The sequence below is a fragment of the Oncorhynchus keta genome, chromosome 31, assembly GCF_023373465.1.
Source record: "Oncorhynchus keta strain PuntledgeMale-10-30-2019 chromosome 31, Oket_V2, whole genome shotgun sequence".
Taxonomy (NCBI): domain Eukaryota; kingdom Metazoa; phylum Chordata; class Actinopteri; order Salmoniformes; family Salmonidae; genus Oncorhynchus; species Oncorhynchus keta.
The window spans coordinates 14,409,960-14,531,477 of NC_068451.1; the positions used below are offsets into that span (position 1 = coordinate 14,409,960).

The window sequence follows — 121,518 nt, forward strand, 5'->3', positions numbered from 1 at the left end:
ATGCGAAACCCGCGAAAAGGCAACGCGTGGTTGACGAAAGACGGGGATATCGACCAAAAAAAGTCAATTGTGTTTTTCCTTTTAGTTGCGCCCAAAGAAATAAGAAACAAATCAAATTGGAAAATCAACAGAATAAATGTACAGCCACAGTCAGTCATTTGAGAGGTACTAGCTCCCACCTCTTATTACCAAAGAAAACAGACTGGACAAAGTTGACATTGGCTTTCCCGATTCAATTATTTTAGGCTAAGCCATGACAGTCGGTTATTTGCTGTGTCAGACAAAGTAGCCTATCTCTGCAGAAAATGTGCCTGTTGTTTCATAGTTGTAGCATGAGAAGGTGTAACTTTTTGCCTGAATTAGAAAATAGTCCAAGGAAAGGCTAGCAAAGTACCAGCACTGCTCAGCACCTTTAGCCGTGTTGCAGGTTTCCAACTCAGGGAAGCTGATTCTAAGCCTGCGTGGGTCAGCTGTTGAACTCCAGGGTCACGAAATCCCACCGCATCAGGTAGAGAAAGCGAGATGACAAAAGTAGTGTGCCGTTACACACCAGGAAAATCCTCTTCAGCCACGGGTCAAAGAAACACGCGCACACACACTCTGCTTCCCTTCGTCTGGTCTGAGGGTGTGTTCGGCTCCTCACACAGCTGTAGATCCCCTATTGTTTGTGTGTGTATGTCTGGTTTCATGACTGTATTCCTTGTCTGTCTATTTCAGTGTTGCGCTGGATAGCCTGAGGCAGCCTTGGCCAGTCCGAGTAGAGACTGACTGCCTGACGCTGGAACAGTGTGCCTGTGCTTGTATGAAAGTGTGTGTGTTCATCTCGTGGCGCTGTCTTACTCCGGCACAGGGGTAGGCTTTCGTTTCCACTGGAGCGGGAGGGAGGGAGGAGAGAGATAATGCGAGAGAGGAGGAGTGGATCTATTATACAAATATTTCGATTCAATTAGCTTTATTGGCATGACGTAACAATGTACATATTGCCAATTCCATACAAATATGTATTATCAAGCAATTAGCACAGTGGTAAATAATTCTACCATAGAGGATCTGTATTTAAAAGCACGTCCAACAGTCTATGTTGAGAGAAATTATACCAGTTGTTGAGTGCATGCATCTTTCTCATAAAATATCGGGGGTTGAACGTGTATATCAGGTTACACACACACACAGTGCGTTTACATGCACAGTAATAATTATAGATTAAACTGATTATGGCAGTAGGCAGATTATGCAATATTCATGTAAAAAACATACTCTGTTTATCTTCATCGTCGTAAAGTCAAAATCGAAGTAAACATACGCCAACTAAAACACCAGCAATCTTTCGAATTAGGCAGATCTAAACACCGGCGTTCCAGCTGTGCATTTGATCTGTGGATGTGCTAGCACTAGTTAAGAGAGCCTACCTCTTTGAAGTGAGTTCCGAACAACTGAATGTATGCGTTTCGTAGTTTTAACAAACAAACTTTATATGTCCGAACTCAGAATCAAATATGCATCCCAAAAATACCACAGTCGCTGTTGTAGAACGTTTATTTTGATTGCCGATTTTCTGCGTTTATCAGAGTGACATCAAGCCTGATTTCAGATGTGTCCATGTAAACAGGATTATTAGGGAGAATCGTTCTTCTTGCAATACATATAGGTTAACTAACATAACATTTTAGTCGAACTGTTATATTAATCTGACTATCCACAATAATGTCATTATTGTGTGCAGGTAACCATACTGTTTGTGACATGTGAAGGCCATGATCAGGGCCACCTGACTACTGCATTTGAGGCCACGGGGCAACGACCTCCAGGGGCCCACTGAGGGGGTCAGGAAATCAGCTAACTTCCTGCATTTCAACACATATTGCCATGGTGCAGAGAGAAACATGTAGTTTCAACGCACATTTCCTGCAATTCTACACTGTTGCCACAGGCCAGGGGAAAAATGTGCTGTTTTACAGCTCATCTCATGCTTTTATTTACATTTTGCCATGAGGCTGAGACAAAATGTCGCAGTTTCAAAGCTAATTTCCTGCAATGCTACACATCTTTCTATCATATGCTATCTGGGGGCCCCTGACCCTGGAGGTACGTGCTCTGCATCCTGGGGTACGTGCTCTGCATCCCCGTTTGGTAAAAAATTAAAAGGCCAAAACAAAATCCACACAGCAGGAACTCAAAATCCAAAAACACCTCACGGCCATCTAAAAAACATTTTAAATGAAGTACTTAATAAAATAGACTAGTATTATACAGCATATACAGAACTCACATTTCATTCATTCATTCTGAGCAGCACATCTGTCCAGTGAGGAGACATCAGTTGAACGGTTTTAAACTAGGCAGTATTTTAGTCCTTGATCTCTGGAGGCATGAGACAGCAGGCACAAACTGTGCTGTATGAGTGCCCAATCTCTTCGTGGTCAAACTGCCACTGAGCTGATTCCCTTACCGCGGGATCATCACAGCTATTAGATTTAAAACGGAAACACTGTCTCTCCGCCTCAGTGGTTAAAAGCGTTGGGCCAGTCGCTGGTTCCAATCCCTGAGCCAGCAAGGTGGGAAAATGTTGTTCTGTCCTTGAGCAAGGCAGTTAACAACTGCTCCCTGGGTGCTGATGACGTGGATGTCCATTAAGGAATCCCCTCGCACCTCTCTGATTCAGAGGGGTTGGGTTAAATGCAGAAGACACATTTCGGTTGAAAGCATTCAGTTGTGCAACTGACTACCTATCCCCCTTTCCCTATTTTGTGCATGTCGTCTTAACTCTCACTCGTGTAAAATGTATGATTGTCATATCTTTTCAAAAATATTTTCCACCCATCTTCATTGTGTCAAGACAAAAGTGTTGCTTGGTGACTGACTGACAACCTACTGCCATTTCTTCATCATCAGGCATATGTAATAGCAGAGAGACATTTCTTGAGACCTGGTGTGGGCAGATAACATTTATTGCCTTCCGATATTCAATTTAAAATCAAGCTAGGACCCCGTACATTATAGCTGTGTAGGTGAAGCAAAATGCCGTTTTGAGTGTAAAATGCATTCTGTACATTTCCATGTGAAAGCCATTAACATTGTGGCCGCTCTAATCCTGCCTCTGTTCCCTGAAGAGCTGTTGAATCCTGCAGTCTTTTCCTCACCCCATTGTCTTCCTTCCCCCTCACATTTTTGTGTTATTCTTTCCTCAGCTTATCTTTCCTCTCTTCTATGCCCTCTTATCCAACAGCAGTTTACAGATCAATAAACTCAACAAATCCCTTTGACAAACAAACAAATAATTCTAGGAGAAAAACAAGAAAGGGAGACGCCCCACGTAAATCACATTTGCCAATGAACTGGCTTTCAACCAAGAGGTTTATCTCCCTTGTGGCCAAGATGACACCAGTGCTGTGCCATGTCGGTTTCCCTCGCCTCTGCCCTGTTCACTTATAGACATGCAGAGACAGAGCACATGTAAAATGCAGAGAAAGTACAACTTAACAGGATGCAACAGTTGTAACCTATTAACACAGACTTCTCTCCTTTCTATATTTCCCCATATCTATATCTAACACACTCATTATCGAATTCTCCCCCAGAATCACTGTCCCTTTTTCTTCCATCCCTAAATTACTCTCCAAGGCTGTGGTTTGAGAACACATCCCCAATTACAGTGCCTTCAGAAAGTATTCATAACCTCTGAAATATTCCACATTGTGTTATAGCCTGAATTCTAAATTGATAAATAGATTTTGTTTCCCCATCTACATACAATACCCCATAATCACATGACAAAGTGATAACATGTTTTTAGAAATGTTTGCAAATGTATTGAAAATAAAATACAGAAATATCTAATTTACAAAAGTATTTACACCGAGTCAATACATGTTAGAATCATGTTTGGCAGCGATTACAGCTGTGAGTCTTTCTAGGTAAGTCTCTTAGAGCTTTGCACATCTGGATTGTACAATATTTGCACATTATTATTACAAAAATTATTCAAGGTCTGCCAAGTTGGTTGGTGATCATTGCTAGACAGCCATTTTCAAGTTTTGTCATAGATTTTCAAGCCGATTCAAGTCCAAACTGTAACTAGGCCTCTCATGAACAGTCAATGTTGTCTTGGTAAGCAACTCCAGTGTATATTTGGCCTTGTGTTTTAGGTTATTATCCTGCTGAAAGATTAATTTGTCTCTCAGTGTCTGTTGGAAGGCATACTGAACTAGGTTATCCTATATGACTTTGCCTGTGCGTAGCACTTTTCCATGTATTTTTATTCTATTACTTTAGTGCCTTGTTGCAAACAGGTATCACGACTCCCACCGAAGGTGGCTCCTCTTCCTGTTCGGGCGGAGCTCGGCGGTTGTCGTCACCGGTCTACTAGCTGCCACCGATCCCTTTTCCCTTTTCTGTTGGTTATGTCTTATTGGTTACACCTGTTTCTTGTTTAGGTTTTTAGTTGGGCTATTTAAGCCGGTAAGGCCCGCCTGCTCTTTGTGCGGGCTTATTTTTCCCCTGTTGTTTGTGTGTGGTAGTGCGTTTCAGTTTTGTTTTTTCTCCAGACTGGTTAGGTCCTGTTTTTGGGCCAGTCGTTTATGTGTGCCCTGTATTGGCGTGTACCAATTACTCTATGCCGGAAATGAAAGCATTGTTCTGTACCTTCTGGCTCCTGCGCCATCTCCGCACCCACTACGCCTAAGTGCGTCACAACAGGAAGCATGTTTTTGTTTTATTTTTTATTATTCCTTCTTTTTACTCTTGTCATTTAGGTTAGTATTGTGGAGTAACTACAATGTTGTTGAGCCATCCTCAGTTTTCTATCACAACCATGAAACTCATGTCACCATGAGCCTCATGGTGAAATCCCTGAGCAGTTTCTTTCCTCTCTGGCAACTGAGTTAGGAAGGATGCCTGTCTATCTTTCTAGTGACTGGGTGTATTAATACACCATCAAAAGTGTAATTAATAACTTCACCATGCTCAAAGGGATATTCAATGTGTGCTTTTAAAATGTATACTCATCTACCAATAGGTGTGCAGTTTTGACAGTCAATACAATGCCACGGATGTCTCAAGTTGAGGGAGTGTGCAATTGGTATGCTGACTGCACAAATTTAAATGTTAATTTCTCTACCATAAGCCGCCTCCAACGTCATTTTAGAGAACTTGGAACTATGTCCAACCGGCCTCACAACCACATACCATGTGTGACCACGCCAGCTCAGGACCTTCAAATGTGGCTTCTTCACCTGCGGGATCGACTGAGACCAGCCACCCGGACAGCTGATGAAACTGAGAAGTATTTCTGTCTATGGTACAGCCCTTTTGTGGGGAAAAACTCATTCTGATTGGCTGGGACTGGCTCCCAAATGGGTGGTCCTATGTATGTTGCATATTGCATATATATTTTTGTTCAGTATAATTCCACTTTGACATTATGGGTTATTGTGTCTAGGCCAGTGACAAACAATCTATATTTAATCCATTTTAATTTCAGGCTGTAACACAAAATGTGGAAAAAGTCAAGGGGTGTGAATACTTTCTGAAGGCACTGTATTTTGTGCTAGCATAGACTAGCAGATGCTGCTATATACCCTTTTCACTTGCTTGATCACTGAATATTTCATATTTAACTATGACCTTCAGATCAAAGCCAAACGGTAACAAGAAAACCTTTTCTTGTTCCACTACAGACGAGGGAAATCATGGAGAGCTCTGGCACTGTGCCACCATAGCATTGAACATTATTTCCTCGGTCTCTGTTAGCACATTTCCATCCACAGTCATATCGTACAACAACAAAAAATCACAACAGCTTAGATGGAAACAGGAAGTTTCAGTACAATTTTATAAATGCCGACAGAATTTGTTCGTTTGACATGGTGCGATCATTTTGTGTCTGTAAAATTAAGTATGCGAGAAATAGCGGTAGAATTTCCATTATTCGCAAATATTGATATAATAACCATCATATTGAAGCAAACTTAGAGTCATTCAATATCGGTTGGTCCATGACTCAGGAAACTAACTATACCATTTATTATGCTAAAGATTAAATACGTTATGATGAACTTCATAGGGTTGTGAAAGTGGACGATGATGAGCTTGATGCTCCTTTCCAATAAATATCAAAAGTCTTGACATGATGAACAATGCTTGACTGCCATTTAACAAATAAAACAATTCTTGCTCTTATCCATAATAATCTCAACATGTAGACTAGCCTACCTGCACTGTATCTGCAAGCTGTTGGCTAGAGTGCACGTGCCAAAACCAGAGTAGACCAATTTTGACCTATCTGTTCCTGCCTTATATTTCTTCCTCAGTTTTGCTAAAACAGACAAATCCGTGCAAGGAAGGGGTTAGTGGTGGGGAGGGATGTCCATTAGTGGGTTAACAAAGTGTGAAAGTCTGTCATGTCAGCTTCCTCTCTGGTGCCCTCTGGCCCTGCACCTCTCTCTGCTTATCAGGGAAAGTGGAGGAAGGAGTACCCAAGAACAGATTACTGCACCACTCCTCAGGGCTCCATGCTAAGCAAATCTAAGTGCGGCTTTGGTCATTTTTAGTTTCCAGTATTAGTTTACAGATATATATGGTATATACAGTTGAAGTAGGAAGCTTACATACACCTCAGCCAACTACATTTAAACTCAGTTTTTCACAATTCCTGACATTTAATCTTAGTAAAAATTCCCTGTTTTAGGTCAGTTAGGATCACCACTTTTTTTTAAAGAATGTGAAATGTCAGAATAATAGTAGAGAGAATTGTTTATTTCAGCTTTTATTTCTTTCATCACATTCCCAGTGGCTAAAGACATTTACATATACTCAATTAGCATTTGGTAGCATTGCCTTTAAATTGTTTAACTTGGGTCAAACGTTTTGGGTAGCCTTCCACAAGCTTCCCACAATAAGTTGGGTGAATTTTGCCCATTCCACCTGACAGGCCTGGTGTAACTGAGTCAGGTTTGTAGGCCTCCTTGCTCGCACACACTTTTTCAGTTCTGCCCACAAATGTTATATAGGATTGAGGTCAGGGCATTGTGATGGCCACTCCAATACCTTGACTTTGCTGTCCATTTTGCCAGAACTTTGGAAGTATGCTTGATGTCATTGTCCATTTGGAATACCCATTTGCGACCAAGCTTTAACTTCCTGACTGATGTCTTGAGATGTTGCTTCAATATAACCACATAATTTCCCTACCTTATGATGTCATCTATTTTGTGAAGTGCACCCGACCCTCATGCAGCAAAGCACCCCAACAACATGATGCTGCCACTCTCGTGCTTCACGGTTGGGATGGTGTTCTTCGGCTTGCAATTCTCCCCCTTTTTCCTCCAAACATAACGATGGTCATTATGGCCAAACAGTTCTATTTTTGTTTCATCAGACCAGAGGACATTTCTCCAAAAAGTACGATCTTTGTCCCCATGTGCACTTGCAAACCATAGTCTGTCTTTTTTATGGTGGTTTTAGAGCAGTGGCTTCTTCCTTGCTGAGTGGCCTTTCAGGTTATGTCGATATAGGACTCATTTTACTGTAGATATAGATACTTTTGTACATGTTTCCTCCAGCATCTTCACAGGGTCCTTTGCTGTTTTTCTGGGATTGATTTGCACTTTTCGCACCAAAGTACATTCATATCTAGGAGACAGAACGCGTCTCCTTCCTGAGCGGTATGACGGCTGCGTGGTCCCATGGTGTTTATACTTGCATACTATTGTTTGTACAGATGAACATGGTACCTTCAAGCATTTGGGAAAAAAAAAATTGAGGTCTTGGCTGATTTCTTTTGATTTTCCCATGATGTCATGCAAAGAGGCACTGAGTTTGAAGGTAGGCCTTGAAATACATCCACAGGTACACCTCCAATTGACTCAAATTATGTCAATTAGCCTATCAGAAGCTTCTAAAGCCATGACATATCCTTTTCTGGATTGTTCCAAACTGGTTAAAGGCACAGTCAACTTAGTGTATGTAAACTTCTGACCCACTGGAATTGTGATACAGTGAATTATAAGTTAAATAGTCTGTCTGTAAACAATTGCTGGAAACATTGTGTCATGCACAAAGTAGATGTCTTAACCGACTTGCCAAAACTATAGTTTGTTAACAAGAAATCTGTGGAGTGGTTGAAAAACAAGTTTTAATGACTCCAACATAAGTGTATGAAAACGTACGACTTCAACTGTATGTAATTAATTTGATCTATATCAATGACCATATCACATTCACCGGGCTGCCAGTAGAAGACTAAACATTTCACAGATCACCACAAAAGAAGCTCATATAAGGTGCATTTTGTGCAGCATGAACAGATTATTTGGTTGGCAAAATGAATATGGCACTGGGACAGCAGTATACCCTGCTGCAAATTAGGTTTCTGTTACGTCTCACTGTTGTTCCCATGGGATGCCGACTGGGAGGGAAGAAGAGAGTTCTTGAGTGAAAGAACGACTCGTGTGCAAAATTCACATTCTATACCTTCCCCACCGGCTCAGGGCAAGATGCTCATCAGTGTCCCTGAACGTCAACAAAACATTAATGCTTGATGTTGAGCGAATTTGACATTCTCTCAATCTTTCTGTGCTTCATAATTTTAGATATTTCTATGAGAATATACATTTGACACTATACTCAATAACACGACCATCAGTAACTCTTGTATTAGATTGGAAAGAAATCCTACTTTTTGAAATAAAAAGACAAGTCAGTTTTCTTAGTTTAAAAACGAGTTTAGGGTCACAAAGCCAGCACGCACTAAAAATAAATAGTAGAATAATCAACTATGTTAAAATGTTTTACTTGAACCAAAGCATGAATTTTTAATTCCATTACAGAATGTGAGACCTAACCTGGTGGAAACAGCGATGTAGGCTAGTATGTACCAGAGGAAAAGTCACGGCTCCATGATGATAGCAGACAGCCATGTTCAAAAGCTTGGGATGAGATGTCAGGTTGTTTTTTTGTTGAAAAGCATCAGATCTTTTTTTATTTTACAGGCTGACACAATTACTGTATAATTGTATAATCAACAATTAAGGATGAAGACCGTCATGAAAATAAAATAGCTGCCATAACCGTAAAAAAACAACAGCTGACTGAAGACGGGACGGCCGGGCATTCATGTGGTTGAGTCAGTTTCCGCAACATGGAACTTTGGACCCTTCGCAACATGAAACTTTGTTGGTCATTGCTGAAATCAACATGGTGTTGAAGCAAACAAGTCTAGTTGCCTAGGTAACACCCCCTCCCTGCAGCAGCACAGCACATACACAGTCAGTAGCGGACAAGATAATGTGTGTATTAAATATATATTTTGCTATTCACCATTATAATTTTGACCACGATCATTTGGCTGACCAATAACCGTCATCCAAAATTCCATGACAGTCACAGCCCTAGGCATGCATATATATATACAGTGGGGAGAACAAGTATTTGATAACCTGCAAAATCGGCAGTGTTTCCTACTTACAAAGCATGTAGGTCTGTCATTTTTATCATAGGTACCACTTCAACTGTGAGAGACAGAATCTAAAACAAAAATCCACAAAATCACATTGTATGATTTTTAAGTAATTAATTTGCATTTTATTGCATTGCATAAGTATTTGATCACCTACCAACAAAGAATTCCGGCTCTCACAGACCTGTTCGTTTTTCTTTAAGAAGTCCTCCTGTTCTCCACTCATTACCTGTATTAACTGCACCTGTTTGAACTCGTTACCTGTATAAAAGACACCTGTCCACACACTCAAACAGACTCCAACCTCTCCACAATGGCCAAGACCAGAGAGCTGTGTAAGGACATCAGGGATAAAATTGTAGACCTGCACAAGGCTACAGGACAATAGGCAAGCAGCTTGGTGAGAAGGCAACAACTGTTGGGGCAATTATTAGAAAATGGAAGAAGTTCAAGATGACAGTCAATCACCCTCAGTCTGGGGCTCCATGCAAGATCTCACCTCGTGGGGCATCAATGATCATGAGGAAGGTGAGGGATCAGCCCAGAACTACACGGCAGGACCTGGTCAATGACCTGAAGAGAGCTGGGACCACAGTCTCAAAGAACCATTAGTAACACACTACGCCGTCATCTTACCATGCCTTTCTAAGATCTTCGAAAGCCAAGTTAACAAACAGATTACCGACCATTTCGAATCTCACCATAACTTCTCTGCTATGCAATCTGGTTTCAGAGCTGGTCATGGGTGCACCACAGCCACGCTCAAGGTCCTAAACGATATCTTAACCGCCATAGATAAGAAACATTACTGTGCAGCCGTATTCATTGATCTGGCCAAGGCTTTCGACTCCGTCAATCACCACATCCTCATCGGCAGACTCGACAGCCTTGGTTTCTCAAATTATTGCCACGCCTGGTTCACCAACTACTTCTCTGAGAGTTCAGTGTGTCAAATCGGAGGGTCTGCTGTCCGGACCTCGCAGTCTCTTCTCTGTATATATCAATGAGGTCACTCTTGCTGCTGGTGAGTCTCTGCTCCACCTCTACGCAGACGACACCATTCTGTATACCTCTGGTCCTTCTTTGGACACTGTTAACAACCATCCAGGCAAGCTTCAATGCCATACAACTCTCCTTCCGTGGCCTCCAATTGCTCTTAAATACAAGTAAAACTAAATACATGCTCTTCAACCGATCGCTACCTGCACCTACCCGCCTGTCCAACATCACTACTCTGGACAGCTCTGACTTAGAATACGTGGACAACTACAAATGCCTAGGTGTCTGGTTAGACTGTAAACTCTCCTTCCAGACCCATATCAAACATCTCCAATCCAAAGTTAAATCTAGAATTGGCTTCCTATTTCACAACAAAGCATCCTTCACTCATGCTGCCAAACATACCCTGGTAAAACTGACCATTCTACCAATCCTCGACTTTGGCGATGTCATTTACAAAATAGCCTCCAATACCCTACTCAACAAATTGGATGCAGTCTATCACAGTGCAATCCGTTTTGTCAAAGCCCCATATACTACCTACCATTGCGACCTGTACGCTCTCGTTGGCTGGTCCTCGCTTCATACTCGTCGCCAAACCCACTGGCTCCATGTCATCTACAAGACCCTGCTAGGTAAAGTCCCCCCTTATCTCAGCTCGCTGGTCACAATAGCATCTCCCACCTGTAGCACACGCTCCAGCAGGTATATCTCTCTAGTCACCCCCAAAACCAACACTTATCTCCCTCACTAGCTTAAAGCACCAACTGTCAGAGCAGCTCACAGATTAATGCACCTGTACATAGCCCACCTATAATTTAGCCCAAACAACTACCTTTTTCAATACTGTATTTAATTAATGTATTTATTTTATCCCTGCTGCAGTGTGTGCAAACCTGGTCAAGAACAACAGGAAACGTATCATCTCTGTAATTGCAAACAGAGGTTTCTGTACCAAATATTAAAGTTCTGCTTTTCTGATGTATCAAATACTTATGCATATCTCATGCAATAAAATGCAAATTAATTACTTCAAAATCATACAATGTGATTTTCTGGATTTTTGTTTTAGATTCCGTCTCTCACAGTTGAAGTGTACCTATGATAAAATTACAGACCTCTACATGCTTTGTAAGTAGGAAAACCTGCAAAATCGTCAGTATCAAATACTTGTTCTCCCCACTGTAAGTATTTGATACATCAGAAAAGCAGAACCTAATATTTGGTACAGAAACCTGTTTGCAATTACTGCCTTGTTCAAGATTTTTACCTTGTCAGCTCTGGGATTTGATCTAGCAACCTTTCAGTAACTGGCCCAACACAACCACTAGGCTACCTGCCCAATTAGCAGGAGGGATGGGGGCAACATCTTGCCCTACCCGGTGCTCAAGTTCAGAACGGCTGTCTGTCAAAACCAATATAGAGCTGTGAAGCACAGAGCCAGAGCTCTGATTTCACGTATATAGCATGTTACTGTACAGCGTTCCAATTTATAAGCTTATTAGTGTCCAAATCTGCCATTTTCAAACTGCATACAGGTATGAGTGGACAAATACTGCAAATAAACAACCCATTGAAATGCTAACCATAGTCAAGGTTCGAGAGTAAAACACCAGCATCACTTTTGTTATTTTGACACAAAAGTAGTCTATCCAGCTATGTTTTTTCTCAGAATGGTTGGAACCCTCAGAAGGATGCAAAAGTTTAAACCTCTGCCGTCTGAGGACAAGTACTCCAATACCACAGTTGCAACATTCCATTTGAAGAGGATGTGGTTAGTCAGCTGGAGTATCAACAATAACTACGGCATGTTTTTTCAACATGCCCTCTTTATAGCGTCCATGCCCTCTTTATAGCGTCCATGCCCTCTTTATAGCGTCCATGCCCTCTTTATAGCGTCCATGCCCTCTTTATAGCGTCCATGCCCTCCATTTCTACATCATCCACCTCCAATTCCAACATCTTCTCATCCGCCTTCTCAGAAGGCTTCACTGTCACTCCATCCCACATGGATGTCTCCACCACCAGATCTGACCAGAGAGGACAGAACAGTTAAATGTACGTGGAGGAGAAAGTTCAATCACGAATAAAAGTGCTGTAAATGCCTCGTGTTCAGGTGAGTTGACTTACGGCTAGCGTCTCCATCCAGACCCAGAAACTTCATGTAGCCGCCATGAGACAGCAACCTCACCAGGGTCTGAGCAGTGAGGCACACCATGTCTTGGATAGAGCAAATATTATGTCAGCATCTTGGTATAATGTGGAGAACACACTGAAAATGTATTGTTTGATACCTTAGTATTACAAATTAGGCCACGACTACTGTCTTGCAGACTACAGTTTAGACCAGCAAATAAACCAGAAATCAAACAATAATTCAAGATTGTGTTCAGAAAGTGCAGGTTTACACTCTTACAAGATAGGATAAGAGACGGGCTGGCGGGTATCATAGTGCTTTAGAGTGCTGAGCCAGTAACCGAAAGGTTGCTGGTTTGAATCCCAGAGCCGACTAGGTGAAAAATCTGTGGATGTGCCCCTGAGCAAGGCACTCAACCCTAATTGCTCCTGTTAAATCGCTCTGGATAAGATGACAAAAAAATGTAAATGTAATGGAGAGGCCGGCAGGTTGCTCCAGTTTCATGACAGTGAATACACGGTAGTGTCCATTCTCACCAGGGTCTGCGATCCCAGCTGAACCAGGCAAGAAAAGCCCTGATGACAGCATCTCCAGGCTCCGTCTGAAGGTCACATTGAGGGCTTGTGGCTGTCTGCTGGGGTTGTTCATGACCGCAAAGTGACCCTGGACAGAGAGACAGAGAGAGACAGAGACAGAGAGAGAGAGAGAGAAACAGATCATTTTCACCACAGAAAAACAGACTAAGCTGGCTGGCAGGCAGCATCTTGTGCCAGTACGCATATATATAGTACACATAAGGCCATTTCTTCGGCCTTGTAAAGTGCAGTTTGCTTGGGTAATGAATGACACCCAGAGACTCTTGAGTGCGTATTCAACTGCTAAGCAAATCAAAACCTCTCCTCCAAATGAAGCTTGTCAGGAGCAGGCCCACTACATGAGGTCCAGGAAATCCACATTTTATGCCCACACTAAAGTCTAATGAGGACACTCTTCAGGTTCAACACGCAAACTCGCCAACAAAGACAACCAGTTTGCTAAAATAGGGTCAGGGCAGACATACAACATAAAATCAATAAATTGAGTGTATGCAGACAGCTGTGCATGGGGCTTACCAGTAAGTCCAACATCCAGGGGGTAAGGGGTTCAAACCCTGGGAAGCGGGTCCTCAGGTCCTTCAGCAAACGGACCAGACCCCCCCCACCCACACACACACTCAGACAAATTGACATGTTTGGATAGGTACATTTAACATCAACAATATTTAATTCCAAAATTGACCGTAAAAAAATAAACTACTGATGAAGCCATAGGTGGGTGTGTGTTCGCAGGGGCAGCTCACGTGGAGTGGGAGGCATTTTCTTCAAACAAGCGAGCGTGGCGAACGGCAGCCAGGGAGTTCTGCAAGAGCTTCATATCGACTGTGGAGAAGGGAGGCAGACAAAATCACTCAATATATCTGGCTAAACCTGCCTGACATGGATGTTTTAGTCCCTCACGTCAGCTATAATAGCAATACTTCAGCAACTGGCTTCTTTGATCAGAGGGTACAGACAGTAGAGGTGAAAGGTTAATAGCTAAACCATCCCCATATCTCTGGCTGCCTCCATCCACCCTTCATCCTTCCATTCATTGTAAGAGTGTGACTGTTAAATCCTCGCTAAACTACTGTGCACATCAGGCTCTAGCTTGCGCATGTTGTGGGGCACGGTGGCAATGAGGATCTTCACGGTGGCGTCGGCTAAACTGATCTCAAAGCCTGTCTCATTAGGCAGCATGGAGAGCACTGGGGAAACATATTCAAACACATACGGTAGATTACCAATGTCATAATCTCGGAAATCCAGACCTAAAATTGTGCGTAATTGCGTCAGATACTTGATTAGTTTCTGAGAGGAGATGAGGGGAGATGATGATAATGTAAAGAAAAGTGATGTGCATTACCTTCCAAAGGGTCCTGTGTGCGTAGGGTCTCCACCACCTTGGTTCCCAGAGCGGTCACCGTCTCCACTGGGAGAAACAGACATATTAGTGGTCAGTTTTGACTGTGTTCCATCCACTACCCCATTTCCTCAGAGTAGTATTATCAAGTAATAGGGACATATAAATGCATTTAGGTAAAAACTTACCAGAAGGCAATGTCTTCAGAATGACAGCAAGGTCTGCAACATTTGTGTCCTGTTGTCCACCGATCTCATTTCCTCAATTTCCTAGAGTTAGAAAAGTATGAAAACAACATCATATTCAACAACTCACTTGTTTGAAATTCCCATATCCCTGCATTTGAGGATTCACCAAACCATTTCTCTGTTGAGATCAAATCTGACACTGTAGTACGACGTTGTCAATGACGTTGGTGATTTTGATTACCAGTGACAAGATGGATGGCTAGAAGAGAGAGAGAGAGAAAAGGTTTTTAAACTACTGTCTGATGGCAGTTCTAATGTCCTAGATTAATTGGTGTCATCCTGGATACTGATTCAAAATGGGTTAAGAAACACGCGTCTATGAAGCACACAGCTGGAGTGAAGTAACACATCGGGCACCACTAAACTATGGAGTAGGCTGCCACCAAGTGTCGGAAATCAAACTGCCAAAAACACACAACTTCTTGAGCACTTGAAATCCACAACAGTTCTTGCCCGTAAACATTGCAGACACATGCCAGATCTTACAACAATTAGGTATTTGTAATGGGAAATTATAGTAAATATTTTCCTGTATTTGAGTTACTGTGGATATGGATTGATGGGCAATAAACATTTATTTGTATTTATTTAACTAAGCAAGACAGTTATGAACAAATTCTTAACACAATTACAGCCTACCAAATGGCCTCCTGCGGGGACAGGAGCTGGGATAAAAATATGACAAAACACATCACGACAAGAGACAACACTACATAAAGAGAGACCTAAGACAACATAGCATGGCAGCAACACAGCATGGTAGCAACAACACGGTAGAAGCACAACACGGCAGAAGCACAAAACAGGGTAAATATTATTGGGCAGACAACAGCACAAAGGGCAAGAAGGCAGACTACAAATACATCACACAAAGCAGCCACAACTGTCAGTAAGAGCGTCCATGATGAGTCTTTGAATGAAGTGATTGAGATAAAACTGTCCAGTTTAAGTGTTTGTTGCACCTCTTCAAAGGGGGAGACACTCTAGACCCAAACTGTTATAGACATATATCTATCCTACCCTGCCTTTCTAAGGTCTCCGAAAGCCAAGTCAACAAACAGATACCGACCATTTCGAATCCCACCGTACGTTCTCCGATATGCAATCTGGTTTCATAAGGTGAATGCACCAATTTGTAAGTCGCTCTGGATAAGAGCGTCTGCTAAATGACTTAAATGTAATGTAATGTAATGTTTCAGAGCTGGTCATGGGTGCACCTCAGCCACGCTTAAAGTCCTAAACGATATCATAACCGCCATCGATAAGAGACAATACTGTGCAGCCGTATTTATCGACCTGGCCAAGGCTTTCGACTCTGTCAATCACCACATTCTTATTGGCAGACAACAGCCTTGAGTGTTGAGGATGATTGCCTCGCCTGGTGTCTTGTTTTGCACGCTTTGTACAAAATAATAAAATGCAGTACTACAGGATATTTCTAAACGTAGCTCTTTATTAGCTAGCTATAACTTCCATGTTCACGTATCTCCAACCATGATCAACTGACCATGACCTAACCATCTGGGTGGTCTTAACCAATCATAGCACAGTATGATACGGCGGGAAAATGCATCCAATTATAATTCAGTATGTTGACACATGAATATTACATCCCCCTTCTTTTAAAACAAAATGTTTACATATTCTAAGCGTTTCTTTTGAATACATGCTCTGCAGTTTGAACTCAAGGTAAGTAACCATTTATATTGCATACTACACCAACATAGACTCTGAAACAATGATCCAACGAACAAGGGATTCTCAGCAACTCAGCTTTCACAGAAGAAATGACATCTTAACATTTCAAACAAATACAATACCAAAGCATTTCAAGTGAACTTTCTATAACAATTTACAGTCTGGAACTATTTTAGGACAGCGATCCGCCGACACCCATTGACATTTCACAGGTCTGAGACAGACCTGGGCTTGACCTCTCTTCCTGACCTTCTGCGATATGATGCTGAGCATGCTTCTGTGTCAGTCAACAGCTCTTGTGGTGTTGCAGGTAATGGTGTATGTTGTGCTGTGTGTGTTTAGTCCACCACGTTCTCTTTCAGGGGAACAGTTAATCTCATCAGTGTATTGTTTTTTATGTTCAGTAGATGACTACGATTTTGGCGGTACACTGCTCCTTCTGCGGTGCGGACGTGATATGAACGTTCAGTGTCAGCTGGCTGGATGACGACTGCTGGCTTCCAGAGGCCATGCTCCTTGATTCTAACTGACTCTCCGTCGATCAGTGGTGGCAGTGGTCTAGCTGACCTGTCGTAGTATCGCTTTTGTTGCTGTTGTCTCGGTGCACGTTTTTCATGCATTTCCTTGTAGCTGCTGGTTAGTGCTGGGAAGGATTGAGCTAAGTCTACGGCTCATCAACAGCTGGGCTGGTGATTTGAAGATGTCAACTGGAGTGTTGCGGTATTCAAGGAGACTGATGTAGGGGTCTCTCTTGTCTGCTTTTGCTTTGTCCATGAGTGAATTTGCAATCTGCACAGATTTTTCAGCAAATCCATTACTTTGACAGTAATGTGGGCTTGTGGTGACATGTGTAAACTCCCATGCTTTTGTGAAAGATTCAAACTCATTTGATTTGTAACAGGGCCCATTGTCAGATATTAAAGTCTCAACAATACCATGCCTGGCAAAGGCTGCTTTTAGCTTGTGTATCACAGCTGCAGATGTGGTGCTGTGAAGCTTGTCGCTGTAGTAGTCCACTGTTACGATGTAGTCCTCGTTGTTCCAGGTGAACAGAACGGTTGCCACGACCTGCCAGGGTCTGTCTGGGATACAGTGAGGTAACATTGGCTCTTTGGTGTTTGAGGGGCGTCGTTCAAGACATATGGCGCATTTACCAACAATGTCCTCTATTTGTTTGCACATGCCGGGTCAAAACAAAATGTCCCGTGCGCTCTGTTTGCACTTTTCCATGCCCGTGTGTCCAGCATGGATCTTTGTCAAAATCTCTTCTCTGAGACTGGTAGGAATAATGATTTTCTCTCCTTTGAAAATTATTCCATTGATCTGTTCATCACGATGGTTCCAGAATTCTGAGACGCTCTGAGGGCATTTTCACCTCTCCTCAGGCCATCCATCCTGTATGACTTTACTCACATGTGCGAGTTGTGAGTCCTTTTCTGTTTCTGCTTGGATCTCCTTCAGTTTTGTGTCACTAACTGGTAAGTTGCTGTACAGTGTGCACTTGCATGTCCATGCCTTCACTGAGGCTGCTGTCTTTATAGGTAAGAAACTTCCTGGAGAGTGTCTTCGTACACTTCGTCGAGCGTGGTTAGTGTTCATCTTATTTAATAATAATCAAAACTGAACACTGAATAACAACCGAAACAGTTCTGTCTGGTGCAGACACACAACGACTGAAAATAATCACCCACAAAACACAAAGGAAAACAGGCTACCTAAATATGGTTCTCAATCAGGGACAACGATTGACAGCTGCCTCTGATTTCAGGTCAAACACAGAAATAGAAAATCATAGACAAACTAACATAGACAACCTCCCAACTCACGCCCTGACCATACAAAAACAAAAGACAAAACAAAGGAACTAAGGTCAGAACGTGACACTCTCACTGTTCAAATAAACCTACCATTAAAATTATAGACTGATCATTTCTTTGTCAGTGGGCAAACGCACAAAATCAGCAGGGGATCAAATACTTTTTTCCCTCACTGTACATCAATGATGTCTCTCTAGCTGCTGGTGATTTTCTGATCCACCTCTATGCAGACGACACCATTCGGTATACATCTGGCCCATCTTTGGACACAGTTTTAACTAACCTCCAGACGAGCATCAATGCCATACAACTCTTCTTCCGTGGCCTCCAACTGCTCTTAAATGCAAGTAAAACTAAGTGCATGCTCTTCAACCGATCACTGCCCCCACCTACACGCCCATCCAGCATCACGACTTAGAATATGTGGACAACTACAAATACCTAGGTGTATGGCCAGACTGTAAACTCTCCTTCCAGACTCAGATTTAGCATCTCCAATCCAAAATTAAATCTAGAATCGGCTTCCTATTTCGCAACAAAGCATCCTTCACTCATGCAGCCAAACATACCCTCGTGAAACTGACCATCCTGCCGATCCTCGACTTCGGTGATGTCCTTTATAAAATAGCCTCCAACACTCTACTCAACAAATTGGAGGAAGTTTATCACGGTGCCATCCGTTTTGTCAGCAAAGCCTCATATATTACCCTCCACTGCAACCTGTACACTGTCGTTGGCTGGCCATCGCTTCATACTCGTCGCCAAACCCACTGGCTCCAGGTAATCTACATGTCTCTGCTAGGTAAAGCCCCGTCTTATTTCAGCTCACTGGTCACCATAGCAGCACCCACCTGTAGCACGCGCTCCAGCAGGTATATCTCACTGGTCACCCCAAAAGCCAATTCCTCCTTTGGCCGCCTCTCCTTCCAGTTCTCTGCTGCCAATGATTGGAACAAACTGCAAAAATCTCTGAAGCTGGAGACTCCTACCTCCCTCACTAGCTTTAAGCACCAACTGTCAGAGCAGCTCACAGATCACTGCACATAGCTCATCTGTAATTAGCCCATCCAATCTACTTCACTCCCATACTGTATTTATTTATTTATCTTGCTCCTTTGCACCCCAGTACCTCTACTTGCACATTCATCTTCTGTACATCCTATCATTCCAGTGTTTAATTGCTGTATTGTAATTACTTCACCACCATGGCCTATTTATTTGTATTTTTTAATATATTTTTTTACCTTTATTTAACTAGGCAAGTCAGTTAAGAACAAATTCTTATTTTCAATGACGGCCTAGGAACAGTGGGTTAACTGCCTGTTCAGGGGCAGAACGACAGATTTGTACCTTGTCAGGTCAGGGGTTTGAACTTGCAACCTTCCAGTTACTAGTCCAACGCTCTAACCACCCTGCCTACCCTGCCTTACCTCTCTTATCCTACCTCATTTGTACATGCTGTAAATAGATTTTTCTACTGTATTTTTGATTGTATGTTTGTTTTATTCAATGTGTAACTCTTGTGTTGTTGTATGTGTCGAACTGCTTTGCTTTATATTGGCCAGGTCGCAGTTGCAAATGAGAACTTGTTCTCAACTAGCCTACCTGGTTAAATAAAGGTGAAAAAAAATCTCCCCTCGACACTCCATCTGATTCAAACAGAACATCCAGTTCCACCATCTTCTCACTTGTGTTTTCCTGTTGACAGCGGCTTCTTCTTCTTTGGATTTTGATGGCAGACTACATCCTATAAGGTGTACAGAAAGTACATGGGGGAATATAAATATATCTAAATAACACACAAAGGATAATTGGGCTAGGGGGTACAATATCACATTACACAAGGACCTGATGGGACATACATACACTTAATTCTAACAGATTTTTTGTTAGTAGAGTGTTTAATTGTCTTAAAATACAGTTCAATTTATTTTTGTAAGGTAAGAAAATGTGGTGTTTTGTTTGTAAATGTACATTTGCGAGTAGAAATTTGGCCAAAAGTATAATGAAATTAATTACATAAAATTGTTTCAACTTATTTCTATCGTAGGTAAACAATCCAAGCAGTACATCTCTCCACAATAGTGTAAAATATTCATAAATGTGTTCAATTATAAATCTAATGATGTCTTGCCACAGTTTCCTTACATGAATACAATGCCAAAAAGATGCAACACCGTTTCTGGATGGTCATTACAAAAGGTACAATTTGAGATGATGATATTTATGAATAATTTTAAACAAAACTTCTTTAATTTTGTTAACGTGTAGGTATGTGTATGGCAACATCCAAACTTTTTCCAACAGATACTATCAACAAAACCGTTCCAATAAGGCATGACATAAGGTCAACAATCCTGCTGACACAAGATTCGTATCACTCTGTTGCTGAATGGACCAAAAGAGAAACAAATACTAGTTGGCTCACCAATAAGATATTTATTATTTCGGAACCAATATTCTAAAAACAAATCATTATTTTTATACAATATATCCCGATTATTCCATATATAATATCTGTGTGGAGAAAATTTATGCTTATAAATTTAGGACCATGACAAGAAAACCTGCCGATGAAAAGCAGAGTTTCACTGGAACTTTGTCAATATTATAATTGCAAACCAACATGAAGTTAAGGCCACCAAAAGTAGAGAAGACATGATGAGGAATAAAATTCCACATAGAAGTGGGTCTTCTTAGGAATTGTTCTTTCCAATTGAACTTAAAAGTATTATTTAGGGTGGTAAAGTCCAGAAAATTCATTCCACCATACTCATAAGTGTTCATTACAACAGTTTAACAGTTTTCCTAATGTATTGGGTATGGTTTCTCCACAGAAAGTTGAAAAGCATCTGCTCTATCTCTTTGCTTATTTTACCATCAAGAGATAAAGATAGAGCGCCATATGTTAGCCTAGAGATACTTTAATGAAATGGGTAGACCAAGGCGCAGCGTGATTTGGGTTCATCATAATTTATTAGAATGTGAACCAGCAACAAAAACAATAAAGAGGATAAAACAAACAAACGAATGTACAGCCTTGTAAGGGCTCAAAAGCAACAATGGGAAATGGCTACCTAAATATGATCCCCAATCAGAGACAATAAACAGCTGCCTCTGATTGGGGACCATATCAGGCCACCATAGAAATACAATTCCCCGAGATAACCCACCCTAAATCACACCTGACCCAACCAACATAGAGAATAAACCGCTCTCTATGGTCAGAGTGTGACAGATACCTTCAGGCTTAGTTAGGACTCTTCCTTTTAAAGTCACTCTGTAGCCATTGATTTAGCTTCTTCTGTGGTTTTTTAATAAGAGGGTTAAAATTTAGTAAGCCTCTAGACTTCTGATCCTTAGTAATGGTTATGCCTAAATATGTAAGTTCTTCTTTCACTGGAATACCATTATATGAAGGTGTCACAATCTTTGACAGCCATGAGTTCACGTGTATTCATGATAAGATATAAACCAGGCGCTTTGGAAAAGGATAGTATCACATTGATCGATATGGGAATTTGGTTAGCGTCTTTCAGAAAAAGTGTAGTATTGCCAGCCAGCTGGCTTTTAATAATTTCTTTACCAGCTATGGAAATACCTTGTACAGGACTATTAGTTAAAGAATTTGTAAGAAGTTGGGTGATTAATAAAAACAGATACGGAGAGATAGGACAACCTTGCCTAATTCCTTTCTTTAACTCAAATCTAGGTGAGGTGCCATGTTTCCGTTTGACAGAGCTGTTACCATTTCTATAGAGAGTCTTAATAGCCGTACAGAAACAATCCCCAAAGACAAATTTCTCAAGGGAGTGGAAGAGGAACTGATGGTCTACTGTGTCTAATGCTTTATAAAAATCAAAAAATAATATGAAGCTATCCTCGGTTATTAGGTCTGAGTAGTCAAGTGTGTCTAATACTAGGCTGATTTTGTTAGAAATATGACTGTTCTTCATAAAGCCAGACCGTGTTTCATCAATGATTGCATCCAGGACTTATTTAATTATTTTTGCAAGTAGTAAAGCTTATATCTTAAAGTCATTATTGAGAAGTCAAATTGGACGCCAGTTATCGATGAGCAGCATTTCTTTTTTAGGCTTAGGTATCAGTGTTATTAACCTCTGGCTCATTGTAGGAGGGAGAACATTGTTTTTAATACTCGTTAAAAAGACTTCAAGTAGGAAGGGAGCTACTTGTTCAGAAAATAATTTGTCAAATTCTGATGTAATTCCATCAACATCTGGGGATTTATTGTTCTTTCGATGTTTGAAAGCTCCAGTCTTTTTCAAGCTTTTGATAACCACAGTGTTTGCGCCTACCATTGTCTCAATGGCGTCAGACCTGGAGTTGATGAGTAAGGAGAGGGTAGCCACGATGTCAGAGTCCATGTTTGTTTTTTTGGAGGGTGGAGGTTTGCACGGAGTAACCGGTAAAGAGGGGAACTCGTCATCTTCAGCAGCATTCAAAAGCATGAGATTATCCTTAGGGCAAGCATAGTTATGGCAGTTGTCAATACATGTTTTAATGGATTTCTTCAATGCTCTGAATACTCACACTTCAGGTAGGCTATATAATTACGATAAAGCAAAACCAGTATTGTTCCCATTTAATAAATATAAAAAGTAAAGTAAAGCACATAAAATAGGACACCAGCAACCACTAAAATTAGGATAGCAAGTTCTGTGAAGAGTATACATTTGGACCACAATTCCATGCTTAAGATAAGGACATGTTTGGATTGTACACACTGTTTACCTCTTAACTGAATGAGGGCCAAAGGACATTTTTAAGTGCACGGAAAAGACATGACAGTTTGCTTACAGTGCCAAATGAGTCTCTCAGCATTCAGTTATGGGAGCTGCAAACTACATTAAGCACAGTTGCCAGTCAGAAACTAGCTAGGCAGTTTCACAAACAGTTTGCACACGAGTAGTTAGTTAGTCCAAAACATAATCCATCGGTGTAGGCTCACTTTCAAGGAGTGTGTGTGTGGTGTACACTAAGACTTGCTTAAAGAATGCTTAGCCAAAACAATATATTCATATCTGTGGTGTTTTTGAGGCTACAATCTAACAACCTTCATCCTTCCCACAGGATGTACTAACTAACTCCTCGGAGTTCAAAGTTAGAAATGTACTGAAATCTTTATCATACAAACATTAAGTGGTGCTTAAATAGAAAAGTCAAAACAGTCAAAAATGTTTAACCCATTTTGAGGACCATTCCACCGAATCCCAGATTAAACTTTGTTTGCACCACAGCACCAAAAAAGAGTAAGGCAATGGTTAGGCATTGAAGGCACCCATAGGGGTCTTGTTGAAAACCAATGTGGTAATGGGGCAGCATATTGGACTTGTCCTTTGTTCATAATGAATTCAAGGAGCTTTGAAGAGCTCTATAAAGCAAATGGAATGTAGTCAAACTAGTTCATCAACAATGTCTACATCTCATCAGTGTGGGCTGGTTTGGTGGGGTCAAGGCTTGCACTCCCTTTTCCTGTTATTGACACCAAGGCCAGAGGTTCAGTCTGCCCTTCATCCAGAGTCGAGCTGTTCCCTGGTTGGCTCTCCTCCAGGGCCACATCCTCAATGTCGGTGATTATGGGACTTTCTATTGGTTGCTTTAGTATTATGGAAGCATCCGGGGGATCTGATTGGCTGAGGTCACGGGAAACGGGTAGGGAATCGGGCTGAATGATACGGTTGTCCACATCCTCAGCAGCTTGCAAGGATGAAGCAGGATCTGTGAGGATGCTTCTGGAGATAACTGAAATGGTAAAGAAGAGGGAAGGCTATTTAACTTTCAACGCTTTCAGAAGAAAAATGATCGATTATTAATTCCTAAATGGATATCTAACCTCCTTTTGGTGTATAGTCCTCTTCTATGGATGAGGCGCCCCAGTGGAAGGGGCTGTAACTTGGGAAGATGATGAGGCCCAGAGAGAAGAGGATAATCTAATGGGAAACAACAGACGCACGTTCAATTCACTTTTTTTTAAGATCACCCTGAAAGTACACAAAGGCATGGAGGTCTCACCATGACGCAGGTGCTGGTCTGTGCTGCTTTAGTGACCGTCTGCTTGATCAGTGACTGTAGTCTGCGCAGCTGAGCCAGGAGAGACCTGTGCATGGAGATATTATAAAAACACCAGAACTAACAAGACACAAACATCTTCATTGAGCATCATCAGTGCAAAAAGGTGATGTTAGCCAATTAACTTACATGTTGTGTTTCTCCAGCTGTTCCACGGTCCTCTGCAGCTCTTTGTTTTGCACTGAGCAAGCTGCTGCCCTGAGACACAGAAAATACCTAGGGTCACTGACAGAAAAGTATTCCTACTGTCCGACAGTGTCACACCATTGGGGAGAGTCAACAATAACTCAGTGGCAGAATAGAACAGAAGGACCCATTGTCAGGACTTCCTACTGCACATGCCTCACTGTTGTAACACAAATGAAAATGCTAAGGAAATGCAAGTGACTTGTTTATAGAGAATATTATCCACCATGTGACTACAAAGTGGGTCCAATTTTCATGGAGCCTAATTGAAGCCTCAGGCCTCACCTGCTCTCAAGCCCATCCACATAGTCCTTCTTCCTGCGACGGCTGTCTTGGGCTGACTGTTTGTTGCGTATTTTGCGTCTCACTTTTTTCAGAATCCGTTCCTCAGCCTAGAAGGGAATTGAGTCCAGTACATTTAGATGCAATTAAACTCAGAGATAAACCATTTCAGTCAATTTCAGTCAAATCATATAAAATATACAGCAAAGTCATTTGTTATGTCAAAGTTGTTATGCAAAAGTAATGTAATCCAAGTGCAAGCAGGGAAGTAATGGATTTGGGGTACATAGAATAGTGTACCATCTACTGTGCGTGTGTGTCTGACCTTGGTGAGGGGCAGGTTGTTGGGCAGAGATATCCCCTCTTGGTTCAGCAGTTTCTGCTCCTCCTCAGTCAGTGTGAGGTCAGGGTAAAGCTGATCAGGAGAAGAGGATATTGTGTTTATAATCCTCACCGCCATAATCCCATAGAGAGACACTTGAACAACCACCGGGGTCTCAGACTAACAATCCCCCTCCCCCACTATCTTCTTATTGTGCCTATTTATCCATTCATTAGGGATTGAGGCCTATGGATTTCACCACATCTTTACAATAAATTTGCAGGCCTCGTGTATAAATCAGCGGGAAAGATTGTCACTATGTAATTACATCTAATTAGATGGTAAAAACATTCCCTATTCATTTGGGATTGAGCCCTGCAGCTTTGTCCTAATGCATACGGCGGGATCTTCACAACAGATGCCATTGAATATGGACTTATCTTGGTGAAAATATCAAAAACTCTTATTTTGGAGTCAACTTGCCCCTTTTAAGTCTCACCAGCGGGCTGTCTGGACTGGTGGGGCCTGAGGTGGTACCAGAGTGGGTAGAAAGATGACCATGGTCAAATCTACCAGCGGATACTAGGGGTAACTCGTTGACGATACAGGACTCCGAGATCAACATCTGAGAACTCCAATCATCTGTATCAGAAGACATAGGAAAAGAGAGTAAACTCCCACCCAACACACATGGACTCACACACACAGATGTGTGTGCGCTAGCGTACACACACACACACACACACACACTCACCCAGTTCTATGGAAATGACATCAACACTATGCTGCTCTGGCTCCGTCTTGATGTTGGCCAGGGTGCTGATGTCATAGACCACCTGATAGATAGTTGTGGGGACCTGAGAGGGGTCCACCGTGGCAGTTAGGGGGCTCCTGGAGCAGGGTTCCTCAGAGATGCCACTGTCGCTCTCTGAGGAGGTCTCCACTGGGTCTCTGGTAGGGAAGACGTCATTTGGATTGATGGCATAAAGCACATCCTCTGGCTCGCTGTCGTTTAGACCCTGTAACATATGGAGAGGAATTAGGTAATACTTTAAGCAAATGGGTATAATACATTATTACATGTTAATAATGTTTTAATAAATAAAGTTGAGTAAATATTGCCCCTGGTCTTTACAACTTGGCTCACTATATTGTACAACTAGTCATAATGGGAAACCATCCGCACACTTTGGGGGTCTACCGTGCATTCATCCAGGGGTTTTTCAGAGCCAGCATAGACAACATCAGAGCAAGAAAATGGCCCTTCCAGTTCCCAACTCTCCTCTGTCATACTGTCCTCTTTGTGACAGAAAAACAGCTCTCCATTCTCTATATCCATGTCCTAGAAGAAACAAAACAGCAGATAGAAGTATTACAAAATATTGATCAATTCAGTTCACTTTTGTGTACTTCTCTTATTGCACTGTCAATCTTACACCTCTTTGTTATTAAAGTGTTTGAAACTCATATCTATGTTGTTGTAAGTGGAGATTTATAAAGCATGAAGAAGGTGTGGCAACTGCTCAGAGAGCTGTTAAAGGGTGGAGCTATATCTATTATTACTGTTTGATCAGTGGGAGTCCTTTCGCAAGAGGATATCAGCATCCTGGTGCACGCACGCACGCACAAACACACACAGTTGTATTAAAAACTGATAGGCTTTCTCAATAGCAATTGTACCCCCTCATAAAATCTGTTACCCTTTTTTGGCCTCATATTTAACATGTAGGCCTACTAGTTAGGCTAGCAGAAATAATAATATCACGTGACCCACACCAGCAGTCTTTAATAAACTATAGTCTGTCTATACGTATGTTTTCTATATCGTAGGCTATTGCCTGAATATTTCAGCCAAGTGTTCAGATAATGATCTCACGCTATTAAATGCCGGAACCTAAATAAAGTTTATCCATTAAAATTCAATATTCGCAAACGAATGCCTTCTTGGTTCGTATTAGATGTTGAGTTTGACACGACACCTCGGTCATGTATAGGATTCCGTTCCCTGTCAAGCAGGATAAACAAGTGTTACATTGTACTCTCCCAACTATAGCTTCATGACACCACAAACAACTTACTTGTCTGCTGCTGTTTTCAGAAGCGATGATTCTTCCGAATATAGTATATATATATATAGGTCTACTTCAAGAGCATTACAACAATAGAAGGCCCAACGTGAGTAGAAAAATGCAGACGAGTAGTGTTTAAAGATCAACCAGTGGAAGACGCATTTCTCCCAAAAATCCAGCTGGCAATTCGCATGTCAATCATCCCGGAGGGCGAATAACCACACTGACACGGCGGATGTGCGTCGCCTGTACGCAACAGTTGGCTCTAAAATCTCTAACTAATAGAGTATGTGGATTTCTCTCTGTGTCTTACTTATTCCATAATGCAAAAACATGTCCCTTTCACAAATCAGTACATTTACACCAACGTTGTACAGTTCATAAACGTAAAAAACAAACGAAGTCCCTCCCACTTGACCCCTTTGATTTATGTGTGAATACTTCGTGGGCACAATGTAGCAGTGAATTAGATATTGTACTGGACATACTGGAAAAGAACAGTTACAGTATCGTATTGAACTCAAAAGACCTTGAATTTTGGCAACATTCTCTATTGAGACGTTTTTGCAGAAGGAAAGTCAGAGCAAAACCAAAGGATCATGGCAAAATCTAAAAGTGTGTCACACCATCTGGAGTTCTGACTTTAAACAGGTCATGGATATCTCATAGCAGTGTTGATGGTTTGTAATACATGGCTGGCACATCAATGATGGCTGGAAGAGCCTGGTCGGTTGGTGTTCCTTGCAAAAATGGATAGCAGGGTGGTGAGTCAATCTTTGTATGTGTTCACTGCTCTCTTTGCACTTATCTATTTACAATAGACACTTATCTTTTTGTCTCACCATTCTTGCTGGATTGACTGATCAAGAATGGAAAAGGCAGCCAAATGTTGCGATCTTGAATGTAACTTTGTGAAATTGTATCATTCCCTTTACCCTGTAGGTGGCGTTAGTGTCTGTCCTGCTGGTGGATGGTGGGGAGACCATTGTGGTGCAAGGGCTGTGGGTGGCTCCTAGTGTGAGTGGCCAGGGGATTACTGGTGCCATCCAGAGATATGTGACAGTGTATTCCTGCAGTCACTTTCCACAGGTCACTTGCCCGAAGAGTGTGCCGAGGACACGACCCCACACCTGAAAAACTGTATAGATGTCACCTGTTGGCCAAAGAGGTAGGCCTACATAGCTTGCATGCCAGTGTGGTTTGTATTGAGCAGGGACGTGCACAACTGTAGTCCTTGATGGCCACAGTTCTGAGGCCCAGTCATTTGACATATAACATTCTCTAGTTGTGTAAGTTGTGTAATTTACAATTATACACTACAATTCAAAAGTTTAGGGTCACTTAGAAATGTCCTTGTTTTTGAAAGAAAAGCACATTTTTTGTCCATTAAAATAACATCAAATTGATCAGAAATACAGTGTAGACATTGTTAATGTTGCAAATGACTATTGTAACAGGAAACAGCAGATTTTTACATGGAATATCTACATAGGTGTATAGAGGCCCATTATCAGCAACCATCACTCCTGTGTTCTAATTTGAACTTGTACTTTTAAAAATCCAACTCTCTAAAAACAAGTCCCTCACCGTTGCCGCCTGCTATAGACCACCCTCTGCCCCCAGCTGTGCTCTGGACACCATATGTGAACTGATTGCCCCCCATCTATCTTCAGAGCTCGTGCTGCTAGGTGACCTAAACTGGAACATGCTTAACACCCCAGCCATCCTACAATCTAAGCATGATGCCTTCAATCTCACACAAATTATCAATGAACCTACCAGGTACCACCCCAAAGCCGTAAACACTGGAACCCTCATAGGTATCATCCTAACCATCTTGCCCTCTAAATACACCTTTGCTGTTTTCAACCAAGATCTCAGCGATCACTGCCTCATTGCCTGCATCCGTAATGGGTCAGCGGTCAAGCGACCTCCACTCATCACTGTCAAGCGCTCCCTGAAACACTTCAGCGAGCAGGCCTTTCTAATCGACCTGGCCGGGGTATCCTGGAAGGATATTGACCTCATCCCGTCAGTAGAGGATGCCTGGTTATTTTTTTAAATGCCTTACATCTTAAATAAGCATGCCCCATTCAAGAAATTTAGAACCAGGAACAGATATAGCCCTTGGTTCTCTCCAGACCTGACTGCCCTTAACCAACACAAAATTATCCTATGGCGTTCTGCATTAGCATCGAAAAGCCCCCGTGATATGCAACTTTTCAGGGAAGTTAGAAACTAATATACACAGGCAGTTAGAAAAGCCAAGGCTAGCTTTTTCAAGCAGAAATTTACTTCCTGCAACACAAACTCAAAAAAGTTCTGGGACACTGTAAAGTCCATGGAGAATAAAAACACCTCCTCCCAGCTGCCCACTGCACTGAGGATAGGAAACTCTGTCACCACCGATAAATCCACCATAATTGAGAATTACAATAAGCATTTTTCTACGGCTGGCCATGCTTTCCACCTGGCTACTCCTACCCTGGTCAACTGCACTGTACCCCCCACAGCAACTCGCCCAAGCCTTCCCCATTTCTCCTTCTCCCAAATCCAGTCAGCTGATGTTCTGAAAGTGCTGCAAAATCTGGACCCCTACAAATCAGCCGGGCTAGACAATCTGGTCCCTTTCTTTCTAAAATTATCTGCCAAAATTGTTGCAACCCTTATTACTAGCCTGTTCAACTTCTCTTTCGTGTCATCTGAGATTCCCAAAGATTGGAAAGCAGCTGCGGTCATCCCCCTCTTCAAAGGGGGAGACACTCTAGACCCAAACTACTACAGACCTATATCTATCCTACCCTGCCTTTCTAAGGTCTTCGAAAGCCAAGTCAACAAACAGATTACCGACCATTTAGAATCCCACCACACCTTCTCCGCTATGCAATCTGGTTTCAGAGCTGGTCATGGGTGCACCTCAGCCACGCTCAAGGTCCTAAATTATATCTTAACCGCCATCGATAAGAAACAATACTGTGCAGCCGTATTCATTGACCTGGCTTTTGACTCTGTCAATCACCACATCCTCATCGGCAGACTCGATAGCCTTGGTTTCTCAAATGATTGCCTCGCCTGGTTTACCAAATACTTCTCTGATAGAGTTCAGTGTGTCAAATCTGAGGGCCTGTTGTCTGGGCCTCTGGTAGTCTCTATGAGGGTGCCACAGGGTTCAATTCTTGGGCCGACTCTCTTCTCTGTATGTATACATCAATGATGTCGCTCTTGCTGCTGGTGAGTCACTGATCCACCTCTATGCAGACGACACCATTCTGTATACTTCTGGCCCTTCTTTAGATATTGTGTTAACAACCCTCCAGACGAGCTTCAATTTTTTCATTTTTCATTTTACCTTTATTTAACTAGGCAAGTCAGTTAAAAACAAATTCTTATTTTCAATGACGGCCTAGGGACAGTGGGTTAACTGCCTGTTCAGGGGTTGAACGATAGATTTGTACCTTGTCAGCACGGGGGTTTGAATTTGCAACCTTCCGGTTACTAGTCCAATGCTCTAACCACTAGGCTACCCTGCTGCCCCATTCAATGCCATAAAACTCTCCTTCCGTAGCCTCCACCTGCTCTTAATGCAAGTAAAACTAAATGCATGCTTTTCAACCAATCGCTGCCCGCACCCACCTGCCCGTTTAGCATTACTACTCTGGACGGTTCTGACTTAGAAAATGTGGACAACTACAAATACCTAGGTGTCTGGTTAGACTGTAAACTTCTCCTTCCAGACTCGCATCAAACATCTCCAATCCAAAGTTAAATCTAGAATTGGCTTCCTATTTCGCAACAAAGCATCCTTCACTCATGCTGCCAAACATACCCTCGTAAAACTGACCATCCTACCGATCCTCGACTTCGGCGATGTCATTTACAAAATAGCCTCCAATACCCTACTCAATAAATGGGATGCAGTCTGTCACAGTGCCATCTGTTTTGTCACCAAAGCCCCAAATACTACCCACCGCTGCAACCTGTACGCTCTCATTGGCTGGCCCTCGCTTCATACTCGTCGCCAAACCCACTGGCTCCAGGTCATCCACAAGACCCTGCTAGGTAGAGTCCCCTCTTATCTCAGCTCGCTGGTCACCATGGCAGCACCCACCTGTAGCACGCGCTCCAGCAGGTTTATCTCTCTGGTCACCCCCAAAACCAATTCTTCCTTTGGCCGCCTTTCCTTCCAGTTCTCTCCGGGACAATGACTGGAACAAACTACAAAAATCTCTGAAACTGGAAACACTTATCTCCCTCACTAGCTTTAAGCACCAGCTGTCAGAGCAGCTCACAGATTACTGCACCTGTACATAGCCCATCTATAATTTAGACCAAACACCTTTTCCCCTACTGTATCTACTTTGCACATTCTTCCACTGCAAATGTACCATTCCAGTGTTTTACTTGCTATATTGTATTTCCTTCGCCACTATTGCCTTTTTTTGCCTTTACCTCCCTTATCTCACCTCATTTGCTCACATCGTATATAGACTTATTTTTCTACTGTATTATTGACCGTATGTTTGTTTTACTCCATGTGTAACTCTGTGTTGTTGTATGTGTCGAACTGCTTTGCTTTATCTTGGCCAGGTCGCAATTGTAAATGAGAACTTGTTCTCAACTTGCCTACAATAATAATAATATAATATATGCCATTTAGCTGACGCTTTTATCCAAAGCGACTTACAGTCAGTCATGTGTGCATACATTCTACGTATGGGTGGTCCTGGGAATCGAACCCACTACCCTGGCGTTACAAGCGCCATGCTCTACCAACTGAGCCACAGAAGGACCTACCTGGTTAAATAAAGGTGAAATTAAATTTTAAAAAATGGCACATTGTGTTAGGTAATCCAAGTTTATCATTTTAAAAGGCTAATTGATCATTAGAAAACCCTTTTGTAATTATGTTAGCACAGCTGAAAACTGTTGTTCTGATTAAAGAAGCAATAAAACTGTCATTCTTTCGACTAGTTGAGTATCTGTAGCATCAGCATTTGTGGGTCCGATTAAAGTCTCAAAATGGCCAGAGACAAAGCACTTTCTTCTGAAACTCATCAGTCTATTATTTTTCTAAGAAATGAAGGCTGGCTCTAAACTGGCTCTAACCAGAATAGAAAGAGGAGTGGGAAGCCCCAGTGCACAACTGAGCAAGAGGACAAGTACATTAGAGTGTCTAGTTTGAGAAACAGATGCCTCACAAGTCCTCAACTGGCAGCTTTAGTAAATATTACCCGCAAAACACCAGTCTCAATGTCAACAGTGAAGAGGCCAATAAAAATAAAATATTAAGACGGGCAAAAGAACACAGACACTGGACAGAGGAACTCTGCCTAGAAGGCCAGCATCCCCAAAGTGAAATATACCTGCTGGAGCGCGTTCTATGGGTGGGTGCTGCTATGGTGACCAGTGAGCTGAGAAAAGGCGAGGCTTTACCTAGCAAAGACTTATAGATGACCTGGCGCCAGTGGGTTTGGCAACAAATATGAAGCTAGGGCCAGCCAACGAAAGCATACAGGTCGCAGAGGTGGGTAGTATATGGGGCTTTGGTGACAAAACGGATGGCACTGTGATAGCAAATTGGATGTAGTCTATGTAGAGTGTTGGAGGCTATTTTGTAAATGACATCGCCGAAGTCAAGGATCGTTAGGATAGACAGTTTTCGAGGCTATGTGTGGCAGCATGAGTGAAGGACCCATTGTTGCAAAATAGGAAGCCGATTCTAGATTTAATTTTGGATTGGAGATGCTTAATGTGAGTCTGGAAGGAGAGTTTACAGTCTAACCAGACACCTAGGTATTTGTAGTTGTCCACATTTTATAAGTCAGAACCATCCAGAGTAGTAATGCTAGACGGGCAGGCGGGTGCGGGAAGCGATTGGTTAAAAAGCAAGCATTTAGTTTTACTTGCATTAAGAACAGTTGGAGGCCACGGAAGGAGAGTTGTATGGCATTGAAGCTCGTCTGGAGGTTAGTTAACACAGTGTCAAAAGAAGGGCTAGAAGTATACAGAATTGTGTCGTCTGCGTAGAGGTGGATCAAAGAATCACCAGTAGCAAGAACGACATCATTGATGTATACAGAGAAGAGAGTCTGCCCGAGAATTGAACCCTGTGGCACCCCCATAGGGACTTCCAGAGGTCTGGGCAACAGGCACTCAGATTTGACACACTGAACTCTCAGAGAAGTAGTTGGTGAACCAGGCGAGGCAGTCATTTGAGAAACCTAGGCTGTTGAGTCTGCCGATAAGAATGCAGTGATTGACAGTGTCGAAAGTCTTGGCCCGGCCGATGAAGACGGCTGCACTGTATTGTCTTTTATCGATGGCGGTTATGATATCATTTAGGATCTTGAGTTTGGCTGAGGTGCACCCATGACCAGCTCGGAAACGAGATTGCATAGCGGAGAAGGCATGGTGGGATTCGAAATGGTCGGTGATCTGTTTGTTAACTTGGCTTTTGAAGACTTTAGAAAAGGCAGGGTAGGATAGATATAGGTCTATAACAGTTTGGGTCGAGAGTGTCAGACACTGCAAGGACATCAGGGTTGGCGGAGTGTGCTAAATCAGTGAATAAAACAAACTTCGGGAGGAGGCTTCTGATGTTAACATGCACGAAACCAAGACTTTTACAATTCCAGAAGTCATCAAATGAAAGCGCCTGGGGAATAGGAGTGGAACTGGGGGCTACAGGGCCTGGGTTAACCACTACATCACCAGAGGAACAGAGGAGGAGTATGATGAGGGTATGGCTAAAGGCTATAAGAACTAGTCGTCTAGTACGTTGGGGACAGAGAATAAAATGAGCAGATTTCTGGCGGTGTTAGAATAGATTCAGGGCATAATGTACAGACAATGGTATGGTAGGATGTGAGTACATTGGAGGTAAACCTAGGCGTGTGGTGATGGGAGAGGTTTCGCCTCTGGAGGCACCAGTTAAGCTAGGTGAGGTCTCCACATGTGTTTGGGGTTGGACAAAAGAGCTATCTAAGGCATTTTGAGCGGGACTGAGGGCTCTACAGTGAAATAAAACAATAAGAACTAGCCAAAACAGCCGAGTGATCATAGGGGCAAAAGAGAAGCAATAGGTGAGCCAGGGTGCCGTTCTGTAGTCACTTACTACGCTAGGCGAGCAGGGGACACAGCGTTCAGAAAAGCTAGCGGGCCGGGGCTTGTAGATGGTTCTTCGGCAACATCGTAACAGAATAGCGGAGGTATTGTATTCCTAGAATTAGCTGCTATATGGGCCTAGCTCGAGGCTAGCTCAAGGCTAGATGGTGCTTGCTTCGGGACAGAGGTGTTAGCTAACAGTAGCCACTCGTTTGCAGCTAGCTAGCTGCGATGATCCGGTGTAATGATCCAGAGCGGCAGGAATCCGGTGTTGTGGTAGAGAGAAGCAGTCCATATATTATGGGTTGATATCGCGCTGTGCAGACTGACAGGTGTTGTCCGAGCTAAGGCTGACTGAAGACTGCTAGCCATGGCTAACAAGGACTAGTAGCTAGTTAGTTGGCTAGCTCCTGATGGATGTTCCAGTTATAAGGAATAAAAAATTGCAGAGCCGTACCACATTGAGTGAGACGGGTTGCAAGAAAGTATATTTAGTTCATAGATAGAAAGTGAGATTAAGATATATACAAAATAGACCGGTTATTTACACAGGATAAGATACGGGATAAAACAAAGACAAACATCCTACTGCTACGCCATCTTGGATCCGGTGTGTCGGATTGTGTTGTTGAGCATTCATGTACATATAATAACACCGTAAATTCAAAAGCTGTATCTACATACTGAATTCCAAACCAGGCCTTTAGCCAAAATGTCAGACAATATGTTTAATATATTCATGTCCTTTATACTGTATTTGGTGGTTTATTCATATTATGGAAAATATAAATTGGATAGGATCTCCTGTATACTATGGCAAAATAGGACAGTTATTAATGGCTTCAGGGGCAGAATGACAGATTTGTGCCTTGTCAGGTAGGGGGGTTTGAACTTGCAAGCTTCCAGTTACTAGTCCAACACTCTAACCACTAGGCTACCCTGCCGCCCCATGGAACTCTGTTTTTCTCTTTTTTTATACAAGGCAAGGTTTGCCTCTTTATGATCTCACATGATCTCACCTCATAAGAACTGGGTTGTGGCATCAGCAATTTCTGCCTCAATAAATACATAAAACATTTGTGTTGGTGATCTTTTGAAAAACACAGAACAATATACTATGCAATCAAGATATTTTTATTCTATACAGGAAGTAATAAAATACATTACCCAGTGAGCAAAATTGCTTTGAAAATACTTTTCGATACGTTGACATCACGTGCATTTCAGGTGCCGAATGAAAGGTTAGAAGATGTCTTATACGGACATCAAAAATACGTCTGTAATGGATGTCAAAAAGACAATTTACAGACGTGAAAAATATGTATTTTTCTGTCATTGATTCTATGGACAAATTTCAACTGCACATACATTCTCAATTAAGTAAGCATTCTATCACAAGAATATAGGAAAGACTGCAACTGAAGTATTTGATCACCTACCAACCAGTAGTTCTGCTTTTCTGATGTATCAAATACTTATGTATATCTCATGCAATAAAATGCAAATGAATTACTTAAAAATCATACAATGTGATTTTCTGGATTTTTGTTTTAGATTTTGTCTCTCACAGTTGAAGTGTACCTATGATAAAAATTACAGACCTCTACATGCTTTGTAAGTAGGAAAACTTGCCAAATCGGCAGTGTATCAAATACTTGTTTTCCCCACTGTATGAGTGTCTGCTGAATGACCAAATAAAAAAAACGTGGATTGATGGCAGCCTTGTGAGGAAACTGAAAGAGAGAGATGCTGCTTAAACACGGCAAGGTGACCGAGCACAATTGTATGTTTAAACAGTATAAATATGATCAATACAGATAGATTAAGATGACAAGACACTAGTATAGGGACAAAGTGGAGGGGTAATTCAGCGGGTCTGACAAAAGACGTATCTGGCAGGGTCTTCTAACATCCATGGATTTCAAAAAGAAAGCCAATCACGTCACAGACACCAACGCCGCTCTACCGGATGAGCTGTTTTGTTGCCTTACAACCTGGAATTAAAATGTATTTTTTGGAGGTTTGTATCATTTGATTTACCCAACATGCCTACCACTTTTAAGATGCAAAATATGTTTTATTGTGAAACAAACAAGAAATAAGACAAAAAAACTGTCAACTTGAAAGTGCATAACTATTCATCCCCCCAAAGTCAATAATTTGTAGAGCCACCTTTTGCAGCAACAGTCCCTGCTGATGAAAAACATCCCCACCTGCTGCCACCGCCATGCTTCATGGTGGGGATGGTGTTCTCTGAATGATGAGAGGTGTTGGGTTTGCGCCAGACATAGCGTTTTCCTTGATGGCCCAACAGCTCAATTTTAGTCTCATCTACCTTCTTCCATTTATTTAACTAGGCAAGTCAGTTAAGAACAAACTCTTATTTTCAATGATAGCCTAGGAACAGTGGGTTAACTACCTTGTTCAGGAGCAGAACAACAGATTTTTACCTTGTCAGCTCCTTCCGGTTACTAGTCCAATGCTCTAACCACTAGGCTACCTGCCGGCTACTTTCCATTTGGTTGGGGAGTCTCCCACATGCCTTTTGGCGAACACCAAAGGTGTTTGCTTATTTTTTTCCTTAAGCAATGGCTTTTTTTCTGGCCACTCTTCTATAAAGCCCAGCTCTGTGAAGTGTACAACTTAAAGTGGTCCTATGGACAGATACTCCAATCTCCGCTGTGGAGCTTTGCAGCTCCTTCAGGGTTATCTTTGGTCTTGTTTTGCCTCTGATTAACGCCCTGCTTGCCTGGTCTGTGAGTTTTGGTGGGTATGGCAGGTATGTTTTGGTGCCATATTCTTTCCATTTTTTAATAATGGATTTAATGGTGCTCTGTGGGATGTTCAAAGTTTCTGATATTTTTTATAACCCAACCCTGATCAGTACTTCACAACTTTGTTCCTGACCTGTTTGGAGAGCTCCTTGATCTTAATGGTACCGCTTGCTTGTTTGTGCCTCTTGCTTAGTGGTGTTACAGACTCTGGGGCCTTTCAGAACAGGTGTATATCTACTGAGTTCATGTGAAATCAAATGAAAGTTTATTTGTCACGTGCGCCGAATACAACAGGTACAGTGAAATGCTTACTTACAGGCTCTAACCAATGGTGCGAAAAAAAGGTATGTGTATGTGTAGGTAAGTAAAGAAATAAAACAACAGTAAAAAGACATTTGAAAAAAGAGTAGCAAGGCTATATACATACACATGTTAGTCATGCTTATTGAGGTAGTATGTACATGTAGGTATTGTTAAAGTGACTATGCATATATGAAGAACAGAGAGTAGCAGAAGCGTAAAAAGAGGGGTTGGCGGGTGGTGGAACACAATGCAGATAGCCAATGTGCGGGAGCACTGGTTGGTCGGACCAATTTAGGTAGTATGTACATGAATGTATAGTTAAAGTGACTATGCATATAAGATAAACAGAGAGTAGCAACAGCGTAAAAGAGGGGTTGGGGGCACAATGCAAATAGTCTGGGTAACCATCTGGTTACCTGTTCAGGAGTCTTATGGCTTGGGGGTTTAAACTGTTGAGAATCTTTTTGTCCTAGACTTGGCACTCCGGTACCTCTTGCCATGCTGTAGTAGAGAGAACAGTCTATGACTGGGGTGGCTGGGGTCTTTGACAATTTTTAGGGCCTTCCTCTGACACCGCCTGGTGTAGAGGTCCTGGATGGCAGGCAGCTTTGCCCCAGTGATGTACTGGGCCGTATGCACTAACGGTCGGAAGCAGAGCAATTGCCGTACACTTTCCCGTTAAAGTTTTTTTTAAAGTTAAAGTTAAAGTTATTTTTTCGTTTCACTTCACCAATGTGGACTATTTTGTGTATGTCCATTATGTGAAATCCAAATTTAAATCCATTTAAATTACAGGATGTAATGCAACAAAATAGGAAAAGCGCCAAGGGGATGAATACTTTTGCAAGGCACTATAAACACCTTTTTCTCACACTTCGAGCGTTAACGACTCTGATCTGCCAAGGAGAGCCCCAAGGAGGCTACGTGCTTAGGTCTCCACAGAGGACATGTGTAAGTCATTCAAACGTGTTAACCCTCGCAAGGCTGCCGGCCCAGACGGTATCCCGAGCCGCAACCTCAGAGCTGATGTGTTTTCAGACATTTTCATCTCTCTAGCTTAGGCCGTTATCCCCTCCTGCTTTAAAATGTCCACTATCCTCCCAATCCGTAGCACTCACACTTTGAGAGGCCAGTCATAGACCACATCACCTCCTCCGTCCCTGACACACTCGATCCTGCACCGCAGCCTGGTATGGCTACTCCACAGTCGCTGACCTCAAGGCTCTACCGAGGGTGGTACGCTCGGCCAGTATGTTTAACAAGTTTAAACATCACATTAGAGTATGGCAGTTTAGCACAGTACGGTATGGCCCGGTACAGGACAGTCACGTTTTATTCAATAGAGTACAGGTAGAGTAGATTAGAGTAAAGCAGGGTACAATACAGAGCACTATTAAAAAATGTTTTTGTTTTTAAAGAAATCAACATCTGTAAATGCTTGGATGGGAAATGTAGGCCTATACTCGTTCACTACAGTACTTCCCACAAATCTAAAAGCAGGATCGGTGGAATTTGGGGATAGTAGAAAGAGATTCCAACATTTTTCTTAGGCTACTCGTCATGTTTCATGGTCATGGCTGTCATCCCATTTCTGACACCAGTGTAGCGAACAACAAATTCGGTTCTTGGTCCTATCGGACCAATCATAGAACTCTGTATGTAGCCAAATCAATGCCAGCCTGGACCAGATCAAATCTAAACCGATCATAGCCGTCTGTTGACGTTGAAATCAAGGCCAGTCCGGACCGCAACAAAAGAATATATAAATACCACAGGACCAGAAAAAACTACGTCCTTTATTACATTGCCTGACGGTAAATGCTTAGCTAGTATGTAGCCTACTAGGTTAGGGAATGCAGCAGAGGTGTGGTACTGGAACGCATGCGATTGTCATATTTCGCACATTTACTGGAATGATACAAAGTCTAGAGATGGCACATGATGTCCCCTCAATCCTTCATCTGTTGCAATTGTGTGCGATTTAATAAGTGATACAATGTACATAATTTATTGTATCAAAAGTCCACGAATGAATAGACCGCAGTAGTTCGAAGTTGCTCCGAAACAACTGATAAATGACCTGTTTAGCGGACCCCAATCTTGAGATGAACTATCGACAGCTAAAACGCAGATCTGACTCGAGATCAGATTTCACTGAGCGTTGATGAATCCGGGATATGCCCCTCCCTCGAGGTCGTCCCAGCCTCATTCTGATCAGTTGAATCATCACTTCCCGTACAGAGTGCATTTTTTTGGCATAGCAGTAATGTAATTTTGCTGCCTTTTTCCCACTTGTTATTAAGTCTGTGCCAATACAAGCTGCTCACCAAGGCTGTCCTTTTATGAGAGAATACGACAGAAGGTAGTACATTATTTATGCTTGCTATTTGTAATGTGAGAGACGCCATAGGCAGAAAGCTATACGTTTAGTCATATTGTTTAAAACTTTTTATGGACTAGCGATAGTTTTTAACTTTCTAAACAGCTGTACATGACATTATAACAGTCCCGGTAAAGCAATGTAATATTATCTGATGTTAGATCAGTCACATGCTTTCTATGCCACCCCTTTCCTTCACAAACTGTATGTTTTCTATCCTTTCACATAGTGTATCTGGGAATTCATGTTATTTGTTTGCCAAGATCCCAGAGCAGATGCTACAATGTGACATTGTCAGAAGTCTCTCACCCTAAACCATGGGCACTATGAAAATGTATGCAATAAATGTCAAACTGTGTTTATTTGTCTTGACTTGATTTGAATGTAGGCAAATTTTACTCAAACTTCTCTGATGCAGGTGGTCTACCCCTCCCCATTCGACTGTAAGCCAATGGAGGGCGTCTGAGAGCTACTCTTTGCTGTTTCACTCAGGAGTGAAAGAGAAGCAGGGAGTGCAGAGATGGCTCTCAGAAAAGGATCTTCTGTTGCCCTCTCCGGGTGGCCATCTGAAGTGCAGATGAACCCAGTTTATGTCCCTGGCCTGGAGGTAAAGCTGGGAGCACTGGTTGTTCTTTTCTCCATCACACTGGTCTGTGGCTTCGCCCCTTTGTGCTTAGTCAGGGGGGCAGGGAGGTGCAATGTAGACCCAGGTAAGTGGTACTTTAGATCAGAATGAATTTTGAGAATGTGATTTAAAGGTAAAACCATTTGCATTAAATACAAATTTGACAGTACCCCTTTTGAATTTAATAGAACCTGCCTTACATTCTTTTTCTCATTGTAGAAGTGCTCAGAAAGTTACTTTTTGGACCTGAATGGCAAAATAGTCAAGAGATAAAAAGTACTCAGTTGACCTATTTTGCATACACACCATCCCATGAGACATCCATCTCTTCATCACTGGAAAAGCTAAAAACAGTTGAGATTTACATATTTAAAAGCTTATGAACATGTTTTTTGAACATTTTGTTTCTCCCTTAAATGTCAATTACACACAATGTTGACTTGGATGGGAATATCAGTAGTTTTATATTATACTGTCAATACTCCATAGGAAACCTTTTGAAATATAGATCATAGAATAGACATTACCATTTAAATTGACATTTGACAATGGGTGGACCAGCAGAAATCTTTGTTAGTAATTAGAAGTACAAATGTCATTTAAATTAAAATGCCAATGGTGTACCAGCTAAATTGCAGAGGTCTGAAGGGATAGGTCCATTCTATGAAATATATTTCTATGATTGAAATGACACCCACCCTGTATTCAAGACCATGTTGCGTCTCAACCGATGACGGGCACAGCACACAAACCTCAGATATGGTAAAAATATGGTCTAAGCTACAACATACAGTACCAGTCAAAAGTTTGGACACACCTACTCATTCCAGGGTTTTATTTTAATTTAAAAATGTTCTACATTGTAGAAACATAATGAAGACATCAAAACTATGAAATAACACATGGAATCATGAAGTAACCAAAAAAGTGTTAAACAGATCAAAATGTATTTTATGTATGTGAACATGAAGATTATTTTTTAAATAATTGATGTTAAGGTCAATTATTTTTCAAATTAAAAACATTTTTCAATAAATGATTAAGTAGTTTGATAACCCTGTTTTGTAAGCTTTTAAATGGCATCAAACTGAACCGTTTACTTTTTCCAGTGATGAAGACATTTTGAGCACTTATCTCCTGAATGTTTTGGGATTGAGGTCACTTTCTGACCACTTCTTCCATGGGAAAACATGTAGGAACGTTTTGTTTAAATCAAAAGGGATGCTGTCAAAAAGTGATTGAATTCAAACGGATTTATCCAAAAAGAGGTCCTGGGTGTAAACTTACTTGTCGACTCCTATGTGTTCCTTCCTTTCACAAACCCTACACGAAACAGAAAGACCCCCAAATCCATGTAAAGACAGTAGCATGTAAGTGGGTTCAACTTCCATGCACATCCGATAACGTTGCACAGGGCTGAATAATAAAGTGCAGGTAAATTAGTAAAAGGAAGACATACCTACTCACTTTTGTGTAATCTGTTCCCAGATGTTGCCAAAATGTAGTCTGTCAAATCTGTATATTTTTTCCATGGAGACCAGATGAAGACCAACAGGTTAAAACATTGACCGTACTTGTTGTAGAGCCTTTCAATAGACTTGCATGACTGGCTGATACATTTGTGGCTGAGTTGAGTCTATTGTATTCCACAGAAACGCGTCACAAGGTAGTGAGCTTGGTGAGCTGCTTCGCTGGAGGAGTGTTCTTTGCTACTTGCCTTCTGGACCTGGTGCCTGACTACCTATCTGGGATCAATGAAGCATTTAGTAGCCTGGGCATTACAGTAAGAATTTGGGGAAGTCCCCATTAGCGGTGTCTTTTTTTGGTTTCTGCCCTTCCGGTTAGTCATTTCACATCTGATTAGTATTTAGGAAGCACAGCGTTATCTTGGTCTGCCCTGTATTACTTGATGTCAGAATTACATTTTTAATCCTTGTCAAATTTGAATGCTGAGAAAAATACAGATGAATGACTTTGTGTAGACTCATCAATTTCTGTTCGCAGACACCTTTTTTTTAAATAGATTTTTTAAATGTTACACTTGTCAGCTTAATCTGACTGATTAGGCTATCTTTGCGGTAGTTAGTTATTCCAAGTAACTTATCGTGTGTGTTATCCTCTTGTCTATCTACCCCTTCCAGCTTCAGTTCCCTCTACCTGAGTTTATCATAGCCATGGGATTCTTCTTGGTCCTGGTGCTGGAGCAAATAGTCTTGGCCCTCAGAGACCGATCGGCGGGCCACTCTGAAGAAAGACGCGCACTATTGGTGGACTCCAGCGTCCAATCACATGACAGAGATGGTCGGAGACACTCCCACCACTCCCATGGTAGGGAGGAATTAGGGGGAGAGGATGCCCACTTCCATGTGGACTTTAACTCCACCTCGGCCATCCGGGCCTTCATTCTAGTATTTTCCTTATCTCTGCACTCAGTGTTCGAGGGTCTGGCTGTGGGGTTACAGGAGGACAGTCAAGAGGTGCTGGAGATCTGTGTTGCTCTACTCCTCCACAAGAGCATCATCTCTTTCAGTCTAGCCCTAAAGCTGGCCCAGGGAAAGCTGCGGCGGGCAGCCGTGGTAGGTTGCCTCCTGCTCTTTGCCCTCATGTCCCCAATGGGCATTGGGTTGGGCATTGCCCTCACCGAGACCAAGTCATCCCCCCAGCACCAGCTGGCCAGGTCCACCTTAGAAGGTCTTGCGTCTGGCACCTTTATGTATATCACCTTCATGGAGATCCTGCCCCATGAGCTAAGCTCCCCGCAGAACCGTATCCCCAAGGTGGCCATGATTCTCACTGGGTTCGCAGTGGTCACTGGGATGCTGTTCATCAAAATGTAAATATTCTGTAGATCAATTCTTTGGGTCTGATTCAAACAAAAACAAATTTCCTCTTGCGCCGTGAGAATGCAATTTGGACTGATAAGCATTAAACCATGTTTACAGCATGAGACCAAAATATACTCAAGCGTGTCATTAATTCAAACAAGTTTTCTTAAGGTGCAGGGTGAATGCTGGTTTGCCTTACACTGGAAACTTGATTCTTTTAGTTTTAATATGTAGATGAATGTTATTCATTCAGATTTTAAAAAGGATATAAGCTAATCCTGCCATGCTTTGAAATTAACATCATATAACGTTTTCTATTTTAGATATGAGAATTTGAATCTATCTATTTTTTATATAAACAATGACATGCTTCACAAATGGCGTTCTGTATACCGTGATGTGGTCAAAATGACCTGATTTAAAAAAAAAAAAAAGTAATATGACCATTATAAAACTCCTGGTTTGATATTATAGCATACCTAATGTTTTGCTGCCGTGTAATCTGACTCGCTGTGTCCTGAATTGTACACACATTTGTTTGTTCAGTATTATGACTGCCTAGCCCCTAAAAAAACATAAGAGCATATACAGCTGGCTACTACTTTAAATGCTTAAAAAGATACATGGAGTGGTTGCTCTTTGTCAGAGCCTTACATTGAGATCTAAATATAGGCCCTTATTTCACTGCCATGTGGTGAGAGCTTTGAATTAGTCCTCTATTCTCTTGTAAAACTTGAGTTTGAATAATTGAAATGGCTGTTCTTGTTTTTATGTTCACTTTTATATCAGCACTTGTTTATCTGTACCTGGTTTACTGATTTAAAAGTAATCTGAAATTATTTAACATGTTTCCTAGTTCTTTTTCACCCGGAGAGCAATAGTATTAGTGATGAGTATGATAGTGATCAGACAACCAGTCTGGCAGTGTATTTTACTACTGAATAATCTGGTTTATATGCAGCCATTTTATTTTGAGAAAACCAACCAATACAATAGTTGTATTTTGGAACAATTTAACGTTTAAAAAAAAAAATCAATATCCATTACACAGTACTGTAATTTCTGTGTTGACCTAGCCTTACATACAATTTTTTTTTAAATAAACTACATGCCCCAGATTGGCTTGGGCGCTCACTTTCTCCTCCCCCCCACCAAGTCAGATGGTTTCGACTAGCTAGTTACCACAGCTACAAAGTCCAAATGGTCTGTCGTACAAATTCATGAAAACAAAAATAACTTTTTGGTCTTCATTTATGGTTAACTGTGTTAATGTTAGGTTTAAAATCACATTTTAAGAAGATAAATTGTAGAAATAGGCGGCCCGTATCACTTTGTGGCTATAGTAACTAACGTTAGTGACAAGTCAGATCATCCCACTGCGTGAAGTCGTTCGGCAAATATGTCTGCTACGGATGTAGGCGGTTGTGGACCCGGAGCAGGACCCAGTTCGGGTGCTGGGTCCGGGGCATCAAACCCTCGAAAATTTAGCGAGAAAATAGCTCTACATACCCAACGTCAGGCTGAAGAGACTGCTGCTTTTCAGGAGGTTATGATGGATATCACCTCTACCAGGGTAAGTCGGAGGGGGAGGCAGGGGAGGAAAGCTGGAGTAAGTACAGGCCCGGGGCTTGTCAAGAGGGTACACAAAAAATACGAAAATTATAAACCAATATTAGTTTAGCAAAATAACTCTAGGCAAGAATGAACGTTATCCACGATGTGCCTTTATCTGTTGGAGTATGAATGTCTTTGTAGTTATTTCACCTATCTAACGTTAACTACGATGTTGATCGCTATCTTATCTAACTTGTCAAAAGTGTAATGCGAACCAGCTAGCTAGTTAACTAAAGTTAGCGTAAATAAACGAGTTAGCCACATATGGCTAACTCAGGGCTAGCTAAGTAGTATTTCAAATTCAGTAGCTAATGTTAACTAGTTCGTTACGTTACTTAACGTTGGCTTGCTAACTACTTAGCAAGCTAATGTTAACGAGACATTGTAACGTTAGTTATAACTAACTGTTTTAATACATCTTCAAACCTGCTGAACTGTGTGACTGGTTGATAATGTTAGTTAACAGCCATATTTTGGCTTAACGTTCGTTTTTCAGTGTTTAGCGAACGAGTTGGTCAGACAGACGGTGCATCAAGTGAAGTGGCACATAGTGGTTGCTGTCAACCACCACAGCATAACAGATTGCAAACTCTTGGCATAACTGCAACCCACTCCATTATTTTTCAACTGAGTTTAACATTCACAAAATGGTGTGTTTATAGATACTCCACGGCTGTATTAAGTACGCCGATTATGTTCCAAAGCGTTTAGCAACGTTAACCATTTACTCCAAATATACATTTTTGTTCAACGAAAACTAGTTTCTATTGGACAAATTCAGGTAGGTCCCGCCCCGTTTTTCATCGATTGCGCTGTTCGTGTACGTTTGATTCTTTAACGTGTTTCCGTTGCAAGACATAATAAATACACCCCAGGGTTCATTCTAAGGATCTGTCAATTTGAAGTGAATAAAGTTCGAACTGATTTTCAAACAGATACTAATGAATCATTTGGTTATTAATGAATTCAACATATATTTTTTTGAACATTCAATCTTTTAGAAGCATGATAATGGCCAGAATATCCCCCCCTCTATGAATATCCTATATATTTTGAGGTGACTGTGATACAGACTGAGTGGGAGGAATAGAAAGGAGAAGAGTGGGCAAATCAAATTCAGTGACGACTCACCCTCTTAAATTGAATTGTTGGGCAGCACATTCAAGGGCTCAAGTCTTACACTGACTCATCCAAACCCCTCATACCACCCCACTTTCTTCATTCATGGTAATTCCCCTTTGCCATCTCAACCACTGTTGTTTCTGAGAATTCCTTTGAGTCCTGTCCTTTACAACCTCCCCATCTAATATACTTTTTGTCAGGGTGGTCAGCCCAATAGCAAGGCAGGTATGCAGTTACCAGTAAATGGAGACGGAGCATGCTGTGAAACTGATGTAGAGTAATGCAGAATTACGCTGAGACTTCACTTTAAAATATATGCCAAACAAAAAACATTGTTTTAAAAGTTTAACAAACCATACAATTATATGCACGATGACTACTTTGAACAATTTTCACAGTAAATAAAAATATATATTTTACTTTAAAAACTGTACAGGCGCAAAGTTTCGTAACAGAATTATGGTAAATTCTCACTCAGTTTTATTTGTTTCCAGACTTTGGACCCCCATCCTGTAAATGTGCTTTTGTAAAATGTTCAGTGGAAATTGTTAAAAGTCTGTGTAAATCCGTTACCATGGATTTACCCACTTCCATTCATTCATTGTATTTATGAATCAATTTGGTTGTACAACCTGTATATGTGTGGAGTATTCATATTGTCGTCAGTGTAAGGAATACTGAAAGCGCTAGCTACTTAAATCGTCTTCGCCTGCAAAAGAGAAAGGGGATTTAAAGATGGAATCTGCAGTAGGGGAAACAGCGCCACCTTCCGCCCCATGGCCATACATTACATTACATTTAAGTCATTTAGCAGACGCTCTTATCCAGAGCGACTTACAAATTGGTGCATTCACCTTATGACATCCAGTGGAACAGCCACTTTACAATAGTGCATCTAAATCTTTTAAGGGGGAGGGGGGGGGGGTGAGAAGGATTACTTTATCCTATCCAAGGTATTCCTTAAAGAGGTGGGGTTTCAGGTGTCTCCGGAAGGTGGTGATTGACTCCGCTGTCCTGGCGTCGTGGGGGAGTGTGTTCCACCATTGGGGGGCCAGAGCAGCGAACAGTTTTGACTGGGCTGAGCGGGAACTGTACTTCCTCAGTGGTAGGGAGGCGAGCAGGCCAGAGGTGGATGAACGCAGTGCCCTTGTTTGGGTGTAGGGCCTGATCAGAGCCTGGAGGTACTGAGGTGCCGTTCCTCTCACAGCTCCGTAGGCAAGCACCATGGTCTTGTAGCGGATGCGAGCTTCAACTGGAAGCCAGTGGAGAGAGCGGAGGAGCGGGGTGACGTGAGAGAACTTGGGAAGGTTGAACACCAGACGGGCTGCGGCGTTCTGGATGAGTTTTAGGGGTTTAATGGCACAGGCAGGGAGCCCAGCCAACAGCGAGTTGCAGTAATCCAGACGGGAGATGACAAGTGCCTGGATTAGGACCTGCGCCGCTTCCTGTGTGAGGCAGGGTCGTACTCTGCGGATGTTGTAGAGCATGAACCTACAGGAACGGGCCACCGCCTTGATGTTAGTTGAGAACGACAGGGTGTTGTCCAGGATCACGCCAAGGTTCTTAGCGCTCTGGGAGGAGGACACAATGGAGTTGTCAACCGTGATGGCGAGATCATGGAACGGGCAGTCCTTCCCGGGAGGAAGAGCAGCTCCGTCTTGCCGATGTTCAGCTTGAGGTGGTGATCCGTCATCCACACTGATATGTCTGCCAGACATGCAGAGATGCGATTCGCCACCTGGTCATCAGAAGGGGGAAAGGAGAAGATTAATTGTGTGTCGTCTGCATAGCAATGATAGGAGAGACCATGTGAGGTTATGACAGAGCCAAGTGACTTGGTGTATAGCGAGAATAGGAGAGGGCCTAGAACAGAGCCCTGGGGACACCAGTGGTGAGAGCGCGTGGTGAGGAGACAGATTCTCGCCACGCCACCTGGTAGGAGCGACCTGTCAGGTAGGACGCAATCCAAGCGTGGGCCGCGCCGGAGATGCCCAACTCGGAGAGGGTGGAGAGGAGGATCTGATGGTTCACAGTATCGAAGGCAGCCGATAGGTCTAGAAGGATGAGAGCAGAGGAGAGAGAGTTAGCTTTAGCAGTGCGGAGCGCCTCCGTGATACAGAGAAGAGCAGTCTCAGTTGAATGACTAGTCTTGAAACCTGACTGATTTGGATCAAGAAGGTCATTCTGAGAGAGATAGCGGGAGAGCTGGCCAAGGACGGCACGTTCAAGAGTTTTGGAGAGAAAAGAAAGGTGTTTATTTTTTGTTATTGTTATTGCTTTTGTTTTGTTAACGAAGCGAAGGTGAGGAGCGTCACCCATAGAAAAAATTGTATCACATATTCTGCTGTTCTATCGCTCGTGCAGTGATGTCAGAGGGGAAAGAAACTGTGTTAACTTCTTTGTTGTTGTAATATCACAGTTTCACAATGAAGGATTCAAGCTTTAAGGCTTTTGGACATTTTTAGATGGGTTCGTAAAATATGACACATTCGGCCTATCTTATTTGTATGCTGGAACAGTAGTGGTTCATATGAATCCATTTCAGAAGGGAACTTTGTAAGGGCAGATTTAATCTTAAGTCCTATGAAGACCATGTCTCATTCTTCTGCTGTCATAATATTTTACACTGACAATGTCACATTTGGGAGGTACACAAAGCAGTATTTTCTCACTGGAAATGTTTTGTTCCACTTGGAATGTATTGGGCAACTCCTGGGTGTTATTAGCAATATCCAATATACTGGTGGGGATATTGTTGCTTTGTGACTGTTTTCAAAGTTCTTATTTTTCTTAGAAATAATAATTTAACAGCTTTTCCTCAATACTTGTGGGTTTTTTATTTTTTTTATTTTTATTTTTTACAATGATGAACTCACTGCCGTCTGTTTTAAAGGTTGAGAGACTGCATGAAAGATGTCAGAGGCAGGACAGCACATTTGATAACATGTCAAGCTTTTACTCAAAAGAACAAGGTCTGAAAAGACACCAAGATGTTTGGCTGTCATTAATGAAAATGGCCAGATAGTGTCTTACTAAAAGAACCGGCCAGCTCATTTCAAACATTCTATCGTGACATAGGACAACCACAGCTTTGCAGCTGATAAAGCACACTACAACAAACTCTTGAGGATCTTGTTACCCACTTGATTATCTCAATCCACTGATGTGGTTTCTGTCTCTGTGTAGGCTATGCAGCAATCCAGCAGTGAAGTATGTCAAGGGCACAAGTATTACAGTTTGTCTTACAAAAGACATTAGGTATTCATAAAGTCTTCATCTCCTCTTTGTTCTCCAGATCCAGGCTCAGAAAGTGCGTCTGGCTAGAACCCAGGGCCCGTATTATGGGGGCTCCCTACCCAACGTTAATCAGATCGGCAGGAACCCAGGCGACTTTCAGGTGAGAAAGGTTCACCTTTTTGTATCCTCAGTGTGTGTGTGTGTGTGTGTGGGTCCACATTAATATATAGCCTAAAAATCTATCCATACAATCACTTGACGCCAATTTAAACACCATGGCATCTCTCCCTCTTCTCTTGCACCACTCTTTATCCTCTCTCCCTTTGTTTCTCTGTTCTCCTACTTGTCTCAATCATCGGTCCCCCTCTCTTAGGGTTTGTTCCACTCTAACCTGGACTCCAGTCGCTCCACACGGCACCACGGCCTGGTAGAGCGGGTCCAGAGGGACAGACGCTTCATCTCCCCAGGGCGTCCCTACAGGAAACAAGTATCCTTCACAATACCTCTGAGACCAGAACATCTTCAGACCTTGTTGCACAATCTAGGAGCTAATCCAGAGTTTTGCTCTACTTAGGCAAAGGACTGCTTTGATGATATATTATTTTGTCATTTTCTGTGTTGTGCTGACCAAATCCCTTGTTGTTAATCTCTGATTGTGGATGAGAATAGTAAAAAGTGTAACAATTTAGTTGTCGCCTTAACTTGTGTGCTCCTCAGGTGGACAGCTCTCCGTACAACTCAGCCTATCTGTCCCCGCCTCCAGACACCAGTTGGAGAAGGTAATGATCTGGAGTGGACCCCAATCTGCAGAGACATGGGTGTCCTCAGGGAGCCTGTTTTATTTTTTATGTATTGTGCTTAGTTGTTTTTCTCTGCAGCATTATAGCTTGGTCTCACGGTAACAATGCATGCTAACGCGATTGGGACTGACTAACAAGACACCTGATTTTAGCTTTCCTTCATAGCCTTGAATTTAGTTGCTTTTCAGAACGTTGTTGTTTTTCTGGCATCCGAATACACTTACTCTTTTTTTTCCTTCAAGTTTTGGAAAGAAACTCTCACCTCTTCCCTTCTTGCCAATCCTCTTTTTCTTTCTTTTTCTTTTCTTTCTTTCTCTGCTAAATGGAAAAGGACAAACTCTTTGAGAAAGGGAAACTGGCTTTGACATGAAATTATACAACTCTTACACACCTCCCAACAGTTCAGTTTTATCTTATTCTCTGAAAAAATAAAGGCATGTCGAGATGACTTATAAAGCAGCGTTGATGCATGAATGAAATGAAGGCCGCTCTAAACCAGCGTTTCTCATCCCTGCTTGCTTGGATGCTGCGCTTTGGGAAATAGCCTCCATCAATCAGGTGAATAGAGGGAGCTGCTCCTGAAGTTTGTTTGTGGTGGATTTGGCACAAGTCTGTCCGATTCTTTCCAGATCAGCACTGGGGCTGGAAACACTGATAAACATCTTTGTAAATTCAACTGACGTGAACCGATCGCTGCGAGACCCCAGTTTAGCAGAGAATGTAACAGCCTCTTTCATAATAGCCAGTCTTACATGAGCACACACACATGAGCGCAAGCTCACTCTTGTGAATGCATACATTTTGTGCAGATGAGCATGCAGTAACACACACCCACAAATGCACTCAATTCACTCAATATTCTCTGTATCCAAAAAACAGCATCTATGGATGGGCCATGTGTTCTGTAGAATGTCAGTATCCCTCTCTTCCTCCCTCTATCTCTGCGCCTCCTATGCTTGCAGTTCGTACCAAGCCTTCACTCTCTTTTATTTCTCTCTTTTAATCCTTCTTTGGAGAATAATGGCCATTTTTGTTGTTGATCACAAAAGGAACTGTTCGGGCAACTTCCCAGGAGACAAAAGCCAGTTGTTTCGCCTCCCCACCATGGCACTCAACAGGTGAATCCCACCCTATCCATCTATCTTCTCTTCTCCCCTCAACATAGGGCATCAAATTACTGTCCTGGGGAAGACATTAATAGACGATTGTGCCAGTGCAAGATATGACCATTCTAAGATCTTCCAAGAGCTTGTATATTGAATGAGTTTTTCTTTTTTATATCGAATGAATTTATATTTAAGCCTGAGTTCCAATATATCATGGATGGAGTTAGTTTGTGGCTGAGCAGAAACAAAAGTAAGGTAGTGATGTCATGATGTGGTTACCGGAGGACATTTCTAATGAGTCATGGATTGACTTGAGTAGTTGTTTCCTGTTTGGTGAATGTGTATGTGGGTTGATGTGGCAATGGAAGGAGACCCCCTGGATATATCTTTCTCCTCTCCTGATGCCTTTTTCTCTATGCAGGACCAACTCAGACTCTGCCCTCCACACCAGTGTGATGAACCCCCCTGCAGGAGACCCCTTCAACACTGGACACACACTCACCCTTCAGGGCAGACTCACTGGTGAGGACTCACTAAAGACTAAACCAACAGCATATGTGTTTAGTTAACACATCGGAGTGGGAGTTGGGGGTTTGCCACTGAGATAAGTGTCTGCTAAATTACCATATTGTTATAATTTTTTAAGTGTGATTGTGCCTTAAGCCCATTCCCAGTTTGCCTCGGTACTCTGACTTGTATCTCTCTGTGCTCCTCTAGGTCAGAGTGAAGGAGCGGGGAGAAGAAGTGAGTCTAACAGTCGCACTCGCTGTACACTAACAATTCTGTCCTACTTTAAACACACCACAAATAATCTTGACAATGGAAAAAAAAAAAGTCCTTATGACTTGGAGACATTGATTTGTGATCATGTTGTTTGTCATCCACAGTGTTTCCGTACCCAGTTCCCCCCATTGAGGAGAACATTCTGGATCAGGGCAAACTGCTTAAGCCCTGGGACACCAAGAAGTTGCCCCTGCTGTCTTCTCGACCCAAGTCCTGTGAAGTTCCCGGTATCAAGTAAGTAAATCCTTCTGAAACACATCCAAGTCATTTCTACAGCTTTTCTCACAGGAGAGAATAACTTATGTGAAAATGTCTGTGGCTATAGAAGTTTACACACAATTATCTACAGAATTCTGTTTGTGCAGACACAGTGCGATGTTGTGAGTTCATTTAGACCTAATGTAATTTGTTGTTGCTGCTTACATTAATGTGAAGCAGCAATATATGGAGGGGAGTCTGATAGGAGATGTAGTATTGTACTATGGCTAGCGTGTGCCTTCAGGTATGACATATGAATGCATGGCTGATTTTCTGTTGAACACTTTCTGCTGATGTAAAAGCCTCAAGCTCAAGCTCCATTTTGTTTTCCATTGAAACATCCATTTGAAATATCTTTCTCTGTTTGTCTATCCTCCTCTTCTTCGTCATGACTAGCATGACTTTCGTTGCGCATTCTTTTATCTTTCTCTCATAGCTGGGGTTTAGATTGGAACGTGTGTGTAGTGGATATGATTTTTTTCCTCATTCGCTTGCTCTCAATCTTTTTTTTTCTCGTTCTCTCTCTAATTTATTATCTCGCTCGCTTTCTCCCCTCTTGGTCTATTCTGTTATTTTTCTTTGTTGTTCTCTCTCTCTCTGTCTGTGTGTGTGTGCGTGTGTATGGAGGCTGCTGTTGGGTGTGGATCAGTTTAGCACTGGGACGATGAGGTCATCCTGTCTATAAATCACACGCCCCAGTGTCTAATTCTTGACGAATGTGAGACACCACTGTGGTTTCTCTTGTCTATCTAAATAGTTTCTCCATCTCCTCCTCCAGTATCTTCCCCTCCCCTGACCAGCAGTCCAGCACCCCCCATGCTCCCTCAGCCCTGAACACGGGGGGCTCCCTGCCCGACCTCTCCAGCCTGCACTTCCCGTCACCACTGCCCACCCCGCTGGACCCAGACGAGCCGGGCTACCCTTCGTCCCTGAGTGGGGGCAGCAGCACGGGCAACCTGGCCTCCACCCTGACCCAGCTGGGCATCAATGCCAGCAACGCCTTCTGCCACTCGCCAGGTACAGGGAGGTACTGTGGGACAGAGGCTGAAGCTTGTGTGTGTGTGCCATGTTGATCTTCAGCACTTCTCTCTTGCGTGTATGTTAGTGTGTGCGCTCATACAGGCATGCTAGGAACAATACAACCCTTTCCGTCACACTAGTTAAAATGTCTAAGTTGTGACTCAAACGGAGGAAGTTAGTGGGTGTTGGTGCAAGAGGGAGACAGGCCAATATTCATTTAGGTGGGAGCGTGCATGTAAGATGTATTTAGAAAGTGGAGGTAAAGTGCAGGGCTGTGCATTCTGAAAAAGTAGCTGTCCTCGGGCCCTATAAAATCCCTGATGCGGACAGAATCAGAGAATCCAGACAAAACGGAATTCAACAATGTAAAAAAAAATGTATTGAACTTAGTAGGGAGTCAACTAAATGTATTGAACTTAGTAGGGAGTCAACTAAATGTATTGAACTTAGTAGGGAGTCAACTAAATGTATTGAACTTAGTAGGGAGTCAACTAAATGTATTGAACTTAGTAGGGAGTCAACTAAATGTATTGGACATGTATTAATTAGCCCAGGTTTATCATAAGAACTGAACAGAATGCATCAGTGATTTGTATTTCCTGCAAATTTCTGAAGAGGCAATGAGAATTCCCCCATCTGTGTATGTGCGGTGCGCGCAGTTACCACTTTGTGAAGCTATTACCGTTGATGCTAATGAAACAGTCTTCTGGTAGATGGAAAAAACCTACATTAAATGTTAACAACAAAGCCTATGCCTACCTGACAGAATATCATGACTATTTGCATCAGTCCAGTGGGTGTTTGTTTTGCAAACTATCATAACAAAAACATAGCTGAACCGCCTCTTGCTAGCTGTGCAATGGAATTAAAGGGTAACTACACCCAAAAATCTAAATTTCAAAAACAATTCCCAGACCTCAAAAGTGGTCTCCTAACGTGGTTTAAGCATTGTTGTGGACTTAAAATCCTATTTAGTTGTTTTTCAATTCAAGTGTCATTTAGAATATGAAAGCCTGAAAAAATCCTGCAGAAACAGAGACCTGTAAAACTCAACGGAATGTGTCAAATTAACTAACCGCAATCAGGAAAGAAATTAAACAGATTTTATATGGCCCTACTGACCTTATCTGTGTTGAGGTGATTTGGCTGACCACACACAGGTAATGTTAACTTCAGTCTAGAGGCAAGGCCTAGGGTGCATGTCAATAGTCTGAGGTGGCTTGCTCTTCTCGTCTCTTGAGAAAACAGTATGGTGAATGCTTACCAGATATTTGCTGGTATTATTCTAGTTCTTTCACATCAGTGCAAATTTAAGGATAGGAGATGATGAAAGGAAACCTAGTTTGACTCTTGAGATGCACCCTGCAGATCAGGGCCTCTTCAGGGGACTGAGCTAGTGTTGTACCACCTGATATGATCACCAGGAGACAAACTGTGTTTGCAGTTTGTCATATTAAATGTTAAAGTGATGAAATGTTGCAATACATTTTCATTGAATTTTAGATGTTTGTAGTCTTTTACACTGAACAAAAATATAAATGCAACATGCAACAATTTCAAAGATTTTAGTTATTTGAAATGTAAGGAAACCAGTCAATTGAAATAAATTCCTAATCAATGGATTTCACATGACTGGAAATACAGATATGCTTCTGTTCCTCACAGATAAAGTACCTTAAAAAAAGGTAAGGGCGTGGAACAGAACCCAGTCAGTATCCGGTGTGACCACCATTTCCCACATCTCCTTTGCATAGAGTTGATCAGGCTGTTGATTGTGGCCTGTACTATTTTTGTCCCACTCCTTTTCAATGGCAAACAAATTTGTGCGCAAATCTGAGAGCTTTTTGTGCAAATGGAACATTTCGGCTATGGTTTATTTCAGCTCATGAAACATGGGACCAACACTTTACATGTTGCGTTTATTTTTTTGTTCAGTCTATGTACTCATTACCACAACTTTTCACACCAGGACTGAAAATGTGTGTATTATTTTATATAGCTCTATATTCAAATCTGTTTATCGGTCTTGTTTATTTGAACAGGTCTCCTGGCATCTCTTCAGGGGACTCTCAGTAACCCCTCCCTGCAGTCCTCGCTAAGCAACCCCAACATCCAATCATCTCTCAGCAGCCACTCCTTCCCCAACTCCCTCAGCTCCACCTCCTTGCACTCGTCGCTTAGCAACCCGTCCCTGCAGTCCTCCCTTAGCTCCTCCCCCTCCACCCAGTCTTCCCTGAGCAACCAATCCCTGCACTCCTCCCTCAGCAACTCCTCCCTGAGTGGCCAGTCCCTCCACACCGCATCCAGTAACCCTAGTTACAATAGCGGGGTGGGAGGGTCCGGCTCGTGCTCCTCTTATTCGCCACTGCTAACTAGCCAGGGGCAGTCGCCTCTCAGCACGTTGCCACGGAGACGAGCTCAGCTCTCCCCTCTGATCCTACCCATGGGAGGGGAGTCTCGCCGACACCACTCCAAACAGTTCTCCCCCACCATCTCTCCTAACTTGTCCTCCATAACACAGGTAATGTCTACCTACGTTCTCCTTTTACCATGACTTATTCACAGGCCAGAATAAGCACTGCCCTGGGGTTGGGCGGTATCCAGATGTTCATACCTTCATGCCGTTCCTGTACTGCACACACAACACAAATAGTAGACGTCAGGGATCTTGATCCAGGAGGGGATTTGTCTCTGCTGTAACCAAGAAGATTGATCTTGCAAGCTAGCCACTTAGTTAGCCTAAAGAACCTGACTAGATGTTAATTCCTTCTCTCTCTGGTTGGAACTGTGCTATGCCAGAATGTGGACGCCACAGAGCCGGCGCGAGATATGGCTCGGAAAACGTACATCTATCCAGGAATAGGAGATGGCGCTGTACTCCTAATTATGATGAATCGAGTAGATTGAAATACTGCTAGTTTTTAACTAAAAACTGCCCTTTTCGTCAGCATGCAAGGGTAGTTGATGCTGCTATATTTATTAACCCACAGCACAAGTTGACTGTAGGTATTAAAAAATATATATATTCAAATTGATGAAAAAAAAATTGCCCAATTGTTTTGACGGTATTGAAAATCATACTCTTGAGTATTTCAAAATACCCTGGTGTATATATAGTTTATACAGTAAACCGCCCAAGCCTACACGGCACCATAACATTGGCCGACCTGCATGCCAATTGAGTTCGTATTCCATTTCCAATCAATGTGTTTATCTCCTCCCAGGGTGTCCCTCTGGACACCAGCAAACTCCCTATGGACCAGAGGCTCCCTCCCTACCCCTTCAACCAACCCCAGCAGCAGCTTCATCAGCCAGGTCCTCCAGCATCCCATCAGCCCCAGCAGGCCTCTCAGGTAGGACAACAGCTCTCCCAGCCGTCCGTGGTACTGCAACAACAAAGTCAACAACAGCATCAACACCATCAGCTGCATTTGCAACACCAGCTGCACCAGCAGCAATGTGCCCAGTCTCAGCAGGCCCTCCAGCAGCTGCACCTGCAGAACCTGTGCAATGCCCAGAACCAGCAGATGCAGCACCTGCAGCAGCACCATAGGGTGTCGGTCAAAATTGAGAAGCAGGGTGAGCAGGGCCAGAACTCTCAGTGCCTGCAGACGCAAGACCCGCAGTCAACCCAGCAGCAGCAGCAGCAGCAACAACAACAACAACAGCAGCAGCAACAACAACAGCAGCAGCAACAACAACAACAGGACCAGCAAGACCAACTGCAGCAGATGGAGCAGCAAAGGCAGCAGGGAAGTCTTCCCCAGCTGCAGCACATCAGCCACTCCCTGGCCACAGACCTGGGCCTCTACAACGTGAGTGGAGTCAGTGCTAGCCCATACACACAACACACTGCCGCCAATTGGCCCAATAAAGCCACAATTTCCTCTATGTCCTCCTACTATCGGTCCGTCACAGTTAACCTACCTCGCCTCTCTGGGGCAGAGGGGCATGACGGCCACCATGGCTTGATGTTTTTATAAACGCATGGTGTTTAAAGCAAGCGCAATGTTGTAAACGTTGGTTATGATAGAAACTGAGGTCAACTAGAATGATCCGGATGATGTAATCATCTGTACAGTTATTATCAAGACAATAACCAGTGACAGCCTGATGGCTTCTGGTTACACCAGGACATATTTTTTTAAGGAGTTTACTCTGCCATCTAGCTAGAATTAGCTCACTATTTTGTATTGCATATTTGTGTAATCAGTTAATTTATTTATACATTTGGCCATGCAAATTGATCACTGTTCAGCCTCTTAGTGTGTGACATCCTCAAGTATCAAATAGTATAATATCATCTCTTTACACTTGACACATTACTCTGCTGTCATGTGATATACAGTACCAGTCAAAAGTTTGGACACTTACTCATTCCAGGGTTTTTCTTTATTTTTACTATTTTCTACATTGTAGCATAATAGTGAATACATCAAAACCATGAAATAACACACATGGAATCATGTAGTAACCAAAAAAGTGTTAAACAAATCAAAATATATTTTATGTTTGAGATTCTTCAAAGTAGCCACTCTTTGTCTTGATTACAGCGTTACACACTCTCTCAACTAGCTTAATGAGGTAGTCACCTGGAATGAATTTCAATTTGTTAAAAGTTCATTTGTGGAATTTCTTTCCTTAATGCGTTTGAGCCAATCAGTTGTGTTGACAAGGTAGGGGTGGTATACAGAAGCTAGCTCTATTTGGTAAAATACCTATACAGCTCAAATAAGCAAAGAGAAACGACGGTCCATCATTACTTTAAGACATGAAGGTCAGTCAATCCAGAACTTTGAAAGTTTCTTGAAGTGCAGTAGCAAAAACCATCAAGCGCTATGATGACACTGGCTCTCATGAGGACTGCCACAGGAAAGGACGACCCAGAGTTACCTCTGCTGCAGAGGATAAGTTCATTAGAGTTAACTGCACCTCAGAAATCGGCAATTAACTGCACCTCAGATTGCACCTCAAAGAGTTCAAGTAACAGACACATCTCAACATCAACTGTAAAGAGGAGACTGTGTGAATCAGGCCTTCATGGTCGAATTTCTGCAAAGAAACAACTACCAAAGGGTACCAATAAGAAGAAGAGACTTGCTTGGGCCAGGAAACATGAGCAAAGGACATTAGACTGGTAGAAATCTGACCTTTGGTCTGATGAGTCCAAATTTGAGAATTTTGGTTCCAACTGCCGTGTCTTTGTGAGACGCAGAGTAGGTGAACGGATGATCTCTGCATGTGTGGTTCCCACCGTGAAGTACGGAGGTGTGGGGGTGCTTCAAGGCACACTTAACCAGCACAGCATTCTGCAGCAATATGCCATCCCATCTGATTTGCGCTTAGGGAAAGGGGGATACCTAGTCAGTTGTACAACTGAATGCATTCAACTGAAATGTATCTAACGCATTTAACCCAACCCCTCTGAATCAGAGAGGTGTGGGAGGTTGCCATAATCGACATCTACTTCTTCGGTGCCCGGGGAACAGTGGGTTAACTGCCTTGCTCGAGCAGAACGACAGATTTTTACCTTGTCAGCTCGGGCTTAGTGGGACAATCATTTGTTTTTCAACAGGACAATGACCCAACACACCTCCAGGCTGTGTACGGGCTATTTGACCAAGAAGGAGAGTGATTGAGTGCTACTTCAGATGACCTGGCCTCCACAATCACCCAACCTCAACCCAAATGAGATGGTTTGGAATGAGTTGGACTATAGAGTGAAGGAAAAGCAGCCAACAAGTTCTCAGCATATGTGGGAACTCCTTCCAGACTGTTGGAAAAGCATTCCAGGTAAATACCTCATGAAGCTGGTTGAAAAAATACAAAGCTGTCAAGGCAGAGTGGCTACTTTGAAGAATCTCAAACATATTTTGATTTGTTTAACACTTTTTTTAGTTACTACATGATTCCATATGTGTTATTTCATAGTTTTTATGTCTTCACTATTATCTACAATGCAGAAAATAGTAAAGAAAATAGAGAAAATCCCTTGAATGAGTAGGTGTGTCCAAACTTTTGACTGGTACTGTATTTAAAACAGAACTTAGGCTATTCAAGAGGCCATCTTGTTATAACTGTGGCTCAATAATTTCCTACTTGATGCTTCACATTTCCTGGACCTGTATAGCTTCTCAATACATTTCCAATGCTCACTCAAGTCTCAACTTGGTTCCATAACTTGCCACTGGAGATTGTTTCACAACATCCTTCTGACTTTGAACATGCTCACATTTTTTTAGCTGCAGAATGCGGTGTGTGAAACTTGAGAGGGAACGCTGATGTCATGCCCAAGTGAGGTGAAATGGATCCTGGGCTCTGTTTTTGAATGTCTCTATTAATAGCAGTCCAGAAAGCTGACTGTCTTAGTGTGCTGAAGGGCTGTTACATTGGGACCACAGTGAAATTGGCCTGTAGCATCAATGAAGCCCCACTTCACTGCTACAGTCATGTTGTAGGTGATGTCACTCAACATAACTTGGTATGACGTGTTGTTCTGTCTTTACATTAACGTACCTGTGTTTTGTGTTGTAGGACACATTACTGTTAAACTCTCTGTTGGATGATCCCTACCTGGGCCTGCAGATCGCCTCCAGACAGAACCAGCAGGTATACCATTTCTGCAGACGCTATTTCTCTCAGGCTCATATTTGTATTGACTACTGCACCTCTGCTTTCATTGCTGAGTTCTGTTGTACTGTATTTGTCTGCCTGAGTTCACATTTGGTGTTTTGTCTCAGTCTCAATTCAACATGGAGACTCCGGGAGACAGCCTGTCGTTCAACCACGGTGGCTTGGGCTGTGGGAGTGGTAGAAAAGGCCAGGAGGAATCCTACCACCCCAACCATGGCTTCCTGGAGCTCCACGACTCAGGGGATAGGCAGCACCTTAACAACCAGAACTTTGGGGGAGAGGGATGCCACAACGTCCCTAACATCATCCTCACAGGTGAGATCTGGGCTACCACTTCAGCTATTACTCCCCTGTAGGAGAGAAATGCTTTCCAAGTACATAATTATAACTACAACTAACACTAACCCTGAGTGGCTCAGTTGGTAGAATATGGCACTTACAATGTAAAGGGTTGTGGATTTGGTTCCCGCTGGGGCCACCCATTCGAAAACGTATGCACTCATGACTGAAAGTCCCTTTGGATAAAAGCGTCTGCTAAATGGCACATTTATTATTATGTATTACTAGCCCTCTTTTCTTTCTTCACCAGGAGACAGTTCGTTGGGCCTTTCCAAGGAGATCGCCAGCGCCCTGTCCCACGTGCCAGGGTTTGAGATGGACTCATTTTCTCTGGACGACCCCCTCAGGATGGACCCCCTGGCCCTTGAGGGGCTGGGCATGCTGGACGGGGACTTCATGCTGACCGACCCCGCCGTGGAAGACTCCTTCCGCTCCGACCGCCTCAAGTGACCCTCCCCCAGGAGTGGATACGGAGGAGTGAGGAGGGAAGGGGGTTGGAATGACCCCAGACTGAAGTGGAACAGGTGGGGTTGAGCCCTGCTTTGTTTCCCCCTTCTTGGCGATTGACCCAACCACAGCATCTGCGAATAAAAGGTCAGGTGGGAGGTTTTGGACAGTCTAGTGCAGGGATCTCTGACTGGTCCCGGAGAGAAACTGGGAAGCAGGCTGTTGTTCTACCACAGCACTAATACACTTGTCAATCTTAAATCTGGATCTTGATTATTTGAATCGGGTGTGTTAGTGCTGGGCTTGAATAGAATTCTACATGCTCTCCAGGACCAGAGTTGGAGGCACCTGGTCTAGTGGGGACCTCTCCACATGCTTTTTGTGAGGTGATGTGGTGGTGGGGAAGGTTGGAGGACAGGACTGACATGTCAGTGGTGGAGCAAGTTCGTTTACGGTTCTTTCCGCTACATCCAGGCAGTTATCGAAAATGCACTTGTGATGCTTAAGAGAAAAAAAGAAAATATCGGCATTAGCTTGTACGAGTCTTATCTGCATGTAAACAAATGCACTTCGGATAATGCATAAACGCAGGGATCACGCATGAGGTCAGTTACACTTGAAAATGCAGTCTTAAAAACCATACCATATGCATTCTATGAGACAGGACTTTCCCGACTGGTCTTTCGGCTTTGTCTGTCTGTTCCATCATTCCAACGCCAGTATGGGGAGGCTGGAATATCGGCCATGTTCGCCATCTTTCTACTGCAAGAACACACAGTAGATCTGGGTTATTTTCTGGATTACATCAACCCAACCAGAGACTGTTCAACCAATAGTTGCCAATTGACATGTCATTAAGTGTTTCCATTTTATTTAAGTTTGGTGAAGGTAATTAAATGACGGGCCTTGCTAGCTATAATTCAGATATGGTTCAGTCGTTCAACGGACAAGAGAAGAAAGTGTTTTTTTTGGAGAGGTGACTTTCTCAGTCCCTTGGGACAAGTTGGCACTTATTCATTTTAGTGTCTGGACGGCATATCCGTCTGTAAGATTATCACTGTGTCTGTGTTCAAGACCCAGCTAAATGGACCTTTCTCATTTAACGTCTGTTAACTTGAATCGTCTTGATGGTTCCTAATTGAAAAAAAATGTACTAAATCAATCGTCTAAGGATATTGCCCTCATATCGAACCAAGTAGTCCACAGAATCCATTATCCAACTCTCCTGTCTATAAAAAACAACACAGAAAATAACACATTTCATTGCACCTGTCTGGTGTGTGACAAAATATTTTTGTATTCTTTTTTTAAACATTTTTATATGTCCCAACATGACAGCTGTTGCCATTCTGCCAGCCTGCTTCTATACCATTGAGCTTCTCAGTAAGTTTAAGCTGAGGACCTTTTGCTATGTACCACCCCTGTGTGCCTGCTATCTTCTCCTCAGATCTTAGACCTACCCTCTTCTGCACATTTCCTTTAAAGCAACTAGGGACTGTTTGTTTTTAAATGTGTGCTATTGACAAAGTGTCTGCCTTCCATCAAGAGAATTGGCATTGTTGATATGAAAAAGGCAGAGGAAAATCCCTCAATACATTTCAATTACATGAATTGGAGTTGTATGTTTTATCATTGAGTAATTGGGAAACGGCAAGGCCAAAACCAAGTCGACTAATGCATAGCAACATTTTTGCCATAGTATATATTTTAACTGCTACTACTATCCTAAGGCCTTGGAGCTTTAGTGTCCGTTTTAGTCAGGTAATCCTAGCCACTGTGATTGACACCTCTAACCCCTCCCACCTGCTGCACCTGTCTTGCCAGAGCCAGATTATAGTAACATATTTTTATGTAACAAAGTAGTTATTACTATGAAGTTTTATTTTTTAATTAAAGGTGGTCTGCCTTTGTATATAAATGGATAAATAATTGAGAGTATATTTAAGAAGAGAAGCCTTTTGGTTCCGCAACACCCTGAAACCGGTTGCATGATTTGAAAAGCAACAGGTTCTGAAAAATGTAGTCCATTTGCTATGCAAAGTGTTATTGTGCATGTCTCGTGTGACTGTCTGGGAGTTGCCAAATACATTTTTTTTATTTAGTACATTTGCAAGTAGTACATTTGCATCATACTATTGTAGTGAAAATACATTTTTTTTAAACTAATTTTTGGGGGCTTTTTTATTGGTTTTTAAATGGTCATATTTTGCTTTGGTGACAATGTTTGATATTGGTGTCTGAAGACTACTGTAAGTTTGACATTGTGTGGCAGCAACAGGAAGTTAGTGCTTGAGATAATATCGTTAAACTTTCATAATGACAAAGGTTATGGAAATCAGCCCTTCTTTCCAGTGTGGACTGAAAGAGGCCATGTTTGACAGACTGAATAAAACACAAGCTTTGCTACTTGGATATAGAAAGCTGTATGCAACTGTTACATCATAGATTGGTGGTAACATCATCCTAAAATGAAGTAGTGCTGTTCTGAAGTTGTGCTAACATAGAGTTTAACCCCCTTATTGACAGATATTGAAGTACCTCTAATTACCGGTATGCTTTATTTCAACCATATTGCTTTTACACTGATCATATGAGCCAAATGCAAATCTTTTTTGACAGGAGTGGTGGTTGAAGTGGTTTGAGTATCAAACCTATGGTAAAACCCATTCACTACTGCCCCCTATCCAACAGTAATAGTGTGGGTTTGCAAAGTCTCCTTTTACCACTGTGAGCCAATGTTGTGCCTCGATGTAAACTCAGCAAAAAAAGAAACGTCCTCACTGTCAACTGCATTTATTTTCAGGAAACTTAAAATGTGTAAATATTTGTATGAACATAACATTCAACAACTGAGACATAAACTGAACAAGTTCCACAGATATGTGACTAACAGAAATGGAATAATATGTCACTGAACAAAGGGGGAGAGGGGGAGGCTAAAATCAAAAGTAACAGTCAGTATCAAGGATTGCACCAGATTTCCGAGTTCTTGCTGTGAGATTTCTGGGGGGGAATGGCCCTAGCCCTCACCCTCCAATCCAACAGGTCCCCAGACATGCTCAATAGGATTGAGATCTGGGCTCTTTGCTGGTCATGTCAGAACACTGACATTCCTTTCCTGCAGGAAATCACTCACAGAACGAGCAGTATGGCTGGTGGCATTGTCATGCTGGAGGGTCATGTCAGGATGAGCCTGCAGGAAGGGTACCACATGAGAGAGGAGGATGTCTTCCCTGTAAGGTACAGGGTTGAGATTGCAGGCAAGCTCAGTCTGATGATGCTGTGACCATGACGGACCCCCCCCACCCCCACATCTGTCCTGCTCAAGAGTATAGACCTCGTTGTAACGCTCATTCTTTCAACGATAAACGCGAATCCGACCATCACCTCCGGTGAGACAAAACAGCAACTCGTCAGTGAAGAGCACTTTTTTGCCAGTCCTGTCTGGTCCAGCGACGGTGGGTTTGTGCCCGTAGGTGACGTTGTTGCCGGTGATGTCTGGTGAGGACCTGCCTTACAACAGGCCTACAAGCCCTCAGTCCAGCCTCTCTCAGCCTGTTGCGGACAGACTGAGCACTGATGGAGGGATGATGAGTTCCTGGTGTAACTCGGGCAGTTGTTGTTGCCATCCTGTACCTGTCCTGCATGTGTGTTGTTTGGCTGTACCGATCTTGTGCAGGTGTTGTTACACGTGATCTGCCACTGCGAGGACGATCAGCTGTCCGTCCTGTCTCCCTGTTGCGCAAGTCTTAGGCTTCTCATAATACGGACATCGCAATGTATTGCCCTGGCCACATCTGCAGTTCTCATGCCTCCTTGTAGCATGCCTAAGGCACGGCACGTTCACGTAGATGAGCAGGGACCCTGGGCATTCATCTTTTGGTGTTTTTCAGAGTCATTAGAAAGGCCTCTTTAGTGTCCTAAGTTTTCATAACTGTGACCTTAATTGCCTACAGTCTGTAAGCTGTTAGTGTCTTAACAACCGTTCCACAGGTGCATGTTCAGTAATTGTTTATGGTTCATTGAACAAGCATGGGAAACAGTGTTTTAAACCCTTTTACAATGAAGATCTGTGAAGTTATTTAGATTGTTACGAATTATCTTTGATGACGGTGTACTGAAAAAAGGAGGTTTTTTTTTTTGCTGAGTTTATATCTTGCTTCTTACTAGGCTGGTGGTGTTGGTAAGACCACAAGTCATTTTGAAGAGTCATAATAATGCATTTCCAATTTAGCCATTAATGAGGAGGTATAAAAAATATCAGGTTAGTGTGAAAATCATATTTGAAAGTGTTAGAAGTTTTTCTGCATTGCTTAGTCCTGTGTTCCCTATTTTCTGTGGCAGGTTTCCTGTATTTTCAGATTTTGTTTAGTTCTGCACTGTGGACCATTCCCAACCAAAACTGAAAATATTATTTTGAAATTATATTTGAATTGATAGGCTATATCATGGAGATTTGAATGAGTCCTTTTTTAAGTGGACTGTAGGGTAGAGTGGATGAAATGTCTTGTCTGTTTAGAAGGAATCATGTAAGTGTGGCTAGTATATTTTAGATTGGGTCTGAAGGGTATTCTGATGAAGTACCAGTTAGTTTCAGGGTCAGCGCTGGCAGTTGACTCGAGGTGTGATGATTATATGATCTCCATCTTCACCTGGTGTGAGAACAGATTTGAAATGCAGAGAAAGTAATTTTATTGTTTTCACTGTTATTCTGCACTTTGTCATTTAAAAACCCAAGAGCACGCCCGCCATTGGTTGTCTTGCTTGATTAGTCCATGGTGATGCATGTTTGCTCTACCAGTTGTTTGATTTAGAATCTGTGACAATGTTACGCAATGCCTCCGAGAGATATCGGTCACTTTGCCAATATAGTTGGCTTGTTGAAAAATTTTCTTCAGGCAATTATTTAAATGTTTTTTATTTTACTTTTATTTAACTAGGCAAGTCAGTTAAGAACAAATTATTATTTACAATGACGGCCTGCCCCGGCCAAAGCCTAACCCGGACGACGCTGGGCCAATTGTGTACCGCCCTATGGGACTCCCCATCACGGCCGGTTATGATACAGCCTGGAATCGAACCAGGGTCTGTAGTGACGCCTCTAGCACTGTGATGCAGTGCCGTAGACTACAATTATCATGTGTATCCTAAAGTTTGAATGTACACTGCAGTTTTGAGTTACTGAGGAAAGGAGAAATATTTGTTCTTATGTTTTCCCCCTCAGTATTAGTTAGTAATACCAAGTGAATTTGTCTAGTCTTGGCAATTCTTCACAGCTGCAATTTGATGTTTCAGCTGTCATGCTTATAGAGAGCAATAGTAATGTGGTTTTTTTGTAGGCACTAATGGAGCTAGGCTTACTCCACCATGTCTTGTTGGCCAAAGCCTATGGAGAAATTATTTTGTCGTTTGTTTTGATAAATACAAAAAACAAGGCCTGTGTGATCTTATGTTTTGTTCTATGAGATCATCTTCATCACCTAAAGTAAAATTGTTTGTGAATTTTGAAGCATTTTATGTAATCAAAATAAGCACAAAGGGTTCATAATTCATAAAGGTCATGTTAACAGACACATCTCATCGAACAAAGCATATACAATCATCAAAGGATGTGTTAATTAACATCGGACCTTATTTGCGGCGTTTAGCCCCAAACCTCATTATTTTCCACTATAGGAACGGCTGAACGAACCTGAGGTTTCATTTCCGATTTTTAGGACTACATGGAGCCTCTGCGCTCACAACTTCATAGATCTCTCAGCATCTGTCTTATGCAATAACATTGTAGTTGAAGACCATGCACGGCAATAACATTGCCAGTAGGGGTTGCTGTTGAACAGTGAAGTTATGTGTGATAGGGATCAGTCAGATGGCCATGTTAATTGCTGTTATTGTTCAGTGTATTTTACGGTTGTAATAAAAACATTTTTGCTTTATGTTTAGGGTCAAAACCATATGTATTTTGCGTTTTCAGAGGAATACATTTAAATGTTTATTTTACATTTTTTAATGTGTAATATCCTGGGAACCCATGTATGTTGTAAATACTGTTCCTAAACCACTGCATCTTAAACCTAACAAGAGAATTTGTACCTTAACATTATTTTACAAAAAATAAAAAATCCTGTCAAAGGCTGGTTTTATATTGTATTATTATCCGCGTTGTCATAACAGATTCACTGGTCTCCAGTAGAGTGACAGCTGTAAACAAAACCCAACAGCTGCATGCACGCGGGGGTGTCCACCAATTGTTTTTACCCTCGCAATTTCCTTTAGTTTTATAAATGAATATTTCTACAGCAAACATGTTTTTAAATGCACAACAATAGACGGCAGGGTGTTGAACAAATTAATAACTAGTTTGTATGTATTAGTAAAATAGTAGCGCACTACCAAGGCGCAATGTTCTGAGAGCTCTTTCAGTCTGTAGCACTGGAAGTACGAGAGTGTTTTAGTTTCCCATCTCGACCGAAGGAGCTGTTTGCAGCTAACCTCACAACTAGCAAGAAGCGGGCTTATACGAGAGACATCTGCACTGGCTCTAATTAGAAACCGACTCACGGACTCTAAACGCTAAATATGTCCTAAACAGGATGATATCCAAAGTGAGCAATCGGAACTGCCAGCAAGGATTACAAGGTAAATTATATTGCTAGTTAAATAGTGGTAGTGTCCCCACAATATTGTGTTTGTTAGCTAGCTAGGAAGCTAAGTAACGTCAGCTAGCCAATGCTTGTCTCTGCTCTGGGTTAATGTCACACAATTCAGGTATGGTGACAACTCAAACCCCCCCTCGAGTTTTTTAAATTCGAAACCCACAGTAATAGTTGTTAGCCAAAATACCAAAGTATCTGTGGCCGTAGTGCTGCGCTAACCGGCTAATGTGCGAAACGATAAAACAGTGTGTTGTGTGTAACGTTAGGCTATTTCTCATGCTGGCCGGTGTCGTGATCCAGTGAGTGGAACCAAGCACTGACCAACATGTATATGGTACAAGCGATTCTAAAGCAATTAAAGGTTGGTAGTAATACTACCCGGTGCTCTCTGCCCCTAGTCCAAAATGTTAAAATATGTTGCCAGCGCGGACATTGATCAAGGATATTTGACGTTGTACTGCGCGTGCATCATGTTTTGCATTGGAACGCATTTCTCTGCATTTGTCTTCTCATATACTGTGTTGTCCATTCATGGTACTTTGTGGATTTAGGAAATGCATTGTGCATTTATCGTGTTTCTGCTTGAGTATTAAGCATACCTACATCCTGCAAATGCTTCATTTTCCACAACGATATGGGATTAACAAATCGTGTAGCGTAGTTTCGTGGGCCCCTCAAGGTCGGAGCAATATTTATTCAGAATATTGACCAGAAAAAAATTGACTTCAAATATTGACGGAGTTGACGACATACATTCAAGACAGGCACATTTGTCTTAAAAAAAAGATAAATACATTTTGTAAAATATAGAAAATTATTCATTTGAAAATACCCTATTAAAAACACCCATTCTGTCTGATCTTTCAGCGTTCTGATAGAGTTGACATTAGACAAATCTGGAGTTTTTTATGGAGTTGAATAGTACGTATTTCGTCTTCAAGTGGTACACACAGACCGTATCAATTTTGTTTTTCCACAGTTATTTTATGATTCTAAAACCTAACTAAATGTAGCAAATTAGAATAAAAAATAATATTATCAGGCAGATGCAGTTGACAGATTCTGGTTGATAACTTTACAGACTATGAGTGGTCTTGTTGCACTACATGTAATGAGGACATGAATAAGGGGTCCTTATGCTGACCCTGCTCATTCCTGATTTAATTCAGAATTTTAGAGAAATCTGGTGGAGTTGACCAAACCCCGGGACACATCTTTTAGGAATAACAGTTTTGAGAGAGCTATTCTTTAAAGTCACAGAGGGATATTGCAAGAAACTACATAAGAACATTTTTCAGTTAATGTCCAGTATTGGCAGTTTAAATTTATATTTTGTAACACTTTTTGGACTGTTTGAAATTGGAATCCTATGCACCGGACAAGGGCATTTCTAGACATAGAGCCGACATGGAAATTAGTAATAATGGAAGTATTTTGAAACAAATCTTTTCCCAGGTGGCGCAACGTTCTAAGGCACTGCATCTCAGTGCAAGAGACGGTACCTATTTCAATGAGTCTAATCCAGCTGTGATTGGGAGTCCCATAGGACGGTGCACAATTGGCCCAGCATCGTCCTGGTTTGGCCGGGGTAGACTGTCATTGTAAATAAGAATTTGTTCTTAACTGACTTGCCTAGTTAAATAAAGGATGAATAAATATTATGACCCCCCAAAACGTAAATTTTAATCTCAAATAACTATATAAATAAAGCTTCCTTGCCCGGACCAGAATATCTGAGCTATCCTAGCGGGGGTGTGTGCTATGTCAGGATTTCTTTTAACTAAATATGCAGGTTTAAATATATATACTTCTGTGTATTGATTTTAAGAAAGGCATTGGTGTTTATGGTTAGGTACAGTTGTCCAACGATTGTGCTTTTTTTCACAAATGCGCTTTTGTTAAATCATCCCCCAACGTTGCATCGATTATATGCAACGCAGGACATGCTAGATAAACGAGTAATATCATCAACCATGTGTAGTTATAACTAGTGATTTATGATTGATTGTTTTTTTACAAGATAAGTTTAATGCTAGCTAGCAACTTACCTTGGCTTCTCCTGCATTCGAGTAACAGGCAGGCTCATCGTGGAGTGCAATGAGAGGCAGGTGGTTAGAGCGTTGGACTAGTTAACTGTAAGGTTGCAAGATTGAATCCCCCGAGCTGACAAGGTGAAAATCTGTCGTTCTGCCCCTGAACAAGGCAGTTAACCCACCGTTCCTAGGCCGTCATTGAAAATAAGAATGTGGTCTTAACTCACTTGCCTAGTTAAATAAAGGTATAAAAAATATATATTTTTAAAAATCGGCGCACAAAAATACCGATTTCCGATTGTTAGGAAAACGTTAAATCGGCCCTAATTAATCGGCCATTCCGATTAATCGGCCGACCTCTACTCTCAATGCGCAACGTTACTATTTTGACAGCGTCATGCATCTTGCCTCACATCTGTCATTGATTTGATTTATCTTATCATTTTGGCAATACGGTTGTTTGGATATTCTTCCCCATTTACAATGTTTCAAACAAATGTTTCATGTTTCAGCATATGGAATAAAATCATTTGCCAGTAGCAATTTTTGTGCTGATATTGAATAGGGACCAATAATAGAGCTGTTTAAAGTTCATAGGTGATGTTTAGGGTCAAATATCTGTTGGCAGGGAGAATTGTAGGCTAAACACATAAACATGATTTTTGGAATGCTCATGCAATGTTATCTTCTACAACAGTTAGCCTGAACATCTTCCTAATATTGAGTTGCAACCCTCTTGAGGGAACCCTCTTGCAACCCTCTGTGGAACCCTCTTGCAACCCTTTTGCCCTCAGGACAGCCTCAATTCGTCGGGGCATAGACTCTACAAGGTGTCAAGCGTTCCACAGGAATGCTGACCCGTTTTGACTCCATTACGTCCCACAGTTGTGTCAAGTTGGCTGGATGTCCTTTGGGTGGAGAACCATTCTTGATACACACAGGAACTGTTGAGTGTGAAAAACCCAGCATCGTTGCAGTTCTTGACACAAACGGTGTGCCTGGCACCTATTACCATATCCTGTTCAAAGGCACTTAAATATTTTGTCTTGCCCATTCACTGTCTGAATGGCACACATATACAATCCATGTCTCAAGGCTTAAAAATCCTTCTTTAAACTGTCTCCTCCCCTTCAACTATACTGATTGAAGTGGGTTTAACAAGTGACATCAACAAGGGATCATAGCTTTCACCTGGATTCACCAGGTCAGTCTGTCATGGAATGTTTTGTATAGTGTTGGTTTCATGACATATCTGTTCCTGATGTTTAAACATTGCTGTGTTAGAAACCCCTGTTGTTAAAATAACAAATTGCACATGTCAATTGAGCTTAACATCGACATGCTGTCAGTAATCCTCAGCATGTATTCTTGCCCATTCATTCCTTACAGATGACTCAATTCCAGACAAAATATAATAAATATGATTTCAACTTGACACACCTAGATTTTCATGTAGGGGAAAATAAGCTGTAGGTTTGTGGGCCTACTTTGTTGTGGTGTACTGAGCTCGCACAGAGAAGCACTCATGCTGCCTAACATACCCTCGTAAAACTGACTATCCTACCGATCCTTGACTTCAGCGATGTCATTTACAAAATAGCCTCCAACACTCTACTCAGCAAACTGGATGTAGTCTATCACAGTGCCATCCGTTTTATCGCCAAAGACCCATATACTACCCACCACTGCTACCTCTATGCTCTCGTTGGCTGGCCCTCACTACATATCCGTCGCCAAACCCGCTGGCTCCAGGTCATCTATAAGTCTTTGTTAGGTAAAGCCCCGCCTTATTTCAGCTCACTGATCACAATAGCAACACCCACCTGTAGCACGTGCTCCAGCAGGTATATTGCACTGGTTACCCCCAAAGCCAACACTTACATTGGCCGCCTTTCCTTACAGTTCTCTGCTGCCAATGACTGGAACGAATTGCAAAAATCACTGAAACTGGCGACTTATATCTCCCTCTCTAACTTTAAGCATCAGCTGTCAGAGCAGCTTACCGATGGCTGTGTACAGGTACAGTGAATCTGTAAATAGCACACTCAACTACCTCATCCCCATATTGTTATTTATTTTATTGCTCTTTTGCACCCCAGTAACTCTACTTGCACATCATCTGCACATCTATCACTCCAGTGTTAATGCTAAATTGTAATTATTTTGTCTCTATGGCCTATTTATTGCCTTTCCTCCCTACTCTTCTACATTTGCACACACTGTACATATATGTTTATATTGTTATTGACTGTATGTTTGTTTGTGTAACTCTGTTGTCTTTGTCGCTCTGCTTTGCTTTAATGAGAAATTGTTCCCAACTGGCCTACCTGGTTAAATACAAAAATAGCACAGTTAGTCTAAATGTATCTGTAGATGTTGTGGGTACAGGTTTGGACAGATGGTTTAGATGATTAATTTCTTTACACTAATTTCTAAAATGAAGAGAAGCTGTTCTAAGTAGAGGAACTGAGCCTACAGCTGACATGAAATGAGTAATATAATATTACAACTGCTATTCGCTGCTGGCAGTCCTACTTTGCTACTCCTCTGCATAGAGGAGATTGTTGATTGTTCCATATCCTCACCACTTAACACTAGTGGAAAATTAGTGACTAGTTAGGTTAGCCATGCACAACTAAAAGTCCACTGACTGTTTCCACTTATCGTCACAACCCATAAAGGCATAGAGGCAACTTTCTCAAAGCCCCTCATGCATCTAAAGCACTCAATGTAGCCTTGTAGTTGAATTTGGGACATAGTTTCCGGAGGGTACTATGTCCTCATTTAGGCTTACTTATCAGCTTTTGCTAACTATACCTCTCTCTGGCTATCCAGTGTCCTTTCACAGCCGCCTCTTCCTCATGTCAGTAGACAGTAGTCTGTCTGCATGATACCTGAGATTGCGATCACACTTCGGACCTGTCACCTCTTGTTAGGGGTTTGCTACAGCTGGGGAACGTTTCTTGAAGAAAGGAACCTCAAATCAACACATTGTCAGTGTTTATAACTCTCTGAGCACTAGGGTTGGGAGTCAATTACATTTAAATTCCGTCAAACTCAAATTCCAGAATTGAAGGTTGCTATTTACTTTGAATTGTGATTTCTCAATAGAAGCTGGATGCTCAAGGTATAGTCTGATCAGTAGTGTTAGAGCCTTCAGTAAAGAATGTTTATCTGAAATCATGTCTAGTCTCCCAACCGTCTGCCTCACTCAGACTATCTCCTCAGTGTAAACACTAAAGGTGGAATGCTATCTCCAGGACTCCCAGTTCCCTTTTCACATCATATCTCATTGCAGAGGTAGGCTATGCTTTGTGCATGTATGTTTCTGCTTAACCTTTCACACTAGTGCTACATTTACATAAGCCTGTAAGTTAATACAAAATATAATGGTCCATGTTGAATGTCATAACAATGAAATGGAAACGGAATGTTTAGAAGGAGGAACCAGGGTTTGTCTTGAGACATGTCCAGTTGGCTCATACAGGGAGGGTCTCAGTATGATGTCATCGTACCAGCCAGCAGTTATATACCATTTAATCTCAATAGTGAAATTTGGCCTCATTCCTCACCAACTTTATCAAACCACTGACCTTTGCTTTATGACCCAGTGTCGCACAGATTCTCCCTCGCCCTCCATTTGGAAAATCTGACCATAATTCTATCCTCCTGATTTCTGCTTACAAGCTCAAATTAAAGCAGGAAGTACCAGTTACTCACTCAACCCGGAAGTGGTCCGATGTCGCGGATGCTACGCTACAGGACTGTTTTGCTAGCACAGATTGGAATATCTTCTGGGATGCATCCAATAGCATGGAGTATACCACCTCAGTCACCGGCTTCATCAATAAGTGCCTCGATGACGGCGTCCATACAGTGACCATACCTATATTTCCCAACCAGAATCCATGGATTACAGGCAACATCCACACCGAGCTAAAGGCTAGAGCTGCCACTTTCAATGAGCAGGACAATAATCCGGATGCTTGTAAGAAATCCCGCTATGACCCCAGATGAACCATCAAACAGGTAAAGCATCAATACAGGACAAAGATTGAATCCTACTACACCGGCTCTGACGCTCATCGGATGTGACAGGGCTCGAAAACTATTACGGACTGCAAAGGGAAACCCAGCCGCGAGCTGCCCAGTGACGCAAGCCTACCAGATGAGCTAAATGCCTTTTATGCTTGCTTCGAGGCAAGCAACACTGAAGCATGCACGAGAGCACCAGATGTTCCAGACGACTGTGTGATCACACTCGCTGTAGCCGATGTGAGCAAGATCTTTAAACATGCCAACATTCACAAGGCCGCAGGGTCAGACGGATTACCAGGCAGTGTACTCTGAGCATGCACGGACCAACTGCCAACTGTCTTCACTGACATTTTCAACCTCCCCTGACCAAGTCTGTAATACCTACATGTTTCAAACAGACCACCATAGTCCCTGTGCCCAAGAAAGCAAAGGTAATCTCCCTAAATGATTGCCGCCCCGTAGCACTCGCGTCAGTAGCCATGAAGTGCTTTAAAAGGTTGGTCATGGCTCACATCAACACCATCATGCCGGAATCCCTGGACCCACTCGAATTTGCATAACGCCCCAACAGATCCACAGATGATGCCATCTCTATTGCACTCCACACTGCCCTTTCCCACCTTGACAAAAGGAACACCTATGTGAGAATGCTGTTCATTGATTACAGCCCAGCGTTCAACACCATAGTGCCCTCAAAGCTCATCACTAAGCTAAGGACCCTGGGATTAAACACCTCCCTCTGGATCCTGAACTTCTTGACGGGCTGCCCACAGGTGGTAAGGGTAGGTTACATCACATCTGCCACGCTGATCCTCAACACTGGGGCCCCTCAGGGGTGCGTGCTTAGTCTCCTCCTGTACTCCCTGTTCACCCACGACTGCATGGCCAAGCATGATTCAAACACCAGCATTAAGTTTGCTGACGACAATAGTGGTAGGCCTGACAGCCTATATGGAGGAGGTCAGACACCTGGCAGTGTGGTAACAGGACAACAACCTCTCTCTCAATGTGAGCAAGACAAAGGAGCTGATCCTGGACTATAGGAATACGAGGGCCGAACACGCCCCCATTCACATCGACTGGAGTGGAGCGGGTAGAGAGCTTCAGGTTCCTTAGTATCCACATCACCAACAAACTATCATGGTCCAAACATACCAAGACGGTTGTGAAGAGGGCACACCAACACCTTTTCCCCCTCAGGAGACTGAAAAGATTTGGCATGGGTCCTCAGATCCTCAAAAGGTTTTACAGCTGCACCATCGAGAGCATCCTGACCGGTTGCATCACCTTCTAGTATGGCAACTGCTTGCCACACAGGACCTGTATACTAGACGTGTCAGAGGAAGGCCCAAATAATTGTCAGACTACAGTCATAGACCAAATCATAGACTGTTCTCTCTGCTACTGCATGGCAAGCGGTACCAGAGCGCCAAGTCTTGGACGAAAAGGCTCCTTAACAGCTCCTACCCCCAAGCCATAAGACTGCTGAAGAACTAATCAAATGGCCACCCAGACTGTCTACACTTTGTTTTTACACTGCTGCTACTCTGTTTATTAACTATTCATAGTCACTTTACAAATTACTTTGAGTAACCTGTAACCCCAGTCATTGACTCAGTACCCCATTTATATAGCCTCATTATTATGTACATTTCTTGTTACTTTTTGATTGTTTTTATTTATTTTTACTTTATTTTGTAAATATTTTAACCAACAATGTAGTTCAAGAAATAGAGTTAAGGGCTTGTAAGTACCATGCATGTGGTGCATTTCACCGTAATGTGACAAATACAATTTGGTTCAGAGGAAAGGCTAGAAAGTCCTTCCCAGATGTGTATGGCCCTCCCCCGTCATCATAAGAGAAGAGGAATGAGGTCTTACATTCATGGGTTGAAAGTACTTAGGCAGCTGGCAATCTGAGGAAGTGGCACGTCATCCAACTAGTGAATATCGGATTAGGAAGTGGGTGTAGTGTTGGGAGAATATGATGTGAATAGATTTGTGGGATGATGCAGGTTGGGTCTACTTTTCCTGGTGGAGCCCAGGTGCACTGTGATCACTGATAATGCAGATGGAAAGCAAACAGACTTTGATATTCCTCACTCCACAATGAAGTCAGGTTGGGAGGCCATTGAAACTCATGTAACCCCTCTGTCAGCCTAAATCTGTGTATCGTTGTCAGCCTCTCTAAACGGGTTACTCCTAAAAGCAAACCTGATGCTGTTGTAGAAACAGGCTTAGTAACAGTCAGCCAGTCTGTCACCTGTCCAAGAATCTGTCCTTTGTACTGCTGTAACAGCCGCATTATACACTGTGCTATAGGGCCTGGTTCACAATGCTTAGCCTCGTATTGCTACTGTTTGGTTGTCTGCACTCACATACACTATGATTCGTTTTGAGAACAGCTCTATAGCCTAGAGCCCCATTGGTAAATGGCCAGTGTCAAGATTATGTATTCATCTGTGATGGATGTCTCCTCTTTTCACTTGCATCCTGTATCTTTTCCTCACTAGCTATGGCTAACGCAGTGTAAATTACTGTTCTCAAAACAGCATCACTTAAGCCTCATACCGTGTGTAATATGTAGGCCTACTGTATGCTGCATTATGCAACACAGAGGAGAAATTATGTAAAGTTTTAGTAGAGAAATGCATGAATATCAGTTATAGCCACATTTTATGGTCCACCTCGTTCAACGTCAAGGAATATATTTTTCCACTGCAATGTAATGATCATCCCACTTGTGCTGGCTAAATCAAACCTGGCAACTGCTCAAAATAAACCTCTCTCTCTACACTTCCTTTCTCTCCTCTCCTTTTTCTGTCTATCATTCTCTCTGCCTCTTCCCTGTCATCTATCCCTTCAATCCTGTCTTCCTCTGTTGCTTTTACTTTCTCAGCCCAAGCTGACTTTGCAACCTTCAGTGTGTCACCTACACACACACACAGACACACACACACTTTGTCTATCCCCCCTGTCGTACACACACAAATCCAGTTCCCTTGCTACAGTCTGTAGTTCATCCCTCCTTCCTCTACCTTTCTTTCTCTTTCCGAACTCCATCTCTGCCAGATAAAGGCGAAGTCTGTCCCTCTGTCCTCTATCCACTAAACTAGCATAAACACTTTAGCCACATTACCATAGGGGTTAGGCCAAAGCCCAGTGCTCCACAACAAGGAATATATGGGCATTCGATCTTGGTAGAACAATCACAGTAATTGGCAATATCAGACACCAAAATCTCTAACATTGTCTAGTACCCTACCAACTGTTAAATGTGGATGGATACATCTTGGTTCTTGCATTAAAAAAATAAATAATTACGGACACTTTTATTTTCATGGATAGTATCCAAGTTCGAGATAATGAGATCGTTGCTTGGTGTGCATCATATTGTACACTTAAGCCAGCATTGACTGAAGAGCCTTTCATGATGCTCTCAGCCTCGCCCAGAAGGCAGTCTTGGATATTTATATTATCTTAATCTCCTTCAAGTGTCTGTCATTATTTTTTTTCTTCTCATTTCAACAGTTAGGTCTCGTGTCTTTTCCCATGTTGTCTGCCAGTTTGGCAATAGGCTAATCCTTTACATTTTGACAGTTTTCCAGAAATCCTGGGAAGCTGCTGTATGTTGAAGTGCAAGTCAGTTATCACATCAATACCTGGAGACGTTTTAATTTGAATTCTAATACTTCAGCAGCAACAGAGAGAGAAGAGTGCTGCTGAAGCCGTTTGAAGCGAGAGGCTTCAGAGAGGGGCAGAACCGACTCTCTGAGCAGGCTTTAAATAGAAGCGTCATTTGAAATAACCATTTCTCAGGAGTGCTGACAGTAAGAGACAGTGCCAGCCACGTGGCTCAATGGACGCTGCCGGAGTGGAATTAACAGCGCTGGTAGCATGAACCCTGGTGTTAGGGCCACCGAGGCCTAGGAATCTGTTTGGCTCTCTGACTTTGGGTGAACCAACCAGAACTGTTATTAGAATCTTCTGTGGTCTTGAGAGTGGTGTGTCTTCCTTGCCCTGAGGTATTACCAGGGTGAATTCAGACACCCTGGACAATGTTGCGTTGTGACGTGGTCAGGGAACCATGCAGCCTGAGAGGCTCTCTGTGTTGGTTTTGTTCTCGACCCCTTTTAGTTTGTTATGGCCTAGGAAAGCGAGTAGGGGGAGAGTGACTAACAGAGGAAAACCTTTTGTTTGATTTGAGACTAAGTAAGCCGAGTCGTGTTGGTTTTTGGAGTAAGTGAAATGACTAACCTTTCCCACTGTGGTTGCCTGTATCAAGTTTCCTGAATTTAATTGTGGCTGGCATTTAGATTGATCAAAGCATTATCAAGGATCAACTCTGGAAGTTATCCACATCGAAGACACTCTTGCTCCCAGATCATTTTAGTTCTGCCAGTCTGTGTTGCAACATCAGCGAGACAATGTTTAAGAACTACTTTGAAAATCCCAGAGTCAAATATTGAACAACACATGGTGCGTGCTGTTTACTATTGACTTGCTGAGTACAGGGTGATGAATTAAGAATTAAACACAGTATCCACATGAAGCGTATTAGGTAGGCTTAGGCCTAATCAGTATCAACCTTATACCTGTACCTCAGGTATACCATGGCTCAGTTAGAATGTCTCAGCCAGGACATGTTTAGGTTGGATTGTTGACCTAGTTTGTCTACTATCCCCAGCCCGCTATTTATGAATCCCCTCCCCCTTGCCGAGTCATGACTCATGTGTCATCTAGAGAGGTGTCATTAAGTGTTTCTCAAACCCTGGACTGGCACTGGCCCATGAGATGTCACTCGTACATCCGATGATCTAACACCAATTTTAGTCTACCCTCTAGTGCTAGTTTTAGTTAAGTACCACTGACTCCAAGAAGGAGGAGCATAGCTTGTCGAATCCTGATAACTGCCAAAAACACTGGTGTAGGTCATGCCTTCTCTTTGGTGGTCTAATGGGCCAAGATCACCTTCATAACAACATGCTGACTGGACAGAGAAGGATTTGTCCCCCCACCACCCTACAATATTTAATCATCATACCCTTCAAGTTAACTTCACACTGGAAGGGTCCCCAATCGTGTTGTTCCACTATCGCTCTTCTAGGTTTACACTTTTTTTCTCCAAGGAGCTCTGTTAAGTCAGAGTTGTGGTCTTTGGTAAACAGTGTGTGATAATGGCTTTTTCACACTGTCAACACTTTGGATAATGCTATTTATTGTGGTGAGCTTGTGAAATGACCATTGTGGTAAAGTACTCCCCTCTGGGCCTCACTCTGTTCACGGTGTGTGTGTAGGCTATGCACGCGTGTGTGTGAATGTATGTCCCCTCTTAACGTCATCACGTGCTTGCGTGCACACAAAAGGGGCATTGTGGGGCGGCCGGGCCTCCATTTTAGAATGGTATTGTGGCGATGCCGCTGAGTTGGCGTGGGCATGGCTGTACCAGCTACCAGGCATCTCTCCCTGTCGCTGACTTCCAGCATCATCTCGCTGGGAAGAGCGACCCTGAATACCTCCTCTGTCACTAGCTGTGGCTCTGGTTGAAGGCCAGCTATGGGCAGCAGCATTCTGACAAGAGCAAAGGCATTGCCTCTGGACAGCATTCATCGCTAACAACTTTATCTTAAGCATTGTTTTGACAGGCAAATCAATCCAATTTATTTATGAAGCCCTTCTTACATCAGCTGATGTCACAAAGTGCTGTACAGAAACCCAGCCTAAAACCCCAAACAGCAAGCAATGCAGGTGTAGAAGCACGGTGGCTAAGAAAAACTCACCAAATCAGCTGGCAAGCGTATTTTGAGGAAGAATGTATGGCATTAAGTTGCAAGATACAAGTGTTCATAACATCTGTTAGCACTGTACATTCTGCTGTATTTCAAATACATTTTGTGAGTGCTGTGGTGAGTATTGGAAATTATCTGGAAGTTTTTTTTAAAGATCTCCACACTTTTGTGCTGTCAAAATGTTCCCCTAGGTATTACGTAACACAAAGTAAAAATCTGTTCCTTCGAGGGTGTTATTGACAAAGCTATGTAGAAATGTTGACGTGTGAAATGATACGTGTAGCACCTCTTCACACACATCATTTCACACATTCTCAAACATGTCAGGAGTTTGAGAACCTGCTGTATAGGAAGAGTGAGTGTCAGTCTGCCAGTTCAGGGGCAGGATTTCTAGCTGCCAAGCCTGAACAGAGCTCTCCTTGTCCGTTTGGGGTGTCCTTATCAGGAGCTCACACCTGTAGAGATGTTGGGGTGTGGGTTGAGTGTTGTCACTGCACAGGCTCAGAAATAACTATTCTCAATCAGTTGGAGGCAAAGCTACACTGTAATTCACATACACAGTGAGCTATAACTAACTGCTTTATTTGACTGATATGGGGATTTAACCTACGTAAGGTAGAGTAAATTTCTCCTTTCCTAGAAAATGTTCATTGAAATGACTCATTCCTCAGTAGCTTGCATTAGAGGTTTATAATCGTTTGGAAATATATATTCAGGCCTTCCAGCCCGGCTGGTGCTCGATAATAGCAGGTGAATTAAAAGAAGAACCAAACTCATGACCTGTTTTAAATATCTTGTGGCTCTTTTTATTTCCTGCTTGTTTGAAACTACTTTTCTGGGGAGGTTGAGGTATGATGTGAGTGGCTGGAAGGCTTTCAGTTGCAGTTTTGTTTCTGAGCATTAGCTAGCCTATTTTGACCAATTGTTTAAGCCACTGTTTCTCAATGATTTCTTGGTGAACTCTCAGGTTGCACACAAGACTTTGTTTTTGTATGTTTATGTATTCAAATCAAATGTATTTATATAGCCCTTTGTACATCAGCTGATATCTCAAAGTGCTGTACAGAAGTCCAGTCTAAAACCCCAAACAGCAAGCAATGCAGGTGTAGAAGCACGGTGGCTAGGAAAACTCCCTAGAAAGGCCGAAACCTGGAGAGGAACCAGGCTATCAGGTGTGGCCAGTCCTCTTCTGGCTGTGCCGGGTGGAGATTATAACAGAACATGGCCAAGATGTTCAAGTATTGTATCACCTCACTGAATAATAATATAAGTCAATTATTATAATATCTGGAAAAGCAGCCAGAGGGAGAGGCTGGCTGATATGTTCAAGATGGCGAAGTGGGTAGCGACCCGAATTCATGTGCTCAACTTGTTTTAATCTTATGTCATCTGTGTACGCCTGTGGATGTTTTTCAAGAGTTATGACTCAAAGTCTGACATTAGTTCAACCAAGCAGGGATGCACAACTCTAGTCCTTGACGGCCGCACTTGTTATCAGTCAGGGAGGAAAGAACTAGCAGAATGACAGACCGAACCCCTGCCCTAAAACAACCCATCTTCTTCAGTAGTAGGCCATGGTCTAATACTTCACATTGATGTCAGCTTGTATGATCATGGTGGTGGTCCACTGCTTCAAGGCTGAAGTGTACTGTCAGACATGTCATAAATCTGGGGAATAAGACCTTTACTTCTCTCTTGTTGCTTGTCTAAATATGGCGTATTCTATATCTATGATGCACTGGGTTTCATACGAATGGGACTTCAAAGGCCTCTTGTCAGGATGTGGGCGCTCTAGTTCCAGAGCTCGCTCTCTCTCTTGCTCAAACCACTGACAGTTTTAATGAATTCATTTTTTAGTTATATTGACAAACATATTGAAATAACTTGCAGTCGCAGGGATTGTGACTAATATTAAGACATGTTGGACATTGGGGCAATCCAGTACTCAAAAGGGGTTTTCCAGTGTGTGTGTGTACATTCGCAAGCGTGTGTGTGTGAGAGATAGAAAGTGAACGTTACCATGCACGTAGGGTATTATGAAAAAGGGAACCAGCAATTATTAGCCTACATCAGCAATTTCTGAAAAACCCTGAGGTTCAGTGTCCTTGACAAGCTCCCAGCAGGGCAACACCCTTTTATTATAGTACCATTGTAGGCCTTAGGGCCTAACAGATCCGTTATACTGGTGTGTCTGTTTTGCATCAAATACTGCACTGAAACATTTATTTTCATAAGACATTAATAATACTCAAAAGCTCAAACTTTTGGGACAGTTACACATTTGTTTTATTGTTTTGGCTCTGTACTCCAGCACATGTGATTTGAAATGATACAATGACTATGTAGTTAAAGTGCAGACTGTCCGCTTTATATTTGAGGGTATTTTAATACATATCGGGTGAACTGTTTATGAATTGGATGACATTTTGATCCTACCATTATTACAGATAATCCTGGATGAATCGTGAATAATGATGAGTGAGAAAGTTAGAGATGCACACATATCATACCCCGAAGACGTGCTAACCTCTCAACATTACAATAACGGGAGGTCAGCATTATGGGGGGGGTATTATATATGTTAGTCTAACTTGCTCACTCATCGTTGTTCACAATTCATTAAGGATTATCTGTAGTCATGCTAGAATCCTCATATAATGCACATATAAGTGAATTTGTCCCAAAACTTTTGGTCCCCTAAAATGGGGGAACTATGTACAAAAACAGTTCTAAACGGTTCACCGATATGGATGAAAATACCCGCAAATTAAAGCTGACAGTCTGCACTTTAACCTCAAAGTTATTGTATTTGTTGTATAATTTAAAATCCAAAGTGCTGAAGTACAGAGCCAAAACAACAAAAAATTGTCATTTTGGAGCTCACTGTATATTATTACCTCCTGTAGCCTGTCATAATTTCCCCCTGGACAAGTGTCACCGTGCTCCAGTGTCACAAGGAAGCTACTGATGAACTCTTGAAATATAACAGGAAACAGGCTGCCAGTGGCCACTTCCTGTTTGCCAGTCAACCTTTGGAGCCCAACCTCCATCGATTTCCTCTACTCTCACTTTTTCAAGGCCCTTTTAGTAATTCTCTCACACTCTACATTTACATTTACATTTAAGTCATTTAGCAGACGCTCTTATCCAGAGCGACTTACAAATTGGTGCATTCACCTTATGACATCCAGTGGAACAGCCACTCTAGGCATGCATATGTACTCTTACACGTTAGATGTGCTAAATACTAGTGATTAGAGGTCGACCGATTAATCGGAATGGATTAATTAGGGCCAATTTCAAGTTTTCATAACAATCGGTAATCTGCATTTCTGGACACCGATTATGGCCGATTACATTGCACTCCACGAGGAGACTCCGTGGCAGGCTGACCACCTGTTATACGAGTGCAGCAAGGAGCCGAGGTAAGGTGCTAGTTAGCATTAAACTTATCTTTTCTAAAAAACAATCTTAACATAATCACTAGTTAACTACACATGGTTGATGATTTTACTAGTTTATCTAGCTTGTCCTGCTTTGCATATAATCAATGCGGTGCCTGTTCATTTATCATTGAATCACAAACTACTTCGCCAAACGGGTGATTTAACAAGCGCATTCGCGAAAAAAGCACTGTCGTTGCACCAATGTGTACCTAACCATAAACATCAATGCCTTTCTTAAAATCAATACACAAATATATATTTTTAAACCTGCATATTTAGTTAATATTGCCTGCTAACATGAATTTATTTTAACTAGGGAAATTGTGTCGCTACTCTTGCGTTCCGTGCAAGCAGAGTCAGGGTATATGCAACAGTTTGGGCCGCCTGGCTCGTTGCGAAGTGTGTGAAGACCATTTATTCCTAACGATGACCGTAATTAATTTGCCAGACTTGTACATAATTATGACATAACATTGAAGGTTGTGCAATGTAACAGCAATATTTAGACTTAGGGATGCCACCTGTTAGATAAAATACAGAATGGTTCCGTATTTTTGTTTCCGAAATGATGACGTTTTCAAAATGATAGTTTCCGGATTTTACCATATTAATTAATACGACCTAAGGATCGTATTTTTGTGTTATTATAATTAAGTCTGTGATTTGATAGAGCAGTCTGACTGAGCGGTGGTAGGCAGCAGTAGGCTCGTAAGCATTCATTCAAACAGCACTTTCCTGCATTTGCCAGAAGCTCTTCTCTGTGCTTCAAGCATTGCACTGTTTATGACTTGAAGCCTATCAACTCCCGAGAATAGGCTGGCAATACTAAAGTACCTATTAGAACGTCCAATAGTCAAAGGTATATGAGATACAAATGGTATAGAGAGCAATAGTCCTAATAATAACTACAACCTAAAACTTCTTACCTAGGAATATTGAAGACTCATGTTAAAAGGAACCACCAGCTTTCATATGTTCTGAGCAAGGTACTTAAACATTAGCTTTTTTACATGGCACATATTGCACTTTTACTTTCTTCTCCAACACTTTGGTTTTGCATTGTTTAAATCAAATTGAACATGTTTAATACTTTTTTTAGACGAAATAGATTTTATTGATGTATTATATTAAGTTAAAATAAGTGTTCATTCAGTATTGTTGTAATTGTCATTATTACAAATATATATATATACAGTGGGGCAAAAAAGTATTTAGTCAGCCACCAATTGTGCAAGTTCTCCCAAAGATGAGGCCTGTAATTTTTATCATAGGTACACTTCAACTATGACAGACAAAATCAGAAAAAAATTAATCCAGAAAATCACGTAGGATTTTTAATGAATTTCTTTGCAAATTATGGTGGAAAATAAGTATTTGGTCACCTACAAACAAGCAAGATTTCTGGCTCTCACAGACCTGTAACTTCTTCTTTAAGAGGCTCCCCTGTCCTCCACTCGTTACCTGTATTAATGGCACCTGTTTGAACTTGTTATCAGTATAAAATACACCTGTCCACAACCTCAAACAGTCACACTCCAAACTCCACTATGACCAAGACCAAAGCGCTGTCAAAGGACACCAGAAACAAAATTGTAGACCTGCACCAGGCTGGGAAGACTGAATCTGAAATAGGTAAGCAGCTTGGTTTGAAGAAATCAGCTATGGGAGCAATTATTAGGAAATGGAAGACATACAAGACCACTGATAATCTCCCTCGATCTGAGGCTCCACGCAAGATCTCACCCCGTGGGGTCAAAATGATCACAAGAACGGCGAGCAAAAATCCCAGAACCACACCCCCCGTGTGGTTCTGGGATTTTTGCTCGCCGTGAATGACCTGCAGAGAGCTGGGACCAAAGTAACAAAGCCTACCATCAGTAACCATCAGTAACACACTACGCCGCCAGGGGACTCAAAGGGGACTCAAATCCTGCAGTGCCAGACTTGTCCCCCTGCTTAAGCCAGTACATGTCCAGGCCCGTCTGAATCAAGTCAAATGTATTTATATAGCCCTTCGTACATCAGCTGATATTTCAAAGTGCTATACAGAAACCCAGCCCAAAACAGCAAGCAATGCAGTTGTTGAAGCACGGTGGCTAGGAAAAACTCCCTCGAAAGGCCAAAACCTAGGAAGAAACCTAGAGAGGAACCAGGCTATGTGGGGTGGCCAGTCCTCTTCTGGCTGTGCCGGGTGGAGATTATAACAGAACATGGCCAAGTTGTTCAAATGTTGACCAGCATGGTCAAATAATAATAATCACAGGCAGAACAGTTGAAACTGGAGCAGCAGCACGGCCAGGTGGACTGGGGACAGCAAGGAGTCATCATGTCAGGTAGTCCTCAGGCATGGTCCTAGGGCTCAGGTCCTCCGAGAGAGAGAAAGAGAGAATTAGAGAGAGCATACTTAAATTCACACAGGACACCAGATAGGACAGAAGTTCTCCAGATATAACAAACTGACCCTAGCCCCCCGACACAAACTACTGCAGCATAAATACTGGAGCCTGAGACAGGAGGGTTCAGGAGACACTGTTGCCCTGTCCGATGACACCCCCGGACAGGGCCAAACAGGAAGGATATAACCCCACCCACTTTGCCAAAGCACAGCCCCCACACCGCTAGAGGGATATCTTCAACCACCAATTTACCTTCCTGAGACAAGGCCGAGTATAGCCCACAAAGATCTCTGCCGCGGCACAACCCAAGGGGGGGCGCCAACCCAGACAGGAAGATCACATCAGTGACTCAACCCACTCAAGTGACGCACCCCTCCTAAGGACGGTATGAAAGAGCCCTAGTAAGCCAGTGACTCAGCCACTGTAATAGGGTTAGAGGCAGAGAATCCCTGAAGTTTGCTGGAGAGCATTTGGATGATCCAGAAGAAGATTGGGTCAGATGAAACCAAAATAGAACTTTTTGGTAAAAACTCAACTCGTCGTGTTTGGAGAACAAAGAATGCTGAGTTGCATCCAAAGAACACCATACCTACTGTGAACATTGGGGGTGGAAAAATCATGCTTTGGGGCTGTTTTTCTGCAAAGGGACCAGGACGACTGATCCGTGTAAAGGAAAGAATGAATGGGGCCATGTATCGTGAGATTTTGAGTGAAAACCTCCTTCCATCAGCAAGGGCATTGAAGATTAAATGTGGCTGGGTCTTTCAGCATGACAATGATCCCAAACACACCGCCCGGGCAACGAATGAGTGGCTTCGTAAAATGAAGCATTTGAAAGTCCTGGAGTGGCCTAGCCAGTCTCCAGATCTCAGCCCCATAGAAAATCTTTGTAGGGAGTTGAAGGTCCATGTTGCCCAGCAACAGCCCCATCACTGCTCTAGAGGAGATCTGCATGGAGGAATGGGCCAAAATACCAGCAACAGTATGTGAAAACCTTGTGAAGACTTACAGAAAACGTTTGACCTCTGTCATTGCCAACAAAGGGTATATAACAAAGTATTGAGATAAACTTTTGTTATTGACCAAATACTCATTTTCCACCATAATTTGCAAATAAATGAATTAATTAATTTTTTCTTCTCATTTTGTCTGTCATAGTTGAAGTGTACCCATGATGAAAATTACAGGCCTCTCATCTTTTTAAGTGGGAGAACTTGCACAATTGGTGGCTGACCAATTACTTTTTTGCCCCACTGTATGTATGTGTGTATATATATATTTATTACAAATAAATAAATAAAAAGTGTCTGATTTAATCGGTTTCGGAATTTTTTGTCCTCCATTAATCGGTATTGGCGTAGAAAAATCATAATCGGTCGACCTCTACTAGTGATGCACCAATATGAAATTTTTGGCCGATTACCAATATCCAATATTTTTCTTACATAAAAATTTTTTTTGCAGCCTTTTAAGCATTCTAGTACAGTTAAATAGTTAACACACACACATGGATGCAGCGGTTTAAGGCACTGCATCTCAGTGCAAGAGGCGTCACTACAGTCCCTGGGTCGAATCTAGGCTGTATATACACAATTTGGCCGGGGTAGGCTGTCATTGTAAATAATACTTTGTTCTTAACTGACTTGCCTAGTTAAATAAAGGTTACACACACACACTGACCAAAAAGTTAATTTGTTGGCATGTACGTATGTCCCCATTACCAGTAAAACATAATTGAAACCTATTTATTTCACTTACTTGCTGTGCTATTTCGTTGTTTAGTCGCTTCATTCTCAACCAGGATTTCTATGGAACTCGTTTGGGTCTTTGCGTGTAAAAAAATATACGATTTAATGTGTTAAATAGGTTTGTTGACCAATGCAGATGACTTTAATATGACTTAATATGACTGCACGTCACATAATAATTTAACGTACATTTTTTACGTAGTTGTGACATATGAAATGATAGTGTAATAACGATTCATCGATACATATGCTGGTAAAGTTGTCTCGCTCACCTACAGTGCTCACCTACCTTTATTTTACTAGGCAAGTCAGTTAAGAACAAATTCTTATTTTCAATGACGGCCTAGAAACAGTGGGTTAACTGCCTGTTCAGGGGCAGAACGACAGATTTGTACCTTGTCAGCTCGGGGATTTGAACTTGCAAGCTAGTAACCTTTTGGTTACTAGTCCAACGCTCTAACCACTAGGCTACCCTGCCGTTTCATTAGGAATAGTTAGGTGTCATCATCTAAAATAACCCTAATTTATAAGACAGTTCTTATTTGATTAATGGTGGTCGGACAATGGTGGACTTTGCGGGCGAGCCTTCAAAATAAAATTATGGCATAATTCTACTATGTATTCATTTGTATAACTGTCAATGACATACTTTTATTTTGAAGGCAAACTGCAAATTCCAGTTGTGCCTAAATCCTTACTATGGCTAGCTTCACAACACATAAACCGGTCTGGTCGAGCCTCACTAGCCAGATAACGTTATAAGCAGCCAGCTCGCATTATCTTTGGGCAACAGGGTTAAGTAGCTGGCTAGCTATTTATTTTAATGAACTGAAGTTAAATTCCAATTGGCTAACAACAAGTGGCAACCTAGCTAATACTTACTCACAAGGATTCCTAAATCATTGCTAAGAATAATGAAAATGACTTCAGTTTCCTACACTGTCCTGTCTTCCTAGCAGTGATTTATCGACTCACCCACTCTGTGAGGAAGGCCAATCCATCCTGTATAAATGCTCTCAAGACAGTAATGCTCCATCTGAAATGATTGGAGAAGGAATCCACATTATTTGTTTCTAATGATTCGCTGAGTCGCTTTTAGTTTTTTTTATTAGCTTTTAAATAGATTTGACGTATTTGTTGGCGTTTGGTTTACCTTACTAGCAATGTTGGCTAGCTAGCTTTGAATGCCGCAACACTACAGAAGTAAATAGGACTGCATTAGCAGAGATGGCTTGCAGTAGTGAAGATTGTCCACTACTCTGACAGTCACAAAATGTATGGTGAGCCAGTGGCAGGATTGGCATCTACAAAGGGTTAGGGTAGGGATAGATAGACTTATCTACGAAGTCCAAAGCACAGAGAGGAAGTTGGGAATGGAGAGGCGCGCTCTGTGCTGCTGAGGCTACGGACCTCGGCTGACCATCCGAAGTGCAAGCCTGATCCCATCCACGACTTATTTAACTTTCTTGATTTGCCAACTGTATCACATGTATTGTTTTGTTTTCCTGTTGTATTTCCTGATGCATATGAAATCCAACTTTTAGTTGCCATGTATACTGAAATAAACAAACTCAACTAATGGGTGGGGAGAGGATGAGTGGTAATTGGTTGGATCTCCCATCTCAGCAGAATTTAGCAGCTTATTGTTGACTCTCAGACTACCTCTCAGATGGGTCATATCTGTATGAAATGCGAATGACTCAATTCCTTTGAGTCAAAAATAAATATTTGTGTGGGACTGTGCGGCATCCATGTGCAGTGATATTGTTATCACTCTCCTGGTTGTTTATCTATTGTCAATGATGAGAACCAAATATTGTCAGTCTGAGTAATAAGGTTTTGTTTCTATAAGACTGTCGGAAGGAAGAACTCCATTCATCATCAACTGCTCAGCCAGATGTATGTTTACATAAGCAAGATCGCACAATCTCAATTTGGTTCCCCCTCCGTCTACTTCTCGCTCTCTTTTTCTCCCCCTCTCCCTCCCTCTCCACAGCAGTTGGCAGACAGGAGGCATGACGGAGGAGAAATGCCCCCAGCTAGTGGACTACTTTGTGGTGGCAGGGCTGGCTCCGGGGGGCTCGGCCCCACTGGACGAAGAGGGCCAGCAGAGAGGGGGCCGGGTGGTGGAGCCGGTCATAGACCTGGCGGTGATCGCCCGGGGCTTGGGGGAGGAGGTGCCTGAGGGCTTCACCTGCATCGAGAAGACCCAGGGGGGCCACCCGGCCGAGCTGAGCACCGGACTCATCAACAACCCCCACATGTTCCTGTGTTACCGCCGTGGGCATGACAAGCCACCCATCCTCGACCTCGGGTGAGACATTCGAGCAGTGATGAAAATAAATTATCATTCTATTCTAATGTGTGCTGGAGTCAGACATTAGCCACAGCATCAATTTAAAGCTATGCATGGTGCTTGGAGTTCACATACTGTAGCTAATGCGTAACAATGCTTTGAGCTTGCATTATGCAATTATCGACATACTGCATACTGTAACCATGTACGTGTGACCACGAAGGTTTTATTGTATGCTATTGCTATGTAGCCCTGTACCGCCATAATCATTAAATTAAGCATGTCTGGCCAAGCCATACATGACTGCAAAATGTAATTGTATACATACCCATAGATTCTTTAATGGAAAGAGCTATGCACGTCACATGATACATTAATTCTGGACAAAGTGTGGGATGTCTTCTAAACATGAAAAGAAAAGGTTTCCTTGAATGAGTGATAGAAATTGGTTTCTGTTAACTGTATAACTAGTGACATTGACTGACTCATTGTCCTGACTCTGCCCGGTCCCCAGGGTGCTGTACGAGGGCAAAGAGGTGGTGAAGCAGGGCTGGTATGTGATCGAGACTACCCCCTACAGCCGCTCAGCCAGCCTGAGCTCCGGGGGGCCCGCCACCCACCGCACCTTCCTGACTTACCGCCGGGCCCCAGAGTCCCAGGCCCTCCACACTCTGGGGGTCACAGACATCTCCCTCCTGCTGCCCAGTAAGGGGGAGGTGGCCCCCCACACCTTCTGCCGGGTGGAGAAGAACCTCAACACTGGCATAGTGGGTTTGAAGCGCTCAGTTTTTCTACTGTTTTTTAAATGTATTTTTTAACTTCATTCTTCATCTTTCTCTCTCTATCCCTCTCTCTCACTGTGCTTTGTTGTTTTGGCTCCACAGTGGGGTCCAGCGTTATACCTGTGCTACAAGAGAGCTGTAGCCAAAGCCAATGCCTTAGTCTATGAAGCAGGTGAGTGTAGACTGTTCCATTATGACGGTATCACAGCACTCATTCTGCTGCGTCGCGATATGTGACGTTTTAAACAGAGGCCTATTGACCTACTTCTCACAATTAAATACATTTAGAAGCAGAAAGATCTATCAAAAATTAAAGTCTCTCTGTAGTCACTAATCAAAATGGTACTTTTATTAACCGTCTGTCTCTGTGTGTTTCCCAGGTCTGATCAGTCGGTATCCTGAAGCGGACGTGGAGTCGTTCCCCCTGCCAGAGTCTGTGCCTATGTTCTGTCTGCCCATGGGTGTGACGGTGGAGAGCTGGCCCCTTAACACCAAGTACCAGCTCCCTGTCTTCTCTACCTTCGTCCTCACTAGCGCCTGTGGCGACAAGGTGGGTCCGCCTACCTGCCTTCTTCTCACACACACTCTCCAACACTCTTAACACTGCGCAGTGGCTTAGCTATTGAGTCCATTGGGTTATGTGTTAAACTGTATAGGAATTTTGATAATATCAGGTGAATGTATAATCTATTGTAGCTCGTTGCAAGTCACCGGTTCAGTCAATTTCAACAAATGACAATAACTTAAGATGTCATTATTTGTCAGACATTGAAATACTTCACTCCATCCATGATGCCTGCATTAACAGTGACAATCATAATGGTAATAGTAAAGTTTCCTAATTCATATTAAATCCAGACAACAAGCAAAAATAATTCTAATAAAAGCCCAGTTTATTCCAAAATATCAATCATATCATCCTAGTAGGATGTGCCCAGGATGAACCTGACCCCTTTCTTCAACTGTTTCCAGAACCTCCTCAGACCTATTTCAAGCCAAATCACCCCTGTACTCTTTCCCTGCACCATCATCTCCATCACCAGCCTCTTCCCCTTTCCTTTCTCTGTTCCCTATCCTTCCTTTTCTGCTCTTTCCTCTCAGCCTTGCTCTCAAGCCGTGTTTTCTTATCCCCTGCCGTGTCCTGTCACCTGGGGGACCCGTCCATTCTTTTTCTGAGATAGATAACAAGTATTGTTTAACTGCAATAACAACAGAATACTAGTATAGCTACTAATTCTTGTTTAGTTGTACTACTGTTACTACTGGATTCGTTCTAAAATGGTTACGTTGAAGAGATGATAGTTTACTAAACAGAAGGATAGTATAGTAGAAACAACATTATAGTGCTGAAAGAAACTCAGCAAAAAAAGAAACGTCCTCTCACTGTCAACTGTATTTACTTTCAGAAAACTTAACATGTAAATATTTGTATGAACATAAGATTCAAAAATTGAGACATGAACTGAACAAGTTCCACAGACATGTGACTAACAGAAATGGAATAATGTGTCCCTGAACAAAGGTCAGTATCTGGTGTGGCCACCAGCTGCATTAAGTACTGCAGTGCATCTCCTCCTCATGGACTGCACCAGATTTGCCCGTTCTTGCTGTGAGATGTTACCCCACTCTTCCACCTAGGCACCTGCAAGGGAATGGCCCTAGCCCTCACCCTCCGATCCAACAGGTCCCAGACGTGCTCAATGGGATTGAGATCCGGGCTCTTCACTGGCCATGGCAGAACACTGACATTCCTGTCTTGCAGGAAATCACACACAAGAATGAGCAGTATGGCTGGTGGCGTTGTCATGCTGGAGGGTCATGTCAGAATGAGCCTGCAGGAAGGGTACCACTTGAGTGAGGAGGATGTCTTCCCTGTAACTCACAGCGTTGAGATTGCCTGCAATGACAACAAGCTCAGTCCAATGACGGACCCTCCACCTCCAAATCGATCCCACTCCAGAGTACAGGCCTCCGTGTAGCGCTCATTCCTTCAACGATAAATACGAATCCGACCATCACCCCTGGTGAGACAAAACCGCGACTCGTCAGTGAAGAGCACTTTTTGCCAGTCCTGTTTGGGCCAGTGACGGTGGGTTTGTGCCCATAGGCGACGTTGTTCCCGGTGATGTCTGGTGAGGACCTGCTTTACAACAGGCCTTCAAGCCATCAGTACAACCTCTCTCAGCCTATTGCGGACAGTCTGAGCACTGATGAAGGGTTTGTGCGTTCCTGGTGTAACTCTGGAAGTTGTTGTTGCCATCCTGTACTTGTCCCGCAGGTGTGATGTTCGGCTGTATCGATCCTGTGCAGGTGTTGTTACACGTGGTCTGCCATTGCGAGGTCGATCGGCTGTCCGTCTTGTCTCCCTGTAGCGCTGTCTTAGGCATCTCACAGTATGGACATTGCAATTTATTGCCCTGGCCACATCTGCAGTCCTCATGCCTCCTTGCAGCATACGCAGATGAGCAGGGACCCTGGGCGTCTTTCTTTGGTGTTTTTCAGAGTCAGTAGAAAGGCCTCTTTAGTGTCCTAAGTTTTCATAACTGTGACCTTAATTGCCTACCGTCTGTAAGCGTCTTAACGACCGTTCCACAGGTGCATGTTCATTAATTGTTTAAGGTTCATTGAACAAGCATGGGAAACAGTGTTTAAACCCTTTACAATGAAGTTCTGTGAAGTTATTTGGATTTTTATTAATTATTTTTGAAGACAGGGTCCTGAAAAAGGGACATTTATTTTTTTGCTGAGTTTAGTCACTGAAGCTCACCTTTGATTGACCACCCTTTGTTTTTCCGTCTTTCTCTGGACAAATCCTGGACTCGCCAAGCCATGTCCTCTAGCAATCCCTCCATCTTGGCTAGGTATCTACCCTCTACTTCCAGTTTTCTGTCTCCATAGGATCTCCCTCTTTCTGATCTCTCTCCTCTTGTCCTCTAACCACTCCCCCTCTCTCTTGAACATTCTGTCACATTTCTGTTCAAAAAGGCTTAGGTCCTGTTTTTTCCTCATGTGATCTCCCACTGCCTTCTGAGGGTACTCTACTGTTTGGGAGTCAGTGCAGGTTTCACTGTTTGGGAATCAGTGGGCGTCAGTGCAGGTTTCACTGTTTGGGAGTCAGTGGGCGTCAGTGCAGGTTCCACTGTTTGGGAGTCAGTAGGCGTCAGTGCAGGTTCCACTGTTTGGGAGTCAGTGGGCGTCAGTGCAGGTTCCACTGTTTGGGAGTCAGTAGGCGTCAGTGCAGGTTCCACTGTTTGGGAGTCTGTGGGCGTCAGTGCAGGTTCCACTGTTTGGGAGTCAGTGGGCGTCAGTGCAGGTTCCACTGTTTGGGAGTCAGTAGGCGTCAGTGCAGGTTCCACTGTTTGGGAGTCAGTAGGCGTCAGTGCAGGTTCCCTTGTTTGGGAGTCAGTAGGCGTCAGTGCAGGTTCCACTGTCTGGGAGTCAGTAGGCGTCAGTGCAGGTTCCACTGTTTGGGAGTCGGGGCGTCAGTGCAGGTTCCACTGTTTGGGAGTCAGTAGGCGTCAGTGCAGGTTCCACTGTTTGGGAGTCAGTAGGCGTCAGTGCAGGTTCCACTGTTTGAGAGTCAGTAGGCATCAGTGCAGGTTCCACTGTTTGGGAGTCGGTAGGCGTCAGTGCAGGTTCCACTGTTTGGGAGTCGGTAGGCGTCAGTGCAGGTTCCACTGTTTGGGAGTCGGTAGGCGTCAGTGCAGGTTCCACTGTTTGGGAGTCGGTAGGCGTCAGTGCAGGTTCCACTGTTTGGGAGTCGGTAGGCGTCAGTGCAGGTTCCACTGTTTGGGAGTCGGTAGGCGTCAGTGCAGGTTCCACTGTTTGGGAGTCGGTAGGCGTCAGTGCAGGTTCCACTGTTTGGGAGTCAGTAGGCGTCAGTGCAGGTTCCACTGTTTGGGAGTCAGTAGGCGTCAGTGCAGGTTCCACTGTTTGGGAGTCAGTGGGCGTTTGGGAGTCAGTAGGCAGTGCAGGTTCCACTGTTTGGGAGTCAGTAGGCGTCAGTGCAGGTTCCACTGTTTGGGGCGTCAGTCAGGTTCCAGGCGTCAGTGCAGGTTCCACTGTTTGGGAGTCAGTAGGCGTCAGTGCAGGTTCCACTGTTTGGGAGTCAGTAGGCGTCAGTGCAGGTTCCACTGTTTGAGAGTCAGTAGGCATCAGTGCAGGTTCCACTGTTTGGGAGTCAGTAGGCGTCAGTGCAGGTTCCACTGTTTGGGAGTCGGTGCAGGTTCGTTTGGGAGTTAGTGTAGGTTCCACTGTTTGAGTCGGTCGGTGCAGGTTCCACTGTTTGGGAGTCGGTAGGTGTCAGTGCAGGTTCCACTGTTTGGGAGTCGGTTCCACTGTTTGGGAGGCGTCAGTGCAGGTTCCACTGTTTGGGAGTCGGTAGGCGTCAGTGCAGGTTCCACTGTTTGGGAGTCGGTAGGCATCAGTGCAGGTTCCACTGTTTGGGAGTTAGTGGGCGTCAGTGCAGGTTCCACTGTTTGGGAGTCGGTAGGCGTCAGTGCAGGTTCCACTGTTTGGGAGTCGGTAGGTGTCAGTGCAGGTTCCCTTGTCTGGGAGTCGGTAGGCGTCAGTGCAGGTTCCACTGTTTGGGAGTCGGTAGGCGTCAGTGCAGGTTCCACTGTTTGGGAGTCGGTAGGCGTCAGTGCAGGTTCCACTGTTTGGGAGTCAGTAGGCGTCAGTGCAGGTTCCACTGTTTGGGAGTCAGTAGGCGTCAGTGCAGGTTCCACTGTTTGGGAGTCAGTAGGCGTCAGTGCAGGTTCCACTGTTTGGGAGTCAGTGGGCGTCAGTGCAGGTTCCACTGTTTGGGAGTCGGTAGGCGTCAGTGCAGGTTCCACTGTTTGGGAGTCGGTAGGCGTCAGTGCAGGTTCCACTGTTTGGGAGTCAGTAGGCGTCAGTGCAGGTTCCACTGTTTGGGAGTCAGTAGGCGTCAGTGCAGGTTCCACTGTTTGGGAGTCAGTAGGCGTCAGTGCAGGTTTCACTGTTTGGGAGTCTGTGCCATCTCTCTCCTTTGTATGGATCTGTTAAGACAAAATTAAACTACTATAAGCCTATTTGGAAATTTAACCGAGACCGCTTTTTGCCTTAACATGAAACGGAGCAGAAAAGCGAATCAGAAAATGTCCGTGTTTACCGAAGTTGGGCAGTGGTGTCTGGTCCTGGAATGACCTTTCTGATGGCAGACAGTTTTCTTGCCGTCCTGAAAAAAGAAAAGGTTTCCATATAATCATGCAAACAAGACCATTACATTGATCAAGAATGGTTAGCATATGGCAATAGGCTGTAGTGTTTTGGCAATATTTGATTTTAATTGTTTTTTAAATTCATAGTTATTGGCCTTCTTGGGCGGATAGACGCACTGCGTTAGCGATTCATTACATTCCCCTCTGCCTTCTGTGGGTGTTCCACTGTTTGGGTCACAGAGTCAGTGCAAATGGAACAACACTTAGCCTATATGGAGAGTATAGCCAAGACCACTCTCACATTTGCCTTCACTTGAAACAGATCTGAAAAAATGGAAATGCCAGTGCCATAATGAATGTATGGGCTGGTTTACCGAAGATGGGCAGTGATGTCTGGTCCTGGATCTGCCTCTTTCATGGCAGACAGTTCTCTCGTCTTCCTGAAAAAAGAAAAGGTTTCAATTATTATTATGACAAGAACATGACATGGATCAAGAATTATTTGCATATGGCATCAGATAAAGAAATCTAAGATTAGGCTATCGTGTTAAAACAACATTTTCATATGATTTTTTAAAAAACGTACAGATCTTCCCCTTCTTCGAGGGACACACTCACTACGTCCATGATTCATTATGTCCTTTTCTGCCTTCTGAGGGTGTTTCACTGTTTGGGTCACAGAGTCAGTGCCTTCTCTCCTTTGTATGGACAAAATTAAACAACTCTCAGCCAAGACCACTCTCAAATTTGCTTTCATTTGAAACAGAACTGAAAAAGTGTATTACAGAACGTCTGTGTTACTAATAAGTACAGTCTTATGTATTGGCTGGTTTACCAATGTAGGGCAGTGGCATCTAGCCCTGGATCGACCTCTCGCACGGCTGACAATTTTCTCTCCATCAGAAACTGCAGTTCTTTGGGACATGGACACACTTAGTTCTCGATTCATTGCTTTGTTGAACAGAGGGTCCAATAAATGTGAAAAATCAGCTTGAAAAACTCTACAGAAATAGCAAGGTTGTCTCTTCAAAGGATTTTTCACAAACTGACGATTTTGGAATATGATGTTCCGTTGATTTTGTTTGATATAGTAATCATCACTATGGTAACTCAGAACTCATCTGATTATGATTAGGGAATAGCATCATGAGTGATGACATCACAATTACAAGGTATATCTCACTGATCATCCCCAAAGCCAACACCTCATTTGGCTGCCTTTCCTTCCAGTTCTCTGCTGCCAGTGCCTGGAACAAATTGCAAAAATCGATGAAGTTGGAGACTTATTTCCCTCACCAACTTTAAACATCTGAGCAGCTAACCGATCACTGCAGCTGTACATAGTCCATCTGTAAATAGCCCACCCAATCTACCTACCTCATCCCCTTACTGTTTATTTACTTTTCTGCTCTTTTGCACACCAGTATCTCTACTTGCACATCATCATCTGCTAAATTCTAATTATTCGCTCCTATTGCCTATTTATTGCCTACCTCCTCATGCCTTTTGCACACACTGTATATAGACTTTCTTCTCTCCACTGTGTCATTGACCTGTTAGTGTTATTGGCTTGTTTATTGTTTACTCCATGTGTAACTCTGTGTTGTTGTCTGTGTCACACTGCTTTGCTTTATCTTGGCCAGGTCGCAGTTGCAAATGAGAATTTGTTCTCAACTAGCCTACCTGGTTAAATAAAGGTGAAATACATTTTTTTTAAATGACACCCCAGTGAGGAGTGTGTTGCTAATTCTATGGTTGCGACAACAAAAAAGAAATCTAGAACCAAATGGGCTGAAGTATTTCTAATTCTACAAAATGCCATGACCTACAGTGGCTGACGAGGTTCACAAATACACACTCACAAAGAAATGCATATCAAGTGTGATATATGAACATTGACAAGTTCTAATGTTGATAAATACCAACTATCTGTTGATTGAGTTGTGCGTAGTTATTTACCAATGCAGCTATTCAATATCATGCTTGCCTACTTAAATTACAAGTTTTAAATTGGCCCACTATATAGACTTTGTCTGCGACAGCAGCAAGAAGCCATAAAAACAACAACAAAAACATTGAGATGCAAATGACTCCAGTATGAACTCGCTCACAGTTTAATAAAAACAAATCTATCTAGCATTTGCTAAATGCTAACTGTTCACACATTTCAAAGCATCTAGCGTTAGCTGATTCCTTAGTTTTTAACATTCCCGTTTCTCCTCTTCCCGCCCCAGGTTTACGGTGCTGCCATCCAGTTCTATGAGGCGTTCCCACGGGAGTGCCTCTCGGAGCGGCAGAGCGTCCGTCTGGGCCTGGTGAGTGTGGTGGACCGGCGGCCTATCACCAACCGCACCCTGCAAGTGAAGAAGAGCGTGTGTGTTCTCTCCCACTGGCCCTTCTTCACCGTCTTCCAGAAGTTCCTCACCTTCGTCTACCGATACTCCATCTCCGGACCCCACGTGCTGCCCCTCGAGAAGTCAGTGGCCCTTCATGGCAAATATCAGCAATGTGTCTTTATGAACCTAAACTGGCTGATCTAGTGGCTAACAAACCTTGGCCTATTGGCTATTGATTCATGTTATGGTTGGTTGATTTATTAACAGGAACTCTGCTCTCTCCAGGCACATCTCCAGCTTCATGCACAACGTCCCGTTCCCTTCCCCTCAGCGGCCTCGCATCCTAGTGCAGGTAGGGACACCGGTCTTTAACTCAATTCACATTCTCTTATCTTTATTCCTTATTAACACATCAAAGCACTTGAAAGAATCAGAAAGGTGGAATGGAAAACCTTGCTAAGCATTGGTTTAGCTCTGGGCTATACAGAAGGCAGCATTAAAACTGCTAATTCAAGTAAGGCATGCCTGTGATTATTAGTTGAGTCAGGTGTTTTAGTGCTAGTTTAGAACAAAAGCTTTCTTGCTCTGTGTGTGTGTGTGTTACAAGCGGAAACTCAGCTTGAGTTCTATTTGAACTTGACACCAGTAGAATTGTGGTGTTTCTCACTAAAGATTTGACTTCCTGCCCCACAGGAAATGGGTGTTGAATTAATTGATGGTTTCACTGGTTAGTGGTTAGTGTGGAGATGGACAGGGTAAAAATAACACCCAATCAAAGCAATCTATAATTTACTGTGGATTTAAAATAATTTCACATCACTGAATGATCCTTCCGGCACTAGAAAGTAGAGACAGTTGTTTAAGTTGTTTGTAGTTTTCTCAAACTCAAATCGAGTCAAACTTGATTCCTTATGGCTTTTTTCAAATCAACATATATCAATTTGGTGAATGGTGGTCTATGAAATTGAAGCATGGCTGAACTTTCTTCCTTAGACCTGTAGATTATTGTCCACCATGTTGGTTTGTAAATGAAAAATGTGTGTGTGTCATTTCAGCTCTCCCCCTATGACAACCTTCTCCTCTGTCAGCCTGTCTCCTCCCCCTTACTGCTCAGGTCAGTACAGTAAATATGCGGTCGAGTCGCAATAAACTATGTGGTGGAATGAGTTATTTTGCGCTAGGAGCTATCACTCCAACAATGGCTTAGTTTCCCCTGAGGGATTTCTAGTATCATATTGAAGTGAATCCATGAAAACAATAATGAATTGATAAATAGGCTGTTCTTTTCTGTCTGTAGTGGTGCTAGCTTTGTGAAGCTGCTGCAGAACCTGGGTCCTGAGAACGCCTGTGTCCTGCTGCTGGCCGTGCTGACGGAGCACAAACTACTGCTACACTCCCTCCGCCCCGACGTCCTCACCTCCGTCAGCGAGGCCCTGGTGTCTGTGAGTTACACACACACGCCAAACCTACACCCACGTATGCAATCACACACACACCGCCACACACACAAAGACATATACGTACACACACACTCATTCCAATCAAAGAATGCACTCTATCCCTCCAGATGACGTTCCCTCTGCGTTGGCACTGCCCGTACATCCCCCTGTGCCCGCTGCGGCTGGCAGACGTACTGTGTGCCCCCATGCCCTTCATCGTGGGCGTCCACTCCAGCTACTTTGACCTCTATGACCCCCCTACTGACGTGGTGTGTGTTGACCTGGACACCAACACCATCTTTCAGTGAGTACACTGACCTTGAAGGACCTGGACCAGGATGCAACTGATGGAAGAGGAAGCATCAAAACCAAACATACGCACGTTTGAAAGGATGAAATCCATAGTTTTGTTTTCTCTTCTCCTGCAGAGCAGAGGACAAGAAGCCATTGTCATGGCGATCGCTACCAAGGAAGCATGGCAAGATGCTGGTGAATACCCTCACCAACTTGATGAAGACTCTGGAGAAAAGTGGGTGATGGCTGGAGACTCCATGCATGACATGCATTCTCTTCTCATCTCCCTTCTGTCAATCATTTACATCATCTAGTCTACTTATTCTGAAGCCCATCTAGGGACCGATGCTGGAATATGAGTACAAGCTGAAACATATTGGTGCAATACATCTGACTCTTGATAATTCAATGTGCCAATCCTTTATATCTTCATAATTTTATCTTTGTGCCTTTCTCCACCACTATCCCCATTTCCCTCACTTTTCCTCTCCCCCATCCCCACATTCCCCTCCATCAGTCTACACCACTGGCCAAGAGGAGGCCACCCTGGAGTTCCTGCTGACGGACTATGACCTGATCTACGGGCGTCAGAAGCAGCTGGAGCTGGAGATCCAGGAGGCCTTCCTGCGCTTCATGAGCTGCTTGCTGAGGGGCTACCGTGCCTACCTGCTGCCCATCACCCAGGCCCCTTCAGACAGGACTACCGACTGCAGCTCCCTCTTCAACCTGCAGGGTCAGTGGGGGGGTGACTGCCTGTGTGTGTGACTCATAACTCACAAAACAATTTACACAAGTGTACACAAATATAATTTAACTTTCTAGCTGAGTACGTGTGTGTGGGTGTTTTACCGCACCTACGAAGCTAGTGTTTTAATGTGTGAAGTTAACCACTCCCTGGCTCTTGCAGGCTTCCTGAAGTCACGTGAACGCACCCACCAGAAGTTCTACACCCAGCTGACCAGGACCCAGATGTTCACTCAGTTCATCGAGGAGTGCTCATTTGTCAGTGACCGCCACGCCTGTCTGGAGTTCTTCGACGAGTGTGTCCAGAAGGTCAATATCACATCTTTGTGTTTTACAGGATGTTTAGTGATGCACCATATCTTATGGAAGCCTTTAGTGTGTTGATTCTAATACTGAAACCGGATGAGCCTTTTTGTATTTGCGCAGCTAATGGAAATGTGTGTGATCCATTCCTGCCCTCTATGTTGTCAATGTTTGTGTCTACCTGTGTATATATGTGGTGTGTGTAAGCAGTCAGATGTGGAGAAGCCTGAGGAGGTGCGTCTGATAGACCTGGACGAGGCCCACAGTGGGGAGCACACGGTCTTCATCATGCCCCCAGAGGAACCCCAGGAGCCAGATGGTTCAGAGTGCCCCACTCACTACAGGTAACACAGGCGCTACATATAGCAGGGTATGTGTTCACTAAGCTTCTCAGAGTAGGGCTGGGACTAGGATGAGTTTAGTCTTTTAAATGATAAAGAATAAGAGGGTTGATCTGATTCTAGATGAGCACAAATAAGGGCCCCGGCACTTTAGACTGTCTGATGCTGTGACCAGTGACGGCGTGTTTGTCTGTTTACAGCTATGAGACGTTCCCTGTGCTCTGCATGGATCTGTTTGACCAGCCTCAGGACCAGCTACGTGTCCCTACCAAGGGGAGTGCCCCCAGCAGCCCTGCCCCGCGACGGACTAAACAGGTACAGACCCCAACCGCTGCACCAGAGCCCCAATGCAACCCCACTGAATGCCAACAACCCCAGTGGATCCACTTTATCAAAACCACTAGGAACTATACAATAATAAGAGGCTGACTCACGCTGTTTAATTTCAATCTTTATTATTTTATTAAGAACATTACCCTGCCAGCAAATCAAAATGTATTAGCATCAATCAACTTGATCTGTTCAAGACTCCCCAGTTTATGATAACCCAGTTTTCCACAGCTAAAGAGGGAACATGCTTCACTGTTTTTCTGTGCCATTTGAATTTAATGAGCATTCATATTTCATTCTTCATTCAATATTTAAAAGCAGAAGCACAGTGGCGGCTGTGTATTTTGAGTGAATACCCCAAGCACCCTTCAGGGTTGTTAAGTTTGCCTTCTAGGACACATAAGAACCACATTATTACAGCTTTAGTAAATCTAGATTGGATGACCTAACTCCTCTGTATCCCCCTCTCTCCTTTAGGAGATTAAGCTGGCACAGAAGCGGGCACAGATATACTCGGCAGTGCCCGACATGTGGTCCAAATGCCTGCTGGGCCACTGCTATGGGCTGTGGTTCATATACCTGCCCACCTTTGTGCGGGCGGAGAGTGCCAAGGTGCGTGCCTTGCAAACGGCATATGAGGTGCTCAAGCACATGGAGACCAGGAAGGTGGTACTACCGGATGAGGTGTGTTACAGGATCCTGATGCAGCTGTGTGGGCAGTACGGGCAGCCTGTGCTCGCTGTTAGGGTACTTCTGGAGATGAAGAAAGCTGGGATCACACCCAACACCATCACCTATGCATACTACAACAAGGTGAGACATTATTTACTTCAATTAAAAGTCGAACCCCGTCTGTGATCTCATCTGTAAGTGTTTGTATTTTTTTTCTCCATATTGACTCACCTCTGGCTCGGCCCGCTCTCCTCAGGCAGTGCTGGAGAGCAAGTGGCCCTCTACCAATCAGGGTGGCCGTCTACGCTGGGCCAAGTTGCGTAACGTTCTAATGGCCGTGGCGCAGTTCAGACAGCCAGTCAGACAATGGCAGAAAAGTGGTTCAGTAGGCTCGCGGACAGGTCAGTACATTATTTATTTATTTTGTACTATTGTTTGTAAACAAAAATTGTCATTGGTTTTAGTGGCCTTTTTAACAGATAAAAAAAAAACGTGTAAAAACAGAGGTGAAACATGTTTTGTCTTTTTAAATAGATACAATGGACAGTAACCAACGATCCCGCCCACAATCTAACCTGATTCGCCAGTCCAGCTGGAGCGGCCTGAGTGAAAGCTCCAGCCACGAATCGCTGACGGGGTCTATGGTGAAGAGCAACAGCCTGAACAGCATGAGAGGCTCAACAGACAGTGAGTGATGGATATCTATTATATAGAAATAGCACTGTCATTGGAATGTTATACACTGTTCAAAAAAATAAAGGGAACACTTAAACAACACAATGTAACTCCAAGTCAATCACACTTCTGTGAAATCAAACTGTCCACTTAGGAAGCAACACTGACTGACAATACATTTCACATGCTGTTGTGCAAATGGAATATCAAATCAAATCAAATTTATTTATATAGCCCTTCGTACATCAGCTGATATCTCAAAGTGCTTTACAGAAACCCAGCCTAAAACCCCAAACAGCAAACAATGCAGGTGTAAAAGCACGGTGGCTAGGAAAAACTCCCTAGAAAGGCCAAAACCTAGGAAGAAACCTAGAGAGGAACCGGGCTATGTGGGGTGGCCAGTCCTCTTCTGGCTGTGCCGGGTAGAGATTATAACAGAACATGACCAAGATGTTCAAATGTTCATAAATGACCAGCATGGTTGAATAGACAACAGGTGGAAATTATAGGCATTTAGCAAGACACCTCCAATAAAAGAGTGGTTCTGCAGGTGGTGACCAGACCACTTCTCAGTTCCTATTCTTCCTGGCTGATGTTTTGGTCACTTTTGAATGCTGGCGGTGCTTTCACTCTAGTGGTAGCATGAGACGGAGTCTACAACCCACACAAGTGGCTCAGGTAGTGCAGCTCATCCAGGATGGCACATCAATGCGAGGTGTGGCAAGAAGGTTTGCTGTGTCTGTCAGCGTAGTGTCCAGAGCATGGAGGCGCTACCAGGAGACAGGCCAGTACATCAGGAGACGTGGAGGAGGCCGTAGGAGGGCAACAACCCAGCAGCAGGACTGTTACCTCCGCCTTTGTGCAAGGAGGAGCCCTGAGAGAGCCCTGAAAAATGACCTCCAGCAGGCCACAAATGTGCATGTGTCTGCTCAAACGGTCAGAAACAGACTCCATGAGGGTGGTATGAGGGTCCTACGTCTACAGGGGGGGTTGTGCTTACAGCCCAACACCGTGCAGGACATTTGGCATTTGCCAGAGAACACCAAGATTGCCAAATTTGCCACTGGCGCCCTGTGCTCTTCACAGATGAAAGCAGGTTCACACTGAGCACGTGACAGACATGACAGAGTCTGGAGAAGCCGTGGAGAACGTTCTGCTGCCTGCAACATCCTCCAGCATGACCGGTTTGGCGGTGGGTCAGTCATGGTGTGGGGTGGCATTTCTTTGGGGGGCCGCACAGCCCTCCATGTGCTCGCCAGAGGTAGCCTGACTACCATTAGGTACCGAGATGAGATCCTCAGACCCCTTGTGAGACCATATGCTGGTGCGGTTGGCCCTGGGTTCCTCCTAATGCAAGACAATGCTAGACGTCATGTGGCTGGAGTGTGTCAGCAGTTCCTGCAAGAGGAAGGCATTGATGCTATGGACTGGCCCGCCCGTTCCCCAGACCTGAATCCAAATGAGCACATCTGGGACATCATGTCTCGCTCCATCCACCAATGCCACGTTGCACCACAGACCAGGAGTTGGCGGATGCTTTAGTCCAGGTCTGGGAGGAGATCCCTCAGGAGACCATCCGCCACCTCATCAGGAGCATGCCCAGGCATTGTAGGGAGGTCAGTACAGGCACGTGGAGGCCACACACACTACTATAGTATATATGTAAAGTATTTAATAATAATATTTCATTCATTCAGATCTAGGAGGTGTTATTTTAGTGTTCCCTTAATTTTTTTGAGCAGTGTATAATGGCATTGAGGAGTACACCAACTCAGTCACCAGCTTCATCAGCGTCATCCCCACAGTGACCATATGTACATATCCCAGCCAGAAGCCATGGATTACAGGCAACATCTGCGCCGAGTTAATTGCAGCCTTTTTCAAAGAGCAGGACACTAATCCGGATGCTTATAAGAAATCCCCCTATGCCCTCAGACGAACCATCAAACAGGCAAAGCAACAATACAGGACAAAGATTAAATCCTACTACACCAGCTCTGACGCTCGTTGGATATGGCAGGGCTGGCAAACTATTACAAACTACAAAGGGAAACCCAGCCGCGAGCTACCCAGTGACGCGAGCCTACCGAATGGGCTAAATGCCTTTCATGCTCGCTTCAAAGCAAAAAACCCTGGAGCATGCATGAGAGCACCAGATGTTCCGGACGACTGTGTGATAACACTCTCCGTAGCCAATGTGAGCAAGACCTTTAAACGGGTCAACATTCACAAGGCCTTTGGGCCATATGGATTACCAGGACGTGTACTCAAAGCATGCACGGACCAACTGGCAAGTGTCTTGATTTACATTTTCAACCTCTTCATGACTAAGTCTGTAATACCTACATGTTTCAAGCAGACCACCATAGTCCCTGTGCCCAAGACATGACACCGCCTTTTCCCCCTAAGCAAACAGTGTCAGAGGAAGGCCCAAAAAATGGTCAAAGACTCCAGTTACCCAAGTCATAGACTGTTCTCTCTGCTACCACATGGCAAGCACTACCAGAGCACCAAGTCTAGGTCCAAAACATCCTTAACAGCTTCTACCCCCAAGCTATAAGACTGCTGAACAATTAATCAAATGGCCACTCGGACTATTTCCATTGACACCCCCACTCCCCCTTTGTTTTTACACTGTCTATTCGCTGTTTATTATCTACGCATAGTCACTTTACCAGGACCTACATGTACAAGTTACCTCGCACATTGACTTGGCACCAGTACCCCCAATATATAGCCTCGTTATTGTTATTTTATTGTTACATATAATTTGTTACTTTATTTAGTAAATCATTTCTTAACTCTATTTCTTTAACTACATTGTTGGTTAAGGGCTTTCGTGTAATCATTTCACGGTATTTTGTTGTATTTGGCGCATTGGATTTGGTTTAATGTAACATAACACTCTCATCAAACAGCTGTGTCTGTTTGGGAACCACCCTCCTAACAATTTCCACCCCACAGAGTCTAAGCTCTCAATGAAGGCGGTGCTCCGGAACCCAGGTGCCAATGGCTGCAGCGGTCCCGCCTCCCGTAAACCCCCCGTGGGGCCACGAGACACCTCCACCCCTTCTCCCTTTCCCCCTAGTGGTGTCATGGTGCGCCGCGACCAGGTGTGCCTGTCCACCTTCTACAAAGACTGTGCCGAGATGGCCGACTCTGACCCTGACTGCAGCTGCCAGCCTGGGGAGAGAGATGGCAGGTGAGGGGGTGGAGAAGCTGGGACTGATATGTTCTGGTATGTTTTTTGGATTACATTTTGAATATCGCTTTGATATACTATAAGAGTATATCTCCCATTCCTCTGTTCTCAATGTAGGCCACCTGGGCCTAGAGACACTGTGAGCCGCAAGGCCGTGGACGAGAACTACAACAATGTGTCACCAACGAGTCGGGGCAGCCTGACGGGGAAACTGCAGCAGCTGCTCACGCCTACTCGCCATCGAGTCTCAGGGCGGCGGGCCGCCAGTGTAGACGCCCGGCGCTCGGGGGGAGAAAACGGGCCTGTGAGCCGGGTGTCGGAACAGAGACAGTCCCGAAAAGCCCAGGTGGCTGAGAGCCTACTGAAGGCTAAGGAGAGGCTCTACAATGCTACCTCTGAGGTGAGGGGACAACATGTGGGTGGTTGTAGCTTATAGTGTAACTACACTGTATTGGCCATCTGATTTAGTTTACTGTGGTAAAATGCATTTGTAGATGTAGGGAGAGTTATCAAACCTGTCAAAACATGCTTAATGTTCCACCATCCTTTTCCTCTGTAGAGTTCTCTGTCGGTGGGGAGTGACGTTGACCTCCCTGACACCACCAATTTGGCCTTTCCTCTCCGCAAATCCTGGGACACCAACCAAGAGGGAGCGGGACTACAGGTGTTGATGTCGAGCTGCTCCTTGTGTCGGAGCTGTAACTCCCTGGTCTATGATGAGGAGATAATGGCCGGGTGGACGTCTGACGACTCCAACCTCAACTCCAGCTGTCCCTTCTGCTCGACCACCTTCGTCCCCCTTCTCAACGCTGAGATCTGTGACCTAGGACCTGTCAGCAGGTAGGACTACTCCTCTCATCATAACATCACCCTAACGTTTGTGTGTATCCCAAATGGCACCCTATTCCCTATATAGAGCCCAACTTTTGACCAGGTCCCTTCATTTTGACTCCTATTCTTATTCAATCTGTCTATTCAGGGCCATGTACAGGCCTCACCATATGTATTTGGAAAGTGAAGCTACAGTTTTACTGTCTAAATACAAATGGTGAGAACTGTGTCATGTATGGTGAGGACTGTGTCATGTATGGTGAGGACTGTGTCATGTATGGTGAGGACTGTGTCATGTATGGTGAGGACTGTGGTGAGGACTGTGTCATGTATGGTGAGGACTGTGTCATGGGGCGGCAGCGTAGCCTAGTGGTTAGAGCGTTGGACTAGTAACTGGAAGGTTGCGAGTTCAAACCCCCGAGCTGACAAGGTACAAATCTGTCGTTCTGCCCGTGAACAGGCAGTTAACCCACTGTTCCCAGGCCGTCTTTGAAAATAAGAATATGTTCTTAACTGACTTGCCTGGTTAAATAAAGGTTAAAAAAATAATAAAAATGTATGGAGAGGACTGTGCCATGTATGGAGAGGACTGTGCCATGTATGGAGAGGACTGTGTAATGTATGGTGAGGACTGTGTCATGTATGGTGTGGACTGTGTCATGTATGGTGAAGACTGTGTCATGTATGGAGAGGACTGTGTAATGTATGGAGAGGACTGTGTCATGTATGGTGAGGACTGTGTCATGTATGGAGAGGACTGTGTAATGTATGGTGAGGACTGTGTCATGTATGGTGAGGACTGTGTCATGTATGGAGAGGACTGTGTAATGTATGGAGAGGACTGTGTAATGTATGGAGAGGACTGTGTAATGTATGGAGAGGACTGTGTAATTTATGGTGAGGACTGTATGATTCTTAAACTGAATTAAACTGAATTAGACTTTTTTATCACCCAATCCTTTCATTTTGACTAACAAAGCACTCACCATAGCCTGGAACGTACCAACTGGAACACGGAGGAGGAGGTGGAGAGTGCAGCCAAGCCCCCTGGTGGCCAGGAGGTCATCCTGGGTCACAACGGTGTGAGTGAGGACTCCAGCTCTGAGACCAGCAGTTATTCTGAGAGCAGCAGCGCTACCATGGTACTCTACCAACACTGGTTTATTTCTCATCTTTATCTGTTGGCTTCTGGGAAATATTCAGTCTAGCGATAACCACAGTTAATGTGTTATTGACTCCAGGGTTCATCGGTGGGCGAGTCTCCCCAGGTGACGGTGGCCTACCTGAGCCCATTGGTGCTGCGCAAGGAGCTTGAGAGCCTGCTAGAGAACGAGGGCGAGGTGGTGCTGGCACAGGGCCAGCTCCTGGACAGCCACTCCATCATCTTCTGGAACATGGTTTGGTACTTCCATCGCCTGGGCCTGCCCAGCAACCTGCTGCAGCTGGTTCGCTCCTCACCGCTGGCCAACCAACTAGCACAGGTAACTCTACTCCCAGGCTTCTCTTGGGGCCTAGTGATGAATTATTAGTATGTTACAATACATAATGTCCTCATTCTAATGTTGAGCTCCTGTCTGTGTGTATGTCAGACTTCAGAGAACTCAGCAGTGAGGGTGAGGCTGCTGTGGGACACACTGACCCCTGACACAGACCACTGGCCCCCCCTCTACATCCTGTGGAGGATACACAGTAAGATACACACGTTATTCACAAGGAAATACTCAGATGATACAGGTTAAGTTCCTTTCATGAATTACATATCTCTCTCTCTCTCAGGTGGCGTACCCATGCGGAACCACAGCTGGCGGAGGCACAACCACCCCTTCACCCTGGCCTTCCTGGAGGAAGTGCTGCGCTGGGTCGGTATGAACGAGATACACAAGGGAATCACCCTCTTCCTGGAAACTATTGCTAAGCAACCGGGCACGCCCAAGATACAAAGGTGAGTGCAGGAAATGGCCTCTGAAATTACATTTTGTGTTTGTGTGAGTAATAGTGGATTCAGAAATTATTCACACCCCTTGACTTTTTCCACGTTTTGTTGTTATACTCAGAATTTTAAATGGATTCAATTTTTAAAAAATTGTAACCGCCCTACACACAATTCCCCATATTGTCAAAGTTTTTCGAAAATTCTACAAATTAATTAAAAATGAAAAGCTGGGCCTCCCGGGTGGCGCAGTGGTTAAGGGCTGTGCCATCAGACTCTGGGTTCGCGCCCAGGCTCTGTCGTAACCGGCCCCGACCGGGAGGTCCGTGGGCGTCGCCCGAGTTAGGGAGGGGTTGGCCGATAGGGATGTCCTTGTCTCATCGCGCACCAGCGACTCCTGTGGCGGGCCGGGCACAGTGCGCGCTAACCAGGTTGCCAGGTGCACGGTGTTTCCTCCGACACATTGGTGCGGCTGGCTTGTGTATCGGAGGACGCATGACTTTCAACCTTCGTCTCTGCCGAGCCCGTACGGGAGTTGTAGCGATGAGACAAGATAGTAGCTACTAAAACAATTGGATACCACGAAATTGGGGAGAAAACAGGGTAAAATTTCAAATGAAATAATAATAATGAAAAGCTGAAATGTCTTCAGTCAATAAGTATTCAATCCCTTTGTTATGGCAAGCCTAAATATACTGAACAAAAATATAAACACAACATGTAAAGTGTTGGTCCCATGTTTCATGAGCTGAAATAAACCATCCCAGAAATGATCTATATGCACAAAAGCAAATTTCTCTAAAATGTTGTCCACAAATTTGTTTATATCCCTGTTAGTGAGCAATTCTCATTTGACAAGATATGCCACACCTTTCAGGTGGATAGACTATCAAGAAGCTGATTAAACAGCATAATCACTACACAGGTGCACCTTGTGCCCAGGACAATGAAAGGCCACTCTAAAATGTGCTGTTGTCACACAACACAATGCCACAGATGTCTGAAGTTTTGAGAGAGGGTGCAATTGGTATGCTGACTGCAGGAATGTCCACTGTTGCCAGAGTGTCAAAACCGCAGACCACATGTAACCACACCTGCCCAGGACCTCCACATCTGACTTCTGAGGAGTATTTCTGTCTGTAATAAAGTCCTTTTGTCGGGAAATACTCATTCTGATTGGCTGGGCCTGGCTCCCCAGTGGGTGGGCCTATCTATAGATTAGGGCCTTATTTAGTCATTTCAATTGACTGATTTCCTTATATGAACTGTAAACTCAGTAAAATCATTGAAATTGTTGCATGTTGTGTTTGTACAGGCTAATAAGTTAATGAGTAAAAATGTTGAATGAATAGTGTTTAACATGATTTTTGGTACCTCATCTCTGTACCCCACACATACTGTAAGGTCCCTCAGTTGAGCAGTGAATTTTAAACACAGATTAAACAACAAAGACCAGGGAGGTTTTGCAATGCCTCACAAAGAAGGGCACCTATTGGTAGATGGGTAAAACATTTAAAATATGACATTGAATATCCTTGATGAAGTTAATAATTACACTTTGGAAGGTGTATTAGTAAACCCAGTCACTACAAAGATACAGGCGTCCTCTCTAACTCAGTTGTCAGAGAGAAAGGAAACCACTTGGGGATTTTCCCATGAGGCCAATGGTGACTTTAAAACAGTTTGAGTTTAATGGCTGTGATAGGAAAAAACAGAGAATGGATCAACAACATTGTAGTTACTGTGCAATATTAACCTAATTGACAGAGTGAAAAGAAGGAAGCTTTTACATAATAAAAATATTCCAAAACATGCATCTTATTTGCAACAAGGCATTAAAGTAATACTGTAAAAAATGTGGCAAAGCAATTCACTTTTGTATTGAATACAAAGTGTTATGTTTGGTGCAAATACAACACATTACTGAGTACCACTCTCCCTATTTTCAAGCATAGTGGTGGCTGCATCATGATATGGGAATGATTGTAATCATTAAGGACTGGGGAGTTTTTCAGGATACAAAAGAAACGGAATGGAGCTAAGCACAGAGGAAAACCTGGTTGTCTGCTTTTCACCAGACACTGGGAGAGGAATTCACCTTTCAGCAGGATAATAACCTAAAACACAAGGCCAAATATACACTGGAGTTGTTTACCAAGAAGACAGTGAATGTTCTTGAGTTACAATTTTGACTTAAATCTACCTGAAAATCTATGGCAAGACCTGAAAATAGTTGTCTAGCAATGACCAGCAAACTTAACAGATCTTGAAGAATTTTGAAAAGAATGAGAAAATGTTGCACAATCCAGGTGTGGAAAGCACTTTGAGATTTACCTAGAAAGACTCATAGCTGTAATCGCTGCCAAAAAGGCTTCTACAAAGTATTGACTCAGGGGTATGAATACTTATGAAAATGAGAATTCTGTATTTAATTTTCAATATATTGGCAAACATTTCTAAACATGGTTTCAGTTTGTCATTATTGGGTATTGTGTGTAGATGGGTGAAAAAAATCAATTTAATCCATTTTGACTTCAGGCTGTAACACAACATAATGTGGAATAAGTCGCAGAGTATGAATACTCTACTTTGTCAAGGCAATGTTTTGGTTATGTGATTGCACAATTGTGATCGATAGTACTTTGTGTTGTGTGTCCAGGAGTCTGTACAGAGAGATGCTCTTCCTCACGCTGGCTGCCATGGGTAGAGATCACGTTGGTAAGCAGCCTTTTTTAAGACACTTTAAACACAGTTGGAGTACTAGAACTTCAGTATAGTTTCAGACCAACCAGGCTTATTGTTTACAGCACTTTCTATGTCTTTTAGCTGCGTTTGATAAGAAATACAAGGCTGCGTACCAAAGGCTGAGTGGCTCCTTGGGGCGCGGGGAGCTCCGCAGGAAGCGAGCCCAGCCACCTAGCCCCAAGGCTGTGGACTGCAGACGGAGCTTCCTGCTGCCCCTCGAGTGCTGATACCACCTCCAGCCTGCAGGCTCCACCCACTCCAATCCAGATCCGCCCCCATCGCTGCTGCCTCCACCCACTCCAATCCAGATCCGCCCCCATCGCTGCTGCCTCCACCCACTCCAATCCAGATCCGCCCCCATCGCTGCTGCCTCCACCCACTCCAATCCAGATCCACCCCCATCGCTGCTGCCTCCACCCACTCCAATCCAGATCCACCCCCATCGCTGCTGCCTCCACCCACTCCAATCCAGATCCACCCCCATCGCTGCTGCCTCCACCCACTCCAATCCAGATCCACCCCCATCGCTGCTGCCTCCACCCACTCCAATCCAGATCCACCCCCATCGCTGCTGCCTCCACCCACTCCAATCCAGATCCACCCCCATCGCTGCTGCCTCCACCCACTCCAATCCAGATCCACCCCCTGCTGCCTCCACCCACTGATCCACCCCCATCGCTGCTGCCTCCACCCACTCCAATCCAGATCCACCCCCATCGCTGCTGCCTCCACCCACTCCAATCCAGATCCACCCCCATCGCTGCTGCCTCCACCCACTCCAATCCAGATCCGCCCCCATCGCTGCTGCCTCCACCCACTCCAATCCAGATCCGCCCCCATCGCTGCTGCCTCCACCCACTCCAATCCAGATCCACCCCCATCGCTGCTGCCTCCACCCACTCCAATCCAGATCCACCCCCATCGCTGCTGCCTCCACCCACTCCAATCCAGATCCACCCCCATCGCTGCTGCCTCCACCCACTCCAATCCAGATCCACCCCCATCGCTGCTGCCTCCACCCACTCCAATCCAGATCCACCCCCATCGCTGCTGCCTCCACCCACTCCAATCCAGATCCGCCCCCATCGCTGCTGCCTCCACCCACTCCAATCCAGATCCACCCCCATCGCTGCTGCCTCCACCCACTCCAATCCAGATCCGCCCCCATCGCTGCTGCCTCCACCCACTCCAATCCAGATCCGCCCCCATCGCTGCTGCCTCCACCCACTCCAATCCAGATCCACCCCCATCGCTGCTGCCTCCACCCACTCCAATCCAGATCCGCCCCCATCGCTGCTGCCTCCACCCACTCCAATCCAGATCCGCCCCCATCGCTGCTGCCTCCACCCACTCCAATCCAGATCCGCCCCCATCGCTGCTGCCTCCACCCACTCCAATCCAGATCCGCCCCCATCGCTGCTGCCTCCACCCACTCCAATCCAGATCCGCCCCCATCGCTGCTGCCTCCACCCACTCCAATCCAGATCCGCCCCCATCGCTGCTGCCTCCGCTCCCTAGAACACTGATACCCAGCTGCCAAGAAGAGTGGATGAGAAAAGCTAGATAGAAAACAGACAGAAAATTCTGCCTTCACCTTTCACTTTGGACTTATTTGCTGTGCTGCCCCTAGCACAGCCTGGCCACACTATAAAAGCCTCCCAACTGTGCAACTGTACCTCACTGTCCTTGTTTGTGTGAACCAGATATCTACATTTTACCTTCATTCATTTTAATTGTGCAACTGGACTTTGGACCGCTTCCTCAACAACTAAACACAACCCTCTCGGCCTATAGTTTAGCTACAGGGATTATTGGACCTGGTACTGTACATACAACCCAGCCCCCTTGGACTTTGCTCATTGCTCGTATATAGATGGTCTCTGCCTCACCAATATAACTCATACTGGTTTGTAGGTCATAAACCATGCATTTCATATGTATGCAATTTGTAAGGAATATTACCGACCTGCAATCTATGCATTCAATGTGAACATGTTCTATAACTTGCATTGCTTTGCTTTCAGACAGAAAATCTCATAAGAGTGGGAGATGTCTAGTGATGGGAAGTGTCTATCATCGAACTGTAACACATACATTACATTGCGAGGGTACATGCCAATCACTCAGTCAGACAAAACTTTTAGGCATTTCATGCCTCTCTTGCTATTTTTCACTCTCTGGAAAGAATTCTGTCAACCGGACATTGGTGGTAAAGTCTAAGCCAATCCAAAATAGGATGTTTACTCTGGGAGAGGGGGTTGTTGATTATTGACTTCGGGAGGAATATGTCAACTCTGGGAAAGGATGATGTCAAACCTGGGAGAGGATTATGTCAACTCCGGAAAAGATGTCAACTCTGGGAAAGGATGATGTCAAACCTGGGAGAGGATGATGTCAAATCCGGAAAAGATGTCAACTCTGGGAAAGGATGATGTCGACTGGGAAAGGATGTTGTTTCCTTTTGATTTTAGGAGATGAGGATGTTAACTCGGTTTTGGGAGCAGATGGTAGCAGTGTGGATCAGCAATGTAATGGTTTGATTGCTCTCACTATGGTTTCCTTAGTGTGTGTGTTTTCCAGCTCATGGTGTGGAATGGAGCTATGGTCAAACTTTAGGTAAGGCAGGAAATAGCCTATGTAGAATCGCCAGAAAATGCTAACATCCAGTTTTCAGGGATACAGTATTTTCGGAAGTGTGAACTCTGCACAGGCATCTCTATGCCTGCAACATTAGGTTAGGCAGGAAGTGGAGGGAGGGTGTGACTGGGAACAGACATTGACAGTCAAGGATACTCCACAAGTCGCAACCAGGAAGGACTTTTCATACACGGACACACATACATATCGCAAACAAGATTTATCAGTTGTATTGTGTTTTTAATTCCCTGTACTGTTCTTGTGAATTCGAAGTGTGATTGGGGGTTCTCAGTTCAAGAACTGATGGTCAGTGATCGAGGTATTTGTACCAGAAAAGTGTCTGACAGAAGAAAAAAATAAAAACGTGTGGAAGGGGGGTTTATTATGGTATGTACGATGTCATGTGTTTTCTCACGTTTTATGCTTATTTACCTCATCTCTCACCTCTTTTCACATGTGAAACGGGAGTGATTTGTCTGGGAGGATGGTCCACAAGGAATGACTGTGATGGATCTTTAGTCTCACATCACCAATTTTTCATTTACCACACAGTTATTCACCACACAGTTAGGCAGTATGTTACATATTGTTGGCAGAGATGAAAGAACTTCAGAAGATCCACTTGAGTGGAAGGATTTAAAGAGAGGAAGGTAGTTCACCGTGGAGCCCATACTTACCTACTAGCTTCTTGTTTCCATGTACAATACCTGTGAGGCCTTCCCCTCATATTTTAACCCTTTATTTGTTCAGATTTGTATATGAAAGCATATCCATTGCACAACGGATTTTTCATTTTCTTTAAATTTCATGTCACACTGTTAAATGCCTCTGTTACCATCATACCTTGTTTTTGTTCTTGCAGTGTTATATAGCAGCGTCACGAGAGAATACCTTGTGTTCTTGCCTAATTACAACTAGGGATGTGAAGTTGTATGGAGAACAATTTTCATATCTCATATTTTAGTCTTAACCTTATGGTGAGATATTTCAGATAGCACTGATGTCATTGTGTGATATTGTACCCATATATCATTAAAGTACAAGAGAGACATTGTTTGCACACAGCCATCCAGTCAACAGGGATATACAGACTGGAGCAAAGCATTGAGCATTCTCAACCAGTAGAGGGCAGTAGGGCATACAGAGTCCAGTTCTAGCCATTGGCAGTGGAATTGGGCTTGAACAGGCTAAGACAACCCTGGTCTTGGAATTGACATGTCTTTAGTAATAACATGGTGGGAACCTGTTTATTCAAATGACCGATCAGTGGTCGTAATGTAAAGGAGACCCAAGACGGAATGCTGTTTAAAAGCTAAGACTGAGTTCTCGTTAGCGTCTCAAATTACACCCTATTTGGCTCTGGTCAAAAGTAGTGAACTGTATGGCTAGTAGCTTGATAAAATGGTGTATAATTTAAGATTTCCCAGCCCAGAGTTAGATAAAAAAAATAATGCTGGTAGATTTGTTCCCCAACGTAGGCAATATTACATTTATGGCTGCTATTTCAATGCATCTGACTGCAAGTGAATATAAGGGACATTTATATTGTCTGTTCTTTTATTGGTCAAGTGAGCAAAGGAATGAAGGAGATCTGTATTTAAAATATATTGTGTTTGCTGTTGTAATTTATATGGATGTGACTTCGGTTGTAAATGTCTTGTTTTATAGAAGAAAATACACAGATTCCCCAAAGCTCAGTTTTCTTGTGATTTAATGTACATTATGATTTTCTCTATACCTAACAGTAGTATTAGAGCTGCTCTAAATTACATCCCCAAATAGTATTCTCTGATCCATCTTTGAAAAGCTTTCAGGCTAGATAAAGCCGCAGATATTGTTTAATTGTGTGTATATTACAAAAATGTGTGTGTATATATATATACACACACACATATATATATACACACAGACACGTATGTATATATATATATATATATATATATATATATATACACACACACACATATCCACGTATGTATATATATATAATAATATATGCCATTTAGCTGATGCTTTTATCCAAAGCGACTTACAGTCATGTGTGCATACATTCTACGTATGGGTGGTCCCGAATCGAACCCACTACCCTGGCATTACAAGCGCCATGCTCTACCAACTGAGCCACAGAAGGACCACAATGTATGTATGTATGTATGTGTGTGTGTATATATATATATAGAATTATACACACACACAGTGAGGGGAAAAAAGTATTTGATCCCCTGCTGATTTTGTACATTTGCCCACTGACAAAGAAATGATCAGTCTATAATTTTAATGGGAGGTTTATTTGAACAGTGAGACAGAATAACAACAACAAAATCCAGAAAACCACACGTCAAAAATGTTATAAATTGATTTGCATTTTAATGAGGGAAATAAGTATTTGACCCCCTCTCAATCAGAAAGATTTCTGGCTCCAAGGTGTCTTTTATACAAGTAACGAGCTGAGATTAGGAGCACACTCTTAAAGGGAGTGCCCCTAATCTGTTTGTTACCTGTATCAAAGACACCTGTCCACAGAAGCAATCAATATTGCAATCAGATTCCAAAGAGCTCTCCAAGGATGTCAGGGACAAGATTGTAGACCTGCACAAGGCTGGAATGGGCTACAAGACCATCGCCAAGCAGCTTGGTGACAACAGTTCGATCATTCGCAAATGGAGGAAACACAAAATAACTGTCAATCTCCCTCGGCCTGGGGCTCCATGCAAGATCTCACCTCGTGGAGATGCAATGATCATGAGTATGGTGAGGAATCGGCCCAGAACTACACAGGAGGATCTTGTCAATGATCTCAAGGCAGCCGGGACCATCGTCACCAAGAAAACAATTGGTAACACACTACGCCGTGAAGGACTGAAATCCTGCAGCGCCCGCAAGGTCCCCCTGCTCAAGAAAGCACATATACATGCCCATCTGAAGTTTTCCAATGAACATCTGAATGATTCAGAGGACAACTGGGTGAAAGTGTTGTAGTCAGATGAGACCAAAATGGAGCTCTTTGGCATCAACTCAACACAACGTGTTTGGAAGAGGAATGCTGCCCCAAGAACTCCATCTCCACCGTCAAACATGGAGGTGGAAACATGCTTTGGGGGTGTTTTTCTGCTAAGGGGACAGGAAAACTTCACCGCATCAAAGGGACGATTGACGGGGCCATGTACTGTCTAATCTTGGTTGAGAACCTCCTTCCCTCTGCCAGGACATTGAAAATGGGTCGTGGATGGGTATTCCAGCATGACAATAACCCAAGACATACGGGCAAAGGCAACAAAGGAGTGGTTCAAGAAGAAGCACATTAAGGTCCTGGAGTGGCCTAGTCAGTCTCCATACCTTAATCCCATAGAGCTCAAGGTTTGAGTTGCTAAACCTCAGCCTCAACCTTAATGACTTGGAGAAGATCTGCAAAGAGGAGTGTGACAAAATCCCTTCTGAGATGTGTACAAACCTGGTGGCCAACTACAAGAAAAATCTGACCTCTGATTGCCAACAAGGGTTTTGCCACCAAGTACTAAATCATGTTTTGCAGAGGGGTCAAATACTTATTTCCCTCATTAAAATGCAAATCAATTTATAATATTTTTAACATGTGTTTTTCTGTTTTTTTCTTGTTGTTATTCTGTCTCTCACTGTTCAAATAAACCTACCATTATAGACTGATCATTTCTTTGTCAGTGGGCAAATGTACAAAATCAGCAGAGGATCAAATACTTTTTTCCCTCACTGTGTATATATTAATAGTCAAAAGTTGGGACACACCTACTCATTTTATTTTTTACTATTTTATACATTGTAGAATAATAGTGAAGACATCAGAATTATGGAATCATGTAGAAACCAAACAAGTGTTAGACCACTGCTCCACTCGGGAGCAGTTTAAGGCACTGCATCTCAGTGGAAGAGGTGTCACTACAGTCCCTGGTTTTGATTCCAGGCTGTATCACATCTGGCTGTGATTGGGAGTCCCATAGGGCAGCACACCGGTTTGCTTTAAAATTGTATTTGTATGGAATGTCTTTCCTTCATGCGTTTGAGCCAATCAGTTGTGTTGTGACAAGGTAGGGATGGTATACAGAAGACAGCCCTATTTGGTAAAAGACCAAGTCCATATTATGGCAAGAACAGCTCAAATAAGCAATGAGAAATGACAGTCCATCATTACTTTAAGACATGAAGGCCAGTCAATCCAGAAAATGTCAAGACCTTTTGAAGTTTCTTGAAGTGCAGTCGCAAAAGCCTTCAAGAGCTATGATGAAACTGGCTCTCATGGGGACTGCCACAGGAAAGGAAAACACATAGTTACCTCTGCTGCAGAGGATAAGTTCATTAGAGTTAACTGCACCTCAGAAATGGCAGCCCAAAAAATAAGTGCTTCACAGAGTTCAAGTAACAGACACATCTCAACATCAACTGTTCAGAGGAGACTGTGTGAATCAGGCTTTCATGGTCAATTCCTGCAAAGAAACCACTACTAAATGACAACAATAAGGAGAAGAGACTGGCTTGGGCGAAGAAACACAAGTAATGGACATTAGACCGGTGGAAATCTGTCCTTTGGTCTGATGGTTCCAACCGCTGTGTCTTTGTGAGACGCATAGTAGTTGAACGGATGATCTCTGCATGTGTGGTTCCCACCGTGAAGCATGGAGGAGGTGGTGTGGGGGTGCTTTGCTGGTGACTGATTTATTTAGAATTCAAGGCACACTTAACCAGAATGGCTACCACCGCATTCTGCAGCGATACGCCATCCCATCTGGTTTGCGCTTAGTGGGACTATCATTTGTTTTTCGACAGGACAATGACCCAACACACCTCCAGGCTGTGTAAGGGCTATTTGACCAAGAAGGAGAGTATGTGCTGCATCAGATGACCTGGCCTCCATAATCACCTGACCTCAACCCAGTTAAGATGCTTTGGGATGAGTTGGACCGCAGAGTGAAGGAAAAGCAGCCAACAAGTGCTCAGCATATGTGGGAACTATGTATAGTCAGTATGAGATCATCATATCCTGCATAAGATTAGGTAGCGGTGTCATCGTACAGTAAAGCTCTGTCTGATCTACATTGTACAGTAGTTGTAACAGCCCAGTGGGGTATACATTCCAAACCAATTCATCTGGTCCAGTTGCCATGGACCTTTTTATTCCACAGACAGTATAAGTCTGTACATGACACCTTTATTTCAAGAACAATATAACAAAGTGGTCCTTTTTCCCTGGCGGTTGGGCACGAAATGTGTTGGGGTTGTTTTGCCCCTGTTTTTTTGGTCTTCTTTATACGCCTCAGCTTGTTTATTTTCTGACGACGTACTATTCCATGAAATGGAATGTAGTTTCTGGTACATTGTGTAGTCAAGGACAAGTCTGCTGCAGGAAACAGTGTTTTTCTCAAATGTAAACAGGGAAAAGACAAAGGTGGGGAAGCAAATAATCTTCACCTTTATCTCTACTCCTCTCCGTCCTATTTCCTCCATGACCACAGTCCTTGTAGAGAGGAATGGTGTACAAATCTGAGCCGTATGCATGCAGTGAGAGGAGGTCTTGCCAGGCCAGCTCAGATTAGACCACTGTGATCGTCACTATGTGAAACCCTAAACCCCATTATGTGGCTAATAGGATAAAGCTTCGCTACTGCTGGGCGGACAATGAGCTACAAAGGGTTCTCAATACAGCCATGCTTACTGCACACTGTTTAACCACAGAGGCCTGGGAATAACTCTATTAGTCTCTGTATGCATACTATGGAGGATAAGATTCACATTTGTCATTTTCTCTTGGGTGAAATATCATAGGCTATAAGCTGATGTACCTGCAGGGTAAGATTACTGATTCACATCGTCTGATGCATTACAGGTTGAAGGTTCATGTCAGTTTGTTGAGTGTTGAGCATCCCTGTAATTTGAATGTTGAATCCTAAGTAACTTCATTCTGAAGCGCTGAATTTCTTTAATTTGTGATAACATATACAGAAGTGTATGTGCTACAAAATATGAATTTGACCAATTTCAGTAATATATGAGGTTAGGTGTTTTGTTCTTAAACTAACTGCATATTGTCAATGAGGGATATTTGAGTGATGTTGCACAGTATAGCCTGATAGCCTTTACTACAAGTCTACAAAACATTATGTACACATTGACACCATATGATACTTGCAGTATGTAGATTTAAACATACTGGGCTCAGCAGATGAAGGTACATTTTCAGTAAGAACTGATTTAATGGTGGTGAGAAGAACCAGGGTGATTATGAGAAATCACAAAAGCTGCTTTTAGACAGGCAGCGCAATTCTGATATGTATTTTCCACTAATTGGTCTTTCGACCAATCAGATCAGCTCTGAAAAAGATCTGATGTGATTGGTCAAAGACCATTTAGTGGGGGAAAAATATCAGAATTGGGCTGCCTAATGAGTTAGCTATGAAAATCACAAGGGGGGCTGAGGGAGGACTATGTCTATACCCTTTCAAAGAACCTGGAATGGGTAGACATGTTTTGTCTCTTTCTCTCTGACTCTGCATGTATATATCTCAGGACATTCCCAGTTGGACCAGACCCCTGAATATATATTTTTTTCATGTCCTCCAACCTTTCTATCTCCCTAGCAACTTTAATGGCCAGATTAGGAGAATGTATGATATGAGATGCTGATACAGCTGTAGTATAGTTTTAACGAGCCCATGGGGGACAGTGGATTGATGCTGTCCAGTATAATTGGCAAGCATGACCACCTTCACTCCCTTACCAGACTGTGTAAAACATTATATTTGGTGTTCAAGATGTGTTAAAAAAAAATGAAATGGGGACTACATTGTATGGTGAGTTTAATAAAGTAGTACTGTCGGTGGAGAGCATGGGAACATAAGCTTGATTATAGAGTAGGATGAGTGACCAGACGATCAGATCATTTTTGATGGTTTAATGATGGTGAGAACCAGGGGGATTAGGATAGGAACAGTCACTGAGCTACTTACTAATGAGCTAGTTAAGAAGATAACAAAAACTGTGTGTGTAGGTAGGATCTATGCCTCTTCCCTCAGATGGCTAAAAAAACATGCATCTCATTCTCCTCCCAGATCCTTGTTTTGCATGTTGATATCTCCCTCATAATAGACCAGGCCATTCCCACTTGGACCGACCCCCAATTAGATCCCTTTATATGAGCAGAAGACCACCTAATGAATAGCACGCTGCTACTAGCCTGTTGTTCTCTCTTAAGAGGGGTGCGTATTGTGTGTGTTAGGGGGGCTGATGCCTGTTAATTGGCTGGTCTGTCCTGCTGTGAGCCGCACCGCATTCCAACAGCTTGGGTAATGGAGCCCCTTCCTTTACAACTCCATAGTGATGACCGTTGGGGCAGAGGGTGGCTGAATGTGTTTTTCTATTTAAACATTCGTTATTGTACCCAAGGTTGAGAACTTCTTTGAGGCTGGTGGAGTTGAGACGATGAGATGATTTGAGTTGGTGAATGGTCTTCATTGAACAGACCTAGCTACTATGACTATGTTTTTAGTAAAGCTGCAGTACAATATTTTTTATTTTTTTATTTCACCTTTATTTAATAACCAGGTAGGCTAGTTGAGAACAAATTCTCATTTACAACTGCGTCCTGGCCAAGATAAAGCATAGCAGTATATGCTTCCCCTTCTCATCATCAAGAATCAATATTTTTAGGGGAGAAAAAAAACATCAAACATGATGACATTACCTATGTTGTTATTTCATGTTAAATGTTCTTACTTCACTACCTGTATGGGTGACACTTTACTTGACACCCAGTGCCATAACACGTTATGACATGGTCATAACGATGTCATAATATGGTCATAACACTGTCATGACCCATATATTTACACCTGTTGTGACAGAAATACATATATACAGTGCATTTGGAAAGTATTCAGACACCTTCACTTTTCCACATTTTGTTATGTCACAGCATTATTCTAAAATTTATGAAATTGTTTTATTTTCCTCATCAATCTACACATAATACCCCATAATTACAAAGCAAAAACAGGTTCTTAGAAATATTTGTTAATGTATTAAAAACAAAAAACTG

The 121,518-nt window shown here is 43.2% G+C and overlaps 5 protein-coding genes and 2 long non-coding RNA genes across 20 annotated transcripts in view; 3 read left to right on the top strand and 4 right to left on the bottom strand.

Moving 5' to 3' along the window:
* Positions 1-849, bottom strand: part of LOC118364517 (atrial natriuretic peptide receptor 1) — a 58,769-nt gene extending 57,920 nt beyond the window's left edge. Inside the window, exon 1 of one of the 2 annotated variants that reach the window (XM_035746118.2) lies at positions 411-849. The gene's annotated coding sequence lies outside the window, so the exon portion shown is untranslated. The other variant, XM_035746117.2, reaches the window with a different exon arrangement.
* Positions 850-9,553: 8,704 nt separating this feature from the next.
* LOC118364518 (uncharacterized) lies at positions 9,554-18,193 on the bottom strand. 6 transcript variants are annotated; one of them, XR_008087939.1, is made up of 8 exons: positions 14,888-18,193; positions 14,717-14,797; positions 14,532-14,597; positions 13,930-14,008; positions 13,703-13,762; positions 13,127-13,253; positions 12,584-12,673; positions 9,554-12,483 (listed from the first exon to the last, which is right to left on the bottom strand). It is a non-coding gene; the product is annotated as an uncharacterized LOC118364518 (long non-coding RNA). The 6 variants fall into 6 exon arrangements; XR_004821599.2 differs by having other exon boundaries at positions 13,703-14,008; positions 14,888-14,975; positions 16,073-18,190; XR_008087937.1 differs by having other exon boundaries at positions 13,703-14,008; positions 14,888-14,975; positions 15,846-18,190.
* Positions 18,194-22,882: 4,689 nt separating this feature from the next.
* Positions 22,883-27,562, bottom strand: LOC118364520 (cyclic AMP-responsive element-binding protein 3-like protein 4). Of its 2 annotated transcripts, none has more exons than XM_035746127.2 (10): positions 27,253-27,562; positions 26,376-26,516; positions 25,929-26,193; positions 25,674-25,816; positions 25,178-25,267; positions 24,856-24,962; positions 24,514-24,582; positions 24,328-24,412; positions 24,149-24,245; positions 22,883-24,057 (listed from the first exon to the last, which is right to left on the bottom strand). In XM_035746127.2, exons 2-10 carry the CDS (start codon positions 26,511-26,513, stop codon positions 23,732-23,734), a joined length of 1,320 nt encoding a protein of 439 aa, XP_035602020.1. In that variant the 5' UTR covers positions 26,514-26,516; positions 27,253-27,562; the 3' UTR covers positions 22,883-23,731. The 2 variants fall into 2 exon arrangements, with proteins under 2 accessions (XP_035602020.1, XP_035602019.1); XM_035746126.2 differs by having other exon boundaries at positions 26,361-26,516; positions 27,253-27,561.
* A 122-nt stretch (positions 27,563-27,684) lies between these two features.
* LOC118364521 (zinc transporter ZIP1-like) lies at positions 27,685-44,093 on the top strand. 2 transcript variants are annotated; one of them, XM_035746129.2, is made up of 5 exons: positions 27,685-28,007; positions 28,186-28,411; positions 40,223-40,514; positions 42,082-42,212; positions 42,571-44,093. In XM_035746129.2, exons 3-5 carry the CDS (start codon positions 40,325-40,327, stop codon positions 43,264-43,266), a joined length of 1,017 nt encoding a protein of 338 aa, XP_035602022.1. In that variant the 5' UTR covers positions 27,685-28,007; positions 28,186-28,411; positions 40,223-40,324; the 3' UTR covers positions 43,267-44,093. The 2 variants fall into 2 exon arrangements, with proteins under 2 accessions (XP_035602022.1, XP_035602021.1); XM_035746128.2 differs by lacking the exons at positions 27,685-28,007; positions 28,186-28,411 and adding an exon at positions 39,221-39,786.
* Positions 41,517-45,752, bottom strand: LOC118364523 (uncharacterized). The gene is made up of 4 exons (XR_004821602.2): positions 45,295-45,752; positions 44,764-44,881; positions 41,897-41,944; positions 41,517-41,752 (listed from the first exon to the last, which is right to left on the bottom strand). It is a non-coding gene; the product is annotated as an uncharacterized LOC118364523 (long non-coding RNA).
* On the top strand, positions 44,234-66,746 carry LOC118364519 (CREB-regulated transcription coactivator 2-like). Of its 3 annotated transcripts, XM_035746124.2 has the most exons (14): positions 44,234-44,827; positions 49,286-49,387; positions 49,601-49,714; positions 49,945-50,006; positions 51,077-51,145; positions 51,555-51,655; positions 51,851-51,877; positions 52,021-52,150; positions 52,953-53,191; positions 55,237-55,715; positions 56,419-57,009; positions 59,729-59,803; positions 59,935-60,142; positions 60,417-66,746. In XM_035746124.2, exons 1-14 carry the CDS (start codon positions 44,654-44,656, stop codon positions 60,614-60,616), a joined length of 2,571 nt encoding a protein of 856 aa, XP_035602017.1. In that variant the 5' UTR covers positions 44,234-44,653; the 3' UTR covers positions 60,617-66,746. The 3 variants fall into 3 exon arrangements, 2 of the variants coding, with proteins under 2 accessions (XP_035602017.1, XP_035602018.1); XR_008087940.1 differs by lacking the exons at positions 59,935-60,142; positions 60,417-66,746 and adding an exon at positions 58,770-58,987 and having other exon boundaries at positions 59,729-59,801; XM_035746125.2 differs by lacking the exon at positions 51,077-51,145.
* A 158-nt stretch (positions 66,747-66,904) lies between these two features.
* Positions 66,905-111,459, top strand: LOC118364061 (DENN domain-containing protein 4B-like). Of its 4 annotated transcripts, none has more exons than XM_052489659.1 (27): positions 66,905-67,252; positions 88,716-89,033; positions 89,530-89,782; positions 89,900-89,969; positions 90,178-90,347; positions 97,212-97,453; positions 97,599-97,665; positions 98,369-98,427; positions 98,611-98,755; positions 98,881-99,056; positions 99,181-99,281; positions 99,564-99,779; positions 99,954-100,099; positions 100,301-100,437; positions 100,635-100,749; positions 101,242-101,577; positions 101,693-101,837; positions 101,971-102,123; positions 105,076-105,313; positions 105,431-105,713; positions 105,873-106,153; positions 107,136-107,286; positions 107,386-107,625; positions 107,734-107,833; positions 107,921-108,086; positions 110,734-110,792; positions 110,901-111,459. In XM_052489659.1, the coding sequence occupies exons 2-27, from the start codon at positions 88,735-88,737 to the stop codon at positions 111,044-111,046; spliced, it is 4,494 nt and encodes a 1,497-aa protein (XP_052345619.1). In that variant the 5' UTR covers positions 66,905-67,252; positions 88,716-88,734; the 3' UTR covers positions 111,047-111,459. The 4 variants fall into 4 exon arrangements, with proteins under 4 accessions (XP_052345619.1, XP_052345616.1, XP_052345617.1 ...); XM_052489656.1 differs by having other exon boundaries at positions 66,906-67,252; positions 107,124-107,286; XM_052489657.1 differs by having other exon boundaries at positions 66,906-67,252; positions 88,719-89,033; positions 107,124-107,286.
* The last annotated feature ends 10,059 nt before the right edge of the window (positions 111,460-121,518 follow it).

What these genes read in the sequence shown, in the direction of transcription:
- LOC118364520 (XM_035746126.2), bottom strand. Translation starts at nt 26,513, where the DNA reads ATGGATATAGAGAATGGAGAGCTGTTTTTCTGTCACAAAGAGGACAGT. An exon ending in CCAGTCCAGACAGCCCGCTG is followed by an intron (nt 25,268 to 25,673) that starts GTGAGACTTAAA and finishes TCTCCTGATCAG; the next exon opens with CTTTACCCTGACCTCACACT. An exon ending in ACAACCTGCCCCTCACCAAG is followed by an intron (nt 24,963 to 25,177) that starts GTCAGACACACA and finishes ATTCCCTTCTAG; the next exon opens with GCTGAGGAACGGATTCTGAA.
- LOC118364521 (XM_035746129.2), top strand. Translation starts at nt 40,325, where the DNA reads ATGGCTCTCAGAAAAGGATCTTCTGTTGCCCTCTCCGGGTGGCCATCT. An exon ending in GAGGTGCAATGTAGACCCAG is followed by an intron (nt 40,515 to 42,081) that starts GTAAGTGGTACT and finishes TGTATTCCACAG; the next exon opens with AAACGCGTCACAAGGTAGTG. An exon ending in TTAGTAGCCTGGGCATTACA is followed by an intron (nt 42,213 to 42,570) that starts GTAAGAATTTGG and finishes TACCCCTTCCAG; the next exon opens with CTTCAGTTCCCTCTACCTGA.
- LOC118364519 (XM_035746124.2), top strand. Translation starts at nt 44,654, where the DNA reads ATGTCTGCTACGGATGTAGGCGGTTGTGGACCCGGAGCAGGACCCAGT. An exon ending in CCCACCATGGCACTCAACAG is followed by an intron (nt 51,146 to 51,554) that starts GTGAATCCCACC and finishes TTCTCTATGCAG; the next exon opens with GACCAACTCAGACTCTGCCC. An exon ending in CAGACCTGGGCCTCTACAAC is followed by an intron (nt 57,010 to 59,728) that starts GTGAGTGGAGTC and finishes TTTGTGTTGTAG; the next exon opens with GACACATTACTGTTAAACTC.
- LOC118364061 (XM_052489656.1), top strand. Translation starts at nt 88,735, where the DNA reads ATGACGGAGGAGAAATGCCCCCAGCTAGTGGACTACTTTGTGGTGGCA. An exon ending in CCTATGCATACTACAACAAG is followed by an intron (nt 101,578 to 101,692) that starts GTGAGACATTAT and finishes CGCTCTCCTCAG; the next exon opens with GCAGTGCTGGAGAGCAAGTG. An exon ending in CATCCTGTGGAGGATACACA is followed by an intron (nt 107,834 to 107,920) that starts GTAAGATACACA and finishes TCTCTCTCTCAG; the next exon opens with GTGGCGTACCCATGCGGAAC.